The sequence below is a fragment of the Panthera leo genome, chromosome E1, assembly GCF_018350215.1.
Source record: "Panthera leo isolate Ple1 chromosome E1, P.leo_Ple1_pat1.1, whole genome shotgun sequence".
NCBI lineage: Eukaryota > Metazoa > Chordata > Mammalia > Carnivora > Felidae > Panthera > Panthera leo.
The window spans coordinates 7,288,109-7,432,287 of NC_056692.1; the positions used below are offsets into that span (position 1 = coordinate 7,288,109).

Below are 144,179 nucleotides of genomic sequence, written 5' to 3' on the forward strand. Positions count from 1 at the left end.
ACTCAGTCGGTTGAGCGTCTGGCTTAGGCTCAGGTCATGATCTTGTGGTTCATGAGTTCGAGCCCCACATCGGGCTCTGTGCTGACAGCTCAGAGCCTGGAGCCTGCTTCGCATTCTGTGTCTCCCTCGCTCTCTGCCCCTCCCCCATTCATGCTTTGTCTCTCAAGAAAAAAATAAACATTAAAAAATTAAAAAAAAAACATTTAGGCATCTATTCCCATCTAAAGACAGGATGAGGCTGTGAACCTGCTGGGGTGGCTCTGCATTTGTTCCCAGTCGTATTTTTCTGATCTGCATTTTTCAAGAGACAGCAGCAAGAATTCACACAGATTCTTTATTCGTGGTAACACTTGTTTTCTGATGCTTTTTTAAAAAGCGAAAACCATGAATAACTTTTATTCACAGTGATTCTCCTAAGGAGGCTTAAGTTTACATTTTGCTTATGTCTTCTGAATAAAGGAGAAATCATGACCAAGTGAAGAAGCAGTGGCTGTGTTTACAGTTCCGAGGAGCCCAACAAGCCAGCCCAGAGACTCTATTGGTGAATATATTATGTGAAAAAGGAAATGTGAATGGCATCTGCTCTCTGGAACTTGCTTGGTCACGGCCGGTAGCCAAAGACACGGACCACTCACTGAAGTCCAGAGTAGGTGGAAGGGGGTCTCCTGAGTGTTATATACCAACAAAAAAGCATCTCCAATGTTCAAACCAAGAATCTGGCAATACCTGGGGTAAAGGCGAGATTGAACATTGGGGGAAGGCTGTGTGCCAGTGTGTGTGCGTGTGGGTTCATGAACGTGGGCGCCCTTTCTGCGTGTTTACTGTGATGAGGCAGAAGAAGGTGCAGGGTGGTCAGCTTCGAGAGTCCAGAAGGAAAAGGACAGACAAGTTGGGCAAATCAGGCACCAGTCAGTTGAAGCCACCATATGCTTTCACGGTAGATGATCAGCAGAGTGTCCAAGGTGTGGGAAGTTTGAAAGAAGACAGAAAAAGGAGTTGAAGAAAGTAGAGGAGTTGCAGTGTCCTGTTGTGGTAAGAAAAAAAGGGAAGCTGATTTCATCTCAGGGACAGAGATGGGGAGAGAGGACAGAAAAGGGCAAGAACATGAGAAGCAAGTTTGGATATTACTAGTTGTTAAAAGTCCCCCTAGAAAAATTTTAGGAAAGGGGCCTCCAAAGACTTTGAGTTAAGGAATAAGAACAGAAGAAAAAAAACCCTCCTTTTTCCTCATACCTACTAGGATGACTATTATTTTAAAGAAGGAAGGGAGGGAGGGAGGGAGAGAGAGAGAGAAAGAGAAAGAAGAAAGAAAGAAAGAAAGAAAGAAAGAAAGAAAGAAAGAAAGAAAGAAAAAAGAAAGAAAAGAAAGAAAGGAAAGAAGAGAAAAGAAAAGAAAAGAAAAGAAAAGAAAAGAAAAGAAAAGAAAAGAAAAGAAAAAAGAAAAAAGAAAAGAAAGGTTAAAGAAGGAAGAAAGGAAGGAAGGCAGTAGGAAGAAAGGAAAAGAAACAAAGAAAAAACGACAGGTGTTGGGGAAGATGTAGACAAATTGGAAACTCATGCATTGCCGTTGTGGAAAATACTTTGGTGGTTGTTCAAAAAGTTAAGCATGGAACGACTCTGTGATCCAGAAATCCCACTTTGTGACATGTACCCCAAAGCCAGAGACCCTAGCACATATTTGCACACCCATGTTCATAGCAGCATTATTCGCAATAGCCAAAAGGTAGAAACAACCAAGTGTCCATTGATAGATGACTAAACATGTGGAATACACATACAATGAAATACTATTTAGCCTTAAAAACGAAGTACATTCTCATCCATTCCACAATGTGGATGACCCTTATCAACATTATAAGTGAAGTGACCCAAGCACAAAATGACAAATGGCATGATTCCGCTTCTATGAGGTACCTAGAAGGGTCAAACTCACACAGACAGAAAGCAGAACAGAGATCACCGAGGCGGAGAGCAGTAGGACGGGGAGTTATTGTCCAATGGGTACAAAATTTCTGTTAGGGGTGATGACAAAGTTCTGAAAATGGTTGGTGGTAATGGTTGCAGAACAACACTGTGGATGTACTTAATGTCACTGAATTATCCACTTAATAATGGTTAAGATGGTAAATTTTATGTGATGTGTATTTTATCCCCAATTTGTCTTAGATGATCCTTTTTGGAAAAGGGAGTTCAAAAGACACCTTGGGACCTGAGTCAATTCCCACAAATGAAAATTGACTGGATTTAATGGTCAGGACCATAGAGGCAAGGACTCAAAGCAACAGATACTGGCTTTTGTGGTCACTCAGTGACACTCTTTGGACAAACTCTAGACTCAGAAGTCATCTTTATGTCCAATCAGGAGGCAAGAAACACTGTCCCCAATTCCAAATGATTGTCAAGGGTGAGTTCTCTCAGTAGTAAAGGATTGAAGGATTCCTACCTCCTTCTTTTGCAAAAGTAAGGGATAGTGCAGGAGGTGGGAGGAAACAAGAATATGAAAATTTGCAGAGAACAGCACATGTGAAAGGAAAGACATGCCCTATCCGGACCAGATCAAAGTGATGGTGAAAGCAATGGCTAGAGCAAGAATGAATGAGTTTCTTTATATTTTACTGTTCAAGGTGGGGGCGGGGGTAGTCTGTAAATTAAAGGGCTAAAAGGGATGGGTTAAGATAGGCTCAATTTAGAAGCTGTCATTAAGGACTTCGTTTTCCCCAACAGAACTTTTTCAGAATCCAGAAAAGATGGGACCTCAGAGCCAAGGGGGCATGGTAATGCATGGACTTCAAGGAAAATAGGCAGAAACTCACAGTTCAAAGACAGTTATCACTTCTCCGACGTTGACAGGTGTCACCAAGTGATACAAGGAAGAAAGTTTCCGTGGCCAGCCAGCACTGAGTCTTACTGATAAAAGCACATTTTGCTTACAGTTTTCAGTGGCCCATGTGAAATAGGTAAGATGATTGATTTAATGACAACCGTTTTGAGAGACAGAAGAAAAATAATTATTAGCGATGGCCCCAACCCTAAAATGTTTCCAGACATTTCAGTTGTGACGAGCACAGTTTATGCTCTGCATTTTTTTTAGTAAATCAAAAAAGTAAAAATCCAAACAACAACAACAACAACAACAACAACAACAACAACAAACCACCCTGAAGTTCAGTAGCACTGAATGATTCATGCAACACTTCCTTATTTGTGGTCAAATCAAGACTATTCACCAAATTATGCACAAGATATCGGGTCTCATCATTAAGGCACAGGAAGCTGATGAATTAAAGGAACATCCTTTTTTTTTTTTTTTTTTTTAAGTAAGTAGGATCAAGAAAATGGGTGATTTGGATAAGCTATGGTTTCCTTTCAAGGTATAAATAGGTGTGAAGAGCCAGGGAAATCTCATGAGTACATAGTCACATTATTTATCACGTAGCTGTTTCCCAGGACTCAGTGAATGGACAAACATCTTCAATAATGTAGGAAATGAAGATGTTCCTGAAGACAGACAGACAGACAGACAGCACTGGGGAAAGGCAGATTCGGCGCAGTTTTAGACGCCTAGGAAGCATCGTAGTGGTAACAGCAGAAATAAGGGAAACGATAGTAAAAATGATGGCAATCGGGCTGGAGAAATTCGAGCTAGAGTAATTGCAGTGTAAACGTGGCAGGAATGAATGGGCATGGAAGAGTAGAGAACAGGCTGGTGACAAAGCTAGGGACGCACCCTGAAAGACTGATGTGCACAACCGACTCAAGAAGGGATAACACGGCTACATCCCCAGAAAGTTTCCAATGCCATATGCTGGAAGGCTGGCGGAAAGGAGATGTTTCTCTAAAGAGAGCTTTTCTCGAAATGGAAAGGCACCATCTGAGAAAAGGTAAAGGAGATCAAAGGAGGTAGAAAAAAAAAAAGGCCAACTTTTGAAATGAAAAATAAGGTATAATGCTGGGGCCAGATGGTTGCCAAAAAAGGGGAAGGCATAATTATGAGTCCCATTGAAAGCCAAGGAGGAATAATGACAGAAATAACTTTTCACTTAAGGATCTGGATACAGGGAAGTAGGAAAATATTAAAGGGTAACAGTTCACGCAGAAGAGAAATAATATGGTAGGAAGGCAGGTGGAAAGAAAAAGAATGAAAAGACGTCTGCAAGGAATTCTGTGGAGGGGATATGTGGAGTTTGTTGGAAATGAGAAAATATGATCATGTATAGACTTTTTCTTAATCTAGAAAGAAGGGAAAACAACAGCAAAAAAGTTATTCCAGCCTAAAGTTGGATGTAAGAATGCTCGGAATCATTTTACGTAAAGTAAGTTGTTGTTGTTATTATAGAGTATTTAGTTGGATGTTTCCTAACAAAGAACGGATCTGGAATTTAAAGACTAACATCAAGTGGTCCAGTGGAATTAGGTTGGAACTCTAGGTGCGACTGGATGGCTCAGTTGGTTGAGCATCCAACCTTGATCTCAGCTCAGGTCTTGATCTCAGGGTTATGAGTTCAGGCCCCATGTTAAGCTCTGTGCTGTATGTGAACCTGCTTAAAAAGAATACGTTTGACCTCTAAAGGTCTCTGTTGATGGGAGACTATCAAGAACTCTTGTTCATGCTGAAAAATGGCAGTGAAAGTCTTCTCGCTTCCTACTGCTCTCTGGTTGACCAGCTGTTGCTGGCTCGAAATAAAGAAATATGAGCTTAGAGAAGACTTTCTGGGAAAGCAGGTGGTGCTGGGTGGGGGGGGGGGGGGGGGGGGGGGGATGCCACTGCCCAGGCCAGAGGCAGACAGCCTTCAGAAGTGGGATGCCAAGTTGTTGACCCCGTTCTTCAGGTCTATGGTGAGAGGTGGGGTACTGGAAACCTGGTTATGTGTCCTTCCAACAACGTCTCTGTCTCCCGTCAAAAAATGTGCCCACATTCTTGCATTTTCTGTTTTGTCCCTCCTGGTGTTTACATCGTTCAGACTATCTTCCCCAAAGCCAAAGCCGAGAGCAGTTTCCCCAGGAATCGGAAGTAGGAAGTGGACGCCATTGCACATGGTGCATTTGAAGAGAGGGACGAGCGTAGGCTGGTAGAGGCAGGGATGCTGGAATCACAGGACACAGGTAGCACATAGGAAGAGAAGGCGCTAGAAAGTGAAGGTAGCATGGAGTGGGATAGGTGGGACAAGTCCTATTTGCAATGAAAACAAAGCCCCAGGGATGGAAGTAGACACTCTGGGCTTACTAGAAAGGGGCTTCAAGACAGAAGTGGGGGCATCTGGGTGGCTCAGTCAGTTAAGTGTCCGACTTCAGCTCAGGTCGTGATCTCACAGTTCATGGGTTCGAGCCCCAAGTCGGGCTCTGTGCTGACACCTCAGAGCCTGGAGCCTGCTTCGGATTCTGTGTTCTCCCTCTCTCTCTGCCCCTCCCCTAGTCACATTCTCTCCCTCTCTCTCTCAAAAAATGAATAAACGTTTTTAAAAATTAAAAAAAAAAAAGGAACGTGAAGCACAGAGACTGTAGTGTGTCCATGTGTGGACCAGACAGTGACCTAAAAGCCCTCTTAGGAGTTAACGGCTAGCACCACGCTAAAAATCCAACCAGGCAGAGCTAATTAAGGGTACCATTCCTCCTATCTGATCCTTCTGACGCACATAAGATATCAGACCCAGGGACAGTGGGATGAAAAGGGCTGACAGCAGAAGGTATGTCCCCTATTAATTGTCACCTTTTATTCTGATAGTAACACTCAAGGAGACGAAGTTGTTGAACATGTAACTATTAAAGGAACACGACTGACAGCTTCAACGGAAGGGGAAAATGAGGGTGGTAGCCTGAAACATACTCACATTTCCTAACAGCCCACAACGGGTCCATACATTAGAAACAACTTCTGTTTTCAGTTTTATTTCCTCCTGGCATAACTAAAATCCATCATTTTGTTACTCTGGGTATAAAGTTGCTCGGTCCCATTAATTGCTCCAAATTTTCAGGCTTTAAAGGGTGGGTCTCCCATGCCAACATTCCATGATGGGACGAACGGGTTTGGGAGTTTCCCGATCCACGTTTTCCTTCCATACACTTGAGAGGCTGAATGCAAATCTGCTTGCCCGTTGATGTGCCAAGCACCGGATAAGCTACGATAATGTGGATGTTTCCCCAACAAGGCTTGAGGTTTGGGTTTGAAGTGGCCCATTCTTCAGGAATTGTAGGATAGGACAGGAAAATAGGTAGGGTCCCTTATTTACACAAGAAGAATTGTATTGGACTGACTCTCAGCCACGCTTCCCCATGTGTGACACTCCTAAGCTCTTCTCTTCCCTGATTCTGTGGAAATCACACACAAAGTTCTGGGCTTTCTGGAAAGCATGGCAGTTAAGAATCTGCCTTCCTTTGCCATCGCTCAGCAGTTTGGAGCCCTTTGTAAACCCTAGCACCCCCGTCTGACTTCAGCTGTTTACCAGAAGTGGGGCCATTTACTTCTGTCTCTGGACACGTTGGTTACGTCAGGTAACAAGAAATATGGCTACGGCGCTGTCGTGGAGGCACAAGACACCGCAAGACTTGAACGTAAAAAAGCCTTCAGACACGTTTTATTGGGAAGCTGTTTTTCCCCCTCGAAGTTGATGGATTCCACTTCGCAGAAATGCCATTGTCTGTTTGTTGTTAGGAGCTCCTGGACCTCGGCTGGAAAAACTCAGTTCAGTGATGTTTCTCTTTCGCGCTCGTCCTGACAAAGTGTGACACGAAACATAGATCTGCTTACTACGATGGGATCACTCTCGGACTTGGAGAAAGAAGGGTTTTCAAGAGCAAAACCTAGAGTGACAAGGGAAAGAATTACTGGGCAAGCATTCAGTAGAATCTGGTTTTTACACCCGCTTTGGACCCGCACTCGCTGGATAGGCTTTACTTTTTCTTAAACCAGGAATCTCAGCACCGCCGAGATTTGGGGTAGGATGATTCGTTGTTGCGGGAGCTCACCTGTGCATCATCGGTCTTGAGCAGCATCCCTGGGATCTGCCCACTAGAAGCACCCTACACTCCATCACTTTTTCGTCAACAGAAGTATCTCCAGACACCCTTCCTGGGAAGCAAAGGCGTCTTTTGTTCTCTTACGTGTTCCTTTCCTTATCTGTAAGGTGCAATTCAACAGAGCGGAGAGCTGCTGTTGGTTTAAGGGGATGCCTCTGACAGGGCAATCTGCCACGTGAATGGAACGTGCTATTATCTAATACACATGTTTAGGTATTCACACATTGAATTGGAGATATCTCCACGTGGAACAGATTGAGCAGGTCTCGGCCGACAGAACCGGATGAAGGGGTTTAGGAGAAATTATTCCTCTTTGCAACAACAGCAAAATCAAGAGTGAAGAATGTCCAGACCCAGGAATGGTTTAAACCCCCACGTAACCAGTTATAGAAAGGATTTAAGTGCCAAATGGTGACCCGATCCGTGAGGTTTGTTCCGACTTTGGAGCTCTTTGAAGATAAAATCACAGTGGGATTAATACTCTGCAATAATGAAGGAGCTTATTAATGTCCAGTGGTTAGGATAAATGAGTTCCCCTTGAAAGTTACCAAGTTACCTAGAGAATTATATGCTCTTCTGGAGACAGAATTCTCCACCTCTAAGAAGCGTGTAGGAGGTCAGCATGGCTATGGAACAGACAACTTAAGAGAAAGCTTGGCTAAGATGTTCACAGCAAGGACAAAACCTGGGGCGCTTAGGTGGCTCAGTAGGTTGAGTGTCTGAGTCTTGATTTTGGCTCCGGTCATGATCTCAAGGTCATGGGATGGAGCTCTGTGTTAAGCTCTGCACGGGGAGTATAGCCTGTTTGGGATTCTTTCCCTCCCTCTCCCTTTGCCCCTCCCCCACTTACTCTCTCTCTAAAAAAATCTTAACCCCCCCCCCCCCCCCCCCCCCCCCCGCTATTTGATATAGCTAAATGGACAAAAGAAATGTGAAGCCAAGTCCACACACAGCAGGAGTTAAGTGCAATTTCTGCTCTGGAGGAAACTTCCAGTACACTGACTCTAGATCTGTTTGGCTGGGATCTATAACTTCTGACCCTCTTATGAAACTTGAGAAGTTAGAAAGCTCTCCTGGCGGGCTGTAGAGTCATTCATTTTTTTTTTTTTAAATAATATGAATTTCAAAAAAAAATCTACATGCAAGAAGAGGTGCTTTGAACTCAATTCCGTTCTTTTATTATTTCTTAACACAACAAGAGGAAAATGGCGGAATCCAACTGTCAGATGCGCTAGGTTCCCTGCACAAGGCACATCTGCGCAATGCCAGGCAAATGCTTACCAAGGAATCAGAAGCATGAACAAAATGAGTTAAGAGAAAAGATGCAAAGAGTTTCAGATGAGTATCTCGTTTCTCAAAGTGAGGATTTAAGAATAACAAAACCAGGGGTGCTGCCTTGGAAAATTAAGGGCACGGAAGGCAAGGCAATCAACTGGGCAAAGGAGATGGGGAATTGGGGTTTTCTTAACTCTCCTAAGTGGTATATTCGTACAGAAAATTCAAGGGTCTGGAGCAATGTTGGAACACCTTGAAAGTTAAATAATTTTTTCCCCTTCATTTGAATCCCGTGTTCGGTCTCTCCGGAAAGATTTACTTCCCTTGAGGCAGCGTCTATGGTTGAGGCACATTTGGCTGCACATTTGCAGACAACTCTAGTTTCTTTTCATTGACCGCGCCGGAGAAGAAAAAGAATTATTATTTTAGGAGACTGTAGGGTCTGGTCCTTTAAATTTTTGGCAGATACGGAAAACTTCCATGAGATGGGAGACATTTTCCTCTTGGGTTTACAACTGTAATAAAAGGTTGCTGACAGACTAATTATAAATGTTTTATATATTTCGTGCATATGTGCTTCTCTCTAAACCAATTTAATTCCCATTAATGCTAATCTTGTTAATGCCCACTCAGAGAGGAAAGGAATACTCTTAATAAACTATTGATTTATTTGAGCTATTTAAAGGGAGGGGGAGGAGAGAAATAGATGGGGAGAAGAAAAAAACTGCCATTTTACCCACATCTGTGTTTCTTAGAATATTTTCCAAACATTAATGAATATTCGGTTATCCCTGGTATGAATAGGAAACGGGGAGAAAGAAAGTGACGGTGACAGTCTTCGACCCGTGAAAAATAATAACATTTATTTTTTTTTTTCTTAGTATTAGCTCCAAGATTAGAAATGACACATTACAAAGAGAAGCAGGTTTTCTTTGTTAAAAAAAAGAGGTAACAAAAAAGGAGGTTCATACGTATAAGCTCTTGCTGAAGTGGGTTTTTCTTTAAAAAAAAAAAAAAAAAAAAGGACAGTGAACACCACACATAGGTAACTTATGCTCCTACCATTTTTTTCCTGTTCTTAGTGTGAGTGTCCGTCTGGTTCTCCAGACACAGATCCAGTAATTTCTCTCAGCCTCAACAAAACCAAGATTTCTAGATCTCAGGGTACTTCAACAAGCTAAGACTGGCCCTTAAAAGATGTTATGTCCACGTCTGAGCGGTGTCCTCGAACCCGGGTGACTCCTTGTGACTTAGCGTGTCACGAAGCTAGCCTGGAACTTCAGAAGGCGACAGGAAACCCTCGCTGTCCCATCTCCGATCGTCCTCAGACTAGCTAACCGTCTCTAAAAGGATACATGCCTCACTTCCAATTCCCTCTGGTACAAGTGGCAGGATATAGGGAACAGGTAGAAGATGGGGTTTTGCCCAAGGTCCACCATCTGGCCTTACGAGAAGTCATTTAACGTCCCTGAGACTCAGTCGCCTTCTCTGTAAAAAGGGAATCATAATCTTTATGTGCTATGTGCTTACCTCACCCGCGGATGAGGACGGGAAAAGGTGCTTTATTCCAAAGTTCTATGGTAACTGGGAAGCGGCGTACAAATATGGGAGTATTATTAACTGGGAAATGCTTTTTGAAAAGTGGTGCAAGAAAAAAAAAGTGACAAGGGAGGAAATAGAAGCAGAGATCATTTTATCTGGGACCTGTGGAAAGACAGACAAGAGACAGAGAGGCAGAGACAGACACCGAGATCGATCGATTTACCCTCAGGATTTCCCTCAATGGCCACCAACGCTCATGGTTTATAACTGTGTACAGAACACATAAAATAAAAGTAGAAAACTGAAAGTATTTAGACCAGTGAGGTTTTCCTTTTTTGCTGGTCCAAATGTCGGCACGTGGAAGGCGAGACGCGGGCGGAGGCCAGAACACGCTCTTTAACATTCACTGGGGGAAAAAAAAATTCGGAAACAAATATTTTCAGCACAAATATTAAACTGCCTTTTCCCTACCGAGTGGTAAAAAAATATATTATATTTTGATATTTTTCTTTTTCTTTTTAAATTATACTGTTATCCATCCCAGCCGAAGTCCTGGCCGGTCATCTGGTAGAACTTCAAGTTGAACGGCCGGTAGAACTCGCGCAGCAGGCGGACCACCTCGCGGTCGATCTCCGGGTGGGTCCTGCCCTTGGTCTTGCCCAGGCAGTGGGGCTTGCTGCTGCCCTCGGCCTTCTTGAGGCAGGGGAAGCCCTTGGTCTTGTTGAAGTAGAAGTGCTTGTCGGTGATGATCCTCTTGAGGCCCAGGAAGTCCTGCACGCGGCCCAGCTCGCCGGCCGGGTCGCTGATGAGCCGCTCCCCGCTCACGAAGAGCATCTGGCCGATGGGGAAATGGCGCAGCCAGTGCTCCAGGTGTTTGGCGTAGATGCCGATCTGGATGGCGCTCCACGACGTGTCGATGAGGCCCGTCGTGCGGTTCTTGAACGTCAGGCTCTCGAAGGTGGGGATGTCGGGCCGCTTGGACAGCGTCTGCGTGTAGTCCGAGATGGCCCGGGTCACCGGGTCGCGCACCACCACGATGAGCTTGGTGTCCTTGGACATGGCCGAGATGCGCGCGGGTGCCTCGCGGGTCACGAAGTAGCTGGGCGTCTTCTCCATGGTGATCTGCCCGTCCAGGGTCCTCGGCATCAGGTCCCTGGGGAAAGCAAAAGGTCACGTGAGAGCCTAAAAAAGGAGCGACCTCCCCAGCTGTACAGAGAGAGCGCATTCCGAGGAGGGACGCGTCCTGTAGACCCGGGAGCCAGGGTGCCGGAGCTCAGGGCTGACTCTCCCACTTCCTAGATGGAGAGGTTGATCGAATACTGTGCCTCGAGGGAAACAACAATATTATGGATCTCATACAGCGTTAGTGATGCTTAAGGGAGTTAATATATCTCAATACCTTAGAAGAGTGGCACAGAATAAGAGCTATGCAATTTATTATTATTATTATTATTAAAAAAGTTAACGTTTATTTATTTTTGAGAGAGAGATTGAGAGGGAGAGAGAGGGAGCATGAGCAGGGGAGGGGCAGAGAGAGAGAGAGAGGGAGACACAGAGTCCAAAGCAGACTCCAGGCTCTGAGCTGTCAGCACAGAGCCCGACTTGGGGCTTGAACTCAGAACTGGGAGATCATGACCTGTGCCGAAGTCAGACGCTTGACGGACTGAGCCACCTAGATGTCCCTTATTATTATTATCATTATTATTATTATTATTATTATTATCAGCCCACAATGCTGTAAGAAAATAACCCTGATCAAATTCTTCAGGCAAATTAGACATAATAAACACATGATTACTATGAGATGGTATTAAAATACCCTGAACACTTTCTGCAGTTTTCTTATAAACAAAGCAATTAGATATAACCTAATGCCCCTGCATAGTACACAGCATACTTCCCTTTAGAATTTCTGAATGTTCCTGTAACAGACAAGACTTATTAAACTTAATCTAATAATTTGAAAAGGTGTCACTCCCAACAGTCTACATCCATTGGCTCGATTATGGCATTATTATCATGTTATATTTTCACGACAACAAAGTGAATTCTGGCTCTCTGTTCAGAACATTCTTGATTCTTGTCTGCTCATTTTTCCTGATGAACGTTAGCATCACTTGGCCACGCTGAAAGAAAAATATGCCACTGGAGTCTTGATGGAGCAGACATTGCTATCCAGTTCAAGCACGTGGTCTTACTGGGAACTGATGGGTTTCAGGACCAGTCAAAAAGTGTGAGTAAGAGAGGGGCACCTGGTGGCTCAGTCGATTAAGCATCCTACTGTTGACTGCAACTCAAGTCATGGTGTCACAGGTTGTGGGATCGAGTCCCAGGTAGAGCTGACAGTGCAGAGCCTGCTTGGGATTCTCTCTCTCTCTCTCTCTCTCTCTCTCTCTCTCTCCCCCTCTCTCTGCACCTCCCCCACTCATTCTTTCTCTCTCTCTCTCAAAATAAATAAATAAACAGGGGCGACTGGGTGGCTCAGTCAGTTAACGTGTCTGACTTCAGCTCAGGTCATGATCTCACAGTTCATGAGTTTGAGCCCCGTGTTGGGCTCTGTGCTGACAGCTCGGAGCCTGAAACCTACTTTGGATTCTGTGTCTCCCTCCCTCTCTCTCTCTCTCTCTCTCTGCCCCTCCCCTGCTTGCTCTCTGTCTCTCAAAAATAAATAAAAGTTAAAAAAAATTAAAAATAAACAAATAAACATGTTTTTAAAGTGTGAGGAGGAGAGTTAACCTATTTATTCTTCCATTTTAAACGTACTACTTACCATTAAACCCCCCCATCTGATATAAAAGCACTGTCTCCCTAATTAAAAGTTTTATAAGAAATAGCTGTTGCACAAATCATTACTAGAACAAATGTATTTTGGAGATTTATTTCAATGACTAAATTTGTTCTTTGATCCGTCATAAGAAGAATCGAACTTCTAAATGTTCTTACACTGGATTCACTTTTATTCCTGGAATACAGACCGTTTCTGATCTATTTTTCTTTTAATATAGACCTGTATTTGGCTCATCGTTATTTTCTTTTGGATTTCATTCATATTCATTATGAGCTGTTCCGGTCATTTTTCTCTTGATCAATAGCTTAATCAATTGTTAGAATATGAAATATTACACAAATGAGTTGAGCAATGTTTTGTATTTTTCCATATCCTAGAGAAGTTTAAGTAGAAAATAATTTTCTGTTCTTTAAATTTGGGGGCATTACCTACAAAGCCATCTAATACTGGTTCTTGTGGGAGGCAGGATAGGAAAGAAACTAGAATTTTCTTTTTTTTTTTAACGTTTATTTATTTTTGAGACAGAGAGAGAGAGAGAGCATGAACAGGGGAGGGTCAGAGAAAGAGGGATACACAGAATCTGAAACAGGCTCCAGGCTCTGAGCTGTCAGCACAGAGCCCGATGCGGGGCTCGAACCCACGGACCGCGAGATCATGACCTGAGCCGAAGTTGGACACTTACCGACTGAGCCACCCAGGCGCCCCAGAAACTAGAATTTTCAAAAACCTTTTCAGTTTTACTTACTTATTTTTTGTAAATACTCTGTCTTGTGTCACTTTTGGCAATTAAGATGTTTCTAAGTCACCCAGCCTTACATCCCAGTCTTGACCGTAATTTTACAGTCTCCCGTAATTTTGTGTTTTCTGCCTTTCTTTCTGCTTTCTAGATTCGTTTATCTTTTTAAATTCATTTATTTGCATTTTAGCTTTTTTAATGCTCCCTTTTGTCTTTTTCTTTTTCTGCTCTGTTGTTCTTCAAATTCATTTCGCAGGATGCTTCATTTATTTTCAATCTCTCTTCTCCAGTAATAAAATCATTTTGAGACCATTATTTCCCCTTGACATAGAAATTTGGTCAAGTTTCACGTTTTCACACACTGTTGTCATTTTCATAAATATGTTAATTGTGTTTTATACTTTTTATTTCCTTTTTAATCCAGGTATTATCTGGGATTGCTTTTTACTTTTATTTCTAAAGGTGGGTTTACTGTATTTTCCCCTTAATTTGGTTATGCGTTTCTAGTTTGCCTCTGGAGTAAAATAATGCTAACGTTATATTAAGAAAAATTTCAAACACACCCCGAAGTAGAGAGAAAGGTAATGCAAATCTCATGTACGTTACATCCAACGTCAAAAAAAAAAAAAAAAAAAAAAAAACTAGTGGCCAATTTCACGTCATTCATAACACCCTCCATTTCTACTCCCTCCCTCCACAAATAAATTACCCGAAAGTCTGTCTCAGATGTCGTATCAACTGGTTCATAAACATTCTGGTTCCCCAATAGCTGTTGGCAAGGATGTGGAGAAAGGGGGATCCTCACACACTATTGATGGGCACGCAAACTGGTGTAGCCACTTTGGAAAACAATAGGGAGGCTCCTCAAAAAGTTAAAAATAGAGCTACCCATGACCCAGCAATTGCACTACTAGGTATTTATCCAAAGAACAGAAGAATACTAACTCAAAGGGATACATGCACCCCAATGTTTATAGCAACATTACCTACAATAGGCAAACTATGGAAACAGCCCAAGTGTCCATCGATGGATGAATGGATAAAGAAGATGTGGTATATATACAACAGAATATCACTCAGCCATCAGAAAAGAATAAAATCTTGCCATTTGCAATGACATGGATGGAGCTGGAGAGTATTACGCTAAGTGAAATAAGCCAGTCAGAGAAAGACAAATACCATATGATTTCACTCATATGTGGAATTTAAGAACTAAAACAAATGAGAAAAAAAGGAAAAAAAAGAGAGAGAGAGAGAGAGAGAGAGAGAGAAGCAAACCAAGAAACAGAGTCTTAACTTGGAAAACAAATTGATGGTTATGAGAGGGGGGGATGGGTAAAATGGGCGATGAGGATTAAGGAGGGCACTTACGATGAGCACCGGGTGATGTATGGAATTCCTGAATCGCTGTATCGTACACCTGAAACTAGCATTATCACACTGTATGTTAACTGACTGTGGAGTTTACACGAAAACTTAAAACAAACAACAGCAATTCTGCTTCCTCGTGGCAGATTCCTCAATATTTGTGGCAATACGCCACTGACGTTGGGTTAGTTTAGTAATGCTGGGTATTCTCAGATTCTTGCGGTCTTGGCTACTTCAGTCAGGTTATCTTCACTTTCTTCCTTGGAGAAGGACTTGATAAGTAGATATCTGATTTCTGTTGCTTTTTGTTGTTTTAAGAAATCTGCAATTCTTTCTGCAAAAGGACCTTTCACGTGACCCATCCTCTCCCACTCCTTAAATACGCCTTCCGGTCGGGGTTAAGATTCAGCAAAGGCCAGAGTTCAGTGTTGCCATGGGGAAGACCCAGATTGCGGGCACTGCCTTATGCAGCACTGGTGTCTCTGTGTGACCTCCATTCACGGACTCGTCACGGTGACGCTCCCCACAGAGATCTGACAAACTGGCTAGGCCAATCCCCTTTGGAAGCTTAGGTTACGCTTTTCCAGGATGAGCCAGGAGATCCATCCAGATACTGTTGGCATAAATCAGTGAAGGAAATTTGATCACCTGTGTGAAAAGGTCTGGGGTAGCAAAAGCAAACGTTCAATGTCAGTGACGTGATACGAAAAAGGATTGGCTGATGAAAAAAAGAAGTACACATTCTTGCCTCCTTTCCTATGATCTCGGACTTTCAAACTACTCTACCTCCTTTTTTGGCCAGTAAAATAGAGAAAACAGAGTTCGCTCAGAAACTACTGGTTGGTGATCTCAATCCGCCCCCCCTCCTGTCTCTGGAGAACACACAGATTCCCCAGCAGCCTTTCAGCAGAGATTATGGCTACAGATTGTGCTGCACCAGAGGAAACCCGGCTAACGTCCCTGAAAAAAGAAACCATATTTCAAATGATCTCAACAGAGAAGGGGAAAGAGCTATCCAAGATAGGCGTTTAAAAGAGGAAACAGCTCAAATGGGATTTCAGAAGAAAAACACATTCGTTACTGTCATCCACAGGATGAAGAAACGGACTGGTTTTAACAGGGCGGGTGGGGATGGGGAGTCGGAGTTAACTGGAAGCTGCCTGCAGGCTACTTTCTTCAGAAACCAAGTAATCATCGTCTATGCAGATCCTTAACCAAGCTGACGCTGTAAAAGGACTCGCGACAGGATTCGCTGAAGAGGAATCTCCTTTTTAATTTCTTTATTCCTTTCCACACTGCAAGTTGAATTGTCACGGTCAAACTCGAGCTCATCTATCACAGGAAAGGAAATGCACGTGTAATTTGGAATATCTTACTTCAAACTGTTGAGGACAACCTGCAAACCAACCTTCCTTATTGAGTGAGGAATAGACTGGGACCCTACGCCGTGCCAGGACTTGGGCCCCGAATGGGCAGGGAGAAAGCCATCCCGGTATCATGACAGTTTTGAAGAAACACCAGACAGGCTAAAGGAGAAGAAAGGTGTGTGCAGTAAGACGCGTGAAGTTTCCCTAAAAACAGAACGAGTTGGGGTGGGGAGTGAGAAATTCAATTGGTAGATAGGAAGGGTACGTCCTACGAGGCCTCAATTCCCAGCTATGTACCCTATCCCAACTTCACCTCTCAACAGTGACACAGATTTAGAGACAGTGGTAGCAGGTATGGAGATAGGGAAATGGGTAAAACCAGAATTTCGAGGGGCGCCTGGGTGGCTCAGTCCGTTGAGGTCATCATCTCACAGCTTGTGGGTTCGACCCCGCGTCGGGCTCTGTGCCGACAACTCAGAGCCTGGAGCCTGCTTCGGATTCTGTGTCTCCCTCTCTCTCGCTGCCTCCCCCTCCCTGCTCATGCTCTGTCTCTCCCGGTCTCAAATAAAAAACATTCAAAAAATTTTTTTAGAATTTTGAGGAAACATTAGATAAGCTTGTTCCCCCCCTGCCCCGAGGAAGCCAAGGGTAAGAGGGGATCTCACAAGCAAATGAAGGATTATTACAAAGTGGATGGCACCAACAGGGACACAGCAGGAATCCCAGCGGCCAAAAAGAGAAAGCAACCAAGTGACCATCGGCGGATGAACGGATGCACAAAACAGGCTCCATACGCACAATGGAATATGCTTCAGCCTTAAAAAGCAAGGGGAGTCTGACATGTGCTCCGACAAAGGACGAACCTTGACAACATTATGGTCTGAAAAATAAGCCAGTCACAGAAGGACTGTGACTCTATATATGTGAGGTCTCTAGAGCCATCACGTTCATAGGAACAGAAAGTCGAATGGTTGTTCCCACGGGCTGTGGGGGCGGAGGGGAGAGCTGTTTAACCGTACACAGTTTTAATTTTGTGAGATGGAAAGAGTTCTGGGGAATGATTGCTCCACGATGTAAATGCACTCAACACTACCGAACTGTTCACTTAAGAGCGGTTAAGATGGGAAATATTACGTTCTGTCGATTGTATCATGTTGTCATTCGTTAAAGAAAAAAACACAACGCACCAAGAAGACAAGGCTTCCAATTGCATCCACAGAATTTAATCAGACAGAAGAGCCTTTCTGGTTTTGCAGATCATGAAGCATTCAGCACAAGGTACTGAGAGAGGCTGTGGTTTTCGCTCTCCTCTTGCTAGACCAAAGGGGAATATAAGAATTTATGTCGTATCTGGAGCTGTCTGGTTAAGAAATGAGGTTTTTGGCCTGCTTCTTGCCCACTGCTGGCTGGGTGACTGTGAGTGAGTCATTCAACCTCTCTAATCTCCGCTTACTCACCTCACCCGAAAAAAATCAAGCCAAAGGGCTCAGAAATCTGGACCATAAGCAGTACTGACACGACCATTATAGCAAGGGACATACCAAGATTGTTCTTGAGAAGGGGATGCCTGGTGTTTAGAATTTCCAGCTTCCAGGAAAACCCCATCCAGTCCAGATCACAAGGGTCCAGAGAAGATCAGAGACCCTCTGACATGTTCCCGGGACATCTGCACACCTGTCCACTAGAGGCCCTGTATGTATGATGTTCAGACAAGGACAGTGCCTGGTTTGAAAGCCACAGCCTGGCAAAGCCAAGTTATTTGGAAGGACTGGCCTGTTCCGGTGGAAGAGAGGTGAGCTCAGTTTTTCAACTCCTTCCCATGCCATGTGGCACACCTGTCCCCAGAAGGAAACTGTTTGGGAATACTTCCATGTGCCTAGGGATGTTGTGCTACCCAGATGCCCTAGGATTTCACTTTGGATCTGATCAGTCTCACTGGGATCAATCTCTATGGGCCTCCAGTTGTATTTGAGCAGTTTTCCAGATGTCTGTGGTACAGGAAATGGCCAAGTAGGAACCATAATACACCTGCTAAATAGTCTGTTCTTTTTTTACCTAAGCCCTAAGTCAACTGAGTACTTTGTGATAGGAGTACTCAGGTGACCCAGAAGACTTTTCCTTCTGCCACACTGCTGAACAGATAGATCTGCCTCCATGTCCAGTGACAGTCCCAGAGACAAGGCCACCCACCACTCTAGTGCTGTGTGCACCACCATCACCTGGCACGGTCAAGGTCACCACCAAGAGGTAGCCCTTGATGGCACTCACAACACATAGTCATCACGCGTGTAATACATTCAAGAAAGTATAAAAGAGAACCGACCTCATTATGTGCTTCACCCTTTGTATTCATTTGGGCCATTTCCTCTGAATTCACACTGACCTCATATTGCCTTCCTGCTGGAACTGCTGCTGGCCCTCTCCAGAGGTACTTCTTCCTTAAAAAATTACCCTCCCTCATTGTGTTTTTAGTTTGGTTAACCAGTTATTCACATGGAAAAATAAATCTTGGTCTCTCCCCACAGAGAGAAGGCAACTCCAGATGGCTGGTACACATAAACACGAATGACAAAATAATAAAAACTTTTGTAAGGAAACCTAGGAGAGCATCTTAATGATTGAGGGGGGCAAGTATTTCTGAAGTGTCTTAAAAGAATAACCACAAAGAATGATGAATTGGACTATATTAAAAATAGGAACTCCTGTTCACCGAACGGTTCCATTAAGAGAGTAAGAAGACAGGTGTTAAAAGAAGATATTTAAAATACATTTACCTGACAAAAGATGCATATCCGTAATACATGAAGAGTTCCTACACATCAACGAGTTAAAAAAAAACTAGACATCATAAAAGAAAAATGGGCAAATGTCGTGAACAGGCACTGCATACAAAAATGAAAGTACCCAAATCGTCAATAAACATATGAAAAGGTACTGCACTTCATTAGTCATCAAGGAAATGCATATTAAAACACAGTAACACACACCCAACGTGGATGGCTGGAATAAAAACCACAGAGAATTCCAAATATGGGCAAAGATGTGCAACAACTGGCTCCCTGTTGGTCTGAGTATAAACTGGCATAAAGACTTTAGGAAACTATTTGGAACTATTCACCAAAGCAGAACATATGCATACCCTATGGCCCAGCAATTGTGCTCCCAGGACCATATGCAATAGAAATCATACCCTATGTATGCATAGGTGGCTGGGTGGCTCAGTCGGTTGAGTGTCCGACTTCGGCTCAGGTCATGATCTCACAGTTCGTGAGTTCAAGCCCCGCGTTGGGTTCTGTACTGACAGGTCAGAGCCCAGAGCCTGCCTCAGATTCTGTGCCTCCCTCTCTCTCTGCCCCTCCCCTACTCATGCTCTGTCTCTATCTCTCTCAAAGGTGAATAAACATTAAAACAAAAATTATAAATCATACATATGTTCATCAAAAGACATGGTCATGAACATTCACAGTTAATCACAAGAGCCCCAAAGACAAGCTCCCCAAATATCCATCAAAAATAGAAGCATATATATGTATATATACATATATGTAAATTCATGTATGCATATGCATATACATGTGTGTATATATATGTGTGTGTGTGTGTGTGTATCGTTTTTGATGATGTAAATTGTGAGTGAATCCCCAAAACACAACGTTATTAACAAACACAAGCCAGACACAAAATTGTATATACTGAATGATTTCTCTTCTAAAAAGTTCAAAAACAGGCAAAATCCACGTACAGTGTTAGATGTCAGGACAGTGGATGCCCTTGGGGGAGGGAGAGACTGGAACAGGGCACAAGGTGCCTCTGGAGAGATGGAAGTAACCCCCCCTCCATAATGCAGGATTTGTGTCCTTTTCTGGATTCGGTTACATTGCGGTAAAACGTTTCCAACACTTATAAAAAAATAAATGGACCAATTCTCCCTAATTCTCCAAGAAAAACATGCCATTCAAAACAGTGCGTTTGCTAAACCGACCGCATCTCCAACTGGTGGAAATTCAGATCATAAAGGAAAAGGAGCTCAGCTCCCATACACGGGAATCCGTGGTCCTCTCAATGACCTCTCCCCCCGCCCTCGCCCAGATCAGTGATCAGAACAGGAGCCACCTAACCTCTGTCCCACACCCGGGCCACTGATTCTCATGGCTCTGTAAGCACAGCAGTGTTCACAGCATCAGGCATCACAGCGGATGTGTCTCTAGAGCGTCAACAGCGGTGATAAAGAATGCATTATGTTTGCAAAAACAGTTTAGCAATTGCTTCAAGCCTTACCCGGATCCAGGAGGGATAAGACAGGCATCGTGCTCCCCAGTTTTTCTGACGAGCAGGCTGAGATTCAGACAGCCTAAGTGGCATACACAAGTTCCCATAGGCAGTACGGAAGGTGACGGATGGGTGCCCCAATGCCTAGTGCAAGCTCATGTCCACTGCATCGGATAAGAGGAAGTCAGCAGACAGAAGGAACGGGATGAGAATACACTGAAGATGGCTTGGATGGGCAAATCCGACAGGTGGAGAACGTGGGATCGTGAGACACCTGCCCAGAGGGTATCTGTGAAGACCCTGGGAGCCCCAAACTCTGAACTGAATGCAGGTGAAGAAATGTGTCTGCATGCTGGGATGGACGAAGAAACAAAGTAGGTGGTTAGTTGGGGTAGGAGGCTCTGCTAACATGAGCTAAAGACCTAGACTGTGGGCGGGGGGGGGGGGGGGCTTGGGGGGGAGGCTTATGCGGGAAAGGAAGAGGTCTTTTGATGAGGCTGAAAAGCTGAATTACGATGGAAACAAAGCAGTTTTCAAAGAAGATCCCAAAGGCCTACACATGGAAAATGCCAGGAAATTTACTGAAACGAATAAACACTCCCCCTCCCACCAAAAAAAGTTATTTTGAAGAAAGAAGTGGGCTCCCTTTTCCCCAAAAAAGGAAAAGAATATGTTTTTCTTTCAGTAGAGTTGAGGCTAATTTTTAAAGGTTAGGATTTCTGCCTAAGAATTCTAATGAGGACAAAGCATTATTGATTTTACAATAAAATATGGCCCGGATGGATCACCTACCTCCACGAGGACAACACAGTTTTACAGGAAACTCAAAACTGGGACTAGGAAAGCGAATCCATCTTGATTTTGCTGTTCCTAAAATGTGCGACCTTGAGCGAATCACATCAGTTCTCTGGGCCTCGACATCAAAACAAGAGGTCACTGCTAGACCGGCTAGGAGACGAAGATTCACAGATAGGGCTTTGTGAAAAATAACAGACACAGGGCAGCCAAAAATTCAAACGGAGGTATCTGAAGACAGAAGCCAATGAACACTTACTAAGCATTTACCGTAGGCAGACCCCCATCTGACGTGTATTTCTCGCATCTCACGACAGCAGCGAAAAGCTAGAATTGTTAATATCATTTCCCAGTTGGAGATCGGTTCAGAGAGGGAATGGACTTGTCCAAAGACACACGGTGATGAGTGAAAAGAGACAGAATATGAAAATCTTTGAACCTCCCCAGGCATGCCAGCAGCCTTAGCAGGACTCTTGCGGTTGCTGTAACTGGCCACCTTCGATATTCTGTCAAAATGTATCAGCATGCCTGACGTTTCTTCCCTACTCGTCACACCGCGAAAAATGTTTCTGCTTGGAATCCTGCAAACAGGCAGGAAGAGCTAGAATGTGGTTTCCAAAGGCTTTCTTCCTAAAGGAAAGTCCCTGAGCTGTAACACACAGATAATTTACCTTGAGGAGTCAATAAATCTGGCCCTGGCGCTCATGCTCATCACGCATTTTCTTACTCTGTACAACCAGTGTGTCTGCTTTTGGAAGCCTCTGGCAGCAGAAAATGCTAGGAAACACATGCTCTTTGCATGGCCTTGGCGTGAAGGTGGTTCCCAGGGGTCCCCGATGCCGTGAGCCTGGGGCAGGAAAGCTCCCAGCGCTGTCAGCCCGCCACCCCTCGGGCCAAGGTCCCAACACATCAGTATTTCTTTTCCTGCTGCTGTGATGTCGGACCCCCCTCCAAACGTGACTTGTAAGGCTGGAAATAAAACTCCCTTTAGCTGTTGTTTGAGTTGGCTTCTGTGGGAGAGGAAGACTTATGTTCTTGAACCGGCTCCCACACTGACCGAATCAAGATATAGGATTCTTTTTTTTTTTTTTTTTTTTAATGTTTATTTATTTTTGGGGAGAGACAGACCATGAGCAGGGGAGGGGCAGAGAGAGAGAGAGAGAGAGAGAATCTGAAAGCAGGCTGCAGGCTTTGAGCTGTCAGCACAGAGTCCAACGCGGGGCTCGAACTCACGGACTGTGAGATCATGACCTGAGCCGAAGTCGGACGCTCAACCGACTGAGCCACCCCAGGCGCCCTAGACGTGCGATTCTAGTAACCAAACCGTGGTCAAGGTACGTCAACATCAATGCTAAAAACCTGGTATACTTCCTAGGGCCACTGATAGCAGATTCCTTCTAAAACTGTGAACGACCAAGTAAAAAAAGAGAAAGAGTTCTTCACTCTCCCCAGGCTTGATGACAAAGGGAGAAAGCTCATTTAAAAGAACCGACTGGGGCACCTGCGTGAGTCAGTCGGTTGTGCGTCCGACTCTGGCTCAGGTCGTGATCTCACAGCTCATGAGTTCGAGCCCCGAGTCGGGCTCTGTGCTGACAGCTCGGAGCCTGGAACCTGCTTCTGATTCTGTCTCTCTCTCTCTCTCTCTCTCTCTCTCTCTGCCCCTCCCCCACTCATGCTCTGTCTCTCTCTCCTTCAAAAATAAATAAACATAAAAAAAAAAAAAAACCGACCAAACAGGGGCACCTGGGTGGCTCAGTGAGTTTGACACAGGTCAAGACCTCATGGTTTGTGAGTTCAAGCCCCACACCAGGTTCTGTGCTGTCAGCAGGGAGCCTGCTTGGGATCTTCTGTCCTCTCTCTCTGCCCCTGCCCCGCTCATGCTTGCTCTCTCTCTCTCTTAAAAAAAAAAAATATTAAAAAAATAATAACCAAGCAAACAAAAAACACATTATGTTCCTTAGCACTCCAGGGGAAGAGAGAAAATTCAATGCTTCTTGGTTGATAATTGGGGTGGGGCGGGGGGGAGGGCTTCATGAAATGGCAGAAAATACATCTGTATCCAGGTCAGAGAGGAGGATAATCCTGAAAGGGAAGGAGCTGGGGTCATCCTAGATCATAAATTCAAGCACTAATCCTTTATGTCTGTGTAGGACCATGGGTTTCCCAAGCAATGACACAAATTATCTTATTCATCGACTCTTAGGAAATACAGAAATAGACCAGTTTTTTACAAGGCTCGTTGCCTCAACCCCCTGATTTTCTCCTTCCAAGTTTACTTCACTGGGGAATTTAGGCATTTGTCAGATTTAAAATCTCATTTTTAACTCTGTATCCATGGGTCCCCAATTCTGTTCTTAAAAGGCGTCTGGCTCTTGGGAACTGACACACTTGTCCCAATGTTGTATGAAGATATCAGAGAATATCCAGGGTCACCTGCGGGGCTCAGTCCATTGAGCATCCGACTTCGGCTCAGGTCACGATCTCACGGTTCTTGGGTCATCAGGCTCTGAGAGCCTCACATCAGGCTCTGTGCTGACAGCTCGGGGCCTGGAGCCCACTTTGGATTCTGTGTCTCCCTCTCTCTCTCCCCTTCCTCTGCTCGTGCTCTGTCTCTGTCTCTCTCCAAAATAAACATAAAATGAAATAAAATAAAATCAGAGTAGAAATAAGTCTTAAAGAATGATTCTACATTTCGTTACAATAAAGGACTATACATAGCAAAGGTAAAGTATAATTAAATTAGTGAGGATCTCAAGGTTGTTATTTATAGACCCTTAGAAGTGTGTGTGTGTGTGTGTGTGTGTGTGTGTGTGTGTGAGAGAGAGAAAGAGAGAGATAGAGAGAGAGAGAGGGAGGTTGGAAGAGAAGGAGACTGCTTATAGGGAGACAAGAGATGGAGAAAGTGAGAACAAAGAAGTCAAGAATGTTCTAGAAAAGGCTAGTGCTGAGTATTAGAATAGGAAGGATCTCAGAACTCCCGCTGATCCAGCCCTGTCATTTCAGGCGCAGAAAGGTCTGAGAAGTCAGCTGAAGGGAGACAAAGCTTAGCTTAGACTCTGGCCCACTGAGCCCCTCCGGTTCCCTCTCTTTCTGTAATAGGACATTCTTCTCTAATCCTAGAAATACCCTACACACAGGGCTCGACCACCTTTACGTTTCAAGTCCCTGGAAGATAAAATCCCCCCCGTAGAGGGAAAATTCCCTTACAGTGCTTCTGAGGCAGAAAGTGACATTGAACGTGAGCCCTGATTACAAGAATTGGTTTTTCTTGGTCCCATCTGGTAGTTTACCCGGCGTTAGGAGATCAACAATCTAGAAGGGGAGTATGGGGTTGCTAACCGAAGTGGGGGCCGAGGGTGGGCACGTCTCCCGGCTCTGTGGCGGCTGCCCCCACAAAGCCCCATCAAGGCTTGTCTTGGCCTTGACAGGAGTTTTATAAATGATCCGTTTGAGAGCTGTGCTATCAGCTGTGTGCTACTGTGGACAGCTGCTTCGATGCAGAGCTCTCTCATAGCCTGGAATTATCAGCTCTTTGCATATGTGCTGCTGGAGATAAGGAAAGAAACGTGTTTTCCTTGCCTGGAAATGGACAATCTAAGGACAGTGGGAAAGGTAAGAGAGAGGTGCGGAGGGCAGGATGCAGAGAAACCAGAAGGAAGGTCCTTTGTTACATTTGTGCAATGTTTGCTTCTTTCCGTTGCTTTATTTTTTCCCTTCTGTTTGTTACAATCCGGACACAGAGTAGGTGCCAAGTCAATGTGTCTCTCTTTAATTTTTTTTTAAACTTTATTTATTTCAGGGACAGAGACAGAGCACAAGCAGGGGAGGGGCAGGGAGAGCCAGACACAGAATCCGAAGCAGGCTGCAGGCTCCGAGCTGTCAGCACAGAGCCCGACGTGGGGCTCGAACTCACGAACCGCGAGATCATGACCTGAGCCAAAGTTGGACACTTAACCGACTGAGCCACCCAGGCGCCTCTCAATGTGTCTTTTAAGTTTCCAACAGGAAAAGCGACGCTACGGTTTTGCATGATCTGGGGGATTAGGACTGCCTGGAGGTTCTTACTAAAATTGCCAGCAGGTGACCCCCGCCACCAGCTTTTGGTTTTGAACAGTAGAAAAGGATACACAGTCTGTCCCACGCACAGAATGTCACCCGTATGCTATAAAGAAAACCTCCAAAATCATGACATCATCGTGAAACGAGGCACGCAGACAAAATAAACTTTGGGAAAGCCGTCAACGAGTGTCCATTAGACACAGTCGGTCGATGTGGCTGTCCCACACGCCATTCTGAAGGGGAAAGCCATCATCGCTCCTCCAGGGACCCCGGGGAACGGCATCAGCGGTGCCCCTCGACAAGAAACAGCCCTGCTCAGAGCCCTCCCCTCGCCCCAAATTCAGAAAGTCCTCGCTGCACACATACAAATTTATTAGCCTATCGACACAACCTATTACCATAGACATCCACTCTCACGACTAACGCTGCTCAGGTCCCAGAAGAAGCTTCCACAAGTCTCCCCCCGTGTCTTTAAAGCAAACGGCTGAATGCCGACAACTGACACGGGTCTGGGCTTCTGCTGACGCGGACACGAAGGTGGACACAGATCTGGTTCCGGGAAGGTTTGAGGGAGGGAAGCAGTTGGCGGCGAGAAGAGACAAGTGGCTTATCGAATGGTGCTGATCACAGAGCACGCAGTACCTACTGGATACGAAAGTAGCAGGTGCACCAGCTCGGCTAGTGATGCTGAGCGTTCATGTCCTGGCTTCACCTCTTCTTCCAATTCACGGCCCCAGAGGTGCTCACAGGCCAGCCCTGTGCTCACAACAGGTGCACTGGGAGGTGGAGGGACGTTCCGCATCACAAAGCGAATGGTGCTACTCAAAACCTCGTGAATACGTAGGGTCCGGGGGAAACAGGCAAAGCAGGACACGGAAGTCTTTGCCTGGGCAGCACGGTGGATGCTGAAAGCCAGGCTTCGGAACGGTTCTAATTTTATGAAAATGTTTCATAATGTGCAATCCCCATTTTTAAAAACGAAGCGTTAAGGAAGACGTTTGTTGGGATGAGCACTGGGTGTTACGCACAGGGGATGAACCAATGGATTCTAACTCCTGAAATCATTATTGCACTGTAAGGTAACTAAGTTGGGTGTAAATTAAAAACAAAACATCGGGGCGCCTGGGTGGCTCAGTCGGTTAAGCGTCTGACTTCGGCTCAGGTCACGATCTCTCACGGCTTGTGAGTTCGAGCCCCGCGTCGGGCTCTGTGCTGACAGCTCAGAGCCTGGAGCCTGCTTTGGATTCTGTGTCTCCCTCTCTCTCTCTCTCTCTCAGCCCCTCCCCTGCTCACACTCTGCCTCTGTCTCTCCAAAATAAATAAATTTAAAACATTTAAAATAAAATACTATCTTGGCCCTTTCAGAAAAACACCTTTTCCAATCCCTGCTTTGGATAGTTTTTGTCAATAGGACAAAATTAGTAACAGAATCAGCATCTGCCTGAAATTAAGCATAAAAAACGGAAGATACTGCCTAAGTACAGACTAGCTCATGATTTGTGTGTGTCCTAATTTTACGACCCGTCTAAGCATTGCTGACCCATCAACAGAATACCCAGCTGAGCAACAGAAGGACATCTAGTTATCTCTGGCATTTGACCAATACTTTCAGACATGTAAAAAAAAAAAAAAAACAATAGATTTCAACATACTTTTCTGTTCTGTTGTTAGGAAGGAATATCCCTAAATAGAGGAGAAGAGAATATATGTCATTTAACAGTTTATTAGCTTGATTTAGGACTTTCTAACCATTCAGACCGATGGGATACGGGACCTCCACTTGCGTTCGTGTTCAGGGACCGGACGGCGTGGAGGTCAGGGCTGAGGGAAGTCACGGGACTTAGAAATGTCATCCTAAAAAAGAAGCAGGCACACAAAGGAGGCTCTGGTTCCAATCAAGCCCGAGGGCCCTCAGGAGCTGGACTTTCCAAATGAGAGATGTCACAGACATGCTCTCACAATATCTGAGTGATTGCACAGGGGAAGAAAAAAGTCACAGGATCTAGGGTGAGACCATCCAGAAAACACCTGCATTCCAAATGTACGTTGTTTTAACGTTTTTAAGTTTTACTTATTTATTTTGAGAGAGCAAGCGACCGAGCACAAGCAGGGGAGGGGCAGAGAGAGGGAGAGAGAGAGAATCCCAAGCAGGTCCCCCTGCTGTCAACACAGAGCCTGATGCGGGGCTGGAACTCACGAACTATGAGATCACGACCTGAGCCGAAACCAAGACTCAGGTGCTTCAGCGACTGAGCCACCGAGGCGCCCCTACTCTGAAATCTTTACTAATTAGAGTAGCAGGTCAATAGTGGAAAAGGGAGAACAATACAGTAGTAACTATTGAAGTCTGAAGTTTAACGAATAAGAAACAAAGACAACGGAAGGGGTACGTTGTCTTTTGTCTCCAGAACACTGGCAGATCAGACTTACAGATTTTTAATAATTATCGCGATTTCCACCTACTAATATTCCAAGGAATGTTCTACAGAGTTCTGGGGCCAAAACACCTTTCCATGAGTGAGTGATAGGACTCTTCCATGGAATTTTGGAATACGTGGAGGGTTTTGTTTTCTTTGGTCTCTTACACCAGACAAATGCCAGTAAAGAGAAGGAGATCTTCTGGCTTCCGACCAACAGAACTGTGACAGACCTTAGGGCATAGAATTCTGGCAACAGTGAGAGAAATCTGGAACCCCTATTCATAGACAGACCCTTGGGAAGGGGGCCACAGGGAAACACCGGGCTGGGGTGGGAAGGATCACAACAGGCAGGAGGTTGGAGGAAGGATGCTTGACGTTTAAAGCCACGAGTATATTTTTAATATAAAAAAAATGAAATAAAAGTTGCACACGTCAAAAAGCTACACCACAGAAACAGGAGAAAAATCAGAGAAGCATGCAATCCTAAAAAGGAGAAGTACCCACCACCCATCACTCAGATGCAGCATTTTAAAATATATCCATCTAGACTATGCATTTCTTCATAACTGATTTGTAAAATGAAATTATTTTGTGCATATGCCGTTCTACACTGCTTTTTAAAAGCACTAGGGATAAACAGAAAACATCACTCCTGGTACGAACTACGCATCGACTTCATTTTAAATGACTGTGCAGTATCCCATTGTACAAATCGCCATAAAGTGTTTGCTGAATCCCTTACCGTTGGGCACTTAGGTTGTGTCCATAGGTAAAGATTCTAATGTTTTATTATTTTCTTGACCTGGAAAGGAAAGCATGTGTATTTTGTTTGTTATTTATTTTTATTTCTTTTTTTGAGAGAGCGAGTGAGTGTGCGAGCAAGGGAGAGGGGCAGAAAGAGAGAGAGAGAGAGTCTCAAATAGACTCCACACTCAGCTTGGAGCCCGGGAGCCCGATGTAGGGCTCCATACTACGACCCTGGGATCATGACCTGAGCCAAAGTCAAGAGTTGGGCACTCAACCGACTGAGCCACCCAGGTGCCCAAGGTAGGTATGTTTTGAAAGTTTTTAAATCGTGTTGCAAACTTGTCTTCTATGAAGGTTATTTACACTTTGTCCTTGAATTTTGATGTATTTTTTGAATATCTTATTTCTACTTCAGTAGATTAAGGTACATGTTTTTCATGGCCTAATTAATACTATGCATTTTGGCATTGCACAATTACTGCTGATAAACATAGGAAAATGATGTTTCAATATTTTAATACTTACATTTTAAACTAGTGAGCATTTTCCCAGATGTTTATTAGTTATATGATTTTTTTAAGACATTTCCTGGTTATGTATTTCTTTTGCTGGGATGCTTTCTTCCTTAGATTTTAAGCATTTTCCTTATATTGACAATACTTATACATTTTTATGTATGTGTTTATATACACTTACATGTTTTTGTATATATGTAGCAAATGTTCTGATTTGTCATTTTTAATCTCTTTGTTTACGGTATTTACAATTTTTTAGTATTTATTTATTTAATTTGAGGGGGGAAGGGGCAGAGAGAGAGAGAGAGAGAGAGAGAAGGAATCCCAAGCAGGCTCCTTGCCATCAGCACACAGCCTGTCGACCAGGAGATCATGACTTGAGCCAAAATCAAGAGTCGGTGCTTAACCCACTGAGCCACCCAGGCGCCCTGGTATTTACAGAAATTTTTAATTTTTTTAAATGTTTATTTATTTTTAAGACAGAGAGAACAGAGCAGGAGCAGGGGAGGGACAGAGAGAGAGGGAGACACAGAATCCGAAGCAGGCTCCAGGTTCCGGGCTGTCAGCACAGAGCCCGACGCGGGGCTCGACCCCATGAACTGTGAGATCATGACCTGAGTCGAAGTCGGACCCTTAACCGACTGAGCCACCCAGGAGCCCTGGTATTTACAAAAACTTTTAAACGTCTTTACATCTTCCAGGTCTTTTCTTTATGACCCTTGTTTTTCTTTGATGATGTTTTCTACGTAGGGTTGTGCTGCTGCTAACATGAAATAGACATTCATCTCTGATTTTAATTTTATTCTGAAATTCATTTTCAGTGACTGCTGAGATTGAATTCTAATTTTTTTTAAATGACAGATAACTGACTTTTCATCCAGGACTGACACTCCATATTTGAAATCCCATGTCAATGTCGTGTGTGTTAAGTTCTGCTATTCTATGTTTATGTTGGCACTAGAAGGACACTTTTAAAATTATTATAACTTCAGGATATGTCTTAAATCTAAAATGACATGGCTTCTGTCTTCTATTCTTGAAAATGTTTTCTTTTTATTTTATGTATTAAATGGGTTTTTTTCCAAAAGAAGGAATTACAAAATATGTGCATCAACTCCTCTTCCCCTCTTCACCTCCACTGGCACCAACAACACCATTACATGCACGGACTAATTTAGGAAGAAACGACAGCTCGCTGTATCGAATCCGTCAATCTATAAAGATGAGCTGGCTTTCATTCATACAGATTTTCTCTTACATTCCTAATAAAACTTTTCTTTTATTTCGTATTTAAATGAACACACGGCAAAACTGGCTTTTTTTGGGAGCATGGTTCTATGAAATTCGATAGGTATCTAGATTCGTGTGACCATGACCTCAAGTCAGCGTATAAAACACATCTATCACTCTGATGTTGTGCTCTCGCTTGGTAGTCTTGCCCTCTCCTTCATCCCTAACCCCCAGCAAATGTTGATCTGCTTTCCATCACTGCAATTTTGACTTTCTGAGAATATCAGATAAATGGAAATTTTTGTCATATAACCTTTTGAGCCTGGCTTCTTTCACTCAGCATAGTGCCTCTGAGAACCATTCAAGCGGCTGCATGCATCAAGAGCTTGTTCTTTTTCAATGTTGAGTAGTATTCCACTGTATGGACATACCACAGCTTTTTTCTTATTCATTCACATGTTGAGGACAGTCGTGTCGGGTCCAGTTTTCAGCCATCATGAATAGAACTGCTATAAACCATCTGGTGTAGGTTTGTGTGAACCGATTTTTTTTTTTTTTCTCTTTCAGATAACTAGCAAGTTGTCTGGTTTCCAGGTCGTTCAATAAGTTATATATTTAACTTCCCAAGAAACTGCCAAATTATTATTTTTTTATTTTATAGAGAGAGAAAGAGAGAGTGTGGGCAACAGAGACAGAGAGAGAGAGAGAGGGAGAGAATCCTAAACAGGCTACATGCTTAGTGCGGAACCCGATGTGGGGCTTTGATCCCACAGCCCTGGGATCATGACCTGAGCCAGAATCAGGAGTCAGCCGCTCAACCTACTGAGCCACCCAGGCGCCCTGCCAAATTATTTGAAAGAGTAGCAATACTATTCACATTTCCAAAGCAATGTATGAGAATTCCAATTGTTTCAGCCCTTGTCAACACTCGATACTCTGTGAAGGTTGTGTTTTGTTTTTGTTTTGTTTCTTTGGTGTGTGTGTGTGTGTGTGTGTGTGTGTGTGTGTATGTTTGGTCTTTCTAACAGTTATGCAGTGGTATCTCATCGTGGTTTTCATTTACATTTTCCTAATGGCTAATGAGACTGAACATCTTTTCATTTGCTCAACTGCCCCTTTGGGGAAATGTCTGTTGAAGTTTTTGGCCCATTTTTTAAATTGGGTTGTTAATTTATGTTTTTTTACTTCTGAGTTTTGAAAGTTCTTTATATATTCTTTAAAAAAATTTTAAGCTGTACATTTATTTATTTTTTAAGTAAACTCTACTGGCAACTTGGGGCTCTAACTCAGGACCCCAAGATCAAGGACCACATGCTCTGCAGACTGTGCTGGCCAGGTGCCCTGTAAAATTCTTTATAAATTCTACCTAGACGTCCTTGTTTAGATACGGGATTCTGAAATGTTTTCCCAGTCTGTGGTTGGTCTTCTCGTTTTTTTTTTTTTTTTTTTTTTCATGACTGCTTGACTATTTAGTGATGATTAAATTTTGAACTTTTTTATCCCCGTTCTTTTTTATTTGGGGGGAGAACATTTAAATGCTACTCCCTTAGCAAATTTCAATTATGCAACTGGGTTCCCAACTACAGTCACCATGTTTTTTTGTTTTGTTTTTGTTTTTGTTTTTGTTTTTACAGTCACCATGTTTTATGTTAGATCCTCAGGGTTTACTCATCTTGTAAATGAGAGTTTGTGCCCTTTTACCAGCCTGTCCCTACCTCCCCAACCCCAAGCCTTCAGTAACCACGTTTCTTTTTGTTTTAAATCTGATTTTAATGGTCTATTTATTTTTGAGAGAGAGGGAGAGACAGAGTATGAGAGGAGGAGGGGAAGAGAGAGAGGGAGACACAGAATCTGAAGCAGGTTCCAGGCTCTGAGCTGTCAGCACAGAGCCCAACGTGGGGCTCAAACTCACGAGCTGTGAGATCATGACCTGAGCCGAAGTTGGACACTTAACCAACTGAGCCACCCAGGCACCCCAGTTTTTTTGTTCTTAATGTTAGTTTTGGGGAAGAAGGGGCAGAGAGAGAGGGAGACCTAGAATCCAAAGCAAGCTCCAGGCTCTAAGCTGTCAGCACAGAGCCCGGCGTGGGACTCAAACTCATGAAGTGCAAGGTCATGACCTGAGCCAAAGTTGGACACTTAACCAACTGAGCCACCCAGGCACCCCTGGTAACCACTTTTCTGTTCTCTGTTTCACTTTGACTTTTCTTTTTAGGTCCTCATAAAAGTGATACTACATAGTACCTGTCTTTCTTTTAGCAGTGTCTTTGGCTGAGCAAAAGTTTTAATATTGATGAAGTTCAATTTATCCACTTACTTCCTGGATTATGCTTTTGGTGCCATGTTTATGAACTCTTTGGTCACAAGTCCCCAGTGAAGTTTTTTATTGGCAGGTTGTGTGTATTTCTTGTTGCCATTATTCCTAAATAGCTATTTTTGCTACTATTTTGAATGGGTTATTGACTTTTCATTTTATCTAAATATACCTTAAAATGTTTATTAAGATGCAGAAGTCCTATGTCCTACGTGGCAATTTTCGTTGAAACTCTTTCTTCCAATAAATTGAACATATCTCTGTTTACACAGAATTATGGTTATGTAATGTCAAACAGGTCACATGGCATATTTGTGACAGATGTTTCCATTTGCATCTATCTCATTATCAATAGCCTACAAGAATACATGAGTGTCAAAAATATTTTAGGGGTAGACTAGATATCTAAAATATAGATTAAGAAAAATAAAATAAAATATAGATTAAGATATGGATATGACAGAATACATATTCTGGCCACTCGCACACTTGTTACGAGGTAAGAATGAAGAACTATGACGGATGGGCAAGTCGGTCATAATGATGATCTAACCTCAAGTACCCAGATTTGCCTCTGGTGTAGTCAAGTCTGACATGGGGCCATGCTCCTACGAACTGAAGGCAGTAAGTTTTTAACCTAAGTTCTGAGAGTAAGAATCGAGAGGTAGTGAGCCCACGTGAGTGTATGTAAAAATGTGAGGGTGAGCATATGTGCATTTTTCTGGGCAAAAAGACTGAAATTTCATCATTCTCTAAAAAACACCATTCCATTCCAAGAAGGCACATGCCTGTTCTCTCCCCATTCTCTTATTTCAAACATATCCAACTCACTGTACAATTTCAACAAGTATGTTTGAACGCATGAACGAATAAATATTTACTGAATTACTCTTATATGGCCAAGACATTACAAGTGTATCTTACATCTGCATCTTACAAGCGTAAGATTTTTCTTGTTTATTCATTTATTTTGAGAGAGAGAGAGAGTGCGCAAGAGGGGCAGAGAGAGAGAGAGAGAGAGAGAGAATCCTAAGCGGGATCCAGGCCGTCAGCATAGAGCCTGACACAGGACTCGAACTCATGAACCTGTAAAATCATGACTTGAGCCAAAACCAAGAATCAGAGGCTCAAGTGACTGAGCCACCCAGGCGCCCCGTGATTTTTATTCAGCAAACATTTAGTGACTGCCTCCTTTGGCCAAGGACCCTAACTGGAACATGGAACTTCACGGACAAAAGGGCAATGATCCTCTTCTCAAAGAGAAAGGCGTAACAACAGGGGCGCCTGGGTGGCTCAGTCGGTTAAGCATCCGACTTCAGCTCAGGTCACGATCTCGCGGTCCGTGAGTTCGAGTCCCGCGTCAGGCTCTGGGCTGATGGCTCGGAGCCTGGAGCCTGCTTCAGATTCTGTGTCCCTCTCTCTCTGCCCCTCCCCCATTCATGCTCTGTCTCTCTCTGTATCAAAAATAAATAAACGTTAAAAAGAAAAAAAAAAAAGAAAGGCATAACAACAAATGTATTTCAGTGGGAGAAGTACCAGGATGGGAGTGTTCATTATGTTTGGAGAAGGAGCGCCTGACCTGCTTAAGGACTGTGGAGAAGCTTCACAAATACGGTGGTGCTTGGGTGGAGACCAGAGTGCTGATGACAACTGAGCTCTAAGTAGCTTCCAGAACACGTCAATGGCACACGCTGGGAACTTGAGGTTATTGCAGAGTGAGTGTGATACGGAGGCTGGGAGCCCATCTGCAATTGTGTACATTCTCTTTACCGTGGATTTTGCTAGTGTTTATCAAAGTCCAATCAGAGAAGCGTGAGCATTCCAGAAGAAATAGTGTTTGAAAACACAGAGCTGTTAAGAGACAGTGGCTGAGTCTTGCGGGAGGATAAAGTGCGACGGATCCCTAAGTCCTGAATATACAGGTTCAATTTCCAGAAATACCAGTATAAATACACAAGCATTTATGCAATCAGGTGCACACGATAGCACTGTCAAAATGGTCTCCAAAACAGGAAACGACTTAAATGTCCATCATTAAGAGACCGGATAAAAACTTCTGGTACGCTCCTATAATGGAATATTTTCAGTGTTAAAGAGATCGAATTACATCTTTTCAAATTAAGATCTTTTCAAATCTGTTTGAAGTTAAGTAAGGTCTTCAAACTAGCGTAAGCCATGAAGTGATAGGATATTATCTCGTATTTTTAAAAGCCTACAATATAAAAAAAACAATGCTTGTGTGTTACGAGACGTTCAGTGATCATTAGGTGGATAGTGCTGATGGCCCCGATTTTTTGCACCTGTCTCCATCCTTGCCTTTTGCCACGGATTTTGCAGCTTTTTTGAATCCTGAGTGGAATCTCTTTTCCCGTTCCTTGGTACTGAGTTCAGTCACGTGACTTGCTCTGGCCGGTGGACATTAGCAAGGGTATAGTTATTTCAAGGAGAGGCTTGAAAAGCCTCTTGTCTATCCCACCCATGCTCTTGTGCATGGCCACTACTGTGAGGACATGTCTGGACCAGGCTTCTGGAGGATGACAGACAAGGAGGACAGAGTTGAGTCACCCAAGTTATCCGAGCAAAGACCACCCTAGATCAGCCTTCAGCCAGCGGATTCCGAGACATGTGAGCAGACCCAGACAAGATCAGAGAGCCATCTGGCTGAATCACGGCTGACCACAGACACATGAACAAGGCTGGCTCAGATCGCAAACCAAGCATGGAACCCAGCAGCCTTGTAAAATAAAGAACTGTATGTCTCTGAGGTTTTGTGGTAATGCCATGGAATATTATTTCAGCCACAGATAACTAATACGCTGTATTTGTATATAACACAGGCTTACCAAATATCTGGACAGATGCACACCGACTATTAATAGTGGTTACCTCCAGGGAATGGAATGGGCGGTCAAACACTGAAAGCATTGCTGTACTCTCTAAGAAACGGGGTTGCTGCTTCTGATTTGATTCATTGTCCTTCTCTACCCCGTTCTTTAAATGTCAAAAATAGAGTAGATAAGAAAATAGATCCTGATTCTGGCAGCTGCCTGCCGCCTGAAGGGTAAGTCTAAATGGTTACAGCACCGACTCTATGTGCAAAAGTGTTAGAACAGCCAGCTTTTGTTCTGGTCTGGACACTAATAGAACATCGGTGAATGAGCCACGTAACCGCTCTTTTTTAGCCCATTTTTCTGCTGTAAAGGTGCAAGGGGTTCCTGCGGGGGGGTGGGGTGGTCACTGAGATAATCATGGTGTCTACTTTGAATGATAGAAGCCATGACGGAAACTGTTCAAGCTACCTGAAACGACGTACCAATGAGCAAATACTCTGAAAGTACTTAGCATGCCGATGATGAGGAGGATGATGACGACGATGGCGGTGGTGTGTGTATTTCTAGCCCCAACGACAGCCACCTGATCTCTTAAACCCCTTGAGGTTGATCTAGCTTGTGGACTAGGTGATTAAAATAAATGAGATCAGGTGGCTGGATACTGATGTGTACAGTTATTTCACTCATTCATACCAACCATCCAGAAGAAGATGTGGTTAATGCTTAACCTTCACCAAGTCTAGAAAAAGACAGTAATTACAGACTACTATTGATTTGGTTGGACTGCCCTCCCCACCTTAAGCTTCAACAAGTGCTGTTAACTGCCTGCAGGGCGTTTAAAATAACTGTAGAAACCCAAAATATCAGGGAAGCACCCCTTGGTGAGAAGCACAGAACTGAGAGGTAGGAGGTATTTGGTCCCATTTCCTCATAGGTGGATGACCCACAATATCAAAATTTCTCTTTGTCTATGTGTCCTCATCCATTTAATGGAAATAGCCAAAGTTCTCCTGTTATGAAAATCAAATTCAACCATTTGCCATCATCTCCCTACTTCCACGTTAAAAATAGTGAGACGTCTGGCAAAGGATCAATAATGAACTGATGAGCTATTGCTATGGACCCTCTCCCTATCTCTTATAACCAAAAGATTTTCACTTTATTATTATTATTAGGAAGTACGAGTGGGGGGAGGGGGGAGGGGCAGAGAGAGAGAGAGAGAGAGAGAGAGCAGGGGGAAGGGGGAGAATCCCAAGCAGGCTCCACACTTAGCATGGAGCCCGACATGGGGCTCAGTCCCAGGATCCTTGGGATCATGACCTGAGCCAAAATCAAGAGTGGGAGGCTCAACCGACTGAGCCACCCAGGCGCTCCTTGACTCGTTATTAATGTCCCTTTCTGGTATGCTTTACTTTCCAAATGTCCACTTGGGGAGATAGAAAAGATCGGCTAGAGTCAGGGAAGTTCCACGATTACCCAGTCCTCTTAAATCCATAGTACAGTCAAGGGGAAACACACCTTTATGAATCATACCAGACCAACCATACACTTACATTTAAATGTAAATATAAATGTTTATTTACAAGTGCCTACCTAAGAGACATAAAATAATTTGTCCAACATCATCCGAATCAAATAGGGACAAAAATCTAAGACCCTGCCCTCCATGTCAGAACAGCCTCTCCAACATTCCCCAACCAGTGCATGTCTGTAGAAGCAACCCATAGCGATCTGTAGAGCTAAAAATTCGAAAGAATGTGCAAAATATTTCCACTCAGATAAATCGCTTATTCCCAGAAAAACTAGAATAACATCCCTACATGTTGAGTTTGCTGAGAGCTTGCAGAGACAGCCTCAAACCTTTTATTTTCTAGTCTAAAAAAGTTTTTTTAATGTTTATTTATTTTTGAGAGAGAGAGACAGAGGCAGAGCATGAGTGGGGAAGGGGCAGAGAGAGAGGAAGACACAAGACTCTGAAGTAGACTCCAGGCTCGGAGCCATCAGCACAGAGCCCGACGTGGGGCTCGAACTCCTGAACAGCAAGATCATGACTTAGGTTGAAGTTGGATGCTCAACCGACTGAGCCACCCGGGTAGCCCCTCAACCCTTTTAAATAAAAGCAACTTCATATGCTTCCTCCCAGATTCTCAGTGGCTCACGCGAGCTCTGATGAATGTCCCCAGGGCCACTGCCGTCCCTTCCTCCTCCCCAGCAGCAGCTGTCTGTGGTGGCACAGTCCCCAAACCCACATTACTGAGTTGTACCCACAACCTGCTTCTTGGCCATGTTGTTCTCCAGATCACGTTAAAAGTCCCCCCGCCTTGCGTGGCGTCTCGCCTTCTGATTCTTTGCTAAACGCCCATTTCTTCCGAAGGGTACAAAACCGCCTCAGCGTCCCTGCCCCAGAAGTCAGGATGTTCTCTGCTTACAGATGTCTCCAGCCCTTTCCAAACTCTAGTCTTGATCTTGGGAAAAGAAGTAATTAGCCTGATGGGGAGTAAACTGCCATGTCAGCAATTTTCTCACTACTGGGTTTTGAAGAAACAGAGGCGCAAGCAGGTCAGGAAAAAGTGGACCGCTGCTGGGTGTTCATGCCCCACTAAGCTCAAATACCAACCACTCCACCCAGAGCTCATTAGTTCTGACCCAACACTGCTAATTGCCCTGAGCGCTGAATCAGCTTTCATGGACACTTGGAGACACACTCATTAACGTTTTAACCTCAAAGTGCCCCGTACTTTGAAGACCTAAGTCTCACAAGTTGACGTAAACTCAAAGAAGAGCATACACCGGGCGCTTGAATAAGGCAAAACGGGTCTGCTTTGTGGGGTCCCCATGAAGACAAAAGTTGTTATTATCCCTCTGGAAAGACCCCTGGCATATTATTATTATAGGCAACGTTCCCCCTCTCTTGGAAACGCGAGCATAGAGGTGTTTCTAGATTGGTGGGTTTTCGATCAGGGTTTCTCAACCTCAACGCTACTGACACTTTGGGATGGATAATTCTTTGTTGTGGAGCTGTCCCGTGGAACGTGGGGTTTGAGCAGCGTCCCTGATCCCCACCCACCAGATGCCAGTAACACGCTCCCCCCCCGCCCCCAGAGCATGACAACAACCACACGTGTCTCCAGACATGGCCCAATGTCACCTGGGAAGCAAAATCACCCCTTAGTCAGAGTCAGTGCTTTACAAGATTGTCACCTACATTAAAAAAATAGAATAAAATAGGGGTGCCTGGGTGGCTCAGCCAGTTGAGCGTCAGACTTACGCTCAGGTCACAACCTCGCAGTTCATGAGTTCGAGCCCCACATCGGGCTCTGTGCTGACAATGCAGAGCCTGCTTGGGATTCTCTCTCTCTCTCTCTCTCCCTCTCTGCCCCTCTCCCGCTCGTTCTCTCCTTCTTTCTCTCTAAAATAAACATTAAGAAAATTTTTAAAAAGAATTGAATAAAATAAGATAGGATAGAAATTATCAGAATGAACTAAGGGAAAGTATTCTTTCATGAACATTTATTTCACACTTGTTTACTTGTATGATTATGCATATAAATAATGTGAATTTTAAAAGTATGAATAATACCGATAGAGTACATCAACTTTCAAAAAAGTATTTATCTGTGTTACTGCTGAATTTCCCACTTAGAAACGTCTAATTTTTTTCTCAGTGATTTATGGCATGCTTTTTGGGGTTGTTTTTAATTTAATATAGTTTTCTACCAAAACTAATGAAATTTTGTCTTCTATCAAGTTAAGGCAATTATGGTAATATATCTGTACCGTAGATACACAAAACTACCAAAACGGAACATCACGGGTCATCTAGCAAATTAGCGAGTCTTTACTCTGTGCTGAAGGACAATGTGTGAAGCCAGATCTTGCCATGTGAGGATTTATCGTCTATTTCAGGATAAAATCTATTAAATAATGTCTGTGAACATCTCACTTTGTGGACAGATCACACAGAGTTCGTTGGTGAATACTGGAGTCGTACACGAAATGGTATTTGCTCAGTTAAGGCCATCCGACACAAATCCATAAAAACTAGAACACGAATATAATGGTCAAATAATGTTTAACAACACCAAAGCTATTTCAAGTTTCATAGGCCACTCATGTACACACACACACACACACACACACACACACACACATACACAAAGTGAGTTCAGAAGAGGACGCTCCTGGTTTGTGCCATATTACCACGAAACACTGAAGTGCGATTTTGTAGGTATTGGTAGAGCGAGTTTTTAAGCTGAAATGGGTATCTGGAATGAGCTATAAATGCTGAGTGTTTGGAAATGAAATAAATGGGGGAAGATAGGAATCAGAGGCGGAAGGAATATCAAAAGGGAGAAGTTATACCAGCCAGGAAGTTCATAAAGGACAGCGGAGGAACTCGATCTCAAGGGTCCAGCATGTAAGACTCTGGGATCAAGCAAAAAGATCAAGCCAAGTTTTGTCCATTCTCTTCTTGCGTGCGATCCTTTCTGGGGGAAAAAAAAGTGATTTCAAGATCTGGTCATGTAGTTGTATAGAAAGCGGGTGAAATAATAAGAAAAAGGCCAAGAATGAGGCCAGTCCCGTTATTTTCTTGAGAAGGAAAAGGATGGGCTCCTTGAGACAAACGATTTAACAATTGGTAACGACAAAGCCTGGACTTGGGGTAAAATCAGAAAGAAAAGACAGCAAAGGAAGAGGGTGGTGTTGGTGGGGAACAAAACCAGTGGGTGGATCTTTAAAAAGTGGTCCTGGGCGGGGCGCCTGGGTGGCGCAGTCGGTTAAGCGTCCGACTTCAGCCAGGTCACGATCTCGAGGTCTGTGAGTTCGAGCCCCGCATCAGGCTCTGGGCTGATGGCTCGGAGCCTGGAGCCTGTTTCCGATTCTGTGTCTCCCTCTCTCTCTCTGCCCCTCCCCCGTTCATGCTCTGTCTCTCTCTGTCCCAAAAATAAATAAAAAACGTTGAGAAAAAAAAAAAAGTGGTCCTGGGGGAGCCTGGGTGGCTCGACCATCAAGCATCCGACTCTTGGTTTTGGTTTAGGTCATGATCTCATGGTTCATGGGTTCAAGCCCCACACTGGGCTCTGAGCTGACAGTGTGGAGCCTCCTTGGGATTCTCTCTCTCTCGCTCCTCTCCTGCCCCCGTGGTGGGGCAGGGTCTCTTAGGCTTCAGATAAGAGATGTGGGTTAGTTTTATAGGGAGAAACTCCTAACAGTTTTCTCTCCCTTAGTTTTGCCTGCTCTTCTTTAGTCGTTTTCAATTTAATTTGGATTCTCTTTCAACAGCTGATGTCCTCTCTGCTTTCTGCAGACAGTTTTGGTGATGGGTACCTTTTTGATAGAGAACGTATTTCTAGTCTGTTTCAAATTCATTACCTTAAAGTTATATAGTGTGTGTTTTCCGTGGTCTTCGATATTTCTGGCCACAGCTATTCTCATCGTTTTACTCTATTTTGCTTCTTTCTTAGTTTTTGGATTTCAACATTGACTCGGCTCATTTCCATTCTTTTCTAGAGTGATATTAAATATATAAACGTGAATTCATTCCACTTACGTCACTGACTACAGAGGCATGACAGCTATTTAGTTGATCATCTGGCTTTTCTCTAACTGACCTGTAACCAAAGATTTGATTTCCTCTTGAATTCAAGGATTTAAAGAAAAGAGGTTTTAATCTTGTCATTACTTTCATTTGTCCTTGTTATTATTATTTTTTACTTGTGGTCAAAGTGTGAGTTTCATATTATTTAAACTTTCAGGGAACTTACTATGCTTTTTATGGCCAAGTATATAAACATTTCTGTAAATGTTTCACAGACTTTTGAAAAGGCCACCTGTTTTCTGTTTGTAGGATTAGGTAGCCTTCTGATACTTATTTTTTTAAGTGCATTTTGGAGACTCCCATGTTTTTTATTCATACTTTCCCAACTGCTCTGGCATAGATTCAAATGGATGTGTTGGAATGTTTTACTGCTATTGTGATATTTTAAGCAATTTCTGCTTGTTCTGTGAATTATATCAGTGCTAATTTCCTGGTTAGGATATTGTACTATAGTGACACAAGATGTTTCTATTGAGGGAAGTAGGTGAAGGGTACACAGGAACTTTCTGTCCACTTATTTGCAATCCTGCAAATCTATAATTATTTCAAAATAAAAAGTAAAAAAAAAAAAACCCCACAAAACGTAAAATGTATTCGCATTTCTAACAGCTTTCATATACCTTGGTGCTACATGGTTAAGCCATCTGGTACATAAAGGTTCACGAAAATTAAGCTACAGGTTGTACTCTTGATTATTGTTTTAAAAATTTTTTTAACCTTTATTTTTGAGAGAGAGAGAGAGAGAGGGAGAGCACGAGTGGGGGAGGGGAGAGAGAGAGGGAGACACGGAATCTGAAGCCGGCTCCAGGCTCTGAGCTGTCAGCACAGAGCCTGACACGGGGCTCGAACTCACAGACCATGAGATCATGACCTGGGCTGAAGTCCGACGCTTAACAGACTGAGCCACCCGGGCGCCCCATCTTGATTATTAACAGTAGATCTCATTTTAAGTGTTTGATCTTGAATTTTATATTGATGCCAATTCTGTCATGCCAGCTAGCTTAATTTCCTTTCTTTTTTTCCTTTGAGTGTGTGTGTATGTGTGTGCACATGCGTATGTGTGTCCACGTGTGTGTGGGCATGCACATGCCCACACACCTAAGTCAGCTTTGGCCCTTCTTCTATTTGTAAACACTACTCCATATTGTTTTTTTAAGTCTCTTGAAAACAAGAGTAATCACAGATTACTAACTCCCTTTTCTTTTTAAAATTGTTAACGTTGACTCATGTTTGAGAAACAGAGCGAGATTGAGCAGGGGAGGGGCAGAGAGAGAGGGACACACAGAATCCCAAGCAGGCTCCAGGCTCTGAGCTGTCAGCTCAGAGCCCGACATGGGGCTCGAACTCACGAACCATGAGATCATGACCTGAGCTGTAGTGAGATGCTTAACCGACTGAGCCACCCAGGCGCCCCTGCTAATTCCCTTTTCTACTATAGAACTCCATCCAGTTAACTCGTTTTTATCGTAAACTGTCTTTACATTAACCATGTCTTTTTCTCCCTCGAAAGTCTGTAGTATCAGGCTACTGCTTTTTGAAAGACGATATTTTGAGAAAGACGTCTCAGGGAAACATCATTTTTCTTCTTTTAGGGGAACCTGTGCTTGTCATCTAGATGATTAAGATTTTTTGTTTTTCCCCCTTCATCCTTTGAGAAACTTTTCCTTGTGGAATCAGGATACATGGAGGGCCGTGTTCATTACTTCTGCATGGTATTTGGTTAGCCTTTTGAACTGAAAACTTAAATCTTGCTGGGAAATGAATGAGAGATTTTTCCAAGTTTTCTCTTATTTCACACTGAAACTCTAGATCCTGGGGGATTCTTCCAGTCGGTGATATTCTCTGAAAGGACTAAGCCTTATGTTTGATCACGTGCCCTTGCTGTTGCCCTTACAGGGTGCCAGAGGTGAATCCATATTTGTTCACAGTTAGGGCAGGGATGGCTTTTGTTTTTCTGAGTTCCTGCTGAAATCTGTCAGGGCCAGAGGAAGGGAAAAGAGAAATGTTACCTTATTATCTGGGCTTTACTTGGTCTAATTAAAAGTCAAATGGGGGTTGAGCATCCGACTTCGGCTCAGGTCATGATCTCACGGTCCGTGGGTTCGAGCCCCGCATCGGGCTCTGTGCTGTCAGCTCAGAGCCTGGAACCTGCTTCGAATTCTGTGTCTCCCTCTCTTCTCTGTTCCTCCCTTGCTCACGCTCTGTCTCTGATTCTCAAAGATAAACGTTAAAAAAAAAATTTTTTTTTTTTTTAATTTATTTTTGGGACAGAGAGAGACAGAGCATGAACGGGGGAGGGGCAGAGAGAGAGGGAGACACAGAATCGGAAACAGGCTCCAGGCTCCGAGCCATCAGCCCAGAGCCTGACGCGGGGCTCGAACTCACATACCGCGAGATCGTGACCTGAGCCGAAGTCGGACGCTTAACCGACTGCGCCACCCAGGCGCCCCTAAAAAAAAAAAGTTTTTTTTAAGTCACATATATATATGGAGAAGGAGGGGTGTGAGCACAGGAGCTGCCGGGTCCAGGGAAGGGACACCAGGCATGAGCTGTGCTGAGCCCCCATCTGCCGCTGGAGGGGGCGGGATCAGGGCGGCAGGACCCACCTAGTTGTCTGCAGGTGTGAACGCTGCCCCATCAACCTTGGCCCTTGGGGTCTCCCCAGGGTACACCTGTGTCTGCCCTTGGGTCACTGCACTACAGCCTACTCTCCCCAAGGTCCCAGTATCTGAGGGTACAGGCTTCCAAGTGGGTCCTTCTGTTCTCTTCCCTGGCTCCTGGCCTGCCTGCCCTTTCCCTAATCCAAATTCCCCTGCGTTGTATCTTAGAGGGGTTTACGAGTTTTTTGGTAGATTGATGGCGCCTTGCTTTTGTTTCATTACGGATACTGTTTGTTCCTCATTACTATTATTTCTTTGGCCATTTCATCGGGGATTTGGGAGAAGGGGAAACTTGCATTCATATTAGCATATTACCACCATTCTACCATATTCTCTGGTTTGGCCTGTGATTTTTTTTTAATGTTTATTTTTGAGAGAGAGAGAGAGAGAGGAGCAGAGAGAGAGGGAGACACAGAATCGGAAGCAGGCTCCAGGCTCTGAGCTGTCAGCACAGAGCCTGACACGGGGCTCGAACTTCCGAACCATGAGATCATGACCTGAGCCAAAGTCGGATGCTTAACCCACTGAGCCACCCAGGCGCCCCCTGAGGGAATTTCTGTAGTAAATGCGGCCCCATTGAGACAAGCGCGTCACTATTCTGGGGATAAGGAGCCCCATTTCCAGAGACTTCCTGCACATCTGGATGTGCCAGCCTGAAACACCCTGCCCCCTTTCCACGCCTTAGCCCCAAGAGCTACGGCCGGCCAGGAGAAAATACCAAATCCCAACAACTGGAACCCGGCAGTCTGCGTCTGCACTCAAGCTTCCGCTCCTCATGTTTATCCTTTCAATTGATTTTTTTTCCCCCCTCTTCTGCCTGGGCTTTAAAGACACAGACAGAATAGAGGCGTCCTATGTCCACAAAATGACACTTTAGGGGAAGGGGAGGGAGGGAATGGGGCATGACAAAGAAAAAGACAGAATGCTCAAGGGACCCAGAGTTGATTCTGTCTAATTATACTTTTTAAATTCCCCTAATTGCTCTGTTTAATTATTGATGTGGAAAGTGTTCCCTTTTAGGGAGTTGAGCCATCAAGAGCCCTCAGGACCAAGAAGACAGACATCACCTGCTTTGGGTTGGGTAATTAAGGCATTACTGGTCACCAGTAGAGGGGGGCAGACCCCTGTGGGAGAGTGGAGCCCCCCCCTTCCCCACCACCACGCCCTCAAAGAGCACCAAGAGCCAGTGAAAAGACAGCAGAGCTTTGAAAAGTGCATCTAAGACAGCCTTGGAGCCACTACGGTTTCTAGAAAGAGCGATGGATAAACAGAAAGGAAAACAGACACTCTGCTGTGATTCAGACCCCTTCTGCTTATTGATTTTCCTCCTTCTACAAACAAAAATCTGTTCCAATTCCCAACTATGGCCGCAGCTGATCTGCTGTTGTTGGGTTCCAGGTCCCTTCATTATCCATAATTGTTTGGGGACTGCAAGTCATAAAAGCCTACTATTTAAAGTGTCAGGGCTGGGTTTTTTTGATGTGTCATTGAACTATTATAGCCTATTATAGATATCACTAATATTTGCCTCATTTTCTACCCAAAATCCATCAACAGGATGGATACAGTATCTTTTGGCCCCCAGGAAGAGAGTGCTTGCTGGGTACAGATAAATGGATACACAGATGTCATTGGAATGAAAACAGCTAGACTGACCTACTAGATTCTGATTTGGGACTCAAGTCAGTATGGATCATACAAGGAAGGAAGTCATAATCCAGTGCGGGTGAAAAATGGTGCCGTGTCCTTGTCTGTAAAACGTGGAGGCTCACCTGCATGATAACGAAAGCCCCTTCGAGTTCTCACACGCTGGGTACGTGGGTCATGGAATAAAAAGTCCGAGAGGCAGCAAAAAGAGAGAAGACACGAGATGAGCTACTCTGATCCTTCTTCACGAAAAGGACTCGTATCGTAGCCCAGCTGTGGGAAGTGCCATCAGCTGACAGCTTCCAGCTGTTGGGAGTCCTTCCATGGGGTCAATCTCAGCGGCACAGGAGCTGAGCCCCGTCTGCGGGAATTGGGACCTTCTTCGATGAGCAATCTTTACTCTACGTTGGCTCTGTCCAATCCAGCTTACTTCCCTGTTCCTGTGCAGGTGGCTACCTCCAAGACCTCATTTATACTCCTAACCCCTTCTAAGGATCTGCTTTCTGGAGAGTTCAAACGGTGACAAAGCATGAATTACAAACGAAGTGGCCTACAGCCCCGGAAAGGAAGTCTGGCCACCGGAACCACACTGGGGCCAGCCAAGTCATGAAGAGAGTGGCATGTGAATGTATCTTTGAAGAATGAGTTGGTGGAGGGGGGATGCCTGGGTGGCTCGGTCGGTTAAGCATCCAACTCCGGTCATGATCTCACGGTCTGTGAGCTGGAGCCCCACGTCCAGCTCTGCGTCTTCCTCTCTCTCTGCCCCTCCCCCTTCTGTGTCTCTCTCCAAAAATAATAAACATTAAAATTTTTTTTTTAATTTGTTGAAAATAAAAAGAACGAGTGGGGGTTGGATGGACAGAATAAAGAAAACAGGCATCGCAATCACGGGGATGGACACGCGCGCAAAGGAACAAGGACGTAATAGCTGTGGATGTGGGACAATGGATAGTGCCTGGGAATGAAGTATATGCAGTGGTGGGGGCGGGCAGGGAGATAAAGCTGGAAAATATGGGGTCCAAGATATACAGCTGTCACAAATGCCTTATATATATACACAGTCCTATTGGTCTGTAGACTCTGATATAGGGAAATGGTAACCCTGGGAGAATAACGAGGCACCCAAAGCGATAAAATATGGAAAATTCCATAGCATAGTACTTTTGACAGCCCTAGAGAAAGATATTTTATCTCTATGTAGGTGGTTTCCTTGAACCAACAGCACCTGTTATTTGTTAGGGAGAAAATAAACTGCTTGTCCCATGGTACAAAAAAAAATCTATCATATCATAATAACACCAACCTATCATGTAAAATTCAGACTCTAGGCCCATCTTTTCAGGAACGAAACTGACAGTCAACATTCCTGTCGGTCTACTTATTCAGGAGAAAAAAAGGACCTGCCCATATGGGTCCTCAGTTAACCTCCCAAAGGCCACAATCAAAGTCTAACAACGAAGTTCGTCTATCCTCACGAAGTTTTCATTTTATCAATCACAATTTTTGCTTTATTAAAAAAAAAAAGGTAGCCTTTCCCAAACTGTGTTCCAAGGAACACACCGTCCCGACAGATGTTCATGACAAATGCTTGTGCGCCGTCACTGTCCTTGGAAAACAGTGTCGACGACAAATCCCATTTGGTTGGTCACAGCGAACCTTACACATACGACTATTAAAAGTCCACTATCAAAAAAATCTACCCCAGAAAGAATTCATTTCCCATTCATATTTGACCATAAATCCTCCTTCCTTCATGATACCATAAAACACTATAGAAGTAACATTATAAGGAATACATTTTGCCAGATGACTTTGAGGATTTCAAAAGCATTTCATATCAAAATGGGCTAGCAGTAAATAAAAGAGCTGAACTTATTCTTTTTCTTAAAGTTTATTTGTTTATTTTGAGAGAGAGAGCGGGGAGACAGCACGAATTGGAGAGGGGCAGTCAGAGAAGGAGAGAGAGAGAATCCCAAGCAGGCCCCACACTGTCAGCTCAGAGCCTGATGTGGGGCTTGAACTCATGAACCGTGGGATCATGACCTGAGCTGAAATCAAGAGTCAGACACTTAACTGACTGAGCCACCCAGGTGCTCCAGAACTGAACTTATTTTCTTGAACTTGCTGCCTCTGGACTCAAGGATGAAGTTAAAGAGATTTGTCTCCAGCTAGATACGAGGACGGTCCTTCCAACTGGTCATGACGTGGAAGGTCCAGTGAATGGCGGGACTGGGGAATATTCGACGTACTGTTCCTGTGGTCGAAAAAGAAACACTTAACAGCCGGGAAGCACACTTGGAAGGTATGAATGAGAAGTTCCAGGCCTACGTTTTGCTGAGTCGCCGAACAACCATCTACGGAAAGAATTTCCCGTTGTGCGAAATGAAGGAACATTTATGACGGCAGCGCGATACTCTCGTGTTCGTTTCAAGTTGCAGTGATGTGATAAAAATTGCACATTACTAAGACCATGATGACAAATATGACCAACACATGCTAGAGAAAATGTGAGCCGGTGAGTTATGCATTCAAACCAGGCTGAATACAGCCCTAGAGGTCCCCTGGAAAGGGTTTAGGGAGACCTGACCAAGGGAGAGGGTAAGCCGGTGGGTTCCTGACACACCCCTCCCTCAATCAACTAGCACGTATTGCATTATAAGTAAGTAATTGTATTATAAGTAATTATAAGTATTGTATAGTAAGAGTTGGCAACACGGTGTTTGTTTTTGTTCTTAATTTTAAGACTGAGTCCCAGTGGCACAAACATTTAAAACCACAACTGTACTCTATCCATCTACACACACACATACACACACACGCAGAGGAACATACATCAGTCATTGGGAAAAGAGACATGATGAGAGGCTAGATCGCCAGGAAAGAAATGCTTTTCTTTTAATCTCCGAAGAGATAGAAAACAAAGTTCCCAAGGAATTCTCTTGGTTGCATATACACAATTCCACCTACACTACTATTTTTATTTTAACTTTGAAAATAAGTAGAGAGTAGAGGGTCCAATGTCTCTAGTCATTGGACTAGGCACTCAAAGTTTAGTCACTCAAAGTGTGAAGGATGCTCACAAAGGATGGGTCCAAAAATGGTGGCTTCATGGGGTCATGGGAGAAAGGATACAACCACAATGATCACAGTAAGGTAGTTCACATACACATCTCTACTCCTGACCAAAGCCAAACAAGGCAGACATTATGATTTCTACTTTTCCAGAGGCTAAGTGACTTGTCCAAAGTCACCCAAGGGATCACAAAGGGTGTTGGGACTTAAACCCATGATGGGCAGAGTCCAAAGGCAGTGGGTCACATTAACTAACTTTTAAAAAACACCGTGTGTCACGATCTGTTCAGATGTAGGACAAAATAGATCCTCAGTTCACTCTGTGGAACATGGGGGAATCTGTCACCATCCAAAATTAAACGATCCTTCAAAAAGCTTAGATCCCTGAATCAGGGCATCTTCCTAACGCTCCCACTGGCCCCAGTCAGTACAACCCACAGTCATCACAAGCGGAAACACTTTGTAATCTCTGAGGTTTTATTTTATTTCATGTTTATTTATTTTTGAGAGAGAGAGAGAGAGAGAGAGCGAGTGCACAGCGGGGGAGGGGCAGAGAGAGGCAGACACAGAATTCGAAGCAGGCTCCAGGCTCCGAGCTGTCAGCATGGAGCCCGACACTACGCTTGAATCCATGAACTGTGAGATCACGACCTGAGCCGAAGTCGGACGCTTAACCCACTGAGCCACCCAGGCGTCCCTATCTCTGTTTTTCTTTTTATTATTTATTTATTTATTTATTTATTTATTTTCCTATCTCTGTTTTGAAACGTGGCTTTCCATGTTGTCAGTGTAACAAGAGGGTAGGAGGGAGGCATTTCCTCTCTTCCTTCCACACAGTGGTTTTACAGCATTGACTCCAATCCTCCTCTCTCTTTCCTGGAGACCTCAGTGAGGGTCCTGCTCACCCCAGTCTGCCCAGGAATGAATCCCCTGGCTTCCCCACTCTGAGAAACAGCATCAAACACTAGTATTTATTTCCATTTGACCCTGTTAAGCAACTTCTCCTGAGGTCACTTTAGTGTCGTGCAGAGTTCAACAGACTCCGTCCGTCTACTGCACGAGCCTGAATGTCTTGATTAATTCAATCAAACACTTAGGGAGTAAAGCATACAAAGATGCCTGTGTAACTGCATCATGACTTCTTTCCTAAGTGAATTCAAAGCAAAGCTTGGGTTGAGTTTGTTCAAGGAATGGCCAGCTCCTTAGTAAGTAGCTCGTGAGTAAATAGCTCAGGATTCAAAACCCAGAACCCAGCGTTGGTTTTCAACGCTCCATCAGTTTTTGCTATAGGCGCGATTCCCGAATGACCAGCCACCCTCCACCAATGTCGTTTCTGGTCCTAGGAGCAGGATTTTGCAAATGGCAGCTGTGTGCATGGGGGTAGAATGGGGGCGGGGGGGTGCTGATCCTAACCACATCTCAATATCTGAGAGAGCAAAACTAAACAGGTTTTGTCCCTTTTAAAAGTGTTTCGGACGGGAAAGACCTCCTTGAATGTTATGAACTTGAATAGGAAAAATGTCCATTCTCCTTCCCCAGCCCCCACCCCGTTCCCAGAATCTTTGTTTGCACGAGCCTCAGAAAACATGTAAATCTTGGCCCAGACTAAGCAAATCACCTTAAAAAGGAAGGTTAGAGAACTGTTTATTATTTGAAATGTCTCTCCCTAGACCTTATTTTTGATAAATTGGCTTCAGCTTCATTACTTCATGATCTATCTCCCTTGACATTTAATTATACTTACTCCAAACACATTAAGCGAATCAGTCTGAACAGCTTCTTATTAATATGCAAATTTCTCCTTTGAAAACCCATGAATCTGTGAAAAATCTCTTTAGACTTCCATTAAACCCACTCAGGAAGTTGTATATCTCACACAGACCCTTGCTCTATTCACTGACTCAATGATTCAGCATTTACTAATTGTCTGAGTTAACTATTCTGGCCACATCAAGGGGAGGTGGGGAGGGCCAGGAGGGGGGATAGGGAACCAAATGGGATTCAGAAGCTGAACACTTAAAAGACGAATGATCAGAAGGCCAGGCCTGAATGAGCGGCTGTAATTAAGAGTTCCGAATCAAGCCTCTTTGCAAGCACAGGGAGCCAGACCAGCTGAAACGGCCCCCGCCCAAGTGGAGACGCCATGGACACAGTTCACCAGTGAGTGACTTCTCCGGCCACCACTGTGAAGCCCGGGGTAGGGAACGTGGTCTCCCGCAGACGCAGGCAGAGGGCTCTCGCTTGCACTCACGAGTGATCCCTGCACACGCGTTCATTTACAAAAGACCTGGTTGTCACGGAACAGGGAGAAGGCCATGGGTAGGCTCTCCTAGTCAGCAGAGGGACCAGGGGAGACCAGGAATGGGCCCCTGGGAAGTTCAGATTTCAAGCGGGCCAATGAATGGTCCTCAGGCTGTCAGGGGCCAGAAGTAAGTTCCAGAAGAAGGAAGCTGAACACCTGGGACCAAAGAAATGGAGACCATGAGATGGGCAAATTGAGCTTTCCAGGAGAACCCAAAGCCTGAGGTGTCAGAAGGAACGTGGAAAAGTATGGGGCGCCCGGGTGGCTCAGTCGCTTGAGGATCCGACTTCGGCTCAGGTCATGATCTCCCGGTTTGTGGGTTCGAGCCCCGCGTCGGGCTCCGTGCCGACAGCTCGGGGCCTGGAGCCTGCTTCGGATTCTGTGTCTCCCTCTCTCTCTGCCCCTCCCCTGCTCACACTCTGTCTCTCTCTCTCTCAGAAACTACATAAGCGTTAAAAAAAGATTGAGAAGGAAAGTGAAGGAGAGACCCACAAAGAAAAGGGATCTGGATGTTCAGAGTTTAGAAGAGGGTTAAGAAATTCTCCAGTATCCGGAGAAAGGATACCCAAGATGGAAAAAAGCAACCATTTTCTCTGGCATCCTCCGATAAAAGTGTGAAATGTGGAACATCTGGGCAGTGCAAGATAAGAACATCGAACAGTAGCATTCTGCAGTCCGGTTCTGGTGATTTCCAAGAAGCATCTGCACCCGGTAAACAATTTGGTGACATATGTACTTGGACTCATAACGAAAATGGAAGAATTCTTGAGAATGGAAGAATTCTATCACGTTATTTTCAGTGACATCTTCGATCTTATCCCGAATAACCTCATCCTCTGTAGACCCCGGCCTCACCATCTTACCTTAAAAAAGACAATGGCATCTGTTCTGTCCTTTTCTCAGGGATGCTGTAAGGATTAAATTGAATGAAATATGTCTGAGAGTGAGAAGGGGGCTCTGTAAACTATAGAGAAATCTACACGTACAAAGTTATTATGTGTGGTTAACAGCTGTACAAGTTAGGCTTTCTGATTTATACACTAGCCTTGTAAATGACTTTATAAATGCTAAAGAGAAATAAACTGCTGACTAAGGTCTCTCTGCCCTTCCCCTGTGCTCGCACGCTCTCTCTCAAAATAAATAAACATTTTTTTTTTAACTAAGGGGAATAGAAAAGGAACAAATATTTAAGAAGTCCAGCTCTAGTATCCACTGAAGGTGATTTTTATAAATGATTCCACTCTGTCCTGACAGCAACCTTTGAGGAACATTGAAACGTTGTCACTGTCCTAAGTCCTGTTTGGAGGGGAAAGGTCTGAAACACAGACCCTACTTTAAAGAGAGTCCCCGGACTTTTCAAGGAAAGACGACAACAGTAAGAACAAGAAAAAAAAATAAGTCATAATCTGAAAAACTACTAAACTTTTTATTAAGTCCACAGGAAATCCCCCTGTATCTGTCCTTTGAGGTTGGTGACATCCATTGCAAATCGGTTAATTCAAAATAATAAATAATAGGAAGAATCTGTATCTCAATAAACAGATGTTACTTTCATAAAAACAACTCCCTAATGCTTTAGGTGTGGCCTGTAAATTGATCAGATGAGACAGCAATAACCAAAACAAACGAACAAAAAACATTAAATGCTATTTACTATGATCAAGGATCACAGACTAGAGTATAAAGTTCTTTTCTTGTTTAAAATTCTTGTCTTATATGTACTGCAACCAATCAGAAGAAAAGGGACAAATGAAGGATGGTAAATTCTAGAAAAGCTTCTCTCAGAACAGCTTTACCGGTATCCCAAAGCAGCCCGGAGAGAGAAATGAGGACGAACTTGGGGGTGTTTTTTGCGAAAACCAACCAGAAATACCCATTTTGGTCCCTTCTTTTTCTAGGTCCAAGAGTGACAGCAGGTGAGTGGCCTTTTCCTTGGCTAGCTAGACAGAAGAGCATGGGACAATGAATTGGGAGAGCCCATGAATCGAATCAGGTCCAAATCCCAGCTATTCCATTAGTAGCTGTGCCAACTTGAGTCTTTGTTCCTATAAATAGTTTAATGCCCAACTTAACGTTATCACCGAGATAAGTTAAGGCAGGTACTGTATTCAGGTGCTTGGAGTAATGCTCAAAATGGTTACTACTGCCTTTAAACACACTTCTTGAGAACAGGATACATTCTATTTCACTTCAGGGCTCTTGAACAGGGTGGGCTCTCCACACCTCTATAGTCTGTGCTCATTATCCGAGGTCGTTACGGTCCATAAAGTCCCGGGAATGCTGAATTAGTGAATACCGAACCGATGAATCTCAGAGGAAATGTAGGGTTAGCTTCCCATGAGCCTCTGGTGACACTGCTGTCAACAAATTAATACAAAATCTTGTTTTTCTATGTGTTTCTGTTTAAAACCTCCTTATTTAATAGAGACTACTGATGCATTAACCTCGAGCTCACAGCCAACCGCACTGTAACTCTTGCCTGAACAAGGCTTATCTAACACACGTATTTTCTCCACGGGGAACATCACAGTCTTCCTTTACTTAGAAACACAAGGCAGCACTTTGGCAGTATCTTGGGGGGGGGGGGCACTAAAGAAACACAAAGAATATTAAAAAACATGGCATCCTACAGACCACGAAAAGGACACTTCTTGACAATCTGAGAGGTAAAACAAGGAGGCAAAGCACCACTTTGTTTGACTTCAACTCGGAACACACGTCCAGGGTGACTGAAGTATCTTGTTGCTCTGAGCATGTCCAAAAATGGCCACCAAAGCACCGCAGGTGTTAATCTGGGGGCTGCAAACGAATTGTAACAAGTGGGCGAATTCACAAACAGAAACCGGGGAGTAACAGAGGTCAACTTTATTCATTAGGCGGCTGAAGAGAAAAAAAGAAATTAAAACCCTGTAAAAGTGGACCCCAGGTACGGCAGGACTCCTGCTCCTCCCAATTGGGGCTTCCTCTCTTCCAAAAGAAGGAAAACATCCATAGGTCGGAAACACATCTGTTCCTACACAACAGCCAGCTGATGTCAAATTGCTATCTTTATGCTAATGAGGGGGATTTAGTGACCCACTGTTCTCTGGGGCAAGAAAGGGGTGGAGGGAGGGGGGGGAGAGAAAAGAGATCTGCAGAACTGTATTAGATTCTCTCTTCAAGACCAGAAACTGGAAAATCAGCATGTTTTTGTGGAGATTCCAGAATCTTTCCTAAGTGACCCGGAGGACCACAGAAAGTCACTCACTTTGCAGCTGCTGGACAGAGAGTGATGTTTCTCAGAAGTCACAGGCCAAGTCTCTATGTTCACGTTTCATGATCCTTTTGCGGCGAGAGCAAGAAAAACGTTGATGCTCCATCCGAATCTCACCTATCATCTCCCTGCGGGTCGGCCTCAAGACCTAAGCTTTAAAGAAGGCACTAGGGTTTCAAGGTCTCTTTTCAAACAGATAGACCTGCCAACATTGCCTGCAAAGCCAGTTCTAAGATAAATGAGCTTATGTTATTATTTTTTTAATTTTGTTTGGGGGCAAAAAGTGGTTTACGTTGCCTTAGAAGAAAGGCAAGGAGTAGTTTTTAAGGCAACTGAATAGACTTGATTTTATTTTATGGATATGAGAAGATATGTTCTTTAAAAAAAATTTTTTTAGGGGCACCTGGGTGGCTCAGTCGGTTGAGCGACCGCCTTGGGCTCAGGTCATGATCTCACGGTTTGTGAGTTCGAGCCCCACGTTGGGCTCTGTGCTGACAGCTCAAGAGCCTGGCGCCTGCTTCGGATTCTGTGTCTCCCTCTCTCTCTGACCCTCCCCGACTCGTGCTCTGTCTCTCTCTGTCTCAGAAATTAACATTAAAAAAAATTTTTTTTAATTTTAAATGTTTATTTATTTTTGAAAGAGAGACAGAGCAAGCGAGAGTGGGGGAGGGACAGAGGGAGAAAGGGAGAGAGAGAGAATCCCAAGAAGGCTCCGTGCTGTCAGCACAGAGCCTGATGCGGGGCTCGATCTCACCAACCGTGAGATCATGACCTGAACCGAAATCAAAAGTAGGGCGCTTAACCAACCGAGCCACTCGGGCACCCCTGGCTCTTTTGTTTTTCAACTAAGTTCTCCTTTGCCTCACGAGACAATAGCCACGCACTCTGTTCCCCACCTCCTGGGGACCCAAGAGGGTCCACAGATACGTCTCTTTGCACAGATACATCAGATACATGGTTTGAAGAACAGCATGCCAGGAAGGTTCTTTGGAATGAAGACCTGGGTTCTATGACGGAGAGAAGATCCAACTTAACAATACGGCTAACTGCCTTCACCAATGTTCCAGTACTGTCCCCAGCCCCGATCGGTTTCTTTTCATACAATGGAAACGGACGACTCCAGACGAGAAGCTTCTTGTCACAAAGTCCTAGAGCCAGGATGGGCTTTCGAGGCATGACACCAATGTGATCTCCCAGGAGCCACGCTTCGGAGAACTTCAGCCTTTGTTCTGTGCCCCACTGTCAAAGCCACGATATTCAGCCCTGTAACCAGGAGCCCTACACTTGCACTGTGAGCTCTGCCTCCCACACGATAAGCCTGATCGCTGACGGATGGAAGAATCCTCGGATTCCTGGAGGAGTGCTTCCCTCCCACCCATACTGAGCGATCGACGTCAGGTCCGCGAGACAGACAGGTCGCATACACAGACTTCCGTGCGGCATCAACTTTGCGCCCCCAGCCCATCCGTCTGGCCCAGGGCGGGCCGTGCGCCGATCTCTCTTGCACGACCCGATTCGAACACACAGGAATGACAGCCTCAGCTCGGCTCTGCACCGACCCACTTTATCTTTATGAAAGGAATGAGCCGGCAGACAGGCAGGTTAGGAATACAGGCGTTTCCCGGACAAACAGCGGGGCTCCCTGCTCACTCCTTCTGTGTCATGGGGCGTATTTTATGCATATGTATTTTTATAAAGCAGCTAGAGAAACAAAGCAATCTCAGATCATCTAAGAACAACAATGAGACTTTCTGTTTGGCAGGCTGCCCCAGCGTCCTTCCTTCTGCGGGGTCTGGAACAGTATCCCTCACGTGCCCCTTAACTTTGCACAAGGATGAATAAATCAACGTGAAACTCTGATTATCTTATTTTCTCTCTGCGCCCTCCTGTTCTGTCCTCCCAGTCTTGAATGGGTTGGGAAAAATTAATGCCCGTGTCTCTGGCAAATGTATTACGCCTATAATTCAGTTTTAAAACAAGCATTCGAGCAGTGGCCAAACCTTGGGTAGGACGTTCATTTCTCATAGGAGTAATTGAATCCTTCTCTTCCATTTTCTTTCAAGTCTTAAAGACAAACTCGTGCCCCTCGAAAAAATCTTCGAAAGTTTCCACCAGATGCTTATCAACTGAGGGGAGAGATACCTCATGCACAGGATAGGGATGAAAAGGGCAGGCGGGGGGGGAAGCATTTTCCTATACTGCACAGGTAGAAGGTTATTCCAAGGTACCAAACGTGATGACAATTATTTATTTCATCAGCCTCCACTTCATGCCATCGATATTCCAGGAAAGCAAAAGTCTGGGCTTTGGTGTTTCCTTAGGTGACAACAAGGCTGAATTTAACGGAGGTTTTCGACTAACACGATAAACATTCTTGAGACGTTGCTTCTCCCTGCCAAGGTCTTAAAAGGCGTTTTCTGTCAAGAATTATCTATTTGGCCTATAAAGTGCTACGTTTGTGTATTTTAAGTGACACGGTGATTTTATAGTGTTTCTCTATCCCACAGAAGTGACGCGTCTCGCTACTTAATCTTCAGACATCTAGCAACTGTGTTTCATGGAACCAAGCTCCCTGTGGGTACTGCCTGCGAAAATCATCCTTTTGTGTTTACAGATGGTGTTTCCACCTTCCCCCCCACCCCCGGAAAAACTTCTTTTCTAGTTGACTGAAATGGCTCTATGATGGACTTACGCCCAGCCACTCAGAAGGCCCACTGAGTCACCCAAGAGAGCTGGATTTACCATCCTGCAAGCCGCTGAGGTTGTTTCTTGACATTTTCATGGTGGCCCTTTGTTTTCCTAGAAATTCATTTACCCTTCCTTACCCTGCAAGTGTCTATCTAGTTTTTCCATTTCAGATCCTTATCGCTGACTCCTTCTCCCTGAGGATTTGAATCCTTTAGAAAGTAACTGTGCCACCTGTCACCGGGTCCCTTTGCAACAGGAATTGGAAGAAGGTCTATTTGGAAGAAAGAGAGAGAGGAGCGAAGCGGCTATGAAACAAAACCCATTAGAAATCTCCTGGCCAACTGTCTCGATCACCTACTGCTGTTTTGCAACATGCTCAAAATTTAATGCTTAAAACTATACAAAGCATTCATGTGTTCATGCTTCCGTATTTTAGGAAGGGCTTGACTAAGTGGTTCTTCTGTTCTGTGTGATGTCAGTCGTACCCATTCACCTTCACTCATCCCGGAGCTCAGCGGGGGCCAGAATGACCAAGATGGCTACCCTCATGTATCTAGGTGCTCAGCTGGGAGGCCAAAAGACCTGGGGGCTGGCTGACCTCTCTCCCCAGTGGGGTGGCCGACCTCTGAGATGGTGGCTCAGCGCTCCAAGGCTCAACAGAAGTCGTCATGCCCCCACATGGCTAAGCCTAGAACTGACACAGCATTGCTTCTGCCTCATTCTACCAGCCTCTGCAAGTCAGAGACCAACCCAGATCCAAGGGGGAGGGAATAACCTGATTCTACCTCTTGATGGGAGACGTGGAATGCCCAAATGTGGATTGCCATTGTTGGAGTAATCCCACAACTACTGTCTGTGTTCTTCTAGATCCAGACCCTACTTCACAGGAGGGTACTAATGGCCAGGTTTGGGGGTGGGGGTGGGGTCATGGTGATTCTCCATAATTTCACTCCACAGGTTAGAAACACCGCCCAAGAACACTTTTCTCCTTGTATTTGTTATTATGTCCTAATTTCAAATTTATTTAAGTCACAAGGTAGTTCCATCACCATGAGTCAACCTGTGGCTAAAGTAGGACATCTGTATGGTGGAATCAGATCATGTGCAAACCCACCCACATACTCAACCAATCAAGGTCACAGAGAACAAAACGCATAACATACTTATGCCACCTTGTTCCGTCCAGAAGAGACCCTGGCTTCCAACATCACAGGAAAAGGAACATCTCAGCCAAATTTTCAGAGACACAAATAACAGATGATAGGTCTTTGAGCTCCTAAGAGTCGAAAGGACGTTTAAAAAGGGTGGGGTGGAGCCTGGGTGGCTCAGTCGGTTAGGTGTCTGACTTCAGCTCAGGTCACGATCTCGCAGTTCGTAAGTCCGAGCCCCGCGTCAGGCTCTGTGCTGACAGCTCAGAGCCTAGAGCCTGCTTCGGATTCTGTGTCTCCCTCTCTCTCTCTGCCCCCACCCCGCTCGCACTCAGTCTCTTTCTGTCTCCGAACGATGAATAAAATGTTTTTAAAAAATGAGTCCAAAGGATTCTCAGAGATAATTTTGATTTTGTAGGATCTTTGCCTTTTATACTGATTTTAGAAACTCACCAGCAACCACATAAGATGAGAGTCCACTCTACATTTTCCAACATGTATCACTGAAGAGCTATAAAGAGAAGGAGGGTGCCCCTGTGCTCCCCAGTTTGGGCTTAGGTCAGTCAGCTTCCATGCCCTCCATGAACAGGCTTCAGACTTACAGGTCCAGTCTGATGGCCTTGTCTTTTGTGTACCAACAACAAACATTTCCTTGGGATTCATCTCAGGTAGAGATGAAACGCACTTTTTATATGAGAGAAAGTATTGTCCTTTCTGACTGGCCTCTGACCAGTAGGCTTTTGTGACTTGATCAAAACGTCCTCAAGCAACAATCTATGTTCTAGCGTCCCCTGTGTCACTGACTAGCTGCTTGACCCTGGGCAAGATATTTTCCCCTTTTCTGAGCTCCATTTAAGGGGGTCAGGGGCTAAACATCAAAGGAATATTAAAGTTCCAGTTAAAGGAAAGGAGGGAAACATCACCATCAACACTCACTCTTGCAAAACGTTCTAGATGTTACAAAAAATAGTTTTACGTAATGATCTCATTTGATGTCAATATACAAGGTCTCCTCCATGTTCAAACCCCCCCCCCTTTTTTTTGAGCAGTTTGTTTTAAACAGTCCGAGTTTTAAATGTTCCCGCTGTGAGGAAAATTCACCTCCTTTCGTTTCTGCGTTTATGTTGGAAGACCGCATCGCTTTCAAAATATTTTTGCAAAACTTAAGGAGAGGTGTGACTTACTATTTAATGATCGACTGTCGTTCACACATGTTCTGTGGTTCACTGGGAGACATTCACTGTAGAGTAACAATCTCTAAGAGAACAAGTGTTCAATCTATCGTCTTCGAAGATCTGGCATTTAAGGGTTACCCAAAAGGGTGAAACAGGAACACTGGGGTCTCTGAGACCCCATATCCCGATCTAAACAAATCCACTTTCCTTGTATCTATCAATTATGTTTCATTTCACTTCAGTGTAAAATTTCATTTGAACCAAGACTTCCAAGGTCATCAAATATCTGAAAACTACTGCTTAAGGGAACACATGTGGATTTGTAAATCCTGCTAAGTCTACTTATATACTGTGATAGAATTCTCCCTACTGATGTTGTAAAAGAATTTTTTTTTCCTGAAAACTATGATAGAAACTATTCAGACTGACCCTACATATCCCAAAGGCCACCTTTATAGTTCTACCCTGTGGTTTGAATGAGCTTTGAATGGATGCCAAACATTTCTATCTCCCTGGCTAAAAAGACTACAGAAGAAGTCAAGCCAGGAAAAAAAGAAATCTCAGCCCTAAAGTTTTAAAGAATTTTCGGATGTTAATTTTGACCCCAGTGCCAGAGTGATTCACTGGTCGGTGATGCTGAGTAATCTGACTTTGGGCTTCCTAATCCATGTTCTATTAATGGATTTTAGCCACAGCTCAAAAGGTTAGGAATTAAAGGCCCCATTTCCACCTTTTTTCTTATTAAATTATTCTAACCTCATCGCGGGTAATTCATCACTGTCTCACTCACTCTTGGGATACACGTTGGGAATGGAAGGGTCAGTTTCTGTAATTACCCTCACCACCTTCCCAAAAACAGACTGTAAGAAAACAAGATCTGAGTCCCGTGTCTTTGAGATTTGAGAGGGGTGGGGGGAGCCTTCCGATTTTACATCCTGTGCTGCTCCTAGAGACTCGGGTTCCTGGAGAGCTCTCTCTCCTTCGTGGAATCGTACCCCTTGCCTTGGGTGTGAACTTGCGATGGGTTTGATCACCCTCAATGCTGATCTAGCTTGAGTTTTTGAGTGCCATGGCCAGATAGCCATCTGTTGGCCACTGACACAGAATGCACACAGTGGACACAGCCCCTGAAGGCTACTCAAATCTACTCAAATAACAGAGATGTACCTCGGGGCCTTCTCCACCTGTGAATGGTGCTGGCTTTCTGCTTCCTGTACAGGTGACAACATAGGCTGAAGACACGGACGCCTTAACCGTACCTGTTATGGAGTGAGTCATGCCCCCCCCCCACCCAAATTCATGTGTTGAACCCTCAACCCCCAACGCGACTATATTCAGAGATAGGGCCTTTAAGGACGTGTTTACAGCTAAGTGAGGTCCTAGGGGTGAGCTTTCCTCTAATAAGACTTAGAGACTCTTCTAATAAGAAGAGAGAGAGAGGGGCGCCTCGGTGGCTCAGTCGGTTAAGCGTCCAACCTTGGCTCAGTTCATGATCTCATGGTTTGTGGGTTCAAGCCCCACGTAGGGCTCTGTGCTAACGGCTCAGAGCCTGGGGCCTGCTTCGGATTTTGTGTCTGGGTCTCTCTCTGCCACTCCCCTGCTCACACTCTGTCTTTCTCTGTCTCTCAAAAATAAATAAACATTAAAAATATATATATTAAAAAAAAAGAAGAGAGAGAGAGACACCAGGGCGCATGTGCACAAAGGCAAGGCCATGTGAGGACACAAGAAGGCAAGGAGAGAGGCCTCAGGAGAAACCAGCCCGGCTAACATCTTGACCTTGGACTTCTAGCCTCCAGACTGGGAGACAACAAATCTCTGTGGTTTAAGTCACCCAGTCTCTGGTACTTTGTTATGGCAGCCATAGAAGACAGAGACACTACCACATACCTCCATACCTGAAATTAGCCTGAAGGAAAGAAAATTCCAGACTCCTATGTCTGTCTTTAAACCTCTGGTGGGCTACCAGAATCAGATTTTTTCCACGTGTACCTAGAAGGAAATCTAGAATAGGCGGGAAATGACAAAGATAAAGATTCTTGGCTCAGGGCACCTGGGTGGCTCAGTCAATTAAGCATCTGACTTCAACTCAGGTCATGATCTCATGGTTCGTGAGTTCAAGCCCCGAGTCAGGTTCTCTGCTGTCAGCACAGAGCCTGCTTTGGATCCTGTGACCCCCTCCTCTCTCTCTGCCCCTCCTCAGCTCGTTCTCTCTCAAAAAAATAAACAAATAAACTTAAAAAAAATATTTTGGCTCAATTATTAAAAAGAGGATTTCGGGGCCCCCAGTGGCTGTCGGTTACGCGTCCGACTCTTGATTTTGGCTCAGGCCATGATCTCACAGTTCATGCGTCTGAGCCCCACGTGGGGCTTCTGTCTCTCCCCTCTCTCTGCCCCTCCCCTGCTCTTGCTCTCTCTCTCTCCCTCTCAAAATAAAACTAAAACTTTAAAAAAATTATCCAAAATGAAGAAATAAAGAAAAAGGTAACCGCCGAGACTCCTTAAAAGCCAAACTCTGAAAATCGTTGGTCCTTCAGAAGAACAACAAAAAGCCTCGGTGAAATCGGACGGGGGGGTTCTTCCCCGAAATGGGTGAGAGATCACCCCAAACCAGCTGTGGATGCAGAAACCACCCGTCCTTCATCAGAAGGGTCTAGAACCAGACTAGGACGACCTCTCGATCACGGGCAATGCCGTCTGTCCTGCCTCTCCCTTCCAGGGCAGGGGATCTCTGCCTGGGAGCACTTCTGTTCCCCCTGCTCCCGCTCATCCTTTGCAACGTCTGACCCGGCCCCCTCCTCTTTATTTGCTCTGTTTGGCTCGTGCTGCTGTGAGTGATGCTGGGAGGCTCTGACTCAGGTGACCCGTGAGGGGCAGATGGCACCCTCCACAGCCCTGGATCCTCTCCCCGGGCCCCCGCTCCTTGGAACAAGAGTTAATTATTACCAACGGGCAGCGATGGGATGAGCAGAGAGTCACGTTTTCCAGGGGGATCTGGAGAGCGGCCTCCTCCAAAACAGCCAGGCAGCCGCTGCCCAGGGCAACACAAAGGCACCCTGATTGGCTATTGTTTACGAACGTGGTGCCCACTCCGTGGGTTATTGTCCCCATCTGATTAATGACACGGTGACGCTGACGGGGTGGCCGGCCTGCCGCATCCCATGGCTGACCCACACCGGGCGATGCCCCCGGAACATCAATTCTCGGCGCCCTTGTCACAGGACTGCTTACGGGAAGACGGATGCGTGCGGCACTCTCGGGCGAAGGAGGCTGATGTATGTGTTGTTAATGATCGAAACGATCAGTCGGGTAATAAGTGGCGTGTGGGTTTGTCAAGTGGCGAGCTGAAGAGGATTAGCATTCTTCAGGCGCCTCGCCTTTATCTCCGGGCTGGTGCCTGACAATTCCCCAAGATCCCCATGAATAAATACCGAGCCTTACCCAGACATAATGAAACTGCCAATGCAGATACACCTAAATAGCGTTGATATCTTAATGACAGCAGATAGTGTTCAAATAATGAAAGCAGCGTGCGAGGGGACCGTGCACAACGAATGGAGACATCGATTGCTCCCCGCGCTCCACAGAGAGCGCCGCCCCGAATAACTCGTCCTAGGCTCTGCTTGTCCTCATGGCGGAGCTTTCACGTCTCGAATTTTCTCTTCCATTGGTTTGCCTTCACCATCTGAGAAACCTTTTCTCCCTTCTCCCTATCTATGCTTGGGAGGTAAGCATCTCTCTGCAGGGAGGAGGTTTTATAGTTTCCAGAACAGTCCACTGGCCCTGGAGGATGTAGTCCTGTGATCTCTGAAATGACCCAAGTGGGCTTGGGACAGGGAATACGGTTGATCCCGGATCTGAGGCGGAATTGCATCTCCCACGAGATCATGGAGAAGTCCTCTCTTCCACGGAAGGGATACGCTGTCTTCCTCGTGTCTGCGTCACGCAGGGCATCTAACACAGTAACTCAGAAAGTATCAGATGAATCCTTAACTCCAATCTCTTGCCATTTTGGAGGTTGCCTGAGGGTGGGATTATGCATATGTATTTCTACCAATCCTTTTACACCGATTCTCTACGAGACCAACCTTTCACAGCACCGTGCCATCCAGTAGATGTTCAGTAAATAGGTGTTAAATGGATGAAAATACACGTACCATGAAAAATCTCCATCTCTCCCCTCAGCATCTAACACTATATGTCGTGCCTTTTCAAGTCCCCATTATTTAATTACACTAACAAGGGGCACCTGGGTGGCGCAGTCGGTTAGGCGCCCGACTTCAGCCAGGTCACGATCTCGAGGTCTGTGAGTTCGAGCCCCGCGTCGGGCTCTGGGCTGATGGCTCGGAGCCTGGAGCCTGTTTCCGATTCTGTGTCTCCCTCTCTCTCTGCCCCTCCCCCGTTCATGCTCTGTCTCTCTCTGTCCCAAAAATAAATAAAAAACGTTGAAAAAAAAATTTTAATTACACTAACAAGTCCACATCTCATGTTCATACTCTGATGCTTTCCGATAGTCATTTCCACGGTCTTTAAATGACTTCGCAGCTGTACTGCTTTTATGTATTATCCAGCGTCGGGCTGCTGTTAACAAAAGTCTACAGACCAGGTGGCCTAGGCAACGGACTTTTATTTCTCACAGGGCTGGAGGCTGGAAGGTCCAAAATCAAGGCGCTGGCAGGCCTCGTGCTGAGTGAGAGCTCTTCTTCCTGATTTGCAGATAACCACCTTCTTACCGGGTCCTCACGTGGCACAGGGAGAGAGGGTTCTGTCTTCCTCTTCTCATAAGGACACTAATGCCAACCTGGGTGTTCACCCATCATGGCCTCGTCTAAACCTAATCACGTTCCAAAGGCCCCACCTCCAAATATCATCACGTATGAACTTGAGGGGGATGCATATTTTCAATCCGTAGCCTATAACCACCATGTTTCTTAACATCCTAGATAGTATTCAGGTTAATGGAACCATCCATCACCTTGACCTTGGTTCTACCATCTTCTAAGACTTCGCTGATAGACTCCATTCCACACCTGCCACCCATCGACAAAGGCACAAGCTTAGTTAATGGTACAGCACCAATCAGTCTCTGAGCTTTCAGATGCCTGACTCTTATAGGGATATTTTCTTTTGCTGTATTCTGTTTGCTCACCACCACTCAACAATCCCCTGACCTCAGGGAAATTGACCTGACACTGATCCCTCCCCCATGAACCAACTGCACCATTCCTCACTCTGTTGGGACCCCGTAGTTGAACTCATCAACACTACCATACACAAATCCCCTCAACCACCACAAAGACTTCACTATTTACAGTTGTCATAGCTGGAACTCTCTTGCCAGGTCTTTTTCCATTCTAACCTCTAGGAAACTTACTGCAAAAAGTCACAAAATCTGCCTACCGTAAGTCCCAACAAATCCTTTAAAAAAAAAGATTTTATTTTTATTTTCTTACATAATCTCCACCCAACGTGGGGCTCAAACCCATGACCTCAGGATCAAGAATCAATACGCTCTACCGACCGAACCAGCCACATGCTTGAACATAAATTCTTGCCAATAAATATAACTGGGCTGTTAATGGTTAATGATTCTCGGAGGACCTTTTATTCATTTCCTATTGATTATCTGAAAACTTTCCTTTCCTCTAGACACACCACTTCCCAAAATGCCCACAGGATATTGACAGACATTCTATGAGAATGTCCACGGTCCTATATATTTGGGGAACATAAGGTTAAATGAAAACAAGCTTGTTTCATTTATTGTCAGAGCTTTAAAATGTTATCATGCATTATGGATCTGCTAAAGGGTACAACAGAAACATTTAGAAGTTTATTTGATACAGGATCGCCATTTATTTGCTCCAGTCGCCATGTTTCCCAAACTGACAGAAGTTTCGACCGGACACAGAGCAGCAGGTTAAACTGTCCTGTTCTAAGGGCACCAGATACCGCGAAACTACTGAGCCAGAGTCCTTCCCTCTCAGGCTCCAAACCGTTCTTCCTGCTTAAATAGATCTCTCATTCTCTGGGGGGAGAAAAAAGGAATCTTCTAAAACATTCTTTTGAATAAATTGCATTTTCTTCCATCTTTACGTGGTACTTGAACGGCTTTTGTCCTTAGCTCTTTCTTCTTTACCGTCTTCATCTGACCAAACCCCCCTCGGTGAAGGTCCAAGTGTCTCCTCCGCAAGACTTCATCATAACGATCTACTTGTCTTGTGTCATTTCCTTGTTCTCTTTTATGGCTTCCGTACCTTATGTAACCCAAGAATTACTACTGAACATTCCGGGTCTGAGTCTACTCTGTCCAACTCCGCGACATGCTTTGTGAAAGTCAAGAATCCTGTCTGCCTCCTCCTTCTAATCCCCAAGCACAAAGATCTCAATTGATGGGCACTTACTGATTTGATTTAGACCTGAGTTTATGGCTGTCTGACTGGCAATTGCTGTATTTGCTTCTGGAACACTTTAATTTTCCCTCGGCTGACCACAGTGCTTATAACCTAAGTGCCAGGCATGACTGGGCAGAATAACGACTGCAGCACTGAGCAATACAGCTTCCCCAAGAAAGCGTTCTCAAGGGCAACGTCAAACGTGGATATGTGCGTGCCCTGAGGGAGGGGGCTCTTTCTGCCTCCTCTTAGGTGCCTGGCTTCAGCCCTGTCACCTCTGTTCGTAAATATGGAAGAAGTTCCCATCTGTACTGAAATGTATTTTTCTCCAGAACTACGTCTACCTGCCGAGGGGCTCGAGGGAGAGTGTTAAAATCTACCTTCGTGATTTTTCAGTGGCGCATCGGTTAGGAACATTTGAGGCGGGTCTGGGCGACTTTTGAAGACTAAGAAAGGTACAGAGAAAACTTTTCCTCATCCAGCCTCGTCACCAGCCACTGTACTTGAGGTTATTCCAACAGCAGAGGGGGGTGAAGGGCTTCCCACGGCTTACCTTTTCCACAGCAAGCAAATCATTTGAACCTTGAGTAAACCCAGTCAACTACTTCTCTCCGTGGTGGTTCCTGACTCCTGGGTTTCTAGAGGCCCAAAGGCACATACCAAAGCCAGAGCCCTGTTAAGGAGCGATTAGACTGTTTTTAACATGGAGTCATACAACGGGGGCCCATTCCGCCGGCTTCTTGCTGGTAGGGAGAGTACAGGTGGGACAGGAGAGTGAGGAGGGGGCCCTTCGAGTCCCAGGACAGGACACACGCTGCTCCCCACCTACAACAGGTGCAGCCAGGATGGCCGAGGAGAGCCCCTGCGCAGACCCGGTGCGTGCAGAGCCCCTGCTTGCGGGAAGGAGCAGTTCTCCGCCGCTGCACCTGCTAACGCGGAAGCTGCCAGAAGCCATCACCGTGCTGGCGGCTTTACACCAGCACCAGTAAAGACCCCCCTGTGAGAACGATACCGTGCTCTCTAAGTGGACGCAACTGATAACTTGTCTACTGTGCTTGGTGCAGGGCCCTGTCCGGATCAGACTACTTTCTGAACCACCTCCTCGCCGTGGGCCAAAATTCTAAGCAGTTCACATCTCCCTACAAATCTCTGAGATGAGGATGCCTCACCAATCAAGATCAAGCTCCAATTCAAAGCAATCTCTGCCTTAAAGACGTTTCTTCTGGGGCGCCTGGGTGGCTCAGTCGGTTGAGCATCCGACTTTGGCTCAGGTCATGATCTCCCAGTTGGGGAGTTCGAGTCCCACATCAGGCTCTCTGCTGTCAGCACAGAGCCTGCCTCAGATCCTCTGTCCTCCCTCTCTCTGCCCCTCCCCCACTTGCTCTCGGTCTCTCTCCAAATAAATAAATAAACTTAAAAGAGAAATAAAGACTCTTCTTCTGAGGTGCCTTGGCCAGTTAAATTACTCCATTCTCAGTGCTCCTAGAGTTCTAAACATATGAAATAGGATGGATTCCTCAAAAATAAAATAAAATAAAATAAGCTCTTGATCCCTAACTTTCTACCCTTCTTCTTTCAAGTACTTTCTTTGAAAACTGTTCGTAGGCTCATAGCCTACCTACCCACATCTTTATCAAACTTTCCTTAAAATGATATCCAGAGGGAATTTTCTTTCTCTGATGCTGATGCCCTTTACAGATAGATACTTGATTTTTAAAATGTTTTTATATATTTATTTTGAGAGAGAGAGAGAAAGAGAGCAGGGAGGGGCAGAGAGAGAGAGAGAGAGGGAGAGAATCCCAAGCAGGCTCCAAGCTGCCAGTGCAAAGTCTGACACAGAGCTCAATCCCATGACCTGAGCCACAAGATCATGACTTGAGCCGAAACCAAGAGTCAGACACTCAACTGACTGACCGCCCAGGCGCCCCTACGGATAGGTACTTTAGAGCAACGGACAATCTGATTAGTTTCCTTTGAAAAGTCTAGGCAAGAATCTCAAGGAAAAGTAGACAGCAAGATACAGGAATGAGGCCATTGACATGATCACCCCCAAGGATGGGCCCTGGGCACTGTGAGAAAACTTCAGGGTTCAAAAGGAAAAACCACACCCTTGGAGAATTAACCAGAGTTGGCGATTTCCTGCCTCATAAACAAGACATCATATCCATTTGACTGTAGGTTTATTTGGGGGGGGGGGGTGTTTGTTAGTTTGCTTTGCTTTGTTTCGCCTGGTTTCTGAGTGCTTCTGCTGAGTGGCCAGCCTGTGCTCCAGGCAGGACGGGGCTCAGCACTGTCCAGCCAGCCGTTTGGGGAGCTCAGAACCTTCCGCCGAAGGCAGACGAGTAGCAGGGAAATCCACGACGCTCAAAAGAGTAAATTGCCGGGTCGCTGCTCTACTGGTTGCAATTTTAGTAGCAAATGAGCGCTGTATAACGTATCCAGCTTATTAAAAATAAAAGTGGGAAATCCAAGTGCTTACCAGGGGAAATGGCAAATCCACAAAGTTGTCCCAGACATCACCGCTACCAGACACGCTAGTGCACAGCACGAGGTCCCGTGTAGTGCTGATGTCACCGCGATGCGGTCCTTGATGGACACTTGCTCTCAGCCTTGACCCGCACTCCTTGCTAAGCGCTGTTGGCTTAGGAACTGTCAAGTCCCAGACCTATGAGGCCAACCTAGCCAGAAGCACGTTCAGCCTTCCTTCGCAAGAGGAGCCAGAGTTGCGTTTTCCAAGCGAGAAGAGGAGAAGCGCATCCAGATTTTCCAAGCCCGCCAGCGTGGGATAAAAGTGTCACCCCTGAGATTAAAACAGATCCCACCTCCCTGGCCATCCATCCAACTTCCTTCCTGCCTTATAATCTCGAAACGCAACGATGGCAATATCCTCCTAAGTTATCTCCCTGCAGGCACACGGCCCCCTTTCTGTTCCATCCTACATCCGGGTGCTGTCAACTTTGTCCTCCCTAAGTCCCCCAAGGATGGTGTCACTTGAAGCCATTCAGTGGCACCCGGCTGCTTAGCAAATCGTGATGGAACCTTTCAGTCTGGATTTCACAGCTGTCCCCCAGTAGAGCCCCAGACCGCCTGCCTCTCTGGCGTGATCGCGCACCCCTCCCCAGCTTGAGACCCACGTTTCTGCTGATCTGGAACACCTAGGGCTCCCCGAGTACAGCCTGAACCATCATGCCTCTCTGCGGAGCCCTCTGTCTGCCTGAAGCTCACCGTCCGGCCACTCCCCTTCCCCAGATCCTTGTCCTTCTAAACCCGACCACGGGCTACCTGCAGTGTGGGAATGAGAAGAAGCAGATGGAAAAACATCACCTACCCTACCCTTGTTTAGTCGGTGAAGCGTCCGACTTCGGCTCAGGACGTGATTCTCACGGTCCGTGGGTTCGAGTCCCGCATCGGGCTCTGTGCTGATGGCTCAGAGCCTGGAACCTGCTTCGGATTCTGTGTCTCCCTCTGTCTCTGCCCCTCCCCTGCTTGCACTGTCTCTCTCTCTCTCTCAAAAATAAATTAAACATTAAAAAAAAAAAAAAAGGTGTCATACTAAACCCAAATCCCTTAGATAGATTTCAACTTGGTGGCAGAGAAAGAACGTAACTGAAACAGAGCAGGGGATTCAAACTGACGGTCAGCTGGGAGCTCATGACCTAGAAGGTTGGGAAGGGGCTGACACTCCATGATTTCATGGTTGGTGGGTTCGAGCCCCGCATAGGGGTCTGTACTGGTGGTGCAGAGCCTGCTTGGGATTCTCCTCTCTCCCTCTGTCTCTGCCCCTCCCTGACTCACACTGTCTCTGTCTCTCTCAAAATCAATAAATAAACTTAAAAAAAAAGAATACCTAATACCCAAACAAGACATGAACCACCCCTCCGACCCCCCCCCCCCAACACACAAAGTAAAGGTGGGACGATCACGTAACTATTTGAAATAAGAAATAAAGTTCCATCTGTACCTCTGGCCACACACAGAAGTTCGTTCCAGATGCGTGAAGAGTGAAATGTGTATATGACTGTATTATATTACGGCAGAAGACCTTGAACCCAGAGATGAATGCCCAGGCATCCCTGGAGAGGTTTTTGTCTGAAGTATAAATGACAGGAACAAATCATGAAGGTCAAAGATACCTCTGGCTTCGTTACCACCCCTCCTTCTCACACCCTTCATCCATTTTAGGCAAAACGCCCAAAGGAAGATCAAAGTGTGGGAAACCTCCCTCCAGCACTGAAAGTCACGTTCAGTGCCCAGGTCCTTCTGCAAGGGAACACAGACGGAATCAAGCCAAGGGATGGTCATAGGGCTATGGTACCCGGTATCCTTCCTAAACAGCAGTGTGCTGTGACGAGCAGTAAGCAGGGAATATCCTAGAAGAACATCTGGAAACATCTGGAATCCCCCTCAATTTGGGGAGAGGTCAGAGAGCAGGGAGAAGTCCTAGGATCCACAAAGAACCACTCAGAAACTCATTGGTGCTTGCACCCCGCAGAAAATCCTCAGGCAGCAGAAATTCTCCCTGGAAGAAAAGGCAGCCACACAGGAGGATCAGACACAGTCACATCATCTACCCGAAGACAGGGCTCAGCCCAGCGAATCGGACAAAATGCACAGACTCGCAAGGGACGCCCATGGAGAAGGAAGCCATCTTGTCCAGCAGATCCGCAAGAGTGAACAGGGGTCCGAGGGACAGCCCAGAAAGGCTCTCTTGGTGGGTGCTCTGCCCTGTGGCCTCTTTTCCCTCCCGGCTGCTGCCGAAGCACTTCATCAGAATGTGTTTCATTAACTGGACATCCTGTTTATCGGAGGTGGCTCGCCCACCCTGTCCTTTTGAGCAAATTAAAGGGCTGAATAAAACCTTGAGCATTCAAGTATGAGTCAACAGATAACAACCGACATCAGTTCTAGAAAGGGAAGCCACAGAATTAAAGGAAAGGAACAGAGCCCTAAATAGAAAGAGACAACAAAGGTATGTTTTGGAGAGGAAAAAAAAAAAAAAAAAAGGCACAGCAGAACAACAAAACCCAAATTAAACCCCATATGCTCACAAAAGTGAAATAAGGACTCTAAAAATAGAGCAGGCATGAAGCATGAAGACTAAAAACAGGCTAAGAAGGAGGTGCTGGAGGGGGTTGAATATCTGACTTCAGCTCAGGTCATGATCTCAAGGTTCGTGAGTTCGAGCCCTGCGTCAGGCTCCATGCTGACAAATCAGAGCCTGGAGCCTCCTTCGGATTCCGTGTCTCCCTCTCTCTGCCCCTCTCCCACTCGTGCTCTCTCTCCCTCTCTCAAAATGAAGGAATAAACTTTTTTTTTTTTTTTAAGAAAAAAGAAGGAGTTGCTGGATAGAGAGACGGAAATGAAAAGCAGATAGGTCAAAGACATCAGTAAAAGAAACCGAACCAGCTGACAAGTTAACCGTTGGAGGCCAAACTTGAAGTCCTTTTGGGCTGCTCAGAAACGCCATCAGGAGACCAGAACAGGAAGGGGGGAGAACAGAGATTAGAGCTAAGGGAACAGAGTCTGAGGATGCAGGTGACTCGATGTTCCAGAAAAATCTCTCATAATCTGGAATCTGCAGGCAGAAGGGATTTACCACTGACGAGGCAAACTTACCGAAAAGGGACCATCGTGGGATGTGGCCCGGCAAATGTTTTGAATTTTAAGAACAAAGACAGAATCCCGTAAGTTACCAGACAGCGAGACACAAAGAAGCTGTCCAAGGCACCGGTGTCCCAACATTAAAATGCCGGGAGACCGGGGCCTCCGATCAGGCAGAATTTCTGGAGGAAGGATCTGTGACTCAGGAAAGCTATACTCCACCAAAACTTCCCTGACTATGAGAAGACTTTTTAAAAAATTGATGTTCAGAGGTGTCTGGGTGGCTCAGTAGGTTAAGCGTCCGACTTCAGTTCAGGTCATGATCTCACAGTTTGTGAGTTTGAGCCCCTCATCGGGCTCTGTGCTGCTAGCTCCGAGCCCCCTGGGGATTCTCACTCTCTCCTCTCTCTCTGCCCCTCCCCCACTTGCACTTTCTTTCTCTCTCAAAAATAAAGAAACAGGAACAAAATTGATGTGCAAAGATTCATAGCGAAATGCTGAAAATATTACTTAAAACTAGCACTACAACGAAGACAGAAATCAGCCCTTTAATCAAAATCGAAATGCCAAATATGTGATACGAATTTTAAAATTAAAAAAATAGCTGTTGTTATTTACAGTATACGTAACAAAAATATCAAAATATGCAAGCAAAGGACTCAAAAACAGATTGAAGAGTGGGTTTCCTCAAGAAAGGGGGGGGGGGAGAAGGTACAAGAGGCCTACATTTAACTACAAAGTTTATGTCTCTTAAAAATATCTCTGTCCATCTCCATCTAAGTCTGAAGCAAAGTATCAAGTCTAATACCCAAAAGATTATCTGTATCGTGTGTATGCTTGAAGAAATATATGTCTTTTTATTTTATTTATTTATTTATTTTTAACATTTATTTATTTTTGAGACAGAGAGAGACAAAGCATGAACGGGGGAGGGTCAGAGAGAGGGAGACACAGAATCTGAAACAGGCTCCAGGCTCTGAGCTGTCAGCACAGAGCCCGACGCGGGGCTCGAACTCACGGACCGCGAGATCATGACCTGAGCCGAAGTCGGACGCTTAACCGACCAAGCCACCCAGGCACCCCAATATATGTCTTTTTAAATAACGGCATAACGGAGAGAGCAGAGAATAAAAGCCTTATCAAACACGCGACACCCAACAGTCCATATCATTGTCATAAAAATGTTTATACAGAATGCCAGTGTCAGGAACAGCTCTTGAAAAAATGGCAACGGCATTGAAAAGTAATAATAAAATGCCAGGTGGTATAATACAGTTAAAGATTTGAGCTCAGGAATAATACGGAACCGGGTTCACAGCCTGACTTGAGCCCTTAGTGGCTGTGTGACTAGAAGAAGTTGCAATGCCTATTCTCCCTTTCTGTAAAGGTGAATAATGCCACGTCACAGGGTAATTATAACAGATCTGTAAAACAAAGACTACAAATCTCTTATCCCACAGTCCGGAAATACGAACTCTCAATTAGTATTAGTTATGGATATTATTATCACCACAACAAAAGAAATGGGACCAGGTAGAAACAAATGTGCTAAGAGGTAAAAGCAGGAATATTAGTTCATTTTATAGAGGGAGAGTCAATAGATACTTTCTCTCTGTGCTCTGATGATAAAAGAAATGCATTTTCCATTTTTGAAAATATTAAATATAATTAGCAGATAAGAAAAATGAATACCATTCAGATTACGTTTACAGAGTTAGCAAAAATCATAGTCCATATAAGAAAATGATGATCGTTTGGCCCAAACACCCCACTTACAGTGACATCAGTGAAAGAAAGTGAGGTAATCCTATCAGACTGGCAGATGTATTTTTAAAAAAATACACGAATACATTTCTCTGAAAAGATATATTAAAACAAAGTGGCACCAAATGGCTTTTAAAAGTAAAACTCAAGGCAAAGCTGACCAAGCAAAAATGAATAAATCACTGAAGCGGAAAAGGAAGAGTTAAAGGGAAGATGCCCTAAGGAATGGTTACGAGTTAAAACCTCTAGGGTCTCCTGGGTGGCTCAGTCGGTTAAGCATTTGACCTCAGCTCAGGTCACGATCTCACGGCTTGTGGGTTCGAGCCCCGCGTCGGGCTCTGTGCCGACAGCTCGGAGCCTAGAGCCTGCTTCGGATTCTGTGTCTCCTCTCTCCGTCCCACCCTGCTTGCACTCTGTCTCTCTCTCTCTGCCTCTCAAAAATGAATAAAAATTTTAAAAACTTTTCAAAAATTAAAAAATAGTTAAAACCTGTCACCCCTATAGTACCTTGATGCAAACCTAAAAAAGCACCCCCCAGGCTGTATATATACGTGCGTGTATATATATATATATATGTGTGTGTGTGTGTGTGTGTGTATATATATATATACACACATATATGTGTGTGTGTATATATATATATATACACACATATATGTGTGTGTGTATATGCATACATATATACACACAATATATACACACACAATACATGTATTATATATATTATATATATGTGTATGTATATATATATAGGTTTAAGTAATTTATCATCTTTCCAGCATTCTTCCTCTTACAAAATCACAGAAATTAGCCAACCATGAACAGACAGCCTCAGTGAAGAGGTGACAGCGGCTAGCGCGGTTTTCCTCGAATTCTCGGCCCGGAACGTAGGAATGTACTATCCTTAAAGTAACAGAGGAGACTCCTGAACAATAGGACAAGATACTGATTGACTGATCGAGGGGACAGATTTTTGCTGCAACTGTGCAATCAGCACTATTCATTTTTCAAAGAGTCGCTTTAGAACTGGAATGCCAACTTTTTTAATCGACCCCAAATTTTCATTTTGAAAACTTTCAAAGTTGTAGGAGAGTCGTCAGAGCGAGTGTCTGTAATACTCCTCGCCCAGAATCACCAACTGTTGTTTATTTTTTTTTGGTTCTGCCACACTGGCCTCGGCGTGCGTGGGAATGTATCTGTTCTTTTTGCGGAGGCACAGCAGAGATGGTTGGAGGCCTGTTGACATCTCCCCCCTAAAGACTTCTGAGGGCACCTCTTAAGAACAAAAACATTCTCTGGGGCGCCTAGGTGGCTCAGTCAGCGGAGTCGTGATCTCCCAGTTTGCGAGTTCGAGCCCCGTGTCGGGCTCTGCGCTGTCAACACAGCTTGGGATTCTCTGTCTCCCTCTCTCGCTTTCAAAAATAAACTTAAAAAAAAAAAAAAAAAAAAAAAGAACGAAAACATTCTCCTAGGTAACTAAACCATGATCACACTCTGCATATTTAACCTGGAGAGACTCCTGCTTTTTCGTCATAACACGTGTCTGGATGTCTGGTTTAGAATATAGGGTTTTCGTTAGTCTGGATACCCCGTGTCTTCTGCCCACGCTAGTGAGCTGACCTCTTTCAGGACAAAACGAGCCAGCTCCATAACTCAATACCATAGATGAATATCTCTAAGTAATTAAATGCTAGAATTCTATTTTGCTCAAAGTACACCTGCAGTACAAGTCCCGGGGAAGAACTTCACGTTGAACTACAATACTTGGTACTTTGCAAACTTTTTAAATTTTTTTTTTTTTTAAAGACAAAGACACCAACGTTTGAAAATTAAAGAGGCATGCCTCAAGTTTACTGGCTGAGGAAACATCAGTAAAATTCAGACTTAAAATTCCAGCAGTCTTGTCCAGCAAAGCCCAAAACCCTAAAACGCACAGCCTTTGGGGATGGGGGTGCGAGAGTGTCACCCCAGGCCAGGCGCAAACTGCTTTCATGTCCCATATTTCTGTTCATAACCCGTCTACACAGAGGTGCCCATCCATCATGCCCTTTAGAACCATCTCGAGGGGCGCCTGGGGGGCTCTGTCAGTTAGGCGTCCGACGTCGGTTCAGGTCATGATCTCACGGTTTGTGGGTTCGGGCCCCGGGTCGGGGTCTGTCTTGACCACTCAGAGCGTAGAACCTGCTTCGGATTCTGTGTCTCCCTCTCGCTCTGCCCCTCCCCTGCTCACGCTCTGTCTCTCTCAACAATAAATAAACATTAAAAAATTAAAAAACAAACAAAAAAAAAGAACCGGGACCTTTGAAAGGACACATAGATGCCTGGGAGACTACCCTGGGCCAATTAAACAGGAGTCCCGGGGACAAAGCCAAGGCATTAGTATTTACAAGCTCCCCAGGGGATTCTGAGAAGCAGCCAGCTCGGGGACCCAATGTCCTGAAGGGACAGAAGCCCAGACACTGGCTGCAGCTGTTCATTTCTGTCCGCCTCCAACAGTCTCTGGTCTCAGCACATCATGCTACCCTGCATTTTTCTCTCCCCTGCTGCTGATCTCCTCGCAAGCGTTCACCCCGAGATGCTGCCGGGCCAGAACCATTCCTAAAGGCGCTGACCGCAGACCTCCCACTGGGCCGGAGACACCGGGGAATTCTCTAGCAGGGTGGACACGGCAGGTCTTTGGGTCCCACCAAAAAAGAGCTGTGCATTCTGCCAGCGGGAAGGTCCCGCATCGCCGGGGTGGGGACGGGAGGAACCAAAAGCAAAGGGAGGACGAGGTGTGCTGGTCCGTGCGGGGCTTTCTCAGCTAAGTCCTTGGCCGTGAAGGGTGGTCACTGCGCCAGGATGCTCAGCGACAGGAGAAATCGGTAGGCACCGAAATGTCCCTTAAGGACAGTTCAATCCTCAAGCAAAGCCGGGCGTTGGTGCTAAAATACCTAAAAATGAGAACACAGGGCAGTGCGACTCTGTCCCTTCTTTCCCTTCTGCCCATCACAACTGCCACACTGTCTTTTCTAGAACCTGGGCTCCGGCTTCAGGGAAGGCGAGCCCTGCGACGTGCCAGGAGTTTCCTGGGCTCCCGCGACAGGCCAGGAGAGGAGTCTGAGACAGCCAACTCTGCAAGAGGTGGGGACACCCAGACCCTTCTGTGGACACCTCACATCCTGTCACCAGGGAGGCCCCCGGGGCACACACGGACAAACAGCAGGCCGGGCCGGTAACCTTATCCGATTCCTGACATTGTGGCCCCCTCCCGCCCCCTCTGATCTCCCTTACATCCTGGGATTGAATGGCCCTATAAAAATGTCCAGCGTGAAAGACAGATTCAAAAACCGAAGAAACATTATCCTGATGGCAGTCTTTTAACATCCTCTGTCTTCAGGCCCTTCCCCCAACCCTCCCCCCCACCCACCCCCAGCCAGGCAAGAGAATTTATGGGCTGTAAGTCCTGTTTTTCTACATTGATGGAAACGGCTGGCAAACATTTCCACTGGGCCAAACTCCATCCAAAGAGTCAAATATCAAGGCACCCAGCTGAGCTCCCGGAGTCAGGGTTTATGAAGCCAATCGATGTGCCCCGCGACCGTAAACCATCTTATATTTACTATGACAGGACAGTATTTGAGTTCATAAAAAGACGATTTTTGTCTAACTTCGGGTGCCTGCAAGACTGTGTATCAGGCGCAGATACAGAGCCTGAAAAGCTAAGTCAGCCAGCTGTTGTGGGCTCATTTTGTTGGAGAAAAGGGGTCAGCGTCAGAGGTAAAGGGGCCCTAAGCAAGATCCCAGTGATCGGGGGTGCGCTCAGAAGTGGGAAATAGTTACCTGGTCTGAGCGTGCTCCAGATGCAAGGTGGGAGGAAGAGAACCGATTTCCTCAACCTTCCAGACCCTACTTCCTCCAGGGATGGATCCCATTGGGAAAGGAAGAAAGTCAGTTAGGAACCTCTCCAACATGCCACCAGAATCCCGGGGCAGGTCAGAGTCATTGGTCATCATTTCGTGGGGGACCGTGGTACCAGAAGGGAGTAAAATTAAACTACAAGGGGTGTTTTGAGCAGGGGGGTGACAAGGGCAGCGCCTGCCACAGAAAAGGGTAGCGAGTTCTCTGCTGTTTCAGGAAACTGAAGGATCTGTGTGTTGGTTAGACCAATGTCATGATTCACTAAATCATTAAGCCACGTTACAGGACCTGGCGTCGGCTGGAGCCAGCGAAACCCGAGTAGGATTTTTGTACGTCATTTATTTTTAAATGTTTCTTTATTTTTGAGACAGACAGAGAGAGAGACAACAGTGTGAGCCAGGGAGGGGCAGAGAGAGAGGGAGACACAGAATCCGAAGCAGGGTCCAGGCTCTGAGCTGGCAGCACAGAGCCCGACGCGGGGCTCGAACCCGCGAACTGTGAGATCATGATCTGAGCCAAAGTCAGACGCTTAACCGACTGAGCCACCCAGGAAGGAGCCCCTTGTACCTCATTTTGTAATAGGAATTTGGGCAAACTATGAAAGTATCAGATGTCCAGCCATTCCCCTGATCCCATGAGGGGGCTGGAGGGGGGGGGGGTGGAAGTGTAAAGTTTTCTTCACCTTGATAGTGGCTTGACGGGTTGGAAATTCAGAAGGTTCTTTCCAGCTCTGACACTCTCTGCCTCTAAGGAATCAGTAAGTGGATGGAGTCCAGAAGGTTTTTAGCCTAGCAGAACATGAGGAAATGTCCTTCCCTCAAGACATATGTCCACGATGCTGGACTGAAGGCTGTTGTTCTCCCCCCTTCTGGCTGTGGACATTTCTCCCTAGAGAACATGGCTGGCACTCCTTCCTTTCCTGAGTCTACGTTTCTGAACTTTTTAAATGCTTTTTCATGAACTGTTGGAGGGCAACGTAAAAATCACGAAATTGCAACTGTTAGCACTGGGGCCAGGGTTACGGTTTTTCTTAATTAATTATTGTCGAATGAATGGTCCAATCTTCTTTTACACAAAGAAACATTTGGACCCGTCCCACTGACCGAAAAGCTGCCTTACCACGGCTCTGTAGGAAGTTTAAGAGTTTAGAATTGGTTTTAGAAAGTTTTTAATGTTAATCCAAGAAAAGCAGTCAGTTCTTCCATCAGCAACACCTCAGGACATGTGTTCATGTGTTTTTGGTTGTTTTTTTTTTTTTCTATACGCTGATTTTATTCGCCCGCGCACTGCAACATGTATTTTTATCCCTTGCTGTAGAAAACACCAGAAGTGGAATGCATTGAGGAAGTTTGCAGGGAGTAAGGATCTTCTCTAAAGACCCAGGTGCTTTTTGACAGAGATTTATTTTTCTGAGGAAATTACTCAATCCAAGAATCTTTCCATATTTGAGTTTAATCCATTTACGTTTATTTTGATAAGTTACACATCTGAACTTGTTTTCTACCACCTTATTGGGTGCTTTCCGCCTGCTAGGTCTGTTTCTTTGCTCCTTCCTTAACTTCTATTGGATCGAACAAATTTATTTGTATTTTGTTCTATAGTCTCTCCAGCTTGCATTTTATTCTTTTAGCGGCTGAGTTGCAATGTTGCGTGTGACAAAGGACTTAAGAACATTGAAAGTTAATGTCGCTATCCTTCTTGCCATCCACACAAAGACTTTAAAATGCCTTGACACTGTCCCCTCTTCCCCGCCCCACTTCACTTCTTTATTCCTTCTGTTAATTTTATATTCACTGCTCATTTAGACCTCCTAGTTTAACAATTTCTTGCCTCAACACTGCTTTAATTACACCACGCTTTCTTCACGGAGTCAGTCTTTCTTGCTAAAGTACGTCATCGAGTAGTGGTTTCATTCAAAGCCTGTGTGTAGTTAGTGCACTGTCCACATTCTCCCTGCTCCGTCCTAGGGAAGTCTTACTAAACAGATCTTAGACCTATGTGGTCTATTCTCTCTGCCTCTAAACTGCCTGATCTTAGTTTCTATCCCATTACCTCTTCGATAATTTTATCAAATCTTTTAGTTATTCCTATTTTTCAGCTCTCCCGCTCTGCTGTTTGGAAAACTTATCGGGGTGATCCTTTATTTATGACTGTGTTTTCCTGTTTCACTCCGAGGGTTACCTCATCCACAGAGTTGCTAATCTCAAGTCTACTTTTTATTTCACATTCTCTCTGGTTCTTTTTCAAATCTTCTTTGTGCGGTCATGAGTCTTCATCCTGGATTTTATATTTCATTTGACTTCTTTACTCATTTGAGATAAGCATTTCTGTATCTTTGGGATGTATTATATGAAGTCCGTCTTGAGGTTTATAAGGCCTATAGCCCCTCCCTCGTGGTTGATGTCTGTCTGGAAGTAACTGAGATTGGTAATGGTGCACTTGTCCTCAGTCGTGGTTGTTCATTCTGGGGAAGTGATGAAAAGCAAGGGAACCAAGTTACGAAAATCACCCAGGGGCACCTGGGTGACTCAGTTGAGCTTCCACCTCTGGATTTCGGCTCCGGTCGTGACCTCATGGTTCATGGCTTTGAGTCCCACATCGGGCTTTGTGCTGACAGCCCCAGAAACTGCTTGGGATTCTCTCTCTCTCCCTTTCTCTCTGCCCCTCCCCCGCTCTCTCTCTCTTTCAAAATAAATAAATAAAAATTAAAAAAAAAAAAAAGAAGAAGAAGAAGAACAAAGAAAATCACCCAGGGTAGTTTCAAGTTTTCTTCTGCCAAAGATACGGGGTGTTCAAGGCAGGTTCTTATGTTCATTTCTCAGCTTGGACTTCTCACACTTCACAGGAAATATAAATTCAGACCACATGCAAACATACAACTCCTATAGCCGTGGTTTGAATTCCCTGGGGGCAAATTTCTTCTTGTGTCCAAAATCCTAGAGAGAGGGAAAGCTTCCTCAGCACTTTTTGTTCTGAGCTGGGAGGCGAGCCATGAGGTCAAAGAGCACGGAGTTTGTCAAAGCATTTTGGTTTTATGTCGGGGGCAAAATCTGGATCTCCCGGCAAACCCAGGCCAAATCCCAGAACCCCGGCCTTTCCACCTGAGGGTCCTTTTTCCTGCTTCGCCTCTGTGGGTTCCTGCGGCCTCGGGCTCTCCTTACTGTTCTGGCAGGATTTCCTTTCTTTAAACTTTGACTGGGTGTACTTGTTTTTACTGTGGTGGTTGTTAGATTTTTATGCAACATTCCTATGTGTTTATTGTTCATCGTTGGAGGGAGGCAGGAAGGAGATCTCATCTTTCCCCAGCTCCATCCATCTCCTCGCTGGAAGTGTTTCTGAGATAATGAAAGGCTTTAATAACGAGGTTATATTTGTACAGCATCTCAGGAGCCGGGAGGCTAACGAGCACCCAGCACCTACATGCAGGGCCCTCACACGGCAGACGTCCGCGACAACACGAGCCCTCCGGTGGAGACCGCTATGGAATGCCGTCGGGGGCACAAAGCCCGATGCCCCGAGATGATACCAGAATGAATCAGATGATTCACTGCTCACGTTCCCGAGCTGTGCCTTGCCAGCTCCTGCAATCTCTACCTCTCTATGTAACCATTAACGATTTTTAAGGCTCTCATTTTTCACAACTATCGGCTTCTGAAAACTTTAGTGCGGAAGACCAGACTGGAAGTCAAATTCTTGATGTCAATTCAATCCCTTGGAAACGAGAGCAGGGGGGAAAGGGTAAAAATGGGAACTTCTGAATCGCACACCCGAAGAATCTCAATGATGCCTCCCCTGTGACCTTCCTGGGGTTCACATTCTGTGCTCTACAAATCTCAAATGGATCTGTAGCCGTTCCACACTCCTCCCACCTTCCTGCTCACATAAACTGTGTCCTAGATGGGTAGACTGGAAATTCTATTCTGGGAGTCACCACTAATCCAGCTTGGAAAGTAGCACAGACAGCAGTTAGCAGGTTAACCAACAGCTAACCCCACCTCACAAAGTCGTCTTCTAGCTCAAAAGTGGTAAAATCTGCTAGAAGTTTTGACTTTCAAATATTCTCAGCACATTTGAGAGATCCCAGGCCTCTCCCCTTTGCAGGGGTGCAAGTAAAGGAATGTTCTTAGGATATGGAAAGCATAAATCAGGAGTCAGTGTTCGTATTAGGCAAAGAAAGGTCATCTCTATAATATTTCAATTTCTCTCCCAAATGACTGGTCATTTTCTTCTTCAGCTATCTACTACAGAGATCATGTCTTGCCTTTTGCCCCCAAATGGTAAGAAAAGATGCTTAGTCCTAATGCATTTTTTTAAATGTTTTCTTTATTTCTGAGACAGAGAAAGACACAGCATGAGCAGGGAGGGGCAGAGAGAGAGGCAGACACAGAATCCGAAGCAGGCTCCAGGCTCTGAGCTATCAGCACAGAGCCCGACGTGGGGCTCGAACTCACAAACTGAGAGATCATGACCTGAGCCAAAGTTGGACACTCAACGGACCGAGCCACCCAGGTGCCCCTGCATTTTAAAAAAAAATAATAATAATAAAGATAGTATCACCTGATAAATAGCTCTGGAAATAAGAAGAGGAAATAATCCCTCATCGATAATTCTAGCATGCTAGCCTCTTAATGTATTTCCTTCTAGTCATTTTTTTTGCCTTATGATTTTTATTTCAATTTTCATGTATTTATAGGAGTTTTAGGTTCCTAAACTTCCTCTTCCTTTCTTCCTTCCCTTCTCCCTCCTTTTCTTCCTTCCTCCCTTTCTATCTCTTCTTTCTTTTTCCCTTTCTTCCTTTTTCCTTCCTTCCTTCCTTCCTTCCTTCCTTCCTTCCTTTCCCTTTCTCTCATTCTCTCTCTCTTCAATAACAACAACCCTCAAACTAGAGCAAGGTAAAAATTCCTGGCCATGTTTTACAGAGAAGGAAACTGAGATCCAGGCATTTGACAGTCCGTTGCTCGGTATCAGAGAGACAGGAGGCGTCTGTGGTTATTAAAGCTTTTCTTCACTGACTGCAGACCCAGGGAGCTCACATTTGCTACTTCAGCCCACACAAACTCCTGGGTGGTGAATGGTGAGCCACTGCCAGAACTACAGGGAGAGAGGAGGACAGGTGGTGGCTTGAGAAGTGCCGATGACGAGTCTAATCAGCATGTGCCTACCAAGAGGCAATTAAGCCAGTTTTCTTGTGAGCTGGACAGTTGTGAGAAGAAAAAAATCCCTCTCCTCCCCCCCCCCACCGCTCCTGCCCCCGCCCATACTCTGTGTGATAGCAAGGCTGCTTTGATGAACTTCAGTCATTTAAAACAACAAATCCTGTGTTTCATAAAAAAAGGCCTCCGTGTCCTTATGTTCGTGTTTTATGTTATACAGTTGACATATTACTTTAGTAAATGCTGGCCTCATAGACTGAAGGACGACAATCTCCCGCACAGGACATCCAAGATGGCGCTGGTGACCAATTGGCCAACTCCAATTTGTCTCAGAGGTTAACTGGCAACTTTTCCTAACCTTCCCATGGCCCTGTGATGCCTCGGGAGATTCCTCATGCCCTGAGGGCTATGAAAATGGAAGAGAATTCACACTGGACAGAGGATAGAGAGATGGAAAGGTATGTGACAACACATGTGCAGTCAAATGTTAAGTAGAACGTAGGCGGTGAGTGGATGCACGTGCCCTGTACAATTCTTTCCGCTTTGCTACATATCGAATTTTTCTTTGTAAGAAAATGCTATTTTAAAGAAGAAAACTAAAGGGAGACCGCCTCCCCAGAAAATGCTTTCCCTAAGTAACAAAATGCTGCTGGTTAGACTTTTTTTCCACGTCTCCTCGTCTTTGTTCACCTCGCCCCCTCACCGTGTCCTTCTTACCTCCACGAATTGCTTGGGAACACTTCTCTAGAGATGACCAAACATGATCAAAAAGCATTGAGCCGAACCCATTTTGGGGAGGACAAAAGTGAGTCCTAAAAAGGGGAACCGACTTGTCCCAAATCAAGCCGTCACACGGCAAGTTCAGGAGCATAAGACAAATCTTCTGTGATCTAGAACATGCAGCATTGCTGTATACTTTCCTTCCAAGGGGATGAACAGTTGGACTTCCTTCCTGTGGGACCTTAATCAGGAGGGACTAGAACACTACGTTTAGAAACTTTAAGTGGAGGTTTTACTTATTTATTTATTTCTTTATTATTTTTTTAACGTTTATTTATTTTTGAGACAGAGAGAGAGAGCATGAACGGGGGAGGGTCAGAGAGAGAGGGAGACACAGAATCCGAAACAGGGTCCAGGCGGTCAGCACAGAGCCTGATGCGGGGCTCGAACTCACGGACCGCGAGATCATGACCTGAGCCAAAGTCGGCCGCTTAACCGACTGAGCCACCCAGGTGCCCCTAAGTGGAGGTTTTAAAGACGCTGGGATGCTGAGGGCAACCTACGAGCTAGCCAAGGGGACGGGAGTGATTTGATTTGATTCCGTGGTTGACACCGGGCGCACAGCTAAAGTGGTTGTTCTTGAACTTCTGTTCATAAAGGCTGGGCTCCCTAGAGGGGAACGTCTGGGCTGCCCAGAGGCTATTGAGGTGACACTCATCTGCTAAGGTCATTCCACCTGCCTGACATTCAGACCCACTCTCTTATTTTGCAAGAACAAGGAGATGGGAAATTCAAGAGCTAAGTGTCTGAGTTTCTACCAGGTGTGGGGCACTGGGCCAGAAACCACAGGAATTTTTTTTAAAAAAATTCAGCAAAACACACACTCAAGGAACTAACCATCCTATTAAGGATACAGGAGACACGAAAAGAGTAAGTTAAAAGGTTATGTATTGAATTGCAGGAAAGTGATGACCCGTTTTCCAACCTTATGATCATGCTTATTTAATAGCTCAATCCCAGTGGGCAGGAAGCGATTTTTACGTGTGGGCCTGGAGTTCAGGAGATCCTGGAGAAGCAGAACAACCCATTCCGTTGGCGTTTTCCCGCTTACATCTGGATTTCGGTCAAGATATCGAATGCCCATCAGATTGCTCACCCTGACCTCCTAACTGCCAAACCTACTCGATTCTCACCGTTCTGGGTTCTCCAAGCCTCCTGCCTGTCTGCACGGAAGATGAACACCGTCCTGGCCTCCGCGGCATGGCAGTGACCCTTCATTTCATCTGACCCCTCTTGGACGCATTTCAAATACCCTTCTGTGGCCCAATGGCCCCGACGAAGGCTTCTTCCAAGGCCTCCTGCTACCCATCTCTTGTAAGTGCAATCCATCCCTGGTTTGTCCCCTGTGATGTGCTCCAAAACATCACTCCAAGTCGGCCTTGCAGTGTCACTCCTCTGGCTGAGGACGGTTCGGCCTGGAGCTCACCTCCTGACCTCTCTGAGAATCCAGAACCACAACCTTTTACCCATGCTCGCTTACCTTCCCCTGTTGCCATACAATCATGATGAACATCGAAGAACGCTCACTTTAAGCTTATTTACTTATTTTAAGAGACAAAACCCAAGCGGGGAAGGGGCAGAGAGAGGGAGAGACAGAATCCCAAGCAGGTTCCGCGCCATCCGCGTGGAGCCCGATGTAGGCTTGAACCCACGAACTGGGAGATCAGGCCCTGAGCTGAGATCAGGAGTCGGAGGCTTAACCGACCACGCCACCCAGGAGCCCCCAAAAGGGTCACTTTTAATTCCTTGTTATTCTCCCAAACCAATCAGACACCGACATATGGGATGATTCGGCCCCTGCAGGTGTCTTCCTGCTACGAGACCGTCTCTTCACCGCCTCTCGCTCAAATGACGGAAATGGTGGCCTGGTGGGAGTTCTCACCCCCCACTACACTCCAGCCCACACCCGGCACCCCCTCAGTTAATTCAATCTATCTTCAGTGCTGTAACAGTCTTCCAAAAACACTGAAGGGCACCCATCATCACCCTGCTCTGAAACTTTCCCTACTTCCGTGGGAAAGAATTTCCAAACTTTTCAAGGGACTTTCAAGATCCCCCACCGCGAGGGTCTAACTTTTCTTTCTCGGCTTGTCTCATAATCCCCTTTGTCGCCAAAACATCACGCCCAGTTAAATGAATTCTCTTGCTTCCCCACTACAACAGCCCCCAAGTATAATCCCCCTTCCCACGTTGCCATTGCCCCTACCTGGAATTTTCCCCGATGTTTCCTTGTGTATCTAATTTCTATCCGTTTGTTAAAGTTTATTTATTTTTGAGGGAGAAAGAGCATGAGTGGGGGAGGGGCAGAGATAGAGGGAGATTTGGATTCTCACCTGACATGAGAGAGCCTGACGCAGGGCTTGAACTCATGAACCGTGAGATCGTGACCTGAGCCAAAGTCAGATGCTCAACCGACTGAGCCACCCAGGTGCCCCCTACCCATTTTTAATGACCCAGGAGGCTTTACTCCAATGCCCCGCCACACAAAGATCTCTCCTGCTCTCTTAGCTCGAAACTCTCTGATATTTGCCACCTGTTCCCCCTCGCGGGGCATTGTGCCTCCCACCCTCTACCGCGATTCTTTCCCGATTTCTCCACCAAACTGCAAACTCCTGCACGAAGGGGTAGAAAGTATCAAAAAAGTCGGGTAATGAAGCTTGAGGTCAGAAAGGAATGCAATTCCCAGCCTTCATCCTGATTTCACCCTTTGCCAAATTCATGAGACAATGTAAACAGAACTGCATTGCTTAGATAAAGATGGAACCACAGAGGCGCACAAAGGAGTCTGTATCCAGTGGATTTCTAGCTCCAGTCGGGGAGTTCTTGCACGCGCTCTCGCTCTCGCTCTCACTCTCTCTCCCTCTCTCCCCTAATTAGGTGACTCGTGTTGGGAGAACAAAAAGTAGGAAAACCATTCTTACCCTTCAACTCCTTTCCACTGTAGCTTACAGCTTATTCTATGGGTGTTCTGAGATTTTAGTTCTTTTGCATTTGTCTAAGCGATTCCCAGACAGCGCAAGACCATGCCAAGGGTTGGCAAAGAGTCTGCCAAGATAAGAGAGAAACTGTACTGGTAAAGAGTGAGTGGGAAAGTTGACTCGTTATTGGAATGGCTACCAACACACCAGCAGATTTAGAAGCCGCAGAAGGCTTCACTGTAAGTATTAACCTTCATTCACAGCTTCAATGCCGAATAGCAAGCCTCAGGTAGATTAGGAAGGCTGGAAAAATTCCCCAGGACAGTGCCATGGAGAAGCTCTGCTCTGCTGTGAATGAGATGATCACAGCAATGTTTTCCAGGAAGGAGATAAAGGCCTTTGCGCTTAACAGACGGTCCCTGACCATCGTTTAAATAAGAACTTGTTAGAAATGCAAAGCCTGAGGCCCCACACTAAGCCTCCTCAATCAGATTCTCAGGAGCTGGGGCCAGGAGTCCGTATGTGTGTGTTGGGGTGGGGGTGGGGGGGAGGTTGTGGTTATTGAGATATACTTGACATTCAACATTGTGTTAGCTTCCGGTATACTCCATGATGATTCGATATTTGTACGTATGGCAAAATGATCACCGCTGTAAATCTAGTTAACGTCCTTCATCGCGCAGAGTTACAGAATTATCTCTCGATGAGAACTGTTAAGATTTACTCTCTTTCTTAGCTGGGGCGCCTGGGTAGCTCACCCGGTTGACCGTCCGACTCTTGGTTTCGGCTCAGGTCGTGATCTCACGGCGTGTGAGTTCAAGCCTGACATCGTGTTCTGTGCTGACGGTGCAGAGCCTGCTTGAGATGCTCTCTCTCTCCCTCTCTCTCAGCCCTTCCCCCCCTGTATATACTACATTCTCATGACTTACTATAAGGTTTGTAACTTCACCCATTCTGCCCACCCCCGCCCTCTGGCCACCACCAGTCTGCTCTCTGTATCTTACCATCTTGGTTCTTTTTCTATTTGTAGATTCTACACAGAGGTGAGATCATACGGTATTTACCGTTTTCTGACTTCCATCAACTCAGCATTCTGCTCTCAAGATCCACGATGTTGTCACAAATGACGAGATGTCACTTTTTTTTTTTTTTAATGGCTGATACATACAGCTCTTGAAATTGGTGTTTCTGTTTTCTTTGGATAAATACCCAGAAGTGGGATCTCTGGATTACAAGGGTGGTTCTATCTTTAACTCTTTAAAGAGCCTCCATATGGTTTCCCAGGGTGGTTGCACAAAATTATGTTCCTACCAACCACGCACAAGGGTTCTCTTTTTTCCACATCCTCACCAACACTTGTTATGTCTTGCGTTTTTGACAACAGCCATTCTAACAGGTGTGGGGTGACAGCTCATTGTGGTTTCAGTTTATAACTTCCCTGACAAAGAGTGATGTTGGGCAATTTTCCACATACCTGATGGCCGTCTATAGGTCTTCTTTACAAAGAATGTTTATTCAGATCCTCTGCCCATTTTTAAATCAAATTGTGTGTTTTTCTTGCTACTGAGCCGTTATGAGATCTTTATGTATCTTGGATACTAGCCACTTCTCACACATAGGATTTCCAAATATCTTCCCTTATTCAGTGGGTCTGTTCATTTTGTTGATGGTTTCCTCGGCTGTGCAAAAGCTTTTTAGTTTGGTGTAGTCCCAATTATTTATTTTTGTTTTATTGCCTTTGCTTTTGGTTGTCAAAATTATCTCTAAGACTGATGTCAAGGAGCCTACCGTCTATGTCTTCTTCTAGGCATTTTAGGATTTCAGGTCTTACGTTCGAGCCTTTAATCCATCGTGAGTTACTTTTAGTATAATGCAGAAGAGAGAGGTCCAGTTTTCCCATCACCATTTATTGAGGACACTGTGATTTCTTGGCTCCTCTGTCATAAATTAATTGACCATCTATGCATGGGTTTATTTCTGGGCTCTCTATGCTGCCATTGATCGAGGTGTCTGTTTTTATGCCAGTACCATACTGTTTTGATCCCTATAGCTTTGAAATATCATTTGAAGTCTGACAGCATGATGCCTCCAGCTTTGTTTTTCTTTCTCAACATTGCTTCCACAGTACAGGGCCTTTTATGGTTATATACACATTTGAGAACTTTCTTCTATTTCTGTGGAAATTGCCATTGATATCTGATAGGAGTTGGACTGAATCTGTAGATTGCTTGGGGTAATAGAGACATTTTAACGATATCAGTTCTTCTGATCCATGAACATAGACCATCTTCCCACTTATTTGTGTCTTCTTCAACGTCTTTCATCAAAAGAATCTGTGCTTTCATGGCTGTCTCTAGGAAATTCTAACGCCCACTTAGATTTGGGAAGGAAGAGCTTCACAAATGGTGCTATGTTGTGTTAGGAACAGCCATGGAGCAGATAACTCTAGAACTCAGTGACTGAAAACAGCAGACATTGATTACCTCTCACAGGTCCAAGACAGCTTGTCAGGCTCAGGGTCATCTCTTACGATTGCAGTCGAGTTGTCAGCAGGGGCTGCAGTCACATGGAGGCTTGACCATGGTGAAGGACCCACTTTCAAGCCACTCATGTGGCTGTGGCAGGAGGCTTCAGTTCCTCACCGTATGGGCCTCTCTACCAAACGTGGCAGCTGACTTCCTCATGTCAAGTAATCCCAGAAAAAGGGCACACCCAACCTGGAAAGCACAATCTCTTAATAAATGAACCCTGAGAAACAGCATTCTATCGCTTCGGCCATATTGAATTTGTTGTCATAAGCCAGTCACTGGGCTCAGCCCATACTCAAAGGAGAAGGATTAAGCTCCACCTCTTGAGGGAAGGACCATCAAAGAATCTGTGGCCCAGTCTTCAAAACCACCACAGTAGTGTTGGGGGCATCCAAAAACCATTAAGAGCGCACAGCACCCATTTTAATGAAGACCTCTGCAGCCTGTGAGATCAAGGGACGTGGTCACCATCGGTTAGTTATTCTGAGAACAAGCAACTACTCTACTTCTTTTCTTTGCCATTAAGCTGATGAGTGTCACTCCTCCCAAATTCCATTCCTGCAAGAACAGGCATGGGGGTTTGGTAGGATGGCCTACCCAGCATGCTGTCATTTAGTGGAGTTGTGGTATCTTCATCCTGATCCTGCCTCATCTGGATTAGACGCGATCCTCTGAGCTATTAGGGGTTCTGTCTCCAACATGGGTCCATAGGTTTGCTTCCCAGCTGCTTCCATAGGGAAGCCTGTCTTCCCCCCAGCCTTTCACCCTGAAGAGCCTTTAGGGAACAAAGCCCACTGCCCCCTCCTAAATGAAAGAAAGAATGGGACCTTGAGAATATTGGTCATGATAGAAAAGCCCAGCAGCTTTCCTCAGCCTATATTCATACAGCACAGTACAGAATACATGCGGAACAGCACAGTTTTAGGACAAGGGAACAGAAATCCCTTCGTTTGATGTAATTCTGCAGAAGGAATTCGGCCACAGGGAAGTCAAGTTTAAGTTCACTCATCAATGTCAAAGCCAGGACTAGATCCTGGGCTTCTCAACCCCACAGTGGTTGGTTTTGTTTTGTTTTGTTTTTTTTTTTATGTTTATTTTTGAGAGAGAGCATGCAAGCACGGGAAGGGCAGAGGGACAGGGGGACAGAGGACCTGAAGCAGGCTCCATGCTGACAGCAGAGAGCCCGATGTGGGGCTCCACTCACGAACCTGTGAGATTGTGACCTGAGCTAAAGTAGGACGCTTTACAGACTGAGCCACCCAGGGAAGTGACACTTAGTTTACTAAGCCATCCAGGTGCCCCTGTTTTGTAAATGGTCAGATGCTTAACTGACCGGCGTCTTAATGCATTAATTCCGTTGGGACACATTCGTGCTTTCAAAACAAGCCTGACCGCAGAACTGACTGCATTCTCTTTCTAACAAGTAAATAAGCTTTAATAGGAGCTAATGAAACATTTGTAATACATTCGTCTACACACTCCGCAGGGTCTCAGAACACCGAGTCCCATGAACGAAGAATAAATAGATGTGAATCTGCCTGGCACCCAGTAGGCAAAAGAAACAACAGATGACTTAATAGTTCGCTCTGCAAAGAAGTTGTGTTAGATCAGTGTTTTGGAGACATCTCTCAAAAGCACTACTTGATGATTAGAATAGCTATGAAGCTGTTTTGAGAAACTTCCGTCTATCAGATAAGAATTGGACTAGATGACCCGGAGGTCATTCCCAATGCTAATGATGAGATTTTATGAGAGGGTGCTGTTTTTCTCTAAATGTAACAAGGTATTTATTTTTGGATGAAGAGTAAAGGAGTTCACGTCCCAAAGGGCTGAGATTTAGTACAGGCTCCATAAATTCCAAACAGGAACTGAATATAATAACAGTAAATCCAATCACGCCATTCTGAGCCTAAATATTTCACATTTTGCAAACAAAAAAAAAGCCCCCAAAATAACATTTAGAACACATTTTGTGTTTTGTTGGGGCAGCATCTTAAACAACCGCAAACATGTGAAACATGTCTTATCTCTGTCATTTTTATATGAACATATGCCGTGAAATAGTCCAAATTACTTTCTTCTGATTATGGAAGACACTTCTTTCCTTCGACTGCTGTCTTACCATCTCTGTGCCGATAGAACAGAATCCACAGACTCAATCCTTTTCACTTCCTGAATGTCACCGGAGAACAATATCAAGTTTTCCTCTGATTTTAAAATTACCTTGACTTCAGCAAATACACAAAAAGGCCTTTCCTGGGAAACAGTTTGTCTGACTGGACACTTCCTTTTTTTCTGATGGATGTTATAAAAGGGGAAGCGACTCATTTGGCAAAGTATAGTACATCATTACTCAGATCTGAGTTCAATAGTTCAGATTTTTAGAGGCCTTGGGGAGGAAGAAAAAGAACTTTCTGTTTTCAAGGAAAATGATGTTGCCCAAGCCTTCACCACTAAGCTAACATATTCTACAAAAGTCTGATAAGCATATAGAAGTCAGATGTCCAGATCAATATACTGAAATTGCTTACACATCTGATTACTTACTTTCCAATTTTTAAGAACTTCCTGTTTTGAAGGGCAATGATGTCACCCAAACCTTTCAAATGATGCTGGCATATTATGATAACGGGTAGACATAATTCACATGTTCAAGCCAATATACTAATAGAGTTGTCTAAATGAACTATTACTTATTTTTTTTTAATTTTTTAATGTTTACTCATTTTGAGAGAGAGAGAAAGACCTTGAGCAGGGGAGGGGCAGAGAGAGAGAGGCAGAGGGAGTGAAAGAATCCCAAGCAGGCTCTGTGCTGCCAGAACAGAGCCAGATGCAGGGCTCGAACCCACAAACTGTGAGATCGGGACCTGAGCCGAACTCAAAAGTCAGATGCTTCTCTGTATGGCTTATTTCACTTAGCATCACACTCTCCAGTTCCATCCACGTTGCTACAAAAGGCCATATTTCATTCTTTCTCATTGGCACGTAGTATTCCATTGTGTATATAAACCACAATTTCTTGATCCATTCATCAGTTGATGGACATTTAGGCTCTTTCCATAATTTGGCTATTGTTGAGAGTGCTGCTATAAACATTGGGGTACAAGTGCCCCTATGCATCAGTACTCCTGTATCCCTTGGGTAAATTCCTAGCAGTGCTATTGCTGGGTCATAGGGTAGGTCTATTTTTAATTTTCTGAGGAACCTCCACACTGCTTTCCAGAGCGGCTGCACCAATTTGCATTCTTATGTGGATCCTGAGAAACTTAACAGAAACCCATGGGGGAGGGGAAGGAAAAAAAAAAAAAAAAGAGGTTAGAGTGGGAGAGAGCCAAAGCATAAGAGACTCTTAAAAACTGAGAACAAACTGAGGGTTGATGGGGGGTGGGAGGGAGGGGAGGGTGGGGGATGGGTATTGAGGAGGGCACCTTTTGGGATGAGCACTGGGTGTTGTATGGAAACCAATTTGACAATAAATTTCATATATTGGGAGGAAAAAAAAAAAAAAGTCAGATGCTTAACCGACTGAGCCAGCCAGGCCTTCCTATTTGATTTTCTTATACATGCAGGTGAAACATGCTTGTGAAAACAGAGCCAAACTATAATTTATCCATTTGAGGTGGTTTGCTACACAATCAAGGGGTTACACGCGGAACCTTCAACATCCCATGGATTTCTAAGCATTTTCTAACAATCACCTTTTACACTTACAGAGCACTGCTCCCACAATATACCATTTGATTAACAATTTTCATGCTTCCTCCCCCTGAGAGATCAATCATCTATTATCAGAAACAGTATCTGAGATACCAGCCATGTTTCTGAACGCCTTACTTTTTTAAACTAGCATCCCCACGTAGAGTGACCCCGGGCACGCGCTCTGATAACGTGTAAAGAGACCGCACAGTTCGTGAGATTCTACCATTTGCTAATTTTTGTAGAAGCGGATGATTTAAATTCCTACGAAAGACAGCACAGCCATTCGGCATCCAGAAACAGGGGGACATGTTTCTTTTCAAAAAAGAGCGAGGGGAAAAAATTATGGTGGAAACTGAAAAGGCAATACATTGAGGGTCTCGGGAAATTTACTGGAAACCCATGGCTGCAGGGAAAAAGCGTGTGATCGGGGAGACAGACACAGAGGGGCAGGAACGACATTTCTGCAGCTGAGAATTTCAGGACGCCAAAGCGTCTCCAGAGGCTTCTGCTGGAAATGCCAAGGTTGGCCATGCACAAGGCCTGTGTCTGCTTTTACATCCCGTTCCCCTTGGTGGCGGTCCCTTCGCCCGGTGGCTGGTGGCCCTCCGAAGCATCTGTCCAGTGCTGCTGTTTCTTTCATTTTCCCTTCTGGGTCTCTACGTTCTCCTCTGCTGTCATTATGCAGGGTGTCTGGACATCCAAAGAAACGCTGTCATGTTCTGTCACATACATGCAGAGGCCACATATGGTGGCTGGCTTTATCTCAATCAGGATATTAAATGTGTAAAGATTTCATGCAGGTCTTTGTTTCGACTCTAGCCCCCTAGCTCTTTTCATCGTTTTCTCCTCTGGGCTCTGTACCCTCTCCCCTCTAGGGAGAGAGGAAAGGATCAGTAGCAGAATAAGGAATGTCTGATCCTTGGTGTTCATAGTGAAGAAATGAGAGGTCGCTGATGAAAGAATATTTTATGGTTGAAACTTAAAAAAAAAATTTCAGTGCTGATGACAGAAGAAGAAAACACAATGCAGTTAAATTTCTGCCTTCTCTCATGGAACTTCCAAGCGAGTGTTCAAAAGATAAATGCTCTTTTTTTTTTTAAGGTTTATTTATTATCGAGAGAGTGAAACCAGGGAGGGGCACAGAGAGAGAGAGAGGCAAAGGATCCGAAGTGGGCTCTGATGGGCTCTGAGCTGACAGCAGCGAGCCCGATGGGGGGCTTGAACTCATGCACCGCGAGAGATCATGACCCGAGGCGAAGTTGGATGCTCAACCGAGCCCCCCCAGGTGCCCCAAAAGATAAACGCTCTTAAGGCAAGTTAATTTTCCTTTGCACACTTGCAGGGGAATTTAGGATAGGCTGGTGCAGCGTTGCCTTGAAAATTGGCTAAAGTTTTCAAGAAAACAGGCATAGCAGACACTACTTGTGTTCGATAATTAATGCTGAAAGCCTCAAGCATCCGGTAAAAAAAAAAAAGTCCTAGCTAAAGCCCTCTGATTAAAAAAAAAAAGACAAAAAAACTGTCGATCAAGTCACTGCACATTAGTAATCACATCGGGGCAGAAAGCAGGTTGTACAAATGCAATAACCCAGATAAAAGCCCACTAAACATGTTTTAAGCCCTCCTTTCACACAGGGCAGTTTTATCTACATGGATGACCCACTATAATGGTCATAAAGCATGTTTGAAGACCCCACTGGCTGACCCCGGTCCAGGCAAGAAGCAGGAGACAGACACACGGGGGACGTTCATTTACATTCCCTGTGTATTTCTAATTTTTTTTAAACGTTTTTATTTATTTTTGAGATAGAGACAGAGCATGAACAGGGGAGGGTCAGAGAGAGAGGGAGACACAGAATCCGAAACAGGCTCCAGGCTCCGAGCTGTCAGCACAGAGCCCGACGCGGGGCTCAAACTCACGAACTGTGAGATCATGACCTGAGCCGAAGTCGGACACTTAATGGACTGAGGCACCCAGGTGCCCCCTGCTTTTTTTATACAACATTTGATAACACTGACCTTAAAACTCTTCCCCTCTGCCGCCAACATTTTATTATAAAAATTTTCAACACGGCAAAAACTGGAAGGAATTGTACAAAAAAGAAACACCCTTTGCCCACCAGCCAAATGCTCAATCTGTATTTTCCTTAAAAATCATAAGAGACTCTTACGTATGGAGAACAGACTGAGGCGTACTGGAGGGGTACTGGCGGGGGGGATGGGCTAAATGGGTGATGGGCGTTAAGGAGGGCACCTGCTGGGATGAGCTTGGGGTGTTACTTGTAAATGATGAATCACCAAATTCTACTCCTGATACCAATACGGCACTGTATGTTAACTAAATTGAATTTAAATTAAAAAAAGAACCTAGGGTGCCTGCATGGTTCAGTTGGTTAAGTGTCTGACTTCCACTCAGGTCACGATCGGTTCACGAGTTCAAGCTCTACATGGGGCTCTGTGCTGACAGCTCAGAGCCCGGAGCCTTCTTTGGATTCTGTGTCTCCCTCTCTCTCTGCCCCTCCTCCGATTGTGCTCTGTCTCTGTCTCTGTCTCTCTCTCTCAAAAGTAAATAAAGATTAAAAAAAAATTTTTTTTAAGAATCTATATTTGTATTACCACATTACCTATCCATCCCTCCACCCAATTCATCCTCTCTTTTTTACCGTGTTCCAAAATAAATTATAAACATGAGTCCTGTTCCCTCTAAACACTTCTACGTGCATGACATAAACTATAGAAACTATATTCCTTTGGGGCAAAAATATAAATGTGTTTTCCTGGTCCCGCTCTCTTCTCCCCCCTTCCTTGTGCCTGCTACACACTGTCACGTCTCAGCTTTGTGACAGCTGGCAAAATCTCAACAATCATGCCTTACATGCTCCCAAGCCTGACCTCACTCACGAGCTCCAGCTTACCCCAAAAGCCCTTTCCATTTCACGCCTAAGACACGTCTAAGTTGTTTGTTCTCGGTGCCTGGTGTTTCCGTGCTCCCTACCACAGTCACAGTTATTGATAAATAAACCTGAGCTAGCAATCTTCAAAGATTTTCCAAGTTCTCCTGCCTCCCTCATGCCTAGAATTCCACGGGAAGTTTTATAATTCCTACTACCAAAACTTCCAGCAAATCTTTCTCCCACTTACCCATGCCCACTGCTGTGCTCCAGTTCAAGCCTCCTTCATCCATCTTCTAGACTCTGAGACAGCCACGCAGCTCGGTCTACCTGTTCTAGTCCTCTTATGCCACCTGGGATTAGGTGTCCACAGCAGAACCAAAGGCGGTCTGTAGGATCAGTCCTCTGCTGAAAGCCTTCACTGCCCTCTCTCCCCACCCCGGCCCGGCTTCCAGAGCTTTGCCGTCCAATATGGTGGCCACTGGCCTCACGGGGCCATTCAAACTGTATGACATGTGGCTAGTCAGAATGGAGATGCATTGCAAGCATAAAACGTGTAGATTTGGAAGATTCTGCATGAAAAATGCAAAATGTCTCCTCGAGAATGTGTTTTTGATTATCTGTTGAAATCACTGTTTTTCAGACATACCGCCTTTCAATCTAAATAGTTATTGGAATTAATTTCACCCCTTTGGTCTTACTTTTTATAAGGTGGCCACTAGGAAATTTAAAATGACATATGTGGTTTCCATTATATTTCTATTGGACAGTATTGATCTAGAAGAAAACCCCTCAAACATGCCACTTACTAGCCCTCAAAACTCTTTCCCCGTGCTTGCTTCCCGACATGATGTCTCACCCCCCTTCTACAAAGACAAAGTTGAATTAAACCACATAGTGGGATTGTTCCTCATAATGGTGATCCATCAGGGGATAAGTATGACCTCCTTGTGTCCCCCGTGACTCCTTTCAAATGCTTCATAGAAGGCCCAGGCATAACACAAAAGAGAAAATGGAGGTGCAAGGGAAAATCTATAAACCAATCATGCACTCAAGTACAAAGTCAAGGAAACCTCAAAATGGATTATTAAGATGCCCAAAGGCTGCTTTGATTTGTTTTCATAGGGTATCTCTTCCAAAATAGAATGCGTGTAGTTGAGCGTATAATCCCCTTGACATGAAATGCCACCATCCCGAACAAATCCACAGATTTCAAAAAGTTCCCACAGGTCGCTGCCATGCTGTTCTGGGGTGAACTATTCTGCTGTTACACAACCACAAGGAGGTCCTCTATCTGAGTCGTATCTCAAGTGCGAGGTTACTTCTGCATCATGTGTTCAAGACGCCTGCAATGAATGTTGGGTGGGGGTACTCACCTGAGAGCAAGATAAGTAAAGAAAGGGAAATCGGCAGGTTTGAAGCCCTCAGCTTCCCCTAGAAGTCTTCAATCCATAGCCAGGGAGCCAAAAGCCTATTTTGCTCAATAAAGTTTTATTGGCACACGGCCCTGCCCATTCATTTACATACTGGCTAAAGCTGCTTTTCTGTTACAGAAGCAGCGCTGAATAGTTGAGACCTGAGAGCCCAGGAAGCCTAAAATATTTACTACCTGGCCTTTTCCAGGGGGGAGGGGGGTGGGGGGGGGGAAGGCTGACCTCTGGCCTAAGGGTCAGTTTTTCTTTACACCAATAAAGAGGGGCGCCTGGGTGGCTCAGTCGGTTGAGCGTCCGACTTCAGCTCAGGTCGTGATCTCACAGTCTGTGAGTTCCAGTTGCATCAGGCTCTGTGCTGATGGCTCAGAGCCTGGAGCCTGTTTCAGATGCTGTGTCTCCCTCTCTCTCTGCCCCTCCCCCGCTCATGCTCCATCTCTCTCTCTGTCTCTCTCTCTCTGTCAAAAATAAATAAACATGAAAATAAAAAAAAATTAAAAAATAAAATAAAATAAACCAATAAAGAATGTCTTAGGCAGAAGGAGAGCTTCCGGCCCTGGAGATACAAGGTTGAAAAACACAGAGATGATGAATCTGCAGCCTGGAACACTCCCATTTAGTTTCTCGAGGAACCCCGAAAACACATTCTTTTTGGACTTTTCAAACAGGACTTCAGTTCACACTCGTCAGAATTTTTCTATTATTTTTTTACGTCGGGGGCCACTGTTAACAAATACTCTGGTCTTCACCACAGACCAGAGGCTACGTTTCACCTTCAGATGAGACTGACTTGCTTCACCCACGCAGAATTTTGTTTTTAGCATTGCTTCGGGTTTTTCATTATGATTAAATTATTTCCCAGTATTTTTTTTTTTTTTTTTTAATCAAGAGTCCAAGATTCTTTTGAAACATCCGAGGGCATGGCCATAATGAGTCTACTTTCTTACTTGGTAATAACAATGAGCTAGAGCTGAGAAGTAATTTCTTCAATGCTTATTTCAATGCAACTCACCACCCTTTGCCACAGGGCAAATGCACCTGAAAATCCCAAGAATTTCCACCACCCCATCACAGGCATTAGCTCCCCATGACTTCCCCCCCAAGATAAATATAAAACAGATCCAATTTGTTTTGTTTCCATCATTAAACCCTCCCAGGGCATTCTAGTAGACCCGCTGGGTTGGGGGTAGGGCTTTTTTAACAGATACTTTTGTAATCCCAAATCCTCCCACACTAAGAAGAAAGAGTGAGAGCTCATTAGAAAGAAAAACAAGTAGCTTTTATTTCTTTAAGAAAAAAAAAAAAGCAACCACAGCATTTGATGAAAGAAACTACAGGAATAATTAGAGTCTGCCAGGAAATTAAAAAAAAAAAAAATCAAAAAAACAGACGCCAGATTTTGTTTACTGAAAAGCTTTGCTGGGGAAACGAAGTAACTTCATCTCTGCAGCATCATCCTACAGCCAGAGCTTTTCAAACCATCAATACAGCAAACGTGGCCTCGGTCTGGAAAGGTGAGGAAGCCCAATGTTTAGCTCCAAGGATGTCACTTTAGTTAACTGCTTAATCCAGTTCTCTCTTTATAAACACCTGAACTTCGTGAGAATCTATAAATATTTATGACAGCACCAAACACACCGTTTTTGACTTTGTCCTTCTACCCAGCTTGGTACTTTGGCTATTTCTTATTGAAAGGAGAGACTTACTCCAAGTAAAAACGCTGAAACAGGGAAAAGGAATTTTATTCCCATAATCTGATTGATTACTTCCTACTCTGAGCACTCAGGAGAGAAAAAGCAAACAAGAGAAGAGAAGAGAAGAGAAAAAAGAAAAGAAAGAAAGCAAACTTTTACCTGTCTGTACTTGGATTTCCCCCACTAATCTTTTACAAGCAGGCAACGTCCACAAAACACAAGTTACTGACGAGAACCCATAGGCCAGTCATCCTAGCTGGGTCCCCTAATCTATATGCATCAAAATGTGGGGGAAGACATCTGAGATGAAAAGCAGACATTTAAAGACGTCCTGACCGCTGACTCAGGTGAATTCGATGCTTTAATTCACCCATTCTGGGAGGAGGAAAAAAAAAAATCTGTGACTTGTTCCATTCTCTGGAATATTTTTAATATTTTGTCATTGTTGCAAAACTTCCCAAGTGGAATTTTTATCATTTGGAGTCTGTAATTTTATTCTGCAGAATTCTACCCTGGGAATTAGAACCCCTGGGTTCCTATTTAGCTGAAACTTGAGCGAGGCACCTCGCTTTCTCCATAAACCAAAGACCATCTTAAGCTCTCGGATACCATCGAACGCCAGCATCCTTCAGAGTTTATGATCCTATCTGGCTCGAACCGATGGAAATGTGAATCAGCAACCATGTCTTATGCATCAATGAATGACCTGACCACTACAGCAAAGGGCTTGGGGACTGGTAACGACCAGCTGCCAGGAAAGCAATTAGATGACGGTTATTGATAACAACGATAACGAAGACGGACAGGACAGTGCTGTGGGGTAACAACTGGGCTGTGCCCTGACTGGGAGGACTAGCATACCTCAAAGAACTAAAAAAGGAATGCCAATCAAAAGATGCAAGCACAGAAGAGTGAGAGAGCTGGGCTTCGGCAGTGACACAGCCACGTCCGGAGGAGGGGGGTGCCTGCAGGGAAACAGAGCAAAGCACCGCTTGGTAACGCCAGCAACTGGGCACAGCCACCAGCTCGGCTGGCCCCAATTTCTAGGAGCAGGGAGAAGCCTTCTGACTGTGTTTCCGACAGCATTTTGGCTTTCCCACACGGCAGCGTAGGAGGAAACTGGCTCATTGGGGCCACGTAATAGTTAAGAGTTGTTTTCACGGATACTGGTCGTTTTTAGTGGATGGGGAGAAAAATCCATTGAATGGCCCAGGATGTTTTTTGTCTTGTTTTGTTTTAACGTTTATTTTTGAGAGAGAGAGAGAGAGAGAGAGAGGAGACACAGAATCCAAAGCAGGTGCCAGGCTCTGAGCTGTCAACGCAGAACCCAACACGGGGCTGGAACTCGTGAACCGTGAGATCGTGACCTGAGCCAAAATCAAGAGTTGGACGCTTAACCGAATGAAACACCCCGGCGCCCCCAGGACTTCATATATGCTCAATAAGATGAATTCTGTGATCAAATTACTTTTTAAAAAGAGAGAGGAAGAGAAGCCGAGAAAAAACACAAGTGATTTTAAGTTATTCCATACAGGCTAACACTCACAAGGATATATAATTACCCTTAAAATTTTACTTTTTCAACTATGCTGATACATTGCCCAATCTTTTTTTTTTTTTTTTAATTTTTTTGAAAGAGAGAGAGAGAAAGGTAGGGGCAGAGAGAGAGGGAGAGAGAGAATCCCAAGCAGACTCTGCACTGTCAGCACAGAGCCCGATGCAGGGCTCAAACTCATGAACCGTGAGATCATGACCTGAGCGGAAATCGAGTCGGACCCTTCACCACCCGGGCCACCCAGGTGCCCCTACATTGCCCAGTTTGGAGCAGCCTTGACCCACAAGCTGTGAGCCACTGATGGCTTGCTGTCTGGGCAGGAACCACACAGAGCAATCCTGAGAACATGACAGATTACCCCAGTGGCAAAGCAGTGACACGCGGGAGGTAGACAGACCCGGATCCAGCACTGGTCTACCATTCACTTGGCTAAAAGACCTTGGGCAAGTTACTTCACCTTTCTGGGTCTCTGTTTCCTGATCTCTAAAAAGCAAACGGTGACATGATCTCCCCAATATTAGTCACCACATTAATAAAATATTCAGACTACACGCAGCAGACCATTCAGCAACAGGGTGAAGCCGCACCCCAAGTGGCTATGGTTACCTTTCGTCTAAAATGATAGATCATCCATGGGGAGCTCGGGTGGCTCAGTCGGTTAAGCGTCCGACCTCGGCTCAGGTCATGATCTTGAGGTTCGTTGAGTGGGAGCCCCCATCGGGCTCTGTGCTGAGAGCTCGGAGCCTGGAGCCTGCTCAGATTCTGTGTCTCCCTCTCTCTCTCTGTCCTACCCCCCTCTCACACTGTCTCTCAAAAAGTGAATAAATATTTGAAAATTTTTTTTAGCAATAGATCATCCAGACAGAAAATCACAGAGGGAACAAACACTGACTTGAGAGACACTTTAGACCAGATGGACCTCACAGATACACGCAGACCATTCTACCCAACAGCACCAGAGACACACATTTCATCTCTAGGACACGTAGAACATTCTCCAGGACAGATCACCTGCTGCTCCACAGAACAAGTATCAACAAATTTAGGAAGACTGAAACCCTATCAAGTATCTTTCCCGACCAAATCACATGAAACCAGCAGGTAATAGCAAGAGGCAAACTGGAAACCTCACAAATATGTGGAGATTGAACAACATGCTCCTGAAACAGATTTAAGAGGGACGTTTATAGCCACAAACGCCTAACTACCCTGGAAAAAAAAGAAAGCTCTCAAATGAGCAACCTAACTTGACATCTCAAGGAACTAGAAAAAACCCACTTAAGCCCAAAGTTAGTAGAAGAAAGAGAGTAACAAAGATCAGAGCAGAAATAAATGAAAGAGAGACTAAAATGATATATTTCATCAGGGTTCAAATATTTTGCTATTTAAAAAATTAAAAAAAAGTTTCAAGATGGGGCACCTGGGTGGCTCAGTCGGTTAAGCAGCCGACTTCGGCTCAGGTCATGATCTCTCAGTTTGTGAGTTTGAGCCCCTCGTCAGGCTCTGTGCTGACAGCTTAGAGCCTGGAACCTGCTTCAGATTCTGTCTCTGTCTCTCTCTCTCTGCCCCTCCCGGACTCACACTCTGTCTCTGTCTCTCAAAAAAATGAATACACGTTTAAAAAAAATTTTTTTAAGGTTCAAGATGCATAAAGAAAAGTATATACAACTGAGATGGAAAAAAGCCAAACAAGTAAGGAATTAAACCACAAAAATTATTTTATCTACGTCAGCATGAGTAGCCTGTCCTTTGCACAAAACAGGCTCGTAAAACTGATCTGATAAAGATAAGTGAGGGATGATTAAAAGGAAACACTAAGTTCTTGAGATGCAGTTGAGGTTGTTCTGTTTTGCTTAAGTCAAAAGGTAACGTGGATAAAACTATTTTTACAGTTGTTAAAAATATCAAAGGAAACGTTTCGAAGGAGATCTTCATTACTGTGTCAAACCAGAATCTCAGACGCACAACTGTGTGTTAAAAACAGAAGCAGAAAATGCCAGCCTGTCACCTGGGCTGGACATGGGAGTCCAAACGGACAGTGGCACCGGGCTCAGCAGCCCCGGCGGGAAGAACCACCCAGGACACCCTGGTCCGGGTTCTCCAGCACTCTAGAAGTTGGATTTTCTCCGATCCTTCCTCGTCCGTGAACTCTGTGGTCATTCCACGTCTGTTTTGCTCCCAGTGGCTGGTCTCATAAGCCACTAACCAAAGCCAGTGTCTAAATCAAAGGCGGAAAGCACCAGGTCAAGCAAGCAGATAGAATAGGGAAGCTGGTCAAGAAAATGGGGGCTGTGCTGTCACCCCGAGCCACGAGCCACAGTGCCATGGGTCCACCCCATAACCAGCTTTCTATAACCCCCCACAACCGCTCCTCCTACATTGTAGCAAAAAAAAAAAAACAAAAAACCCAGATGCCCCAGACTGATTTTCCTCTGACCCCTCCTTCAGTTCTTTGTGTTCTCAAAAACCTTGTCCTTTACATCAAAGTTTCGTGCTCTCCAGCACGAGGATCCGGTCAGGGTGGGTGACTTTTCACGCCTTCTTCACTTTACATGTGCCAGGCATTAGAGAAAAAGAGAGAGAGAGAGAGAAAGAAAGAAAAACAAAACCGTCTCTGTGTCTGTTTCAGGGACAAGAGAGTAGGAGGGGAGCCGTGAGCCAATTTTACTACGGAATAAGCCGAGAGAAAGATCAGCATGTCTGGAAGCAACAGGTGCTGGCAGTGCAGGGGAGAAGCTGGCAGGGCTGTGCCGGGGGCCTTCGGAAGGAAAGAAGGAGGAAGGCACAAAAGGGAGCTGGCGTGCGAAGGAGTAGAAGCCTTTATCCCTGGATGCTGTCGGGCATCCTTTGGTTTTAGAGTAATTTGGGATGTTAAAACTGCTCCCAAATAATAGCACCGCGAATCCTCAGATACCCCTCCACCCAGATCCCAAGGTGATCATCTTACATGACTCTACGATGGTGATCAAAACTAGAAATTAATCTTCGTCTAATTCCATGAACGAAACCTAAACACGCGCAATACCCATTTCACCAGCTTTTCCACCAACGTCCTTCCTCCAACAGGATCTAATCAGGTCCCGCACTGTTTTTACTCACTGGTGATTAGTCTCTGATGTGTGACAGTTTACCGGTCTTTGGTTTTCACCATCCTGACTTTATTTGTTTTGAGAAAGAGAGAGAGCATGAGCAGGGCAGGGGTAGAGAGAAGGAGAGGGAGAGGATCACAAGCGGGCTCCGCACGGTCAGCACAGAGCCCGACACGGGGCTCGAACCCACAAACCGTGAGATCGTGACCTGAGCCGAAATCGAGAGTCATGATGCTTAACTGCCTGAGCCTTCCAGGCACCCCATGATCTTGATTATTTTTTTAAGAATACCTTTGGGGCACCCGGGTGGCTCAGTCACTTAAGTGTCCAACTTCGCGGCTCAGGTCATGATCTCGCGGTTCGCGAGTTCGAGTCCCAGGTCGGGCTCTGTGCTGACAGCTCGGAGCCTGGAGCCTGCTTCGGATTCTGTGTCTCCCTCTCTCTCTGCCCCTCCCCTGCCCACGGTCTGTGTCTCTCTGTCTCTCAATAATAAATAAACGTTAAAAAATTTAAAAAAAAAATACCGGTGGTCAGGGATTTACTTTGTAGCTACCCTGCCATTTGGGTTGGTCCAATGTTTTCTCATTAGACTGGGATTAGGGATTTGGGGGAAGAATATCCCCACAGGTGAGGTGCCCTCCTTGCTGCCACATACCAGGGGGCGTGTGATCTCCACGTGATACAAGGCAGTGTTAACATTATCGCCTGGCTACACTTGGGGTCTGCCAATCTCTCCGCTCTAATGTTCCTATTTTTCCCCTCCCCCCTGCCTTACTTTCACCTGACCCCCACCCCTCTCCCCCCCGCTTCCATCCTCCCCAGGCACCGGGCTGCAGTCACAGGAAGGGCTCTCCCGTTGGAATCCTGAAATCATCTTCCCGTGCAACTGTCCCTCATGGGCAGGATCTTTACGGTGTGTCTGTGGAATCGGGGTGAAACAGGCTTCTGTGCGGTGCCTGTTCCTGGACGGCTCGGGGGAAGGAATACGCCTGCATCACTGCTGTTGAACTAAAATCATCTGGAAGTATTTTCATTTGAAGCTGGCTTACAGAAAGGGAGGGGGAAAAAAACACACTAACCAAACTAATCTGGGGCACCAGGCATCCCGTTTCACTCATGCACGTTTCCAATATAAATCTCCTAATCACTTATATCTTGTTTCTCAGGTTTATTGTGAAGGCAAGTCTCTTTGATTTCTCTCCAAAGGATCAACCCCCTGCCTGAAAGGAGCGAGCTCAGGCAGACAGGCAAAAAAACACTGTTCAGCCACGCCCAACAGACCATCCTTGCTGTAAGATGCTACCTAAAGGCGACCCGCCCCACCCCCCCCTTTCCCTAATTAAGACTGCACTTTACTCTCTGGTAAGGGAGGTTTTTCTCCCCAAGTTCAGCGGCTTGGGTCCCTTGCAGACTCTCCCTCCCACTAGGTGGCACCAGATGTCACCTTCATCGTGGGCTGCTCTCCACTGATTTTCTTTTTCGGCTGTGCAAGAGGGTCCCGCGCCTAACGGCAAGCACTAAATTTCACTCGTAATGAACGCTTCCTCTTTTCTGACACGCACGGTCGTCTGACGGGTTCTGAAACAGGTCAAATCTGAACTTTTGGAATACGGTCCTCAAGTGATCACAGGGCGCATGTTAACGGTCACGGCCATGGTACTCACGACCGCAGGAGCAGAGGCGAGCAACTGGGAAGAGGTTTCAGGGGGCACTGAACGCAGTGCTTCCCCAATTTCTAAGCTCTGGTTTCACATCAGTTTATCTTACCAACTGTATCACTATCCCCCACCCCCCAGAGAGGGCTCAACTGTGTCCAGTTAGCGAATGTGCTATCAAACACTTTAAGATGTTCCTTCTACACGCCCGTAGTTACAACATGACTCCCATTACATATTAAAGGCACAGATTTAATGATAAACCTCGTTTTCACCACTGTTAACTCATCCCCTCGGCAGAAACCAATTTTCCAAAAGCATGGAGGCGGACATCACCGGGAAACGTACCAAGAGAGGACGCTCTCTATCAGCCAAGTTACCATTACTTGGGTGGAAGAGGATGTCCCCTCCCCCAAGGGAAAGCGCTACGTGTGTGAAGTTCCCAACAGAGCCCGGCAATCTGACCCATGGTAACTGTGATTTACAGTTGTTCAAATGCATCCCTTAGAGATGCGAGGCCCTTCGTTGTTAATATTGTAGCAACTCTGTGACGGTCTCCTCACAATGTGAGCATCTGGTCTGTGGCAGGTCGGCCCCTGATGTCGTTAATTGCACAGGCTTATTGTTTTATTCCCATGACCCCTCCAAAATACAGACCTGGCATCTATCCTTTCCCGGGCCGATCAACAGACTTACGTAGAAGAGACAAATATTTTGGCCCCAGGGCTTTCTTTCTAAGTGGAGAGCAGATCATATCAAGGAGGAGTTTTCAATCCAAGAGGAGTTATGCATCTCACATCGAATGTATCCACAAAACGCATCCGTACGAGATAAATCTCATTGTTCTAAACGAGCATTCGCGCCCGCAAAGTATTCCAGTTCTGGGCTACACCACCTAAGTGTTTTTTGTTGCTGTTGTTTTTCATGCCTGGACTCAATCATCAAGAGGCTGTTCCATATGCTGGCTGTCTGATCTTGTCCAGAAGCTCCTCCCCCCAATTAACAACTTGTCTGTTACCAATTTCATCACCTTCCCTACCTACCAGGTGTCTGCTTTTGCACGTATGCGTGGACACACACACACACACACACACACACGAACTAGGCTGTCTGACTGGTACTGCTGGGGCAGTCTACTGGGATGCTAAGCCCAGAGTACAGACATTCAGCTAACAAAATGACAACACTGTGGCTTCTCAGCCCCCGGGAACTATATGCGCCAGAGAAATTACATCCCTCCCCTTGTACACGTGCACCCTCAGCTCGCGGTCCAAAGCAACGTCTTCCCACTTTCCTCCTACCCCACACCCCTTCTCAGCGTTCTTCACTCCGATCTAAGGACAGAAGAGCCTCTCTGGACTTCAGTCCACATGACCTTGCATGGGTGGCCACAGACTTCGCAGCTCCCTTGGCTCGAATTTCATTTCCACCCCTTCATGCAGAAGGGGTGTGTGGCTCGGGAGGGGGGAAAATGGCACAGGGAGGTACTCTACAGCTGCTCCCAGCTGCTGAGAAATGCCGGTTTCCCCTGATAGGAACCGAAAGTTCCTCTGTTCTGTCTGCCTCTTCAGGGGACTTGAAAAACAAGGCACTGATCATTAGAGGCCAGAACACTTGAAATTTTGACAAAGCTGTGGTGGGGAGTGGGGGACGGGAGGCGGGGGAAGAACATTTCTACTAAACTACAAGCTGAGTGATCTTTGATCTTCCTGGATCCTGTAAGAGTACAATATTTTAGTGATATTCTTCTCCGCTCAAATTATCCAGTATTACTAAAAAAACACATCACAGCGTAGGAAAGAAATACGCTATAAGAGATTAGGTACTGGACACTTACTATCTTGTCCAAAACTATGAGACAGAAGCGTTAACAGAAACTGAAGTGTTACGTATACGTACGTTCGCAGTCCTTTAAACACTACATCCTTTAAATACTTTATAAATACGTATCTCTTATCTTACATACACACACACACACACACACACACACACAAACCGTAACTTGTTGGTGCAGAAATACACAGGGAGAGAGGGGGGCCTCTTTATTCCATTCCAGTTTAAGAGCTCACCTGCTCTTAAACTCCCAAAGTTTTAAAGCTAATAAAACAGTTCCCTACTTTCATTTACGAACCCACCACCCCTATAATGGAAACGCAGACTGTTCGTTGCAAAGGATTGCTTTCCCATGATACGTAAGCCACAGACATTTGTTGTCCTGATATCATGTCTGCTAAATTAAGTAATGCGGAATGTTGTTTTAAACCCCATCAGGGTGGAGTTTCATCCCCAGAACACTCCACTGAAGCCATTTTTTTAGAGATTTGCAGTAAAATTTCATTTTCTTGCCATCACTACAAATCTGTTCCCACGGAGAAACAGATTATACTATTCTCGGGATGCAATTTACAAAGTACTTTATGTTTTCTCTCAGTGAGAGAAATTTACCGAGATATCCTGGCTGGGGTGGTTTTAATTCTCAAACTCATTGTCCATACTGTTTTTTTCCAACTTCCTAACAGGAACGCACTTCTCCTTCTGTCACGACGGTAGGGGGCGCTGCCACAACGAACTATTACGGCCTACTGAAAGATTTCACCAGGCAAAAAAAACAAGGCTGGGTTTACAAGATTGTCCCATCTCAACGAGCATCTAAAAAATATCTTACAGGGGTTTTTTTTCTTCCATAATTCACTTTGGGGCGCAAACACTGGAGTTTTCCTTCTGTTCATGTGTGGGGAGGAAGTGAGGTGGGGCGGTGGGGGGAGACAGAAGTATGTGATAGAAATCCCATATTACAAAATTTGGGGCTGACTCTGGAAGGTCTCACCGAATCCCTAACTGTAAATATGGGCTAAACACAAAGCTGTAACATGCACTTAATATAGGTAAGTAGCATTCTGCGTAAGAGATTTATATATATATATATGTATATATATATATATACATATATATACACATATATACACATATATTTGTCTTCAATCTTTCTCATGAACATCAGACTCGCAAGTTCAGAGACAAGATCAAAGAGAACCATGGCAAAATTTCATTAACTAATCGCACGATCCTGGCTCCATAGGTGGAGGTTTTTTTTTTTTTTAATAAGATTTTTATACGTAATTGAGTTAAACTTAAATTTATGCATCCAATAAAACACCATTGCGAATGGTAAAACAAAGACATTACTCCAACACTTAGAAAATTAAATTCACCAAACCATGAAGTCTACTGTATTTTTGTAACCACCGTAAATTGCTTCACAGCACTCTTCTGCTGAAATAAACAATCCAAGGAGAGATTTACTTTACAGCGTGCATCTAGTTTCCAAAAGAGAGAGTGACCTAAAAGCTTACGGCTCTTTCTTTTGTTAATACTTGTGTTTCTAGTTACCTTGAAACCTTCCTTCTCTTACATGAGCTTAGAAAGATTCACGTAAAGTAAGATCCACGTCTGTAGAGACACTGTGCCCTCAAGGACTCACTTCTGGAAGAAGAAACCATCCTACTTTGTGGAAACAAAGGCTACACAGCAATACGAAAATAAAGGGTTTTTAGGACTACATATTTCACCATATTTAATGGCACCTCAGAGTCAAAAGTTGTCTTAGGCGTTCCGCGAAGTTGGCTTGAAATGTGTTCACTTACAGCACCGTGCAAGGCCCGATTCAATGCAAACTGCTACAGATAAGAGTTTTAGGGGTCTTTAATCACTTTTTTCTTGTGTCCTTGATGGAAAAAACAGAGAAGTCTTTGTGCTAAAAAGAAGGACCTGTTGTTTCCAGATTCAACAGGTCATTTTTATAAGAACTTCCCAGAGGATACAACATAAATGTCAGAAACACAAGGGGATTTTTTTAAGTGGCTGATGATTTTAAATGATATATATTCTATATTAAGGGAAGGTTGTTTGTTTTTCTTTCCAACAAATGGAAAGTTACTGTTTTAAAAGTGTTTAATGTTTGAACTTGACTTTTAAGACCAAATGTTTTCTCATGAGTTGGATTACTGTAAATTCGGCTCCCGAAATCAATCCGAGGGGTATGCATGACCCCTCAAGTAAATAAACTTGTCAGATCATGTTCATTTTTGTTTTGGAGATGAATTATTTACTTAGTGGACTTTTGAAATATATCTGAATTGTGTTATAACTTTTGTAATGTTGTTTCAGTTAAAATAACAAAAAGAATGCATACTTAATGAAATAGATTACACTTTAAAAAATGAAAATTCCGGCCACACGATTTTTCCTTGTTCTCAGAGAAAAAAAAGAACACGCCAATATTTTATGGCAAACAAAATCCAGGAGACACTTGGATTTACTGGAGTTTGGCTGATTCCTTTATTAAAGGTGATCTAAATTTGAGAAGACTGGCAAATTTAAGATTACGATCTGAATCAGACCTGTTTCCTAAACTTTATTAGGAGAGTCGTTCACAATGTGACCAGTGTCATTCCCACCCACCCCCCACCTCCCGTCTTTCTTCTTAAAAAAAAAAAAAAAAAATTGGCTACCTCATTTGTAAAGAGAAGTGCTTGAAGATGTTTAGAAAAGTTTCAGCCAGGCCGAAGACACAAGGTACTTTTTTCCCCCTTTAAATATAGAAAACACTTTCCAAAACTCATTCCTCACTCCGAACAAAAGTTATTATCCAGGAAGCCTTTCCTTAAAGCACGCTGCCTGCCCGGACATAGACATAGATTTCCCGACTGCCTTAGCCTCAGGTTCTTGACACTTTTACTAAGTCTCCAGATTACTTACCACCTAGGACAGTGATCTGGCAAAGGGTCAAGGGAAATGAATGCCTGATGGCAAAGACCAAGCGTGAACCACGGGGGTTTGTTCGGCAGATAGAGAAGAAATAAAGACAGGCTTTCTTGGGAAAGGCATGGAGTAAACGACGTGCCTAATAATTGATGAACAGGTTTCTAACTTAAGTACTCCCCTCCCCCCCTTTAGCCCACAGCAGGGATACTTTCGCAGAGCAGACGAAAAAGAGGAGGAAGATTGGCTGTTTGAGGGAAAGGAAATCCCAAAAACTAAAGAAAAAGTCATCAAGGCCAAAATGTCCCTCCCACCGCCCCCCTCAACACCTACCTCCCTGCAAACAGAAGGCACGGTGGGGAACAAGACCCCCGAACCCAAGAATTACTGATGACCCTCTGCCTTCTGCAGAAAATGGGGAGGGAGGTGAGTAGGGGGGGTTCCCCCCCCACCTCGCCCACCCGAAGCCCCGGCTGCCCCCCACCCCCCACCCCGGCGGCACCCGGAGCCAGCTCACCGGTACCAGGCGAGGCCCTTGTCGTAGCTGCGGTCGAAGAAGTGGGGCTCGGCGCCCACGGCGCGCACGTCGGGGTGCACGCGCAGGAACTCGAGCAGCGCCCGCGTGCCGCCCTTCTTCACGCCGATGATGATGGCCTGCGGCAGCTGCTTGCTGCCCTCGTCCAGCAGCAGGGCCAGGGTCCCCGGCGGGGCCTCGGCCGCGCTGCTCCCGGCCCCGGAGCCGCCGGGACCTCCGGCCAGGCCGGGGGGCTCCTCTTCCCAGGCCGCCTCCTCGCCGTCTTCGCGTGGCGCGGGCGGCCGGCGCCTCCGCCGCTGCTGCCGCTGCAGGAGCCGCTTCCTCTGCGCCGCCGCGGGCCACACCGCCAGCTCCCTCGGGCCTCCGGCCAGGGCGCCGCGCCCCGGGGCCCCCGCCTCCTCGCCGCCGCCCGACGGCCGCACCACGGGGCCCGCCAGGGTCTGGCAGCGCTCGGCCAGACAGTAGAAGACGTAAAGGGACGTGAGCAGGGAGCAGAGCATCAGCAAGAACTTCCGGAAGATGCTGCGGGACAGCGGCTCGGCCGGGGTGGGGTGGGCGCCGGCCGGGCCCGGAGGGGCCATCCTAGCCGGAGGCGACGTCGGGCCGCGCGCGGGCCATGCTAGGCCGGGACTCCAACGGGGGCCGCGACCTCGTGCGGGGGGGCCCGCATCGCCCGTGCGTCCTTGCGGCCGTGCGCGCTGCCCCGCGGAGACGTAGCCGCGGGCGCCCGGCGCGGGATCCCTGCCTCCGGTCGAGGGGGCGGGAGGGGGACGTGGTGCGGTGCTTAAGAAACCATCGTCTCAGACTCTCCCGAGTCCTGAGCCTTGGGGACGAGCTCTGCGACAGTGACCGTAATGGGGAGTCCTGGCGGCGGCGAAGGCGCGCGTCTCAGCCCCGGCCCCGAGCGGCCTCCCGGCCTGGATCCCTGCTCAGCGATCGCGCATCCCTCGCTCGGTCGCGGGGAAGAGACTCCAGGCCCCGGGGCCGCGGAGCTCCGTGCAATGCAGACGACAGCGTGCGACAGTGCCTCTTCCTTCGTGACCGTGGCCGCCGGGACGCGCCCTCAGCGCCCCGCTGCGAGGTCCCACCGAGTCCCGCTGCCCGAGCGGGAGCCCGAGGCCCGCGCCAAGCCGTGCGCCCTTTCTGTGCGCTCCCGGCTGCTCCAAACTGCTCTCGGTCCCCACCTGGGTGCGGCGTGCCGGAGCCCGGCGGCGCAGGACCTGTCAGCGGCCGCGGCCACAGCACTCGCAGACGCTCCCCCGCCGCCTCCGGGCGGTCGCCGCCGCCGCCACACGTGGGGCGCCGAGGGCAGCAAACTTGGCGGTGACGTCAACGTCCCGGGCCGCACCAGCCGCCTGACGAGCGCAGCCGGGCGGACCGGGTGGGATGGAGAAAAGGTGGCGCGGACCCCGCAGCGTCGGCCCAATGACATCGGAGAGGGCGGGGGCGATCGGGGCGACGCCCCTTCCCCACTCCGCCCTCCCTCCCCTCCCCGCACTGCCGCAGCCTCGCCCCCTTTCCGGCGAGCTGGGGGCTCCGGGGGAGTCTGACTGACAGCTAGGACCGGCCGGATCCCCGGGGGCCTGACTTCCACCCGGCGAGCCACCTCTCAGACTCAGCTCAGCCCATCGCAGCACTGACCTCCTCCGAGTCCCCGCTCCCGCCTGTGTCCCTACATTCTCCCCTACCCCGCCCCGCCCCCTGCCACCTCCCCGGCCCTCTGGAAGTTTTGTTGGCTTCAGTTGCGCGTACCGCGCTGCTCGCCACGCCCCCGTTTGTCTCGGGCGACCCGAATTCCTCCCAGCAGCTCCTACTTGACTTGCACCTACGGAGTTGGTCCGCTGCGGGCCAAGGGCGAGCGAAGCCTTTTCTCCCGAGGGCGGTATTTCGTCTTTGCTTTTGGTTGTTTTGGCTTGTGTTCGTCTAGGATGATCGAGAGTTCCCCAGGACCGAGAAAGGAACCACCTCTTGGGAAATGAGCCAGTAGAATCAAGGAGAGAAATGAAGAGGTTTATAAAAAAAAAAAAAATCAGCTCCGATTCCAAATCCATATACCCAGCTTTTGACGAAGGAATTTTTTTTATGTTGTTTGTATTGCTGCGCGTGTGTGTGTGTGTGTGTGTGTGTGTGTGCGCGCGCGCGCGCGCGCGTGTGCGCACGCGTCTCGGTAAAGGAGTTCAATTGCCTTCCATAAACAGCGGTTTCCTCTTTCTCTTGCCTCCCCTGACCCTATATCCTCTTCGCGCGTTCCGCTGAGAGTAGGTCAGGAAGGGATACAAATCACCTTGCTGTGTAATGGAGGGAGGTGGCCCGTGGAACCTGCATGAGGTAGGGTTTTTTGGGTTTTTTTTATTCCATTCCGATTTGTTGCTGATTTCCTAGCTTCCTGGTCTCAGCGGGACGCCCGGCAGTGTGGGCGGTAGCCTGGCAGCTGGGCACCAGCCCGTGTAAATTACAGAGGCAGCTCTCTGGGCCCGCTAACCTGGCCCCGCAGCAGGCACGGCGTCCTGTGCCTTCCAGGGAATTCTGCTGCCCACTGCTGGGACTTTCCAGCCTTCCTCTTGCCTGCCTTCCTGCGCTGCGTGCTCTATTTGACCCTGGAAGTGCAAGTCAGCGAAGACCGCCTCGACCTTCCAAAGAAGAGCTGGTGATTCTAACTCTATGCTTGGGTGGAGCTTGGGGGGTATTTGTGGCTTGCTAGACACGGTTTTGTGTTGAGAAGTACCAATCCCAACCTATTCTACAAACGAGCCTAGAGCTTATTATAATGCTTCTGATGCCTTAAAGCAATGAACTTTTACAAGGATGAACACCAAGGTCTGAGGTCTCGTTGTGTCCTAAAATTGGATATCGACAAACCTGTTCAGTTTTAATACTATTTTGAGCTGTAATATATTTTGAACTTTTTCTCTAGACGTTTCGGTCCGATTCAGGGGGGAAAAAGATTTTAAAAAATCAAACACCATTTTAAAGTTAGTCTGAAAGCATATGCTGTCTCACAAATGCTGACAAACAGGCTTTGGTTTCCTCCTTGGGGAAATGGTGGTCTCCAAATTCCCTTCTGGCTCCCAACAGGTTAAAATGTCGTGCATTTCTGCTTTCACATTTCAAACATAGGTATTTTCTTTATGTGGATATTGAAGACCTCCCCTACTTAGGAGACATAGTTTCAGGATCACTCACAATACCTAGGGCGGCTCTGTACATTAGAAATAAAAAAATCTGGAAGGAAAAAGTCCTTTGGAGGAAACCCTTCACAGAGGAAGCAAGCTTCATTGCTGGGACCCAGACCACCTAAGGCAATGAATAGCTCAGGGAAACAGTCGGGGAAAGAAAGATCTTTGACAAAACAGCAGGAGGGAAGACTGTGGCATTTTGTCTCATCAGGAAAAAAACATGCAGAAACCTGATTAAAGTTTCTGGATAACATTTGTGAGAGTCCCACTCCACAACTCCTTAGAAAATGCTTTTTCTTTGATCCACTCAGATGCATTTGTTAGAATGGAAAGCAATTCCAGCTAATCGTTATCGGGACTCTTTGAGAGAGAAAAAATGGCCATGAAAACAAGTACAATGGACTTAGTTGCAATTTCTTCTTATTTCTCCCTTTCCCCTGTCCTTCCATGGCAGAGCACACAGCCACTCCTTGAAAATGATCAGGTTGTGCCAGGAAAAGCGTTTGCTGTCAGAATCTGGTCTCCTACTGGTGGGGGAGGGGGAGTGACATAGATGAGGTTGATGTTTGGCGACTTCCAGCTTCTTTCATTTTCCCTAGTGGGCACTCACTCCTGCTCTGGCGTCCTCGTCTGGTGTCTTTACCCTCAGACCTTTCCCAGCCCTGGATCTCAAAAACCCGTTCACTCTGCTGTACAGGCACTTGCTTACCTTCTCTCATGTGGCACCCACAGTGGATTTACATTTTAGGGTGAGGAATCCCTTTAAAAATGACTTTCTCCTACCTGCCCCAAAAGCAATCATTTAAGCTATTTTTAAAAATGCAGCACCCAGGGGCGCCTGGGTGGCCCAGTCAGTTAAGCGTCCGATTCTTGATTTCGGCTCATGATCTCATAGTTCATGAGTTTGAGCCCGGCATGGGACTCTGTGCTGACAGTGCAGAGCTTACTTGGGATTCTCTCTCTCTCCCTCTCCCTCTCTCTCTGCCCCTCCCCCGCATGTGCTCTCTCCCTCTCTCTTTCTCTCAAAATACATAAAAAGAAACTTTAAAAAATGCAAAACACAGTAAAGCATAAAGAATAAAACAAATCATACCCAAAATTTCAAATTTTTTTGGCCCAGAAATGACCATGATTAATATACTGGCCAGTTATTTATATATATTATACATTATTTATATATATTTCTGTATAATGTTATATACATAAGTATATGTAAGTTATATATATATAATTAGTATATATATATAACTTATAGTATATATATACTACTTATAATATATATATATATATAGCTTATAGTTCTATATGCTTATACATACTAATCGTAGTATATATATATATATAACATATATATATAACTCGTAAATATATGTGCTATATATATACATAAGTATATATAAGTTATATATAATGTTATATACATAAGTATACATAAATACATATAGAGAGGTGGACGTAGGTATATATGAGACAGATAGATAAAAAGATGAGATAGATGATAGATAAAGATATATATATAGGTAATAGATAGATGGTAGGTAGATATAGATGACAGATAGATGATAGAGCTAGATAATTCTTTAAAAATACTAAGACTTTCTAGCAGTGTGGAGAATACAGAGAGCATCCTTTGGACATCTGTAATAATGAGCCTAATTGATGTGTATGAACCCACAAATGGTCCTGCTCAAAGAACCTGCATGCTTCACTGGACCTGTGTTACCTCCTTTACCCCAGAAAACATGCATATAGCACTCCATTGCCCCATTCCTTTACCGTCCGTCCTACACTCCCGGCCCTCCTTCCAGGTCTTTCCAACCCCACTGGCCACACCAACATGGAAGCCAGAGAGTTCAGGAGCCCATTGATACAACAGATGAAAGTCACCTCCTCCTGGGGCTGGAACAGGGGGTAAAATGGATCTGGCAGAGCAGAGTCTGTCCTGCAAATGGGGAAACATGAGCCTTAGGAGCTTATAATCTTAATGAGATGAGACACGCACACACTCTTTAGCATGCAAATTTGCATTGTGTTCTACTGAAGTAGCAGATATTTTGCTACACGTTCACCAGATTCATTTTCAGTTCTTGGTTATGTGCTCCCCTTCCTGTCTCAGCGTCCCTGGTGTCTCTACCTATAATATGCATCCCCTTCACCCTTCAGCTATCAGCTGGAACACATCTTAAGGATGTCTTCTGTGTCCCTCCCCCACCCCTATTTTGATCAAGTCTCCTGGCACGGATTCTCTGGAGTCCCCAGCTATCTTCCTTACAGACTCTATGAGGGTTTGTAACATTAAAGGTATGAGCTTATGCTATGCCCCCCCCTTAGACTATAAGCACCCCAAAGAGCCCAAGGCCATCACTCAGTAGTGCCCGTGGACATCTAGCATATCACTTGGTGCAAGGAGATGTCCAGTAAAGACGTGTTGACGAGCTAAGGGACCCAGGGAAGAATAGACCTGGGCATTCCCGTCAGAGAGCACCTCACGAAAAGGCCGAGTCAAGAGAGGGCACTGTGTGTTGTAAACTGCTCGTGTTTCAGCCTGAATGAAGCATGGGCTTGGCCTGGGGAAGTCACTGGAGGGGAGCTAGAAGGAACACAAGAAATGACAACAGAGATGAAAGCCAGGAGCCAGATCCCGAGGGCCTCGTGTGATTTTTCTTGAGAGTTTGTACTTTTATCGGACATCTGTGGAGATCAACAGGCAAATGCTTGGCTTTTTAAGGAAGATTTCTCCAAGAGAAGGATTTCTCAGCAGCATTGAGACTGGAGGGCGGGATTCCAGCTCAGTGACCGATTCCTGTTAGCACAGAGCCATTGTGGCAATAAATAATCAGCTAGAAATTAGGGCGAGGGTGGATTTTGAAATGGGTCCTGAGGAATTGAATGGGGGCAGGGGCCTGATAGGTTGGATCACAGGGGAAATTCCCAGTGTGGCGGTCACAACGGGCAGCCAATAAATGTTGAATACGTAACTGTGACCAAATCTTTATTTATACTTGTTTTAGCCCCCAAGAAAGTGTTTCTCTTAATCAACTAATTTATTTTTAATGTTTATTTATTTTTTGAGAGAGAGCGTGAGAAGGGGAGGGGCAGAGAAAGAGAGGGAGACACAGAACACAGAACCGGAAGCAGGCTCCAGGCTCCAAGCTGTCAGCACAGAGCCCGGCACGGGGCTCGAACTCACAAACTGTGAGATGGTGACCTGAGCCGAAGTCAGATACTGAACCGCTTAACCGACTGAGCCACCCAGGCGCCCCTAATCGATGAACTTAAGGAGGTTTTCTAGAAGCCGGAGTGTGATTTTAGTAGCCTCAGAACTTGCCTTAGGCTCTTGCATTGCTTTAGTCTCTATTTAACCACATACATACCCCTGTCTTTTCTTTAGGGGACTCACTATTCCTGAGAACGAAGTTACTGGATAAGATGCCATTTTCGTTTTTTTCTTCATGTTCTCACCTAACGCTTCTGTTATCATCAGCTCTCTCCCTCTCAAGACCTGCATCAGACATTTTGCATCTAGGAATTTTCCTGAAGACCCAAAAAGATCAACTTCAGTCAGAAATAGCCTCGAAAAAGCCCTTGTTCATCAGAAGGCGGGAGGCAAGGATCAAAGGAATATCTACCGTGGGCCAGACTTTCGACGTACAGGCTGTCCCTTCCTTCATGAATTCCAGGAGACACATCCACATGGTAATCACTGCAGGGGTACAATTCCTTGTGACAGCTTCCTGCCCGATGGCAGTACAGTGTTTTGGGGATGAAACACCTTGATCATTGTCAACGGCACTCATACGGGCGCTGAACACCTCCAGGATGAAGTTTGCTTATGACCTGTGTGGGGTCCTGGGAAGAGGTGCTTTCTGCCCCAAGTGTTGACAATTCAGACCAGAGATGGGTGGCTGTTGCAATGGATGTCTATAATGTCCGTCTGCCCTTTTTTCTAAAAACAGTTCCCAAGGCTTCCTCTAGGCAAAAACTCCTTCTTACACTCATGCCGTGAAATCTCAGTACAGCTAAACTCACCCTTGGCTTTCGATGTCAGAGTAATCTATCTGCCAGTCTGTAGCGTCTGCTTTTCCAGACTTCGGGGAAATAAGCAAGACGCAGAATCCTTCAACGACAGGGCTTTGCCGGGCGGGGTGACTGCTGGACGATCCGTGCCCTTGCCCTAGGTTTCCAGGCGGTTACACTTTCCTCACTGAGGGGGAACATGCCTGAGGTTGAAGTCAACACAGGAATACGAAGGTGAGCCAGGGAGAGAGAGCGATTCCAGGAAACTTGCTCTGAGACCCTGATTCATCTCCACCGTGGAGTAAAATCTGCTCTTTCCAACGTTCTTTGAGATTTTAGGAAAGCATGCCTGTCTCTGTGTCATCAGATCTGGTTTTGCATTCCACCACACAGACTCTCTTGCCAGCCGACCAGACCGTCCCGCCAGTGATGTTATTAATGACCCCAGCCTATACGGGGCGTGCTCACCATTGAGACTGACCACGTGTTACCCCATGCACCTGACTGATTGTAGCTGCCCTTTTGCCCGCATCCACCAGCCAGGCCTGAACTGCTCACCACCTACCTAGCCTGACTCCAGAAAGTGTAGCCCAAACACAGTAAACTAATTCCGACATTTTATTTTTAAGGTCTATTTATTTATTTTGAGAGAGACGGAGATGGCGTGAGCGGGGTGGGAGCAGAGAAAGAGGGAGAGAGAGAATCCCAAGCAGGCTCCATGGTGCCAGCACAGAGCCCAGTGCGGGACTCGAACTCACGAAACCGTGAGATCATGACCTGAGCCAAAACCGAGAGTCAGATGCTTAACCGACTGAGCCACTGGGGTGCCCCTCATTTTGACATTTTAAGTTATCTCTGTATTGAGGCACCTGGGTGGTTCATCAGTTAAGCGTCCGACTTCGGCTCAGGTCATGATCTCACAGTTCGTGGGTTTGAGCCCCGTGTCGGGCTCTGTGCTGATAGCTCGGAGCCTGGAGCCTGTTTGAGATTCTGTGTCTCCCTCTCTCCCTGGCCCTCCCCTGCTTGTGCTCTCTCTCTCTCTCTTTCAAAAATAAACATTAAAAAAATTTTTAAACATAAAATAAATTGTATTTACCTGATGAGAGGTTTAACACATTGCTAATTTTTTTTTACCATCATAGAAGAATGTTAGCCCTTGAAATCCTACTGACGACTCTTACACAACAGATACACCTGCTGCTTTGAATTCTGCATGTGCAACATTCCCATACAGTTTGTAAAAGCTTTATCATTCATGAATGGAAACCTTTTGCTTCTCAGAACTTCCTTCAATCACAACAACGTGAAGAGAATAGAAGGTTGGTACATCCTTGCTTGGGGTATAGACCTACCTGGTCCCACAGACTTGGACTTATTTATAAATCCACACAGACAAAAACAAAGAGGCAACAAGGAGGTCCAGGATCTTCAGACCTCAAATGCAAATGCCCAATTTCTTGTCCTCAGCCCCAGGCATAATAAAGGTAGCATTTTAGAAGAAGACGCTGAGAACTGAATTCGGGCCAAGTGAGAAAAGCTTGCAGCCGACAACCTAGTAAAGAAGCTATAGTTAGATGCCAGCCATAGAATCATAGAATCCCAAACTGCAATGTCGGTAGAGGGTACAAACAGGAAGAGAAAATCTAAAATATCTCACAGAGCAAGGAACACGATAGAGTCGATACAACAGAGGAAGGAATAGCAGAAGTCGGGACCCACTCCACATGGAAGGAGGGTCAAGTGCCATTCAGAACCGAAGGTACCGTCTTGGTGTCGAGTCAGTTCCCACCAGACGTGGAGGCAGGCTTGAAACGAGGCCGCAGGGACTCTGCTGACCTTTATCCAAATCCTCTATGGTTCTCGCTAATCTCACGCCAAGGTAAAAATTGCTTCCTCGATCGCAAGTGACTTGATGGCGACAATTTATTATTATCGAGCTGTGAGTTACTGAGAATTCAGATCCAATGGAGAGGTGACCAGGAATTTCCGAAGTCAGTGGAATTTAGAAAGACCTTGTTGAAGAAGGAGTACGATTTTTTGCAGATGGGGATGAGCGAGGGGTGGTTGTTCCAGATTGGGAAACAAATAAAAATTAGGGCAAGGCAATAGTAAGAAGTCTCGAGCATTCCTGTTCAATAGTAGCATAGTCTAGTCTCTGAGACGACTTTTCAGTAAAGACAGAAAGGAAATTTGCTCAGTCCGATGTTTGCAAGCCTTTTGGACCACGGGCTCTCTTTACCCGTGCCCTAGCTAGTAACGGTCACTGTTCTGAGGAACACGGGTCAAGAAACATAATCCTAAACTGTACAGGACTTGTTATTGTCAGGAACCCCAGAGGACACGTGTTTTGTGAACGTCCCGGGGCCCCAGCTGCATACAGCAAGGGCTTGGTTTACTTTGAGACCAGGTGGAGGACAAGTCACCAAGTATCTGGGGTTTTCTTTGTTCTGTTATTTCCCCAGAGCCCCACAGCCCCCAAGGGATAGGGTTTTAACTAAGGACTTGACAAATGGCAATCTTCATGAATTATTGATTCGGCCAAAAATCATTGGAAAGATTGATAATTGCATAAAGATTTCCTCATGCTTCCTGCCTCTGGTCTGGGTCAATTATTTCACATATGAAAGGAAGGGGTGCAGGTTTTGAAAGACACCCTATCAAAAACTGAATTAGCATGCAAAAATGTGGAGACCTTTTTTTTTTTTTTTTCAGGAGACTAACCATCCCGGCTTTCAAAATCTCTTGGGTACAATAATAATGATAATAAAAGAGCATCAGAAGAAACAACTGTTCGTTGAAAAACGGGTCCTGTTTAGATAAGTAAAGGAGAGCTGAAAGTCGATTCATCGAGGGTCATGCAATTATTTTACTTGTTCTGCGTTTTTTTTAATGTTTATTTATTTTTGAGAGAGAGACAGAGGCAGAGTGTCGAGCGGGGGAGAGGCAGAGAGAAAGGGAGACGCAGAAGCAGGCTCCAGGTTCTGAGCTGTCAACACAGAGCCTGACGCAGGGCTCGAACTCAAGAGCCGTGAGATCATGACCTGAGCTCAAGTCGGATGCTCAGTCCACAAGTTTGTTTGTTTGTTTTAATGTAATTTAGGTACTTTCTTTTATTTTAAATATAGCCTACACTTTTCATAGTAGATAAAAATTATGTTAATCTTTCAAGTAAAGGATGTAGGATGTAAATAATAAATCTGAAACGTAAGGGGACTCTGGGTGAGTTTCCTTGGGCCCCCACCTCTATGAGAGATTAAATTTTTTTTCTTTGTGTTGTAAGAGAGGGGGATAAATCAGAGGGAAAGGGAAAGAGTGATATGCTGATGCTTTCTGAGCAGAAGCCAATGTCCTGTCACTTCTACTCCAAGGCATATATTCATCAGGAGCTGGAGGAGAGACGTAGACTAAGCCTGAGGGAATCTCAGAGCAAAGGAGGCTTGTACCTCAGTCCCCAAGGAGGGTTCCGGGAAGGGGCAAGTCTCCGAGAGCAGAAAAGAAGGGCTGTGGTGCTCCTTAGCACAAAGGACCCGTAACACCTCTTTAGGGGCCCCTCAAAGCTCTGGAGGCATGGGGGGGGCGCCTGGGTGGCTCAGTCGGTTGAGCATCCGACTTCAGCTCAGGTCACGATCTCGAGGTCCGTGAGTTCGAGCCCCGCGTCAGGCTCTGGGCTGACGGCTCAGAGCCTGGAGCCTGCTTCCGATTCTGTGTCTCCCTCTCTCTCTGCCCCTCCCCCGTTCATGCTCTGTCTCTCTCTGTCTCAAAAATAAATAAACGTTAAAAAAAAAATTAAAAAAAAAAAAGCTCTGGAGGCATGGAGAAGGGTCTAAAAATAACGGAGAGGGAGCAGGGGCTAGATAAGGGAGTGACATCCAGAGAAGCCTGGCAATCTGGAACAAGGCATAAAACAACTGTTTAAAAAAAAGAAAAACAGGGGCGCCTGGGTGGCTCAGTGGGTTCAGAATCTGACGCTTCTTTTGGCTTTAATTTTTTTTTTTAATGTTTATTTGTTCTTGAGAGATAGATACAGAGCATGAGTGGGGGAGGGGCAGAGAGAGAGAGGGAGACACAGATTCTGAAGCAGGCCCCAGGCTCCGAGCTGTCAGCGCAGAGCCCAACGTGGGGCTCGATCTCATGAACCGTGAGATCATGACCTGAGCTGAAGTCCACGCTTAAGTGATGGAGCCTCCCAGGTGGCCATAAGTGACTGACTCTTGATCTCAGCTCAGGTCATGATCTCACGGTTTTGTGAGTTTGAGCCCCACATCGGGCTCTGTGCTGAGGGCTCAGAGCCCGCTTGGGATTCTCTCTCTGTCCCTCCCCTGCTCACGCTGTCTCTGTCTCTCTCAAAAATAAATCAATAAATTTAAAAACAAACACACACACACACACACACACACGCACAACTGTGACAGGCACGGACTAGTGACGGAAGATGGGTAGGGCCAAAGGGCAGCTCATCATTTGCCCCGTGGCTGGGTAACAATGGCCAAAGCCCAGATTCCCTATGATGTCTTGGCTCTCTCTAAGACCAACCGGGAGATATTGGGTGGGAGCAGAGGGATTAGATAAGGGTCCAGGGGGGAGAGGATCAGGGAGTGCCCCTGAGATGACCCAGAATGTTCTGAGATTACATCTCTACCACTTGGGAAGATGGGCATTTGAATGGAAACTCAGTTCAGTTTTCAAAGGTGCAAGAGAGTTCTTTTTTGCCCACCCGATTTCCCAGACAGGGATTTTTGTGTCTGTGGCACTCACCGACGTAGGCATAGACGCTTAGGCTTGGTTTTCTCATGAGAACCTAGAAGGCGTGCCTTCAAACACCCATGGATAGCACATCCTTCTGTAGATGGTTTTTATTTTTCTTTTTAGTTCCGCCTGTTATTTTCTGCGTAATAATATAGTTTTTTCGGTCATATCGTTAAGCACCTAAAAATTCAAGATTCATTAGTCTGCGCTGTATTATTTTTCCAAGGCCGCCATAACGATTTACCACCAACGGGGTGGTTTTAGACAACAGAAAATTACTTTCTCGTAGTTCTGGAGACTGAAAGTCTGAAACAAGGTGTCTGCAGAGCCATACTCCCTCCATAAGCCCTAGGGAAGGATCCTTCCTTGCCTCTTTCCGGCTTCTGGTGGTTGCACGAATTCTTGGAGTTTCTTGGCGCATAGATGCTTAGCTCCAATTTCTGTCTCTATCATATCTCAAGGTCATCTCCCCTCAGTGTGTCCGTCTCTGTTTCTTCTTATCATGAGGCCAGGGATTAGTCTGAGGGCCCACCTTAATCCAGCATGACTTCGTTTTAACGTAAATATTAATTGCAGCCGTGAAGACCGTATTTTTTTTTACTTTTTTTTTTAACGTTTATTTATTTTTGAGACAGAGAGAGACAGAGCATGAACGGGGGAGGGGCAGAGAGAGAGGGAGACACAGAATCGGAAGCAGGCTCCAGGCTCTGAGCCATCAGCCCAGAGCCCGACGCGGGGCTCGAACTCATGGACTACGAGATCGTGACCTGAGCTGAAGTCGGACGCTTAACCGACTGAGCCACCCAGGCGCCCCGAAGACTGTATTTTTAAACGAGATCATGTTCACAGGTATTAAGGACTAGGAATCAAACATATACCTTTTGGGAGGACACAATTCAAAGCACAACAAATGTGTCAATGCGGTTAGTTTAATAATAACAGCTAACACTGATGAGCTCCCACCCTGTGTTAAGTGTCTTTCTTTTTTTTTTTTTTAATTTTTTTTACATTTTATTTATTTTTGAGAGACAGAGAGAGAGAGACAGAGCACAAGTGGGGGAGGGGCAGAGAGAGAGAGGGAGACAGAATCTGAAGCAGGTTCCAGGCTCTGAGCTGTCAGCACAGAGCCCGATGTGGGGCTCGAACCCATGAACCGTGAGATCATGACCTGAGCCGAAGTCAGTTACTTAACTGACTGAGCCACCCAGGCGCCCCAAGTGCCTTTCAACCAGGCTCTCACTCAATCCTCACGTGGACCCCTGAGGTTTTATTACCCCTATTTGACAGATGGAGAAGTTGAGGCCCAAAGACTAGGCAGCGTGCCCTGAGTTGTGCAGCTCAGAAGCACGTTGCTGTATCTTGTTCATACCTGTAGGTGTCCCAGAAATGTCCTCAGGTGGTAGAACTCCCAGGAGATTTCTGCTCTGGAAGCTTCTGCTCCTTCTTATCATTCTCATTTCCTGGGAAAGACCGGAAGTTGATTCTCTTACATCCCCCACCGCCCCCATGATTCTTGCAGGCTTTCCAGGAAAGAAAGGGGAGAGATAGAGAAAAAGAGAGAGAAGGAGAAAGAAAGAGAGGCAGTAGAGAGAGGAAGAGCGAGAAACAGACCGATTTTGCAAATGTCACTTTTCTGCGGGTAGAGGACCATTTTATCCATCTGATCGTCTCTTCTCTTTAGCATTCTGCCCTTTAACTGTTGAAATAATATTAGCTAAGGCTGCAAAGAAACTGCTTATTTTTACTAACCAAACACTGGACGCCCAAGGTCACCTCTATGCTTTTTACAGCTTGACCTCTGACACAGGTGCAGTCTTGTAAAGGGCCTAGAATAACTCACATCGCTACGTACGAATGTGACTTTTCAAGACCCATTACACAGGACAAAATAATGTTTTTCAATATGGTTATCTAGTGAGTTTAAGAACGGCCCCTTCTTTGCTTGGATATGATTAGGTCTCTTTGTTCTCGTTTATAAACAGGGAGAGAGTGACCAAGAAAGAGACCCTCCCAGTGAGCTTCTTACCTGATCAATTTCTCTGTTTGTAATGAAGGAACCATCTAACTTTTTTCTTTCCAAATGATGAACTAGTTTTCCTAATACCTATTCTTTTCTCGCTGATGTGAATCAACACATTTATCTTGTATTTAAATTGATACATACTTGAATCTCTCTTGGGACATCCTATTTTGGTCCATAGATCTGTCATTGTCATGAGAACCTCACATTGTCGTCATAGTATTTATTACATGCTTTCACTCAAAGACTCCAAATGCTATCACTTCAAAACGTCTTGGTTATTCTCACATGGTTATTCTCCCCCAGATTTTAGGCTTATTAGGTCAGTCACCCTCAAAACATGCTGTTTACATTTTTATTGGACTTTCATTACTCTTATGGATTGTTGCGGGGGAGGGAATTCACATATTTATAATATAATACATTATCACCCCTTCAAAGAACATGGAATGCCTTATTATATTGTATGACGTGGGAAAATTTTTCATTGCCTTCGTACAATTCCTGCTTTTTTTTTTTTTTTTTTTTTTTTGCTGTGGTTGTTCCTAAACAATTTAGATAAATGATTGCTCTGTGAATGAATCTTTCCCCCGTGATATCTTCATGATTTTTCCCCCTGAATCTAAGCAGGCTATGAACTTTTCCATATATATTTAGGAACTTGCACCTTTACTGGCCACGCCTATTACTTTCAATGTTTCAGTAGACAATTACCTAATTTCTCGTTGATAAAAATTTTTTTAAATTTTTTTAATGTTTGTTTTTGAGAGGGAGAGAGAGAGAGGGAGAGGGCATGTGCACAAGCAGGGGAGGGGCTGAGAGAGAGGGGGACAGAAGGCTGACAGCAGAGAGCCCGATGTGGGGCTCAAACTCACAAACTGTGAGATCATGAACCCCTTAACTGACTGAGCCACCCAGGCACCCCTAGATGGTTTGGATTTTGTGTAGGACCTTTTACAGATGCTTAGATACTTGAGGTTTGGGCGGTTTGTTTTGTTTATTTGTTTTCTGTGTGTGTGTGTGTGTGATCTAGTAACATTTCACAGTGCATCACTTTAATGCTTTATGCATTATTTTATGGTGATCACATTAACAACGCACTTTAATGCACTCACATTCACTTCTTTGGTAATGTGGTATTGTTATTATGTTATTTTGTTATTGTATGTTTTCTGCTAAGGTTTTATTTGCTTACATCTACAGTCATTTAAAAGGCCACCTTTTGCTGTGTTCAATTTTTGTCAGGTGTTTTAGTATGATTAAGCTGGCTTTCTAAAATGACATGAAAACTTTCTGTACTTTTGAGGGCTCTCCAAGAGTAAACATAACCAATGGGTTAACTATTTCTTGAGAGTAATATCAAAATTATCCATACAGCAATTCAGATCTGGGGCCCTAATGGAGACAATGAAAAATTTTTTCGCTGTTGTTATATTAAGAACTTCTAGCCTTTTTTGGAATCAGTAACGATTCCTTAAAGTCATTCGCAAGAAATGAGGTCCAGATGGCAAAGAGGACACCCATCCGTGTTTTCACCCACTCAAAGTGAATCAATTACCTTAAGGGTTGGGGGGAGGGGCGGAAAATAATGTAACAAGGAGACCAGAAATGTTGCAGAATGCAGGCAAGCAGAATAGAAAAACAGATTAGTTACACGGAGCCGAGTGCTGTCCAAAATACTGTAGGAGACACTGATTCAGAGATGAGAGTGGTCCCATGTGGTCCCAATGTCACGGTCGACACGTGGGCTCAAAAAGCGAAGGGCAACTCCTCAGGATGATGAAATGGGAAATGACGCTCAACCCTCCCCCTCCTCCCCTTCCACCCACAGCCACTTGCCGTGTGGCCCAGCAGTGGGAAACCCTCAGAGGCTCCTGTTCACAAAGGGCTCAGCCCACCTCACCTGGCAACAGCTCCTAACCCCCCCCATCAGTGGCCACACTACAGAGAAAAGCGGAGGTGGAAAAACAAGAGATTCTTAAAGCTTTGCCAGATACGAAACTGCCCTTTTTGTAGGTTACACCACAGCAAGTATCAGTAATGACATTTGGTTTAACCTGATTTGAAGCATCAAGACAGATCGATACCTAGTTGCACTCAAAGGAGAAACAGGGGCGCCTGGGTGGCTCAGTCACTTAAGCGTCCCACTCTTGATTTCTGCTCAGGTCACGATCTTACGGTTTGGTCTTTGTGAGCCCGGCGCTGGGTTCTGTGCTGACGGTGTAGAGCCTGCTTGGGATTCTCTCTCTCCCTCTCTCTCTGCTCCTCCCCCACTCCTGCTCACTCGTGCGCACGCACTCTCTCTCTCTTCTCTCAAAAGAAATAAACTTAAAGAAAAGAAGAAACAATATTGGAGGAAAAATGGTTAACACAGGAGACAACTGTAAAAACCCTTTTCGAAAAGCAAAATGAAGATCACAGGTAAGGATCAAGAGAATATTGCATTCATAGAAAAAAAGCAACTCAATTTCTGCCTTAAAATGGAAACGTCTTCACAGAAAGTCTCTTTCCCAATACCTAAAGAGATGAGTAAAAATGAAGAAACAACATACCTCTTCCGCATTTCAAAATTCATCAATTAAATTTTAAAAAAAGAAAGAAAGATAGAGGAATCCTGATTCAGTCAGAGCAGGGCAGGGGGATAAGGCTTGATTCTGCCCTATAGCTGCCTTTCAACCCCCAGAAACCGTTCTAGTGAACCGACATAATCCTGAGAACTTTTACTAATAGTCCCAAATCAGGAGGGAATAAAACTGCGGGGGCAGATTTATCTTTTTGACTCTTCTGATCAATGAGGAAATGCATGGAATGAATTACGGGGTGGCCTCATCCAATTAGCAGAGTAAAAACATCGGTGATAGAAAATGTTGTCGAGATGAGCAGAACAGAGAAAATCTAAAACAGCTATACGGAAAGTTTATTGGTGCTGACTTTTATGAAGGCAAGTTGCCACCATCTATCAAAATAGAAATGATAAATCCTTCCAGGAATTTATGCTAAATAAATACTTGCACTTGTATCCAAAGCTGCATACACAGAGATGCTCAGTTTCCATGTTGTTTGTAATAACAAAATTGTTAACATCCTAAATGTCCATCAACAGAGAAGTGGTTAAGTAATTTAAAAGGCAAGCCTTCCTGAGGGGCACTCTGAGGCTGTAAAATTGGATGAGATAGACCCATATGTCAACACCAGATTTATCATCAACTCATTTGCTTAAGCGAAAAAGTACGTTTCGGAGCAGTATGGATAATATTAACTCACATGTGGATTTTTCCATATAACACAGAAGGCACAAATACATACATATGTAAAGGCACCAATGGGGGGGAAAGAATGAATCCCCAAGTCTTGAGTGGTTATTTTTAAAAACAACGCAAGCAAAGAAATGTGAAAAAGAGGCATTCTTTTTCTTGCTATCTTTAATTGCTTTTTGTGATAATCTATTCACGCTTCATTTGTATGCTATTTGTGCAATAAACATGGTAAGCATGGTAAAAGTGATTCTGTTGGTCAAGTCATTCAGATTGTGTATGTATTCAAAGATATTTTTTAAAAACAGGACATCTCTTTATAATTCTAATTCTTATGTAAGGCCCTTGTGCTGCACATACCTGACTCATTGATTTTTGCTCCTAACTTTATTATTTCCTTTCTTCTTTCCTCAGATGCGTGTTTGTCGTGGCATTCTAGAATCCTGAGCAGGCAACGATCGTATTTTATTCATTTTCCTTCCTTCTTGCTCAGGGGTACAAGTTTTGGGCGTTATGACTTCTTAGCTCGGTAGATCTTTGCCCACATCCCAAAGCATTTCTGTGTGCTATTTGCATCTGATGGGTTCCTGGCTATATGCTGGGCATTGTGTTAGGTGTCCTACCTAAGTCCTACCATGTGTCACATATGTGGTAGGAACTCTTGCTTTGTTTTAGGTGTGAAGGACCCAAAACATGTCTCTGGGGAACTGGTACTCCCTTATCCTTAGCCCATGTGGTTTAGGAAGCATGGGTGCACCCTGACTTTGAGGGGGGGGGGGGCGGGCACATGAGCTGGTATGAGTCATTCCGTGGCCAGAGTCATTGATTGAGGACTAAGCAAATGACCCAGACCCAATTAGAGCTTTTCTTGGGACTTTTGCTAAAACGCTCAGAAAATAATAAATGTTCTTTCCTGTGGGATCTTCAGCTACATAACGAAATGAAAACAGAGATATCTTTGCCCCATTGTGGATAGTCTGTCTCAGTTTGAACACAATCACGAGGTGCCTGTGGTGGTTTACGGAGAATAAGAGGCAAATTCTTAGTGATCGCGTCTGAGCACCTATAGCCAAATATACCTGAAGCCAAAAGAACTCCTGGAATTTCCTGATTTAATAAGCTGATACATTCTCTTTTTGGATTTCAGCTAGGTGAGGTGATTTTCTTTGTCTTTTTTTTAATGTTTATTTATTTATTTATTTAAAAAAAATTTTTTTTAACGTTTATTTATTTTTGAGACAGAGAGAGACAGAGCATGAACGGGGGAGGGGCAGAGAGAGAGGGAGACACAGAATCGGAAGCAGGCTCCAGGCTCTGAGCCATCAGCCCAGAGCCTGACGCGGGGCTCGAACTCACGGACCGCGAGATCGTGACCTGAGCTGAAGTCGGACGCTTAACCGACTGCGCCACCCAGGCGCCCCAATGTTTATTTATTTTTGAGAGAGAGAGAGGGAGAGGCAGAGGCAGAGGGAGAGGGAGACAGATAATCCCAAGCAGGCTCCACACTGCCAGCGCAGAGCCCAACCTGGGGCTCGAACTCACGAACCGTGAGATCGTGACCGGAGCTGAAATCAAGAGTCGGACACTTAGCCAACTGAACCACCCAGGTGCCCCGAGGTGATTTTCTATCTCTTAAAATCAAAACAGTCCTTAGAGAGTTAAATCTGACACATCCCATAACTGTTAGTTGGTAGATCTGAAATATGACCACAGGTAATCTAATACCAGAGCCCACACTTAGAACCATAAATTCTGTTGCCTTTATTTGTTCATTTATTTATTTATCTAACCACTTATTCATTGAACACTTAAGACATCGAAGAGGTATGGGTTAGATCATTTAACGTCTCTTAAGAGTATGGAGGTCATTCTAGTTGTGGTAGGAAAACCATTGAGGGAGTTTCAGTAAAAGTAATACAGTACTATTTTCATACCTAAAAGATTAGTGATGCATGGTGAGCAAGGTCTAAGGGGACAAGAGAAAGCACAAGAATACCGAAGAGGAGACGATCACAGTTTTCCAGTACAGAAATCATGTTCTGTGGAGTTGGGTGTTACTGGCGAAGGTACTAATAAGATACTGAGATGCACTTTGGAGGTAGAGTCAATGGGATCCGCTGATAGATTAGATGTGGAGCATAAGGGAAAGAGAGGAATCAAGACTGGCTTCTAGGTCTTTGGCCCAAGCAACTCAGAGAATGATTATTACACTTACATAAATGGGGAAACACAGATTAGATAATGGCTTAGAAGCAGGACTCAAGAGTAGAGTTTTGGTCTCGCGAAGTTTGAGATGCTCATTGGACATCCACATGGAGACATCAAACAGATACAAATCTGGAGCTCAATGGAGAAGTTGGAACCAAACATATAAATATGGAAGCCACCGGCTCGTTGAATGTACTTAAGACCACGGAAGTATGTTCAATCATGGCCCAAGGGAAGAACATAAATTAAAAAATGAAGAAACCCAAGCTCTGAGACGTTAGACGTTCCATATAGTGCGTCCCAATAAAGACTGGAAAAAAGGGGGAGGTGGTCAGAAAAGAAATGTGAGACGAAACAACCAGTAGGGTTGGAGGAAAATGATAATGTGGAGGAAGAACTTGTTTTAAGAAGGATCATTGGGGTGGGGGGCGGGCGGAGCTGGGTGGCTCAGTCAGTTAAGCCGCTGAGTCTTGATTTTGTCTCAGGTCATGATCTCATGGTTTGTGAATTCAAGCCTCGCATCAGGCTCTGAGCTACAGTGCGGAGCATGCTTGGGGATCTCTCTCTCTCTCCCTACCCCTCCATTGCACTCTCTCTCTCTCTAAAAGTAAATAAATAAACTTTAAAACATTTAGAAAATAAAAGGAGGATCAATTGGGTCAACCGGTTCAAATATGGCTGTTAATCAAACTTAATATGAGATTATAGAAATTTGGGGCATAATAAGACCAAAAAAGGGTCAATGAAACAAACTGTCACTGAATTGACACTATCCGATGCCGAATAGTATTTTCTCCCCCAGGGAATAACTTTAAAACTGAAATGTCTTCCATTTCTTTGTACATTTTCTTCTACTTACGGTCCTCTGCCTTGTAGTGAGTCTGCTGAAGTCAGAAGGCAGGAGACTTTTAAGGAAGAGTTCCACTTAAATTTCTTGGTATGGATAACAGTTGATCCAAGAAACTCTTGAAGCAAAGCTACGTCTTTCTATTTGATCCAAAATCTACCTATGACCATGATTAAGTCCCTCTACATGAATCCCTTTGTCATCAACACTCAGTTATTAAAAACAGATCATTATTATTACAGTACAGAGGATAAGAACAGATGTTTAAGACACATTTTGTGTTAAAAAGTCCCACTTCCAGAAGAATGCATACGTTATGAATTGTTGAGTTTTAGCCAAAAGGGCATGTCAGCATTGTGCTAGAGTGTGAGATACTCGGGACGATAAGCCTTGTGGAAATGTCAAAAAATTCTTTTAATACAAAAAAACATCTAAAATATATGAAGATCTGAGGGAGTCCTCTAGTCCTGTGTCTCCATATCAACAACAGTTGCTATTATTATTGTTTGTTTTTATTTTGTTGATTTAGCGAACATTTATCATGTGCCTTCCATGCGTGTGGTCCCAAAGGTGGAGTAGTATTGAATAAGGAGGGCAATTCTGACCCTCACCCAAGAGGCGGTATGAAGAAAGATAGAAACAAAGACAAGAAATCAGTAAGTTCCAACACTGAATGAGGGCTATGAATACAAATAATATAGATGTGTGATTTGCAGAGGTTGGAGGGGAAACGTCAATGGAAGAAGAGTCAAGAAAGGCCATCTCCTTCTACAGAGCATTTATTACGTCACACATTCAGCCACCCGGGTTGCGTAAATTATTTCCTACTTTGTGTCACCATCACCCCTCCAGGTATCACACCCAGTTTTCAGATGAGGATACCGAGGGTTAGCTATCTAGCATAACCTGTCCAAAGTCACCGACCTAGAAAATCGCGGATCTGGATACATACCTCAGGTTGTAGAACTCTCAACCTCAAGGCTACGAGATTACTGCCTGTGTTGTTGTTAATATCTATTCACAATTACACTTAACTGTAACACATACTGGTACTACCTTACTGAACATGCAGTGGGTATTAGTTGTATGTGAGATTCTCTACCTGTAGCAACGCTCAACCTTACAGACCTCCTACAGGATCTTAGAAACGCTAGACCAGCCTCAGAAAGTGGAACCGAGGTAGGTTGGAATGCATTCCAGATCTTTCTGCCTGTTCTCTTTCCCCTCTACTGCACTTGCAGTGGTCTGAGGGCCAAAGGCGTGCCCCAGAAGTCTTGTTAGCAAATGGCCTTTATCTGTTTGGCTACTGCACGCGACTTCACAGGGCAGCAAGCGTGTACCACCAGCCCACAGCTCCTGCTGCATAACTAGCCTTGCCAGGTGTATGTCTCGAGTACTTGGATCAAGTAGGAGTTATAACTGAAGTGCAATGTCTTTCCTCAAACAATTGGAAGCTGCCGAAGTAGAACTCCATTCAATTTACATCACCAAACTGACACAATGAAGGATTGCCAACAGAAGGAAAATAGGTACAAAGTATAGCTTCCTGTGCACTTGAATCATGGTTGAGCCGTATCTAATATTCAATCGCCAACTGTAGACACTCTTAATTCAGTAAAGTTATCATTTTTTAAAAGTGCTTGGGACAGGAGCATCTGGGTGGCTCTGTCGGTTAAGCTTCCTACTCTCGATTTTTGCTCAGGTCATGATCTCACGGTTCATGAGATCAAGACCTGCGTCAAGCTCTAGGCTGACAGCTTGGAGCCTGCTTGGGACTCTCCCTCTCCCTCTCTTCCTTCCCCTCTCCCCCCAGTCTTCTCTTTCTCCCAAAATGAATAAACAAACATTTTTTTTGTTATTCCTTGGAACTTGTGTACAGGTGAATTCTCATCATATGCCCATGGTAGAAATAAACTTGGAGCTATCAGATTGAATCCAACATCCCCATTTTACAGATGAGAAATCGAGGGATTATAGGAAAGAGTAACTAACATTTCTATAGGGCTGTTCTAGAGTCTTCACACATAGCAACTATTTTGATCTTCATTAACAACGCTGTGAAATAATGATCGTTCCCATGTTGAGTTGGGATAACTGAGGTATTTGATGAAATAATGATCGTTCCCGTGTTGAGATGGGATAACTGAGGTATTTGATGAAATAATGATCGTCCCGTGTTGAGATGGGATAACCGAGGTATTTGAGGTGGTTAAGTGATGTGGAAGTGGTCAGGATTTGAACCCCACGGTCTGGCTCTGGGGTCCATGCCCCTAAACACTGCATGACATTGCACTGCCTTCTACATGCCTGCAAAGTGGAAGTAACCATTCACATTGGAAGGAATGCAACTCACTGAGCTCTTCACCCCTTCTTTCCTCTTTTTTCTCCTTCCTGCCATTGACCCTACACTGACTTGTGTATGCCCCTCTTCTAAACGAGGAAGGGAAAAAATGGGAGAAATTACAATACAGCCAAACTGGAAAATCTCTTTACTTTCTTTCCCCCCGAAGTAATTTTGGAACGTAGACACCTTTTTGTTCTTTGAGATGACATTTTCGATATTTCCTTGGAGGGGAAAAGTATTTATTCATTTATTTATTTATTTATTTATTGGGCACCAGCGAGGAAGGGGCAGAGAGAGAGAAAGAGAGAGAGGCAGAGGGAGAGAAGTGGGGCTCACCCAATGTGGGACTCGAACTCATGAACCGTGAGTTCATGACTGGAGTGGAAGGCAGATGCTTCACGATTCAGGCGCCCAAAAGATATTTCTTTTAAATCAATGCCCTGAACCCCTAAAAGACGAGTGAGAGCACATTCTTATAATGAGGAAAATAATCAAACCGTTTTATTGGGGAACCCTATCAAAGCTCTGAAGTTCTAAAATATCTGTCTAGAGGCAAGGAAAGAACGAGAACTCTTGATGTGTCCGTGTGTTAAGAGCTGAGTGAGTCATTGTGAGCAGTAAATGAGCTCATACCTGTAAAGAGCTTCATAAAGCACCTGACTCATAGAAAAGTGCTCAATAAATGCTACATCTTGTAATTACCATCATCTCACAGCACTTAACTCTTTAGACACAACAATGGCAAAACCCAATAGCCAAACTTACGGCATGTGTGTTTTATATCTTGTTTCAAAGCTATCTTAACAACAGGAATGAAAGGCTTTAAAGCGTGCAGGTCCCTTGGAGGAAATAATGGTTTTTCGTTGGAGAAAACTGGAGGACTGTGAGCTGCATGGCAGTGAAAATGAATCTGTCTTGCTGACCGCAAGCACATGGCGGGTGTTTGGTAAGTTTTGCTGCCTGATGTACTAATTTGCAATGTAGTTAGGGACCGAAGACAGCCACTGGAAAAGCTCGTTTACCATAAAAGGAAGAGGGTGCCTGGCTGGGTCAGTTGGTCGAGCGTGCGACTCTTGCTCTAGGTGTTGTGAGTTCGAGCCCCGTGCTGGGTGTAGAGGTTACTGAAAAAAATACAGAACAATTAAAGGAAGAAAATACGTGCCCACTGAAGAAATAGAATTTGGACAAAGAGGTGTCAAAATGGAATTTTCAGTGTTCATGAATCTAATGAAAATGTATACTGGAACTGACATTGTAAGATACAAATGACTTATAATTAAGTGAAGGCTAAGTGATAAAAATAATGCAGGATTAGGAATTCAGAGAAGAAGGAACTTTCTGATGGTTGGAAGAAGCAGAAGGCTGAATAGATTTTTTTTAATGCTTGGGGTTTGGATAGGTGGAAAGAAAAAGAGAGGCCTTCCAAGCAAGGGAAATGACATAGGTAATGGCCTCCAGGTAGGAATAAATATGGGTAGAGATCATTGACAAATAGGGTCCAGGAAGAAATGACAACTTTTTTAATGGGTGTGGCACAGGGTATCTTGGCTGAGTTGAGTATGTATCAATGGGTAAAGTTTGTGGACACCTTTTTTTTTTTTTTTTTAAGTATTTATTTATTTATTTATTTTGAGAGAGAAAGAGAGAGAGAGAGAGAAAGCAGGGGAGGGGCAGGGAGAAAGGGAGAGAGAGAATCCCAAGCAGGCTCCATGTTGTCAGCATGGAGCCTGACATGGGGCTCGATCCCACAAATCGTGAGATCATGACCGGAGAGTTGGACTGAGAGTGGGATGCTTAACCGACTAAGTCACCCAGATGCCCCTGTGGACACCCTTTTCTGAGATCTTCTTTGAATTCAGGATGGAGAGGGAGCCTCCTTATCGATGTATGGATGCTTGGGGTTCCCCCAAACAGGTGCCTGATTACATCCTCTCATTGGGATGAGCCCAACAGCCCTCTGAGAAGTAACGTGCACCTGTTCCAGAGGTAGGGCTAGATTTTGGAGATTTGGAAGGGGTGTGTGTGTGTGTGTGTGTGTGTGTCTAGTTTACAGATATGCACAATAGGGAGGGATGCATAGGCCCAATTGGGGACAGAGCAGTCATGAGGTGGTGACTCCAATGTCAGCGTCATATTGTGATCCAATTGCCCCCTTTTCAGGGTCTCTCCAGGTGGTGAAACTAAAAACAGCCCTTTCACCAGGATCCCAAGTTGCTCTCCTAGGGACATTTCTTCCCAGATGTGATTTAAAAAGAAAAAAAAAAAGTCTAAAATTCATTAGAAACCTTAAAAACAAAATTTACTCTCAAGAAGATTGAATTACAAAATTGAGAGTAAAGAAGCTATTTCGTGGGGCGCCTGGGTGGCTCAGTCAAGCATCTGACTCCTGATTTCTACTCAGGTCATGATCTCATGGTTCGTGAAGTCGAGCCCCACATCGGGTTCAGCGCTGACAGTCCAGAGCCTGCCTTGGATTCTCTCTCTCCCTCTCTCTGCCTCTTCCCTGCTCATGCTCTCTCTCTCAAAATAAAAAATTAACTTAAAAAAAAAAAAGAAGCTAGGCCAGGGTGGCAAGAAGAAAAAAAAAAGGTAATTTAAAAAATGAGAAAGAAGGTAAGAATGCAAACTGGCACAGCCTCTCTGGAAAATAGAACTACCCTACGACCCAGCAATAAGGCTACTAGGAATTTATCCAAAGGATACAGGAGTGCTGATTCATAGGGGCACATGTACCCCAATGTTTATAGCGGCGCTTTCAAAAATAGCCAAATCATGGAAACAGCCCAAATGTCCATCAACTGATGAATGGATAAAGAAGATGTGGTTTATATCTACAATGGAATACTACTTGGCAATGAGAAAGAATGAAACCCTGCCATTTGCAACAACGTGGATGGAACTGGAGGGTATTATGCTAAGCGAAATAAGTCAGTTAGAGAAAGACAGATATCATACGTTTTCACCCATATGTGGAACGTGGGAAACTTAACAGGACCATGGGGGAAGGGGAGGGGAAAGATAGTTACAAACAGAGAGAGAGAAAACTATAAGAGACTCTTGAAGGTGGAAAACAAACCAAGGGTTGATGGGGGAGTGGGGAGGTGGGAATTGGGTGATGGGCATGGAGGAGGGCACTTGTTGGGATGAGCACTGGGTGTCGTATGTAAGTGATGAATCACGGGAATCTGCCCCCCAAACCAAGAGCACACTGTATACGCTGTGTGTTAGCTAACTTGACAATAAATTTTCAAAAATGAAAATAAAAAAATAAAAATAAAAAATAAAATAAAATATGAGAAAGAAGACGATAGACACGGAGAAAAAAACAATTTCAGGATTTATTACATAAACCTTTAGCGTTCTTGAGGTCTTCTCCAGAACAGACACAACCAGAACAGAATCAACTTAAAACACCTGAGGCCTTTCGTGAGCTGAACGAAGCAAAGCAAAGAAAAGCAAATCTTCAGATTCCAAGACCAGACGTAATCACCAAACGTCCCTGTGTCTCTCCTCTTCAACCTGGAGACAAGTAGCCAAGAATTTCAGGCCACAGCCCTACAGTCAACGGAGGCATCCCGTGGTATCCAAGGTCAAAGGCGATCCCCCAGAGCATCTGCGCTGCAAAGACTTCATGAGAGAAGTGGGCAACTTGGGTTGTATGTTAGACCCCTGCTCGTGCCAGGGGCTTTCACAAATGCAGTACAAGAGTGTGGGCAGTAGGCCACAGAATCTTCTGTTGATCAGACTCCCCTGGGACACTGGTGAGCCAGTAGAACCCCAGCTCGCCCACATCTACGGAGCCATAACCTCTATCAGAGGACCCTGGAGGGTCTTTAACAAGCACTCTGGGTTCCTTTTATCCCCAGGGGATGTTTGGACCACCTGATTTAAGGGACTTCTAGAAAGGTGCCAGCGCGCCAGGGTGGAAGGAGGTCCGGCCACTTAGCATGCAAGGGGGTACTGACACAGCGGATCCGTTCCAGTGAGTAATGCAGGCCAGTGGTGCACAGCGGACATTGGGGTGAGCGCTGTAAACAATTCCGAGTTGGCATGTTCTGCAGATGTCAACCTGTGTCTGTGGCATGCATTAAACAGGCCACAAATCCTGGGCGGGAGGGACAGTCTGCCATCAGCAAATGTATCATAAGTCTTTCTCCCTGAGAATTTTTCTGATGACAGTGTAGGAAACAAATCTAGATATTCCACTGAATCAATGTTGTCATTAACAGATTTACAATTTAATCAATAATACAGGCACTCTGGTCAAACAAAGCGCACAGGAATAACGGTATTAAATGCCCGACAGCTTAAGAAGTTATTTATCTGTGCCTCTCTCTCTAAAGCTATATCTATTTTTTTCCATCAGTAGAGGAAAGGAAATACGCGTCGAAGTATCGATATATTCCTTGGAACAACTACCAGCTTCCACTTTAAACTTACCTCCGTCCTCCGATGGCACTCTGAATATAAAATAATTGAAGGGTGCCAATAATTTGTCAAGCAAATCTTTGGGGACTGCAACGAAGTCTCCGTGCCCCCAGAAGATAAAGCTTTTGGGCAGGGCTCACTGGGGAGAACCTTCAAGATCTTTCTGCGTTTGTACGCCGTAAACGTTGTCTGCTTTGCAAGTTGGAGGTACCTACTATTTTAGTAGGAATTTGCACTTCCTGTCTGATATTGATCTGGCCCCCAGGTTCATGTAAACTGCAGAGGCTGCCCCCCCCCCAGGAGAGAACGTCATTAAAGAAAACGTTTCTGTCCTTCTGGAATTCACCCCATTCCCCTCCTTTCTCTCTCCCCTTTCACCTTCACCCCTCTCCCAGCCCAATTCGGCCCTTCCCTTTAAAAAAAGTGGCATTAGTTCTTTACAAGTGAGCAGGAACAGAACGAAATGTTTCACATCTGCTCTCCGAGTTCACGGATTACCATGAGAATGAGTAGCCAGTGTTTCAATGATGCACAGTCCAGTGGATGAGAATGGGGCTCAAGCCCGGTATCAGAGAGCTCTCTGGCTCCTGCCAGATGTCCTAGGCCCAGGACACAAAAGCAGTGAACCCAGGGCTTTAACAAATCACCTTTCTCTGGGGCTAATCACTCAAGAAAAGGTTTTGTCTTGGGTTTGGAGAGGGTCAGGTTGGTATTTCTCCAGTGAGCTGTAGCCTTGCCCAGCCCCTCCAGCCTTCACCCTCAAGCCTTTCTAAAGAGACCTCTTATTTCTTCCTCCTCCCTTCCCCCCCCCCCAAAATGCAGGGCTCTGAGGGCAAAAGCTGCATGCCGGAGTCTCCCACAAGGGCGGCAGGGGACTCATTAATCAATGGTGGCCATGTTGCTGGTCTACCTCTCGCTCTCTGTCTCTGAACAATAAAGACTTTAGCAAGAATAAAATGGCTCAGTGGGCATGTACAAGGTCAGGCTTAGTGGCAAGATGGTTCCGGTGTATTTTTCTGCAGGGAAGTTCTGTAAACCGGAGAGCGGCCGTTCTCAGAGGATGATGCCCAGACCAGCAGCATCAGCATCGTATGACAACTTGCTACCCTGACCTCCTGAATCAGAGCTGTGGCGTGGGCTCAGTCATCTGCGCCTTTAAAACACCTTCCAAGGCGTTCTGGTGTTCTCCTCATTCCAAAGAAAAGGAAATGGAGGCAAATGGCTTTTGGGTTTTACATTCATCTTACAACCAGATCCTTGTTTATTCTCATCTCAGCAAGAGAGGGTGGCCGGCCACCCGGGATCCGGGATCGTGGCGTTTTTCCAGGATGGAAAATCCCATGGATTTTGTATGAAAAACGTCTCCTTTGACAAATAAATGTTGTCTGCCTTTAGAGAAAAAGCTCAGAAGCTTCTTCGCAGACACAGGAGGAGAAGGCACAATCTTTTGTCACCTTTCTCTAACCTCAGCAGAAAATCGCTAGACCAGTTAAGTCTTTCCGTCTCCACTAACATTCTCCATGTTTCAGCTAGGGCTCTGTACTTTTTTTTTTTTTGGTCCAGATTTATCTCCTGTGCTGCTCTAGTAGGAAGTTATATATATGGATCTCAAGGTCAAAGGAGAGATGGGAGACAGAGATAAAGTTCAGGGGAGTTCCTGAATCTGAGATAGGATGTGGGAAGTGATGAGTTGCCTTGGAAAGTCAGGGATCTGTTAGTTAATGGGATGTAGGACACAGGTGGAGGGGAGGTTAGTCTCACTTGGGGCTGGAGGGGGTGCTTATGGGAAAGGCATGCAAATGTCACAGCATCGCCATTGCTGAGCTACCTGACCTAGAAGTCTTCCATCCCAGGAAGTGATGGGATTAGGCATCTGTACAGGGTGAGAGAGGGAGTATTTGATCCCCAAGGAGGAAAAGTCTGGTAAGGACTATGAGGCACGTGCTAATTTGCACAGATAGCAATGCATCAGGAAATTCCTGATCAGATTTGGAAACGTTCTGTTAAAAAATTATAGGAACAGAAGGGAAAAATCAGGGTTCAATGAAAGGAGCCTAGGTTTAGAGCTACACAAAGTCAGGTTCAGGTCTTGCCCTTTTACTTACTGCATTATCTTGGGTAATCTACTGAAGAAGCCTCCTTTCACAAGAAATCGGGACTAATAACATTTATTGCAAAAAGACTGAGGAGTAAATAAGGTAATGTGTGCAACATGCATCACAGAGTACCTGGTACAAGTTGGTGATTTATAAATGTTCAGCAGCAATGTGAAAAGAGTAGCAAGGGTTTTGGATTTTCGCTTCAATAGAAACTCAGGTTCCATTTCTAGCCCTGACCCTTTTGGGTATATGACTTTAATCGTTTAAGCTCCATCTGTGAAATTAATTGGACTGTATTTATCCCTTTGAGAATGGTTTCAGAAGTACATGAGATCCCATGGAGGTCAGTCCCCCTTCCCCTAACCGTGTTAACCACACCGTTCTCTGAATTCCCCTTCCCTGGGCTTGAACTTCCCCACCCTCCGCCATGAGTGATCATCCTAGGCCTGCCAGCTTCCCCATTTCTCTCTAAATTCCCTTTGCGTGTCTGTGTATCTCCAGCAAGGCATCTGGCAATGAACTCTGAGATGGACTGAGCTTTTAGAGAATGGACATCTGGTAATTAAGAGGACCAATTTAGCCTGAGCCCTGGATCTGGGAAAGGCAGGTCAGTGAATACCCAGAACTTCACTGACTTCCCTGACTGCCAATCGCAGGCACGACAGGTGGCGAGGGGGCAGGACTTGGACTTAGGACTGGGCTCTCTTCCCGCAGGAGAGGGCTCTTCCTACTGGTGGTGCTTCTCTTCCCGCGACCCATGGCTCGGAATTTTTGGGAGCCGTGTAGGATGGCTCTGGTTTCATTTTTGTTTCTGTGCTTCTGAGGTTCTTCGGGCGGCAGTGGGACGAATCCTGGAGCTGGAGGCAGCCACTGGGTCGGCCCCCAACAGCCACCCCACCGCGCCATTCAGAGGGCGCTCATCGCGCCCACGCTTGTCATCCCAGGCGGTCCCGCCCACAGCCTTGTGAAGCAGGCACATGGTAGGACACCAGGGTGTGGGATCATGCCAAGATGCGACTTCGAAAGGCCACATGAGCCGCTTAGTGACGCAGCCTGGGACTCGCAATCTCTCTGACTCCAGGCTGCCCTGTTGCACTGCCTTATCTGAGGATCTCCACTTCACCTTCACTTACCTCCTTTGCAAAATGAGGGAGTCGGGTGCTGGGAGCTCCAGAAGGTCAAATCAGACCATCTCTGGTCCCGGGGCCATACAGTTCTGAGACGTGGCTACAGATGTAGTCAAGAGCAGGCACTGGGGACCGGTCTATCAGCCTTGGAATCCTGGCCCTTAGCCATGGGCACAGGGGAAGTTACTCAGTCTTAGTTGACTCATTAGTGAAATAGAGATAATGATACACGTAGTTGCAAGCCACCCAGAGATGTGTGGCATCTGGGAAGAGTTAATACAGGTAAGCCTAGGTACCAAGTCCAGCACTAGAGTCGGCCATCAACCCTGCAAGGTGAAGACGGCCCAGCTCACACTGATCTCGGTTGGAGGCTGGGAAGCAAGCATCTCTGGATTTACGCCCCAAGGCAGGGCTGTGCCCCCTGTATTCGCTCGATTCCCCGCTTCTCATTTGGCTCACTAGCTGTGGTGGAAGTCGAAACACCACAACGGTAATGATAATTAACATTTACTGAGGGTTTACGAGGCACCAGGTCCCGTTTAATCGCTTCCATCAAGGAGCTGCTGGGTGGCTCAGTTGGTTAAGCATCTGACTCTTGAGTTTGGCTCAGGCCATGATCTCATGGCTCGTGAGTTGGAGCCTCGCATCAGGTTGGAGCCTGCATGGGATTCTCTGCCTCTCTCTCTCTCTCTCAAATAAGTAAATAAACTTAAAGCCTTTTCATCAAAATGCTCACAGCCTCCCAAGCGTGAGAATGGGAACCCAGAGGCAGTGAGATGCTGACTCAGTGGCCCTGGGCGGCTAGGAAATGGCCAAGCCTGACGTGAGACCAGGAAGGCAGAACCAGCAGAGGTTTGCTGAGCCAAGTGTTTTAGAAGGTGCTGATGGAAAGTGAGGCCCGTTGACCCGGGGTTGCTTTCTTGTCAGCAAACTCTGCTGCTCCCAGAGGGCCACCTGCAGCCGCTTTTCTCCTGATAGAAGAAAAAAGGAGAGGGTGGGCTTAAGGGCTGATCTCTTAGCAGTATTTGCTTAACAGCCACTTCCCCCTGTGTTTATAAATCATAAACGGAAAGTGAGGTTTTTGCAAGCCGGGCAGACGATCTGTGGAACAGCCTCTGGCCATGCCTCCCGGTGAGGACGATTCCAGATTTGCACGAAGCATCTCTGGCTCACTTATTCCGTTTTCAGTGCCGAGCAGATCAGACAGCATCACTGAGGGAGACAACACCAGGCTCCCACCTCGGGTGTTTTTTTTTTTTTTTTTTGTCACAGCGTTGCAAGCAGATGTCAGCACGGGTCCTGCTGTGGCCAGGACGCATCGGGCAAAGTAGCAAGAGTACCAGCTTACCGGGGCTCCCCCTCCTGCCGTAAATCAGGGCAGAAAGCAGCCTGAGGCCCCAGCAAACTGAACAAGGACCAGTCCCATCACTGATCTAATTGCCCGCAAGCACAGGGCCAAGAGGAAGTGAAACAAAGGGCTGGCCCCTTGCAGAAGGGAGCCAGGAAGCTGCTCAGCCCCGGCTGACTTCCACAGGCTGCTGGGCTTTAAATCTTGAATCAGGATTCAAGTGCTATTTAGCGTTGGGTGGATTGGGACTTGAAGCAGAATTAATTGCCTCCAAATTGTATCTTTCCTCCCAGTCATCCATTAGTTTGCTCTGGCAGAGGAAGAATGACACTTCATGAAATACGGCCGCAAAATCCAGCCTCGTTCCTTGAATCCCTGGAATGAGCTCAAAAAAAGGAAAAACTCTCCAACAATGTGTTTCCCCCTCCGGGGCGAGAGTGCATGTAAAACCATTAGGTCACTTTTGTTTTCTCTTAAAAGAAACCTATATTTGTTTGTTTTCTAATAATCATGAAATTTCAGAACCTTCCAAATAAAGGGCTGTAAAGGCATGTGTATTGTTTTACGTTGTGGTGAAAGAGTGAGATCTTAACTTTGGTTGGAGTTGTTTTACCCAAGGTGTACTGTCTTCTCGGCGAAGCTTACTGCGCAGAGAGGAGGAAGGGGGGACAAGTGAGGTTGAGATGGCACTATGACACAGCCCCCCTTGAAGAGTCTTCTCAATCCCTCCGGGAAATCGGTGGTAAAGGTCAAAGCTAAATCCTGATTCGAATAGAGGCTGAGTGTGACATTCATGGAGGCACGGGCTCCTTTAGAGTGAAGGTTATGCCAACGTCCTCTTAAATCCCCCTGAAGGTATTTAGGGCTCAGAAAAAGTAGCAGGAAGATGCCCATGAGGTATTGAATACCTGTATTCCACTGACTAGAGGCTGAAACTGACTAGCAACTGACTAGAGGCGGAAATGCTCCAGGATCTGTGATGCCCAAATGCAATTGAAAGGGAGCTAAAAGGATCTAACTGGTGGCATGTATGTGCATGTGTGTGTGTGTGTGCATGTGCGCGTATATACATTCATATGCATATATATGCATATATGCGTGTGTGTGTACGTATGTGTATATACACACATACATACAGACAGCAAAACCTTGGATCGCAAGTAACTTGTTCTGCGAGTGTTCCACAAGACGAGCAAACATTGCTAATAAATATTAACTTGATAAACGAGCCATGTCTTGCAATCCTAGTATGTGATGCTGAACGTCACGTGATCACAACTGAGCCAATGGTTCTTCTCTCTCTCTTTCTCTCCCTGGGATTGTGGGTGGTCATCTCCCATGCTCAGATGTTCCATCTCAGGCCGAGGTGTTTGGCAGAAATCAGTGATTTTTTGGAACGTTGGAAGGTGCCCACAACTGGTATTAGTGTATTTTTTGTCACTTCACAGCACCCCCTGGACAGTCCTTTGCTTTTCCATGCAAGAGCGAGCTTAGGAATGCTGTGCTCCATTCTAGGTCAGGCTGCCTGCAGATACAGACCCTTTCCTCTGCTGCCTTATTGCCAGTTACACTAAATACAGTATAAGACAAGAGTTTATTAATACCGTACTGTGGTCAACTTCCGTTAGTGATAGTGAAAGTCGTCCTATGCAGTAACCCTCCTCTCTCTCGTCTCCCTCACACCAGCCACGAAGGTTTTGAAAGTAAGTGCAGGTGAATTTGTTTATTTTCCTTTATATTATGTATTTTCTTTATTATTTCATATTACATATATATTATATTCATATTATATTACATATTATATTCATAGTGTAATCATTTTTATACGAACACTTGGGTTATGGAACAAATCACCTGAGTTTCCATCAGTTCTTCTGGGGAAATGCGCTTTGATAGATAAGTGCTTTGGATGACAAGCATGTTTCCAGAACAAATTATGCTCGCAAACCAAGGTTTGACTGTACGTATATATGTATGCATACACACACACACACATATATATAATTTTAAAGTTTGTTTTAAGTTTCAGGGCATATTGTGTTTGTAAGCAGAAACTAATATGACCTAAGTCATGTCATTGTTTAAGTTAAGGGCCCCCCAATCAATTGCCCACAGAGAACAGGCGGCCATGTAAATGAATGAAAGCCCTAGAAGGGAGAAGGAAACGATAAGATGTTGCCAGACTGAAAGGCAAACCCAAGATTGTTGTTTATCCTGATTTCTCAAGAGAGCTAGAGGCTCTGGTGGTTTTTGGTTTTGTTTTTTTCCTTTTTCTTCCATTGAAACTTTAAAAGAAATATACATATGACCCCATCTCCAGGTCTCATCCAGCCCACAGGCTGCCAAGTTGAAACCTCTGGTCTAAATAAATGCTTTTGCTGGAAGGAAAGACAAAGCAAGTGAGGCAGTAATCAGTGGTATTCATGGATCTCAGTTACCTGTGCCTGAAGGAAGGGGGAGCAGAGGAAACCGGTGTGAGCTAACACCGAACGCCTGCAAGGAACCAGAGGCCCTTTCCAAATTTACACTGATCAGGCTCAAGCCTGGAGGTGAAGGCAATGTCATCCTGGGTTAATATTTTTTTTATGCCTCTCAGTTTCTTCAGCACCTGCCCCCGACCCTGGCCCACCCCCAAGTTTACGATGTTTTCGTTTCTCGCCGACTGGCTCTTGGTAACTCGACAGAGAGAAATAATAGAACCGTGGAAGTCTTTTGCTTAACAAGTTGAGCCAACACTGAAGTAATCTAAGAGTGCAGACTAATGTGGATTCTTCAAAAGTAGCCCTCGGGGTTTTCCAGGAGGCTTTGAGATAGAGGAAGGGTCTGTGAACAGGAAGGCGGGAGTCCTGGGATCAAATCGTGGCCCTGCCACTAACTACGTATGTCACCAGGTGAGTGACATCTGCTTCCTCTGCGGTGATGTACAAACTTTGGTTGGGCTGTGATGTCTAAGGGTTCTCAAAGTTCTGGCCATCTGCAATATTTACTCTGATTGTCTTTTCCTTCTTTGGATGGAGGGCAGAGGCCGAACTTGAGCAGTAAATGCAAAGATTTTTGTGTCCTTCACCTGGGCCAGTCTCTCTGCATTTTGTGTTAGAAAAACATCAGCAGTGGTTTTTAACCTGCGTGTGAAGATCCTTGAGGCACACTTTAAAAAATTACTGTTGACTGGATCTGGATCCTTTCCAAACCAATTAAATCAGAACCTATAGGAATGGGGTGGGGGTGGGGGGCTGCCTGGGTGACTCAGTCGGTTAAGCAACCGACTCTTGATTTCAGCTCAGGTCATGATCTCAGGGTAGGTCAGATCGAGCCCCACGTTGGGCTCCGTGCCGATAGTGTGGAGACTGCTTGGGATTCTCTCTCTCCCTCTCTGTGCCCCTCCCCCATTCATGCTTGATCC

At 45.3% G+C, this 144,179-nt stretch overlaps 1 protein-coding gene and 1 long non-coding RNA gene across 2 annotated transcripts; one reads left to right on the forward strand and one right to left on the reverse strand.

Annotated features, from left to right (window-relative positions):
• Nucleotides 1-2,166: 2,166 nt before the first annotated feature.
• On the forward strand, nucleotides 2,167-9,453 carry LOC122205988. The gene is made up of 3 exons (XR_006196330.1): nucleotides 2,167-2,404; nucleotides 2,725-2,957; nucleotides 9,372-9,453. It is a non-coding gene; the product is annotated as an uncharacterized LOC122205988 (long non-coding RNA).
• Nucleotides 9,298-110,553, reverse strand: HS3ST3A1 (heparan sulfate-glucosamine 3-sulfotransferase 3A1). Its single transcript, XM_042914683.1, has 2 exons — nucleotides 109,145-110,553; nucleotides 9,298-10,984 (listed from the first exon to the last, which is right to left on the reverse strand). Exons 1-2 carry the CDS (start codon nucleotides 109,741-109,743, stop codon nucleotides 10,363-10,365), a joined length of 1,221 nt encoding a protein of 406 aa, XP_042770617.1. The 5' UTR covers nucleotides 109,744-110,553; the 3' UTR covers nucleotides 9,298-10,362.
• Between the last annotated feature and the right edge of the window lie 33,626 nt (nucleotides 110,554-144,179).

Bases quoted from the DNA above. Each gene is read 5' to 3' on its own strand.
- HS3ST3A1 (XM_042914683.1), bottom strand. From the start codon at position 109,743: ATGGCCCCTCCGGGCCCGGCCGGCGCCCACCCCACCCCGGCCGAGCCG. The intron at 10,985-109,144 runs GTGAGCTGGCTC...TGCTTTCCCCAG, and splicing joins AAGGGCCTCGCCTGGTACCG to GGACCTGATGCCGAGGACCC.